Here is a 144,179-nt window from a genome sequence, read left to right on the forward strand (position 1 = left end):
ATCAACATAGAAGAATCCAGTTCTCTTCTCTGCATGAAATATGAAAGAATTTTCTTGATTTAAATAGCACATTTGCATAATTTTACATCAATTTATTATTGGTGCAAAACAATTAAAGAACTCCATCCTTGATTTACTCTCCACACCCACTTAATCCTGTTCAGGCTGAGTGGGCAACAGACCAGGTCAGTCAAGGAACTCATTAACTTTAGCAGTCAGGGTTCTATAATGCACACTATTCCACAGAGGTGGCTGCAGCTCCTGACGTTGAGCGATCGTCTTTTAGTCAGTAGATTTTTAGATTCCCACCCTCATTCTGCCACTTTTAGCAACGTTTCACTAGGTAGTGACGTTGAAATCGTGCAGGTTCTGGGAGTACAAACCATCATCCATTCATGTCACATCTGCACATAATCCTGCCAGAGGAAACTGCTGTTTGAAAAAATACAGACCTAGAACGAAACAACGCAAGAGTTTTGAATGCGGAAGCCTGAAACATAGGTGTTCGTGGGTTTACATGAATGGTGCCTACAAACCGGCCACGTGTGGCACGTTCAAGAACGCGCCATACACGGTTTCATGAGCGTGCATCCAGTCTGTAGTGTTCACACAGCGGAGGTGCAGGTAGCGGCAGGGAGGGAACTCTTCCTTTGTTTTTCTTCTGTTAAAATGTTGAAGCGATGCAAATCTTGCTCCAGTCTTTTTCTTTCACAGCTCTGTTTTGATATATGAACGACTTGATGTCATATAATTCCGGCAAGGCAATTAATTAATTTCTCCCTCGCAATCACGTTTACAACGGTTGGCGCTTCTGTGTATTGAGAAGGACGCGACCTACCCAACCAAAACGGAGTCCCTGATTGACAGAGTTCAGCGTTATTGCGTTTTATTAGCCAAGAAGTTCAACTGGTTGAGCAGCCGGACTCAAAAACATGCGTAGCGACACGTGAGTGCAGAAGCTCAAACATAGACTTTTCGTCGAAAGTGGCCGCTTAAACTCGACTCGACACAGCCGGTGTGAACCTAGCTAAACTTTTCATTAAAAGTGGTCGCTTAAACGTATATTGGCGAGGGCGGAGCGAGCACAGCTTTTCATCCAGCCAGCTGCTTGAGTTTGCATTATGTAGGCCTGCCTTCTTAAACAAAGTATATATTTTTTATCTGCTTTACAAGGAAAAACAGACTGTTTCCTGTGTGCCAAGGAGAGTCTGTAATTACTTTGACCAATTTGAGGCAAAATCATGTCTGAGTAGTGTCATTAAGCACAAGGTAAGGTGAAGAATGTAGTTTAATCGTATAATTATCTGGTTAATGGCTTTTATTAGTTTCATATAGTGAGGGAGGTGGATCTTGACATCTGTGGGAATACCAACCACCTCTCTGAGGGATTTCACTTCATTTTTCAAGATAATTACTTGGAAAAATCTAATTGTTGTTTTTAAAAAAGTTAAATCAGAGCTTCGCTGAAAAGTAGGAAATTACTTTCTTCTACATGGTGGTTTTTTCCTAGTAAGAAAATGGATTCCTCTTCGGTAAAGTGGTGCTTTTTGAGCTGCCTCTTCCCCCTCACAGATTTCCAAAGGAAAAAAAAACAGCTGGGTCCAGGGTTGCATCCTCTGTTCTTCATGCTTCATAGTTAATGACTTCATTTTCCTTAAGAGATGACACATTTTTTAGATAAGCTTCATTGTGTTTGACTCAGTTTTTTTTTTTCCCAGGCTTGTCTCCCATCACTCGATAACCTTGATATGTTAAATGGAGCAGCTTTGGTTTTTTCCCCCAGAACAAGCTGCACTATAATAGTGTCTTTTATTATCACTTGCCTTCAAAGACGTGTCAGTGGCATTGTCAAGAGCAGTTTAACCCTGGGATTAGCTTTCACTGTCATGTATTTCATCCTGTTGTTGACATGCTGCAACAGACTACATATGATCTCTGTTGCACATTGTGAAGGGATCGTTTGGACTTCACTTTGCATTTCCCCCTCGTAAAACGCCAACAATATCCAAAAGTTAAACATATTTTGTACTGGAAACATGATCACGGTTTAATCAGTGTTGAAAATTTGCATTACATTTATAAAGGTTACAGAACAAGTTGTCCCAACAACCATTATGAAGCATAATAAACTGATTTAATGGACTGTAATGTGACAAAGTGAGATAAGAAATATATTTTGCCACCAGAATATTAATGTGCTTGTATTTCATTAGGAAATGTCGTAAGATATAAAATGAAGACATAAGGAAAAGTCGTTGACTGACTTTAACACCATAAAACAATATGGGACTTTTTAAAATGCAGATTTGATTCTTTTTTGTTTGTTTTTTAATGTGAATGGTTTTTTTTTTTGCCTTATTCTTCTAATCATAGTCTAGAGTGAATTGCGTTCTAAAAAAAACCCAAAAATTATTAATTTTAAATATACCTATTTATTTGGACGTCTGTCATTTCAGCTTCTTTAACCAAGCATTTCAGCACTAAAATTTGTTTTTTTTTTTCCTCTTTTTTTTAAATTTAAGAACAGTTCACCCATAATCCTTCATTGGGTCAAAAATAATGCTCAATAGGAACCGCATATGTAACCCATATATCCATATTCTTAACCTGCTATATTCCTTTCGGGGTCACAGGGATGGGTGTCCCACTTACCCAATTATCTTTACTAGAAAATGCTGATTTTTAAAAGTTCCAGCTTTTTAAAAAGATAGAATAAAAGGATCACATTTTTATAACAACTTACTGTTTATTTTTTGTGGGCACATTTTGATTCCAACTATACTCTCAGTCTAAAGCTCCAAAACAGAAACATTTTTTGGGATTCATTTAATCATCAATCCAAAATAACAGAGTGGTCATTTGACTTTTAATTTCCCTCAAGCAGAATTAACCCCTAAATAACTAAGATTTTGTTTTCTCCTAATTCTTTGAAAGTCTTCAGAAAGCTTTGAACCGTGTTAAATTAGGAAAGTAAAAATAAAAAAACTTGCTTTTAAATAGTTTATGTTGGAATCAGAAATGTTGGTTTTTAATGTCCCTGGTCCTTTGTCTTAGACAAATATTTGTGTGTCTATATTGTGCTTCTATCTTTTTTCTACCTTTACTGTCAGTGTGTCAGTTTAGAACAGCTTAATCTATTTATTTTTACTGGAACACCTCCTTTAAATAATTAAAAATAAATGAATGGATTAGAAAAATAAATAAATCAATTGAAGTGTATCCTGAAATCTGAACCCGGGAGGGATTAGCATGTTTCTCTTCCTCCGTAGAAACTTCAGTGGATAAAGGGCGATAAAGGGATAAATGCCAAAGCTGGACACCGGGGATCCAAGATCCTTCAGACAGCATGACAACAGTCATTCATCAGTAGCTGAGATCCTCTCACAAGCGTATCTCTTATGAATAAATGCCATTTTTACACACTTCAGTGTGTTTTTAGATGCAGAAAGGCCATTTAAGTTTTTGATGTGCTAAAAAAAAACAAAAAAAAACTGTTTTCCAACCTTGTCCAGAGGTTAATCTGTGATGAACCTTCGCACAATCTAACGGGGTTCTGTGTGCACTGGATGGAAAAGGCCAGGCGGAGTCTTATCAGGTCCAAAAAGCAGTTGTTTGTGTGCGGCTCTTTCCAGGCTTCTGCTCTACATCCTCTAAAGCTGGGATGATAACATTAATGCAAGGAAGGAGACTGAAATTTCAGAGCACATTTAATGCCATCACGATAATGCAGCAGTGTCCACACGCTGAAAAACAAGACCCATTCTGTACACGTCACATGCCTCCACAGTAAAAGAAAACAAATCTTTTTTTCTTTTTTAAAGTTAGGAGGAAGGGTGGCATGAAACAGAACATCTTCTCCAGAGTAATCATTGAGAGGAGCACTGGTGCTGGCAGCGGGGTTGTCATTATTCAATGTTCCCTGTTCCTTGCTCTGTCATTTCTAGTCTCTCTGATCACAAACCTTGAATTTCTCTCAATAAAACTATGCAGGGTGTCTAAGAATAGACCTGTGGAGTTTTCCACACTCACCTGTCTGCATTCCTGATTGGAGAAAATGTTGAGATTTTTAAAGTCAACTGCGACAAGATCCCTATTTGGAGACACGCCTTAAAGACCCGCTCTGATAAATATAGCGTTTTTGGTGTTTTGTAACATGTTCTTGTGGCATTTTTCTCATGATGAAGGACAAATATAGAAAAAATTAAGATTAAAATTGCCTTTGTGAGTATTTGCTTATTCAAATTGTGGTCAATCAGGAGCACAAGAAAAAATGCAGTTGGAAGAACCTTGTAGCAGTGACATAGAAAATACGGGGGGGGGGGGGGGGGGGGGGGGGACAAGCTCCCAGCCCTGCTCCATTCTGGTGCAATCACTTGTAGACCGACAGATAGATCCATATACGTCTTTTTTTTCCTTGTGTGAGCTATCATCTGGCTCAAAACTAATCAGCTGGATAGCTCCAATACTGCTCGTCATTTTTGTAATGTTAGGCTGGGGTTTTGAACAACAAGAAAGTGTGTAGACAGATGGATGACGGGCAGTAGAGGTGGGCTTACTCCATGACACGGGTCTCACCCACCAATCAGAGGCAAATTTTATAATGAACTACTGCTGTTTTGCAAAAAACAACACAGTTTTTTTTTGTTTTTTTTTTGGCGAAAAATCGCATATTAATAGTTAAAAGACTGCTGGGAACATTTTGAAAAATGATCAAAACATAATCACAGAGTAAGATTTTGTCCCTTCCTGCCCCAAAAGATTATAAAAAAAATCATAATAGACACCAGGAATTCCCTGTTATAGGCAACACTGATGTGTCAAAAATAGAATATCATAAAGCTTTCTTGGCAGTGCATTAAAGTAGAGACATCCTTCTGATTGATTGGACGTTCAGCTGACAGATAAGCTGTGATTGTTTACTGAGGTGGGCCCTGGCAACGACTGGGTGCTTATTGCTGTCTGCTACAGCAGTATTTCAACACTGTCTGCCACTCCTCAGGCATATCCAAGCACAGAAACCCTGTACCTTTAAGTCAGAAACATGTGTTTGCAAAAGAAATACATCATATCAGTGCTTTTAGCAAGAAAGTGAAGCTATCACAGCTGATTATTTTTTTTCTGAAATCTTTTGCCTTTTTGTACATAACTAGATCAGCTGCTGTTTAATACACAAAACACAGATATTAGAGGAAAAAAGAACAAACCCCTTAAAGGCCCAAAGGAGGCAGATGCATGTCTGGGTGGTGCTTAAAACTTTTCAGTTGCTTCAGCAACTCATTATCTACTGAAATCACAGTGGTGCATAACTGACAACAGCTCAGGATGGAAAGCACAAACAGGCAACTATGCTGGTGACATCCACCCACCAGGAGTCCCTACATCAGACGAAATCAACGTCAGACCATCCGAAAGGAACCTTTACTCATCGCATTTCCTGTGACGTGGGAGAATTGTTTGCTTCCAGTGATCCGTACTTTGTAGTGCAGCAGAAATAAGGCACGGCTGAGTACACACAGAGAGAGCAACACTACTTCCCTTTTCCGCTGTTTCATTTCTTATAGAAGGCTCCGTCTCATCGGCGATTGCATGAGTGATTGCATGTCTTACATTAAGAAAAAAATCTTATTTTACAATTCAGTCTGTGGTATTCTCTCTAAGACATAAAAAATGCTACGAGGGCATCAGTTCTGCTTGCTTGAGCGGGAGACAAGAAAAAAATAAGTGCATTTGGACATGACATCGTCTGACTTTTTATCAGCTATGGGGAAAGCGCTTGGAAGTGCTGACTGAATTACTACACTTTCTGCTGATACATTCAGGAACCAGCGATTCTGACTTGGCACATGGCAGTTGGTTTGATAGATTTTAGTGGGAGCAAATATTGTATGAATGCAGCAGATGTAGAGATGGTAATCTCAGCCAGGCACACAAAGGTTCATTTCCTTTACAACATATAAGTTTACCAGCCCCTGATGATGATGATGATGATGATGATGATGACGATGTCACAATTCTCTGCATCATTAATATTAAAAGGTAATTTCTATAAGATGATGGATTCCCTTTGATTTGCCACTGTACTGCTTAGTTATTATTTATCAGAGTGGAGAACATCACTGTTAGTGGATTATTTCAGAACTGTAACGTAAACAAGGACAAATAATTAGAAACGCAAATGCTTTTAACATTTCTTGCTTATGTGGAAAAAAAAACATGGATTTAAAGCTATTTTTGTACATTAAATACATTTTTTTAAGCTGCTTTGTAGTTTTCTAATAAGGACTGCAGGCTACGAAGCTATTTTTATTACCGTGATTAATTTTGAAACCATCAAAGATGCCTTACTTTCTGTCAGCCCGAATCTATCCATGTAGTCGTTTCATTCATCTCCACTTTTACAACACATTCACCCAAAAAATAAAAGCAGTCAAAAGCCTTCTTTTTGAATCACATTCAGAAGCTCAAAAACTATTGTTTTAGGAAAACTCATAACCTCGTCAGAGCCAATAATGATTTCCTTGATGTTGAAATGATAAACGCGTTTTTCCAGTATTATAAAGTGTAAGTAGACACAAAACCACTGTGCCAACAATCCTGCATCCCGGCAGCTCACAGAACTGTTTTGGTTCAAACACTTTGGAGGATGTCTGAGGCTGTGGATGTTACAGGCTTTGTAATGCATTATGTCTCATTATGTGGCTGCCTCCACAGTCTTCACCTTCCTTTTAGTCTAAATCCCACTTGGAGAGCTAGAAATTAGGACAGTGGTTCCCAAGATAATTTTGGAATAAAGCAAGGTTTCTGGAATTGCTCAGTGTATTGTGAATTATAAATGTTTCTTTTCTCTCTTTTTAGAGCTCTGCGAGTAATTGCATTTTAGGCTATAATAACTTGTGTCAAATGATTGTTTTCTTGTAATCCAAAAAGTTTCATGGAATTGGAGAAAAATATCACAAAATGACTGACACGACCCATGAAAAGGGGTAGCTTTGGAGTCTTGCCACCAGTTTGATTTCAGCGAAGAATAGCATTTGGCTTTTTTTACCTGAGCATATTCTGACTGATATTTTATCAAATGATGCCATGAAGCACAACGATTTCTGGCAGCAACTCTTCTCCTGCTGGAGAAATAACCACTGTCCTTTTTGTGCATATCATACAATATTTTAAGCAAAACATTTTGTTAAAACAAAACTGGGGGAAAAAACTGTAGCACGTGGATCCATCGAAGTGTTTAATTTCACAATTTACTACAACATAAAGACTTGGATAAAATTTTACAAAGTTCTAAAAAAGCACAAACTACTTAAGCTGATAGAAAGTAATAAAAATGTCAGAAAACCAAGTGAGTACTCTGTCATTTTCCAGGGAGTGCTGTTATTGTGAATAAGGTAAAATCAGCAAATCCTACCTGTTTTATCCTGAACACAGCTTCTCCCAAATATGGCCGTGATCCAGCTATGATAATCACTGAAGTGCTTCTACATGACAACGTCCTCTGCAGGACGTGAGCCCAGTCAGGAAAAAGGAAGAACCTGAGCGCAAAGTCAGCAAAGCTTTTTAGGAGTTTTACCTGCAACTAGAAAATCTGATCGTTTTGACACACTTTCTGAGTTTTAAAGTCCCACTCCGATTATTTTTTGATGTATTTTGAAATGGTTCCCAGTGGTCTTTAAATTATGCCGTTTTCAGGCAAAACCTGTGTCGTTTTCTAGGACATCGTTTCTGCAGAGCGGCAGTGGTTTATTTCACCTCTGAATTGCGGGTGGAACTGTTACCACAAAGCAAGCCTGTCCTCATTTACAATGATTCCTCTGTTTACACACTCTCCCACTATCTCACAGCACCTCACAATCCCAACCTAACACAGTGGAGAATGGCGCTTGTGGCCTTGCTAATTGTAGCAGCTGTATCATAGGTACAGGGTTAATTTCTGCATTTTTTTTTTTCGTCTGCTCCTGATTCTCCACAATTTGAATAAAGAAATACTTAGAGTAAGCCATTTTAATCTTAATTATCTTTATACATGTTCTCCATCATTAAAAAAAATCAGCAAGAAGCTAATTCTTTAGCTCAGTCTAAAGCTTAAAAAATGTAATAGTTTAGAATGTACTGAGGTCTACAACTGTTACCTTGCCAATGGCTGAATCAGATAGTGGTGCTGTCCTCTGATATTATGGCATAACAGTCCCAACAGCCAGCTGTGAACAAGCCAGATAAGTCCCACCAAGGTACTCTTCATAACTGTCCTGAGATAATGTGTGTTTCACCTTTCTGGAAAAGTCAAAGTAAATGAGTGCTTTCAAGGATTGCCATTACTGTTACCGGACAGTTAACTTTGCTCTCCTCCCCCTTGAGTATCACTGTGGAGGAGTAATACCTGTGACTCAACACAGTCATTTCCAATCACGAGGGTACAAGGTCTTTCTGAGGTAGGGAGAGCCCATAGATGACATCCAGCAGCTCCACAGACAGCTGTCAGGATGACTCAGGTGAAGGTGGACGGATTGAAAGTAGCTGTGCTCCTTATGTCAGGGAACGAAATCATCCTGCAGTGAGGCGGTTTCTAGTTCAGTCATCATCAATGTATGAGCAACTGCTGTGGCAGGAAGCCAAAACGTACAGTAACCTCCTTGTGTGCAAAACAATGGATGATGGCATAATTGTTAGAGATGCTTCAGAGTGACTCATGGTTAGTGTTTGTCTTACTTAACGGAGTAGTGTCACAACTCCCATTTTGGAAGATATTCTCTGAGTACATTACTAATCTACAGCATTGACGAAAGCTGAGACTTTTTGGTCTTCATTGCAGTGCTTTAAACAAAGTATACAGTCATTCAGCAGTTTTTATTGTCAAAATTTTGAATAAAATGTTCATCCTAAAAAAGTGCTGCCTAAATAAAACAATGTTACATATTTTTTCCCCCTTGTAAACAGAAAATGTAAAAGTAGTTTTCAGAAAATTAATTTCATACTGGGGAAAAAAAAAACATGTAACCACTTGTAACACAGATATCAATAAATCAGTTTTGTGTACGATAACATTAAAAAGGTTCTTGACAGGTTCACACAGGTCAAGCACAGAGGGGTTTCTTCTTCTTCGTTTTCTTCTTCCTCTTCTTCTTCTTTTGCAGTTTACCAGTGCATGTCCACCACCTACAGTTTAAGAAGCTTGGCGAAAAATATCAGTGTTGCAAATTTCGCAAATCTTGCTTCAGCCTTTTTTTTTTTCACAGCTCGAGTTCGATATGTGAAAGACTTTGTGTCATGCATTTCCGTCCGGGCACAAACCACGGTTAACAATTTCTCCTCCATGACCAGTTTTCAAATGTTTCAGATTTACGTGAATGACAAGGGATGCCATCCATATGTCACTACCAAACAAGAGTCCTTGATAGGTCAAAGTTCCACCTGGTTTACCTTTCAATACAAGTTCAAGGGTCACACATTTTGTAGAGCCCAAATACAGTCCTAAAAATGTGCGTAGATGCACAAGAATGGGAGAGTTGGGAACATAAAAGTCGAGAAACGAGCATTTACATAAACTTTTCATTGAAAGTTGCTTGAACACACGCTGCCGAGGGTAATGTGAATGTGGCTTTATGCACTGCTTTCTCATCAGACCTCAGCATGACATTTAGATTTATTTGTGAACTAAACTTCCACTAAACCTTTGCAACAGCTATTCTGTTTTCCAGCTGTTGGTGCGCCTGGAGTCCTATGTCATTCAATTCAGAGCAAGCTTAAGCTGCTTGAAAGAGACAAAGAAATTGTTGGTGCTAATCTTTTGGTCAAATGTCAACATTAAAGACCCTCTCAAACCCAAATTTTTATTGTTGTTCTTGTTTTTAACTTGTTCTTGTAGCATTTTTTCTCATGATGGAGGACATGTATACAAAAAAAAATGGAAACTGTGTTTTTGAACATTTCTTTGTTTAATTAATAAATCAAAAACGTTAGTTTGAGATTGTGAGGGGCTGTAGTTAGTGGAAAAGCGCGTCAACAAAAGGTTGATGGGATATCGGCGCAGGCATACTTCATGCTAACGCTCCCACCCACAACTCAAAGGCAAATTTCGGATGAACTCCTGCCGCTCTGCAGAAACTTGGTCCTAGAAAATGACAGTTTTTGTATTTTGCCTAAAATCGGCAAATCATATTTAAAAGACTACTGGGAACGATTTTACAATAGATCAAAAAATGATTGGAGTGGGACCTCAAGCTTTTATTGTTCCATCAGTATGATCCTATAACATTTTTGTTAATTTGACTCCAACTTACTAAAATCTAAATCACATTTTTTTTAGATTTTTATTTAATGATAAATATGCAAATAAGACTTAACACCGGTTTTTTACCTTTAACAAACTAGTCAATATATATTCTTATTTTGAGGGGCAGATTATTTCATAGACAAAGGATATGCTTTGTTCACAATCCTGGTAGTGAGTAGAACCTTTCTGTGCTTCCTGGCCTTTAGTTGCCTGGCCGACTGACTGGCTGGATGGAAACTGAGATGTGTTGAATCTGAATTTTATGCATTTTTTATTTGTCCAACACTTTTGGTGAACGTTTTAGGTTGTTAGATCTTGTGAACTGAGAGAAATGTATTGAATATTTCATACTGGTAAATAATAATTATATACAGCAAAATAACTGACTGGTCTTCATAGATACATAAGGTTGAACAGCACGTCTCTGCTAAAGATTGTTGTTCACATTCATGCTACCATCTATGTTAGCACACCCACCTTAGTGCTCACAAAAAGGCTACATTCAGTGATCACCAGATACATCCTTTTGATCAGCATTGCAATTACATGTCCTTATTTAACCCAAAGGGGCAAACATTGTGAAAAAAAAAACCTCATAATAAATGAAATCAAACGAAAAAGATTTCTTTTTTTTAACCTTTCTTCTTCTTTTCCGTGTGTAAAGTATGTGCATGACTTAAATTATGCATTCATTGTGTGACAAACATATGCACTTCTTCATAATGAGAAGGAATTATTTATGGCATGCTGTGCTCTTATCATTTGTCAAGCCCAACAGGTACAAAAAGATGAAGTTCAAGGACTACCGAACTTGTCCTCCCAGCAAGCTGTTAGTTGAGCAAACATTCATCATTCAAGCACACAATTACACCAAGCCTAATCCGTCTTCTCCTGAGAATATTGTTTGAAAAATAAAAAAAAGCAAATAGCTGTTACACCAATTATGTCACAGTACCCTCTACTCTTTTTTGCACTCAATGCACTGATAGATTGCCTTTACCCAGCAACTGAAGCTTTGGAGGAAAAATGCTTTTTCCATGGTCAAAACTGTGGCATGAAGCACTGCTCTTTAAATATTCACTGCACTAAAACATTTAGAAACATCTTTGTAGAAAATAATTTATCAGAATGTATTGTAGGCTTTTTGAGGATATTTCTTAAGCTTGGTTTCTTTTCATTTATGATGCACTCAGGGAACTTCTTAATTAATGCCTAAAGCCGACAATTGCAATTATTACCTGCTTGCAAAACATCACTTTACATGTGATGTTCTCTCAATACAGTGCTTTAAATTGCTGATAATCTCTCTTGTTTAAAAAATGATTTCACCCTAATAATTTATGCCACATCAACTTACTCTAAAACTCCTTTGTTAACAAATGAAGGCTGCTGGATATACAGAACAAGCAAGAAAAAGCCTTTAGATCACTTGAGTTGTACTTCTTTAGCACAAAACCATTGACATGTATTACCAATATATGCATTTTTCATTGTATCGATGGGGAACTGAAGGATAAAAAGGATGCCTAAAGTGGGAAATCCAGTTACATTGGACTTCACTATGTCCAACTTTGTTGTTCTGAAAAGGGACATTTAGGCAGCATTTCGTAAACTGATGGATTTATTTGGTTCACTGACAAGGTGTTCAAGAAACAGTCCGAACAGTTGCTATTAATAACATTTACATCAAACAAGTTAAAAATAAAATAAAATTGAAGACCTGGCTTTGTATACATTAAGTTTCAGTTAAAATCTATATCATGCAAAATCAACTTTTTGAGCTTTTAAGTGTAATATAATGTGTATTCCTCACAACAAAAAAGAACAACTCCAAAGCGGTACATCTCTGAATTTCCCTTTACAAACCTGCGCTCTGAAAACCAGCCCCTCCCAATCCACAAAAATGAGTGGGTCCTCGAATTGTTCTGTAGATAAGAGAGGAACAGCCCCCTCCAGAAGGAGTCTGTGCTGCCAGCACTGCCCCCAGGCCAACACACACACACACACACACTTTCTCCAAGGAGTTAGCGGTGATCAGCAAAACACTTTCGTTTTACATGCACAATGTGCACATCCAACTTTGCAAAAGTTTGGACGTTGTTTGTTTTTGTGGGTGAAAAGCAGACACGCTGCCGCGGCTGGTGTTCTAACGATCTGTCCTATTTGTTTTTTTTTCTACCTACACTTGCTGCACATGCGCAGAGCTAAATTACGTAATTTTTTTCAGTCCTGGTGGACCACCCATAATTCTGTGCTGCCTCTTCATCTTGTGACTTTGTGTGGTCAGTGCTATCTCTACGATCTTGTGGTCAGTCCCATCTCTTCGGTTATCTCTTCGGATATTGCTCCTCCGTGAGGCTGCACTGCCTTCCAGTGAATATGTACTCCCCCCCTTAATATATATATATATATATATATATATATATATATATATATATATATATATATATATATATATATATATATATATATATATATTTTATTTATTTATTTATTTATTTTTATGCTACACGTAGGAAAGGCGGGAAATGTTGTTAGAACACCGGCTCTAGGTTGACGTCATGAAATGGACGGCACCCACAAGGAGCGATAGGTAGTGTCTCAGAGATCGAGTTGTCTTACTTCTGGATGGGAAATATTTCTACGAAAATGTCCAATATTTCATTTAAAAAATTGGTCTTTAGTGTGCCAAAGGTAACATATGTATGGATATCGTTAACTCTCAAATGCTTAAGAAAAGCATGATAAGTCATTTAAAGTTGTACTTTATTAACATCTTTGTTTTTTTTAACAAGAAAATAAATCTGGCCTTAATGCCTCCTGGATACCTTTTTGGTGTTCAGTGTTTGATGTTCCAAGCATGTCCCATTGGGCGGAGACCCCGGAGATCACCCGGGATATGCTGGAGAGAGAGTCTCTTTCAACTCACCAAGGAATGCTAATTTCTTCAGAAGAGCTGGAGGAAGTGGCCAGGGAGAGGAAAGTCTCAGACTGCTAACCTGTGACCCAGTACTGGATAAATGGATGGATGGATGGATGGATGGATGGATGGATGGATGGATGGGAAATTGCTTCTTTCTGAATCCACCTTTCAGTGTACATTGGAGGAAGTACAACATTTGGCCTTCAACTTTGGCACAGAAAGTGTTGACTGCAAACTTCTTTTATTTTTTTCAGTATGAAAAAGTGTGAGACTGAGCCTGTGGCCTTTTACAAAACATTAATAAAAGGACGACCACATTGAGCTGCACCTGCTCCCCTTCGGTAATTCTTTCTGATCAAAAAGAAGTGGCTCACTGACCACCCTCAAAGTATGCTTACACACAGCAAGCCAACACTGCAAAGTCAGCAGAGTGGTAGCTTAGTCACTGCAAATGGCTGTGTTTTCTGCCCTGCTGGCTTGAGCTTACACAAACACAGCACTGTGCCTCTGTGAATACCTATATTGCCAGGGCAGAGGTGTATCAGCAGCATATCAGCTTCCACCACCAGTCCAGCCGTTGTCTTCACAAACTTGAAGACTTAGCAATCTGTGGTGTGAAGCTAAATTGTCTTGATTTATTTGAGGTCAGTAGTGAGAGAGTTGATATCCATCATCTCATAGGAAGAGGGTGTTGCAGGTGTTAAAAACAAAATCCTAGTCGTTCCACTTGACAGATCCATGAGGTGAAAAAGTCGGTCACCCGTTGTGTCCAAATCAGTTGGCGTTGGAGCTTCTCCCAGCTCATGGTAACAGTTAATCGACTGATATTTGACCTATGCTCAGCATGGTGTGAGAGCAAGCTCTATTTCTGGGTAAAGACTATGGGCAAAGAATACTTACATGTTAGCAGTTTCAGGTACATGTGAAGCAATCTGAGTGTGTGATCATCTTGGTAGATGGGAGCTAGATCAATGTTTTTAATCATTCCCTTATGAATAGATCCTATATCACAGATTTTATTTTTAATTCATGTCAATTTGTCTTGTTTGAGTTGCTTTTTATCAGTATTACCAAATGCTTGTTATTGATATAGGTTCTTTTGAGCAGTACAATAGTTGATAAATAGCAAACGCTGCAAACAGCTTCGACCTACTTCAGGTGGCTTACCCGACTCAAGTCTTTTGAGTCGCAACTCAAGTCTCGTGAAAGACACTTTATGAGCCGGTTTGCTGATCAAACCTCACGAGACTTGAGTCGTGGCTCGAAGATGTGAGTCAGGTGAGCCCCCAGAAGTAGTTTGGAGCTATGTACAGCGCCAATCCCTGCTGGAATAGTTAGTGGGGGATTAGCGCAGCTTTTATACTTGTTTTTACATATTTTTACTGAATTCTGTTTTTACCTTTCTAAAGCTATGAGTACAATCATATTGTCTGTGTTTGCTCTTCATTACAGTTCATTTTCTCTAGTAATCTGCTTTATTGAGCAAATGGTTAAGCAACTTGAACACTGAAGTGGATCAAACTAGTGTTTGTCACTGGTGTTTCTGGTGTAAGCATTCGCAGTACAACCACATTTGTAAAAAGTACATTGTTAATAGTAAATGCAAATAAAACATATCATAATAATCTTAAACCTCAGTCACAAATGCCCTTACAGGTTGTTTGCAGGTGAAAAATGGGCAGATCTCTGCGGTGCACATAGGTGGCCTGCAGAATATTTCTATTTCTACAACCCACTGAGCCTGTATGGTGAAAAAGTTCATGCACAATTTTTTTCTACAGGCATGCTGTAGGCCAGTGATCCCTAACCCCTGGGCCGGTCCACGGTCTGCAGGATAAAAACGCAAATGCAAACTTCAATTATTTCGGATTCGTTAATTTTCTGCCTAATATGTGGCGACTGACTTTCAAATGTTTTACACACTCAAATAATGAAGTTGCAGACTCTGTGGATTCATGTTTATTATTTTATTTAGAAAATACCAGTTTTACAGTTGTGTCATTTTATGTTGCTTTATTTATCCGTTACACCTTAAAAGTTGGACACGGCTGAAGTTAGCGTCCAGTTGTTAGCATCCACTTTGATGTTAAAGGGAAAATCTTAATCACAAAGCTTAAGTTTAAATCAGAGCAAATATTTCACAGATAATGAAGGTTCAATAAAAATAAAGTTGCTGATTTGTGGAAACTTTTATAAAAGGGACAAGTTTCTGTTGAGAAACTTGAGCACAGAAAATGTTCCTCTGCGTTAAAAGTAAATACATTCAGGTTGCATGCAAAAATTAAATATGATAAATCTTTTTCCCCTGAAAGATGATCTGAGACTGGGTTGAGCTCTCAGTGTTATAATGGTAATTTATGTAGAAAACTTTAATGTTCCTTTTATTGAATTATTTACAAATCAAACTTTTTCAAATCAACAATTTTGTTTCACTGAATCTTCGTCATATGTAAAAAACAAAAATAAAATATAAGAATAATAAATAATCTACTAATGTTTTGACATTTGTTTTTTAAACAGAATTTCTTCAAGTAGCATTTTAATTAGAAAAATAACTGGAAGCTTAAAAATATTTAACGCAAACTTTGATCCCGTTTGGACCGGTCTGTGAAAATATTGTCTGACATTAAACCAGTCTGTGGCCAGAAAAAGGTTGGAGACCACTGCGTTAAGCAACCGGTTGCAGTTCACAACCGTGCATTTGTGTGCGGTCAGTAAGAAACCTTATTATTGTTTTTTTTTTTCATTCATCATTTTAGTAAGAAACCAGTGCGCCAACCTCACTAATGGCTGAGGTACAGAGTAAGGGCACCATATATCAGCATCACCCATCCAAAGTGCGTGTAACTTATATCGTCCTTGCGAATATTTCCCAATACATTTACCACAAGTCCGACAATGGTACGTTTCATTTTTACGATGTTCCTTTAGGTGGTTGCACGAGCCAAAAGGGAACTGCAAGACACACCTGCGCTCTTCCTTTTTACAACTCTCTATGGGCCCAGACAACTCTAAAAACCCACAGCACCTGTACAGGTCAACACCCTGTATGGATTCATGTAACTAAAACATAAGACGAAAATAGAAATCCAAACTATGGTGTAGACTAGGTCACTGTGTGTTCCTATGCATAGAAGTGGCTTAACTGACAGATTTTTTCTTTTTTTAATTTACTCTACAAAAATGGATTTGTCTGCAACCTTGTCCTTGAAAGGCACTTTAACAACTTGTTTAGACAAATATAGCTCACCTTCGCTTTTACATTGAAGATTTTGATTCACTGTTAAATTGTATCAGAGTTCTCTATTTGGTGGCTAAAGAAAACCTGAAATACAGCTTTGGAGGGTATATGGCTGTTTGAAGACAATAATAATGCAATAGTTTTGCAGGTGCTGAATTTGGATCACAAATATTCCAAACTCCAAGGTTCTCCACATTTATTTGGTTTTGATTTTTTGAGTGGTGCCTAAAACACTCTTTAAATGAAACAGCAGAAAAAGAGATTGGCTTTTGCTGCTGCGTAACAGAAAGTCAAGTATTAGCTATCCCAAACCAATGTTTTGCCCTCCAGGGTTGTTCACATGCAATGCGAATGAAAACAAAACCAAGAGAGAAACTGCTCAATTGTACATTATTTTTACAGTCAGTGCTTTGGTCAGCTTAAAGCGTGGATGTACAGTGATCCCTTGCTATAACGCGGTTTACTTTTCACGGTTTCGCTACTTCACGGATTTGCATCGTGCATTGTGTTCTGCATTCTGATTGGCTAAAAAGTCACTCCGCTTCTTCTCTACCTGTGCGTCAATAACGTTGCAGTTTAATATGTGCACGTACGTAAAACAGCTTGCCAAATTTACATTACGTCCGTGCAAATTCTCTTGATGGTGGCATGTCGGTGTATAAGGATCTTTTTGCAAAGCAGAAAAAAGAGCGACAACAACTGCCTCTCACTATGTTCTTCTCCTGAACAAACACAGCTGCACCGCGGGCATCAGAAAAAGAAAACACTGCAGAGCGGAGTCAGGAGGCAGCGGCTCAGTCTGTAGAGCAGTGAGATACACCTGAGTCACTATTTGTCCCACTGTACTTTGTATTTTTTTCATAATCATTTTAAATTTTCTCCCGTTTAATCCAATTACTCGGGACACAGTGGGCGGGGCTAAACTCCGCGATTTGAAGCCTTCTGTTCACATCGATGATTAAAATTATTATTTGACAGTACAGTACAGAAGATATTTGTTGAAAAAAACGTTTCTAAAGTACTTTTATTTGTGAAACAAATGCTTGAGCCTGTAAATTGGTTTGTTCTTTCTTTTCAATGTATAATAGAGTATTTAATTGTATTATAATGGTTTAAAAAAATAAAGGATTTTACTTCACAGATTTTGCCTATCACGGGGTCTTTTTGGAACGTAATCCCCGCGAAAAACAAGGGTTTACTGTATACTAAATCAAATGAAGGTGTGAAATCATTTTAACAATAACGGTCTATTTACACAGAGATTCCAAGATTATTCCAAAAGCTCTGACTTTCAACACCTTAGCAGCCATAACCTCTTATCTGTTGGCTTTTTTGGAGTACTGAACTCAAATTTAAATGATTAAAATTAATAATCTGCAAAGTTACAGAGCCATTCTAACTTTATTGCTGCCTAAAGTGTGATAAAATGCTCTGGAAAAAAATGTGTCCCAAAAAAATATAAGAATGTCTGTCGTGCATGCTGTCTGTGCATGCACTGTATGTGTGTATAAATGGAAAGTAAATGCGGGGTGAAGGGTCTGGCCCTTGGTCTCTTTAGATAATCTATTTATGTCTGTCACACTTCATTAGGCCACAACCAAAACACTTGTCTGAAATGTTTAAATGTTAACAGTCACAGCTGTAACAAAAGTTAAATGTGTGGGGACAGCATGCAGATCATAAGCAATGTAATTTTTATTGACCTTGAAGTTGAATGATTTCTCATATTTACAGGCTATTCCATCTCAATTAAAATCCCGAACTGAAATGTCTGCACTGATGCAGGGGGATTTTTCATCAATGCCTATATTAATACAACGCGGGAGACAGTGAATGCATGTCTCTGCCTAATGCTGCTTCGGCTGAGCACTCTCTTTCACTGGGGGCTTGTGATATTTTAACATAATAATATTTAAAGTGACAGTCTTAAAAACAGAAAAAAAGAAGTGAAAAGAAAATTATTTAATAGTTAAAGAAAATTAGTTTGGGTTACTTATATGTTTTTGTTCTCATGATGGAGGACATTTATAAAGAGAATTAAAATGAAAATTGTGTTTCTGAGTATTTCTTTATTCAAATCATTATGAATCAGGAAAAGACGGGGAAAAAAAGCCGTTGGAAAAAGCTCGTAGCTGTGACGTAGGTGTTACAATCAGCGAGCCACAAGCTCCCTGCTCCACTGTTCCGATGCATCCACTTGCAAACAAAAAGATCCATGCATGTTTTTGTTTTCCTCGTCCTGGATTGCATCTGGCATGAACTTGAATGGCTGGATAGCTTCAATATTGCATGCCATTTTTGTTGCACAGATAATGTTATATTGGCACTGTGAGGGGCTGTAAGCTAGCGGCAAAGCGTGCAAACAGATGGATAATAGGAAAAGGGGGCAGGTGTACTCTGCGCCAACAGTTCTGCCCACATCTCAGAGGCGAATTTCTGATGATCTACTACAGCTCTGAAGAAACGATGTACTAGAAAATGCCATTTGTTTTTCTATTTTGACAAAAAAAGCATAATCACAAATAAAAGACCCCACTAGAGGCTCAGATCTATCACACCAGACAAGACCCAAAGTGTAGGCTGTGCAAAGAGGCGCCTAAAACAATCCAGAACATTATCTGTCCGTCCGCTATCTATCTATCTATCTATCTATCTATCTATCTATCTATCTATCTATCTATCTATCTATCTATCTATCTATCTATCTATCTATCTATCTATCTATCTATCTATCTATCTATCTATCTATCTATCTATCTATCTATCTATCTATCTATCTATCTATCTATCTATCTATCTATCTATCTATCTATCTATCTATCTATCTATCTATCTATCTATCTCTATTTTTTTTATCTGTTTAACTAAAAAAAAACAAGGTTTATCAAATAAGTTGCTCTTCCTGAAAACTTTTGATGATAGTTAGCTGACAAAACAGGCATGATAAAGTTAGTCTTTGTCGGATTTTTCAAATGACCATATATGGACATTCACGCGCTAGGTGCCACGCCTAAACACCTCCCTACTTGACGGGCCTGCTGCGGCTTGAGTCCGCCCTGTCTCCCTGCCAGGAAGTTCAGGAACTCGGTCACCGCCCCAGCCCTCCGCTACTGCCGTTGTTGAGCAATAGTCTGCCTCTCATCGAAACTCTTTGGATATTCTGCTCTCAGGATCTTTTGGGTGGTATTAAATTAACTTTCGGTTACAAGTATCTAAAGAAGGCGACGCAGCCCTAGTTTTGAGTGGTCGACTCGAGGGCATTCATTTAAGGGAGCCTGCGAGGCGAGGAAAGAGAAGAAAACTTCTGAGGTAAGGTCGGAATTCCATACTTCTCCTTCCTCCATTTTGAACTTTTAAACTCTCCCGTATCTTGGATGGTTGTCGGAAGATATACATTTGTTCCCACTTTACCTACATTAGAACGAGTACTTATGACGTTTTTAGATGGATGATTAGCCAGTTAAAAAACTTTTTAACCGATAAAGTTCTCTCGGTCGTAAAGCGGACAAACAAAGCTAAGCTACCGTTTGTTGTTGACATGCTAGCAATATTAGCTGAGCTTCATTACGGTATTACGTTAAATGGTTGCAAGCTGCTGCGTACAGTTAGTTAGGTGTGTCGAAATCATGAAATACCTGTTGAGACTTGTTATACTTTTTGAAGTTTTGTGGTTCTTCGTTTGTTTTAAAATACTTGAACTGTTTACTTTGTTTAAGATTAAACCTTTAACTAAACTTTGTGGCTCGAGACAACAAGTGTCACTTTACTTAAAAGCACGAGTAGTTAGCGCTAGATGTTGTTAGCAAGTTTGTTTGGCCATTCTGACCCACTTTCTTTAGTAAAAGCAATAAATCGAACTGTGACCCAATTTTCCACACGTTACCATTTTTCATTTCCACTAACTATGTGTTTTTATTTTGTTTTATTCTGTGTTTCACGCACTCAACCGTGTTAGTTTTTCGCTCAGGATTTGGTTTCATTTTGACGGACCACATCACACAGCAGCTAATTTTATCAAGTAAGCTTGATAAAAGTTTGACCCATGTGGGCTTCAAGTAACACCAGACAAACAAATGACTACCGACACGCGTGAAATAGTATAAAATGCAGGGATTACAGACGTTGACCATTATTTTGCTTTATTTTTTTAATTTCTTTTTCAATTTTATATATATATATATATATGTTTTTCCAACAGACCACTTCTTTCAGATGGCTAATTTAGTTCTCATATCTTACTTTACTTTTAAATGGTCGAAATCTTTAATATAATTTAGAGAAATACTCTAAAAATGAAAGGCTGTGCTTGAGAAGCCACATTCAATTGAATTACCTAAAAATGGAGAAACAGGGTTAGAATTTACAGCAACATGCACTCTGTCTGTAAAGTCAAACTTTGTTACATTTTGACTTGTCAAAATTATTGTAATTAATTACATTTACACTCCCTTCACCCCTTTTCTCTTGTTATAATTGACAACTTTACTCATTTATAAATGTCGCAAAAAATCACTTCTAATCTACATGACAATGTGAGAAAAAATGCAAAATTCAAATGCCTTTTATGCGTCCTTTCACTTCTTTTTTTAAGCTGAAGAGTTTCTATATGTTGGTACTAAAAGCTAATTGTTGTGCTGGCACAATGAAGATGTTAGATTACACATTTCTTTTTCAATAACTTATCCAGCTTTAGCCTCATTGATCAATGTGACACGTTTGGGGGAGAACAAAGATTAGTAATTGAAGTGTTTTGTGTCAATAACCTTCAAAATGTTTTTTAACCGACAGGAAAGCCAGACACAATGTCAACTTTCGCCACGCCTAACATCAACTTTAAATGGGACCCAAAGAGCCTGGAGATACGCACTCTAGCAGTGGAGAGGCTGCTGGAGCCCCTTGTTACCCAGGTAATAAAGTGGTTGGTTTACCATGGTGCAATATGGAGCTTTTTTTGTTTTTGTTTTTTATTCGCCATAATTTAAAGTGATATTCAGTTTACAATTTCATTTGCAATCTGATCATGGAAATTGAAAATGCATTTTGCAATTTGAAGTTTAATGAAAAATTTCAAATAGGGATGGGCCGATATAATCTTTTCCGGCTGATACCGATACAATATATTTTTACTATTTATGATTCATTTTTGTTAATTCACATTTCAATTAATTGTTTGCTTTAAATTCATTTAAAAAAAACTTAAAATCTATTGGATTGTAATTTGCCATTGTGTTTCTTGTGTAAAAAATGTATATCATCAATTTTATATCTTTAAAAAAGTCATTATTTACATTTACATGGAAACTTGTGCCTCAGAGCACACCCACATGAAGAAAAGTGTTTCTCCTCCGTGGCACAGCGTGCCTCGGATTAACATCGCGGTAGAGGGATACAGAGCCCTCCAACTGAAGGTTTCCCAATATATATAAAAAAAAAAAAAAAATCTATTTCGGGATAGCCCTATACCTCTAAATGCCCTTACAATTGGACGGTTAGGGAGAAGCAAGAGGGGTAGGGGAAGAATTCGGATTTGGCCTTAAACTGAGATTTGAATCTATCAGACTCTCATCAGGGCAAAGCCCACCTACTTAATTATCCTATAACTTTTATATTGAATCAAATTTGAATTTCAATTCTGGAGGTTGTATCACTTCCAAAGACACAAGTGGTCTAAATAGTCCACACAACCTACCAGAACTGTGTTTGTGCTGCACATACACTTGAATAGGTAAATGACTTAGTTATATATAACATGGAGAAGGTATAACAGATTTCTTTGTTTGTATATTGTGACATTAGAACATGGTGCACGTCTGATTATATTGCATAAAAATAGTGGTTATATTTCTGATCCTTTAAGAAAATTCAATACAGAATAAAATCTAGCAATACTTTAGTGTTTTCATGAAAAAACTGTATTTACAAAGTTGTTGTTAAATATGGATTACGGGATGCTGATATATTTTCTGCCATCTATTCTTTCGATAGGTTACCACACTGGTAAATTCCAGTAATAAAGGTCCATCTAACAAGAAGAAGGGGCGCTCTAAAAAGGCTCATGTTTTGGCTGCTTCAGTGGAGACTGCAACTCAGAACTTCCTTGAGAAAGGAGAGAAGATTGCAAAGGAAAGCCAGTTCCTCAAGGATGAGCTGACGGCTGCAGTGGAGGATGTCCGTAAGCAAGGTATATTAAAAAAGACGCATTGCTGCAGTGTGCGGTTTCTGTTTTGTTTAGAGCGCTTCTGTAAATGGAATAGATAATTAATAAGTCATGGTCTGTGTACTTATCATTTTCCCCAGTGCAAAACTTTGAAATAAGGGTATTTATTGGACAAAATCAACTCCTAATTTATTAATATCCATTTCTGCTTTGAGGTTTTTATGAAGAGCATTTAATGACTTTTCATTAATACATGCAGACATTTAGTAACTTGCCCCTAAACTAACAGTTATGTAAAACGAGAGTGTTATACACACAAAATGTGACTGCATTTGCTAATTCTAGTGTGGGACTAAAGCTTGTATATATTTCAGAGGTTTCTCAGTTAGATTTAACTTTTACTACAATTGAAAGATTTGTCCCACCAATCCTCGCTAAGTTAGTAATGCATAAACAATTTTTGTGGCAGATGTGATGCTTAAAGACCCACTCCAATGAAAATCGTGTTTTTTAAAATGTTCTTGCAGACTTTTTCTCATAAAGGAGGATATATAAAAATAACATTAAGATTAAAACAGCATTTCTGAGGATTTCTTTACTCAAATTGTCAATCGTTGCAAGGTTGGGTTTGTGAGGGGCTGTAAACAAGTGGGAGAGAATGTAAGCAAAAGCAATGGGAGATTGGGAAATGAACGCAGGGTTACTCAGCGTCAACAGTCCTGGCCACAACTGACTGTTGTGGCCAGTTTCTAGGAAATGACACAGGATTTTTTTGGGGGGGCTAAAAACGTCACTATCATAATTAAAAGATCAATGGGAACTCTGTTACAAGATATCAAAAGATGATTGGAATGGTTCTTCAACCTATCCCTGTTACAATCCTCAGAGATTGAAGCAACACTTTGTGAACTGAGAAAAATTTTTAATAGCTTGCTTTTTTTAAGTGAGTCAACCCACTTAGTCTGTTTCTGTTCAGTTTTATTACACATTTATAAAGCTAATAGTCCAACATGGTCAGCAGCACAATTGCAGTCATTCCATCATCTCACAACCAGAAAATATTCTAATTTATTCCTTTTCCCACCCTGCAGTTGCTGTGTTTTGACATGTAAGCAGGGTTGAGGCCCAGAAGCCATGACTTGGGTGGTTTTGATGGCTGTGTCACTATCATTTCTATTTCCTGCTGATTTTTTTTTTTTTTACTGAGTTAGAAATCTTCTACTGTGAATAGTTTTTAGTCTGCTGATGTCTAGTAAGTTAGATATCCTCCACTCTAGATAGTTGGGAGGAAGCAGACGTGTTGCTACATAGCATGTGGCTTGTTCAGTGACCAGGTATGTTAATGTAGTTGTGATAAGCTGTCACTGTGTTGGAATTCAGTGACTGTTAGCTAGTGCCTAGGCCTGGCTGTCAACTATGCCATGCTGCTCAGTGGAGCATGATGAGACTTAAAATACAGCCATCGACTTTGGTAACGTTCCCACTCCCACCATTGCATGGAGCTATGGCTTACAGACTTTTTAAAATGGGAAGAAAAGATATTTCACATAAATCAGATGACTGTTTATTGTATATATATTTTTTAAAATCTCTCTATTAGCAGATTTTCTATTTCGTGGTTGTTTCAACAATTTACCATGTTTATAAATGCTGCTTAGTGAAGCTGAGAAATTTCCATGCCTTTAAGCAGCCATTTCTGCTTACCCATGTCCTTGCTGACCCTCGCCTTGCCCTTCCTCTCTGTCTCTACCTTGTCAAATCTTCTGTAAGGTTATTTGTGTCATATACATTTTAATCATTTTATCATGCACACTTTGGGCTGCATCGCTCAGGGAGCGATGGATAGATGAAAGTTTATTAAAGGCGTACTGATCGCTATCTGCCCTCATGAGAATGGCCTTATTGATTTTCTTCATGGGGGGAATAACAGCCTCGGGGTAGTGTGTCTGTGGTACATATTCTTCATCATTTGCACAAACTGTTGTAGCTTTGGCTTGTAAAATACCTCAATGTGCAATCATTGCCTGTTTTAATATTTTTTTTTAACTTCAACAATGCTTAGCAATGGCGTGAGCAAACAAACTGGTATTTGATATTTTAATAAGATTGTATTTGACACAAAAATAAAAAAAATCTTTGTTAATTGTTCTAACCACACACCACTTAAATACCTAAGGAAAGATGTTAGTTCCTGTACTTTCATAATTTTACCCATGTTCAGTGGACGGATTATTGTAACCTAATAGTGGAATTGCAGTTTCCCATAGCTTAGACTCTATAGATGCACTGCAAACAGACAATTGAAGGAGGAAAAGTGAATACTTGTGAAGCACCTTGACATATCTGGGACTGTGGCTGTCTGGGAGATGACGTCTTCTTACTTTTAACTCCAACTGCTTTTACAGAAACTAAGTGTAGGTTGTTTTTCGCTTGTCGTATTTAGGATGTTGCACAGGTTTATTAATCAATCTAATCCAAGCTTTGTTTTCTTCTTGACTTAAGAAAACTGTACGGTAGTTAAGAATATCTTATCAAATGGAAGATATATACATTATTCTCCATAGAGACATTCTAAGGATTGTAGCAACCACACAGAAAAAAAACCCTCAAAGCTTTTTATAAAACACTTAAAAAATTATCGGATACGGTCTACAAACCTCACTTCCACAAAACAGTTCTGACCCAGATGGTACAAAGTCTGGTGCTACAAGTAAAGCAGAGCATTGTCCACACCCACCTGCTCCTGATTAGCAAACTGCAGTGGGTTCAATACAAACAGAATCTGCAGTCTGAGTAGAAGAACTCATTTTCAATGGTTTTCATAAAACCTGCTACTGGTCAGTTTAAAATAGTATAGTTATTTTCTATACTGACAAACATTTTTGTCAACATCCTTTGAATAAGCTTGTTTAGACTGTTGCTGCTGTGCTGGTCTTACCTTTGTTTTGCCGGAGAATCATTGTTTTTTATTCAGTCTAAGATTGAGCATGCTTGGTGGCTCTGCTTCAGGTGGTATTTCCAGTTTTAGAAGGAACATGTCTTCTGCACAATTTGCAGTGCGCGTTACTACCAGCCAAACATATTTATTTACCGGCCAAATTATTGTAACTCTATTTTACACAGAAATGCCAGTAAAATTATTTAAGAAAATGCACAAAAGTAATTGTCATCTAACTGTGAACTCAAAATCAGAGAAATTCACGATAGATTTCCTAATTCTGCCTCCAGGTGATCACATTTTATATTAAGTCATATAAAAAAAACTAAAAATAATCAAATGTTTATAATTATTGCTATACATCATTGACATTAAAGCTGCAGCTCTCACAAAGAAGGGGAGCAAGAGGATTCAGCACATTTTGTTACACTGCTTTGTAATTCTACAAAGACGCTGCTAAAACACACGGGATTTAATTCTGTTATTGTTTAGAGAATTCCGTTTTTATTAATGTCCTTTTGAATTGATTATTTTTTTTATCTACCACGTCTTAAAGGCCAGTCAGTAAAAATACTTTCACTCTGTGTTTACATTTGGATGTCACATGGAACAGTTTAACAAAGCATCATTAGCATCGTAGCATCAGTGCCTAACAACAGCGCTGTCTCCAAATCAACACTTTATTAATCTGTCTGTTGCAGCTGTAAGTGAAGCAGCTTTATCCTCCAGTTCTCACTGGATACTGTTGAAAACCGCCTCATGTTCCGCTGTTTCAATAGCTTAAACTGAACACTACACAAAGGTGAGGTGACCGCGGGTGGGGAGCGTGTCGAGTGTAGACGTAGAGGAGGGCAGGACAAAAGAAATTCACCTAAATGACAGCCATTAAACATGACTAAGTTTATGCTAACATTTATTCGGCATGTGGCGGTTAACCCTCTAACTTTAAGTGCCAGAGTTAAAGAGGAGAAAATGTTAGCAGCCAGGGAGTGTTATTTTTTGACCCTTCAAAATAAGTCTATCGCGATAGACCTGCCTGGTTAAAAAACTACAGGAAAACAGGCTTTAGAGGAACGTCTAACTCTAAGCTTTGGTTAAGCACCATCGGGACCAGGTGACTTTCTGGGTTGCACACTTTTCAACTTTGCACTCATCAATAAAGATGTTTAGTTAATACCCAGATAGGTGTAGCAGTGGCTGGTTGGACCAGAGCAGAAGGCGACAGTCGCAGTCCTGAAAGAACAGCAAAGGTGTACCAGTTGCTGGGCTCAGTGAAACTAAAAGTTGTCAGTGTGCACTGTATGCTGGGTGCATTGGTGTGATCTGAGATCGTTATTAGTTGCACCAGTGAGAAATAAGGCTGCATGTGCCACTAAATTGGCCTCACCCCTGAGTTTTAAAACAGTCTTACGCATGGTGAGGAAACGGCACTGAACTACATTAAGGGAACTGCTAGAGTTGGGACCACAGCAAAAAGGTTACTGGTACTGTTGTACTGTTGGTATCACAGTTATGGATTAAAAATACTGCAATGCTCAAAAGTCCTCTTGCTAAAACCAGCACATGTCCAGGCTTTTCTAAAGTTTTCCGGAGAGAGGATGATTGGAAGAATGTAATGCAGAATTAGTGACTATCAAACACATTTGCCCCTCTCTAAATGGACGTTTATTTTTACATCATGTTTAATTAAAATGTATTCATGGCTAACTGGTTGAAAATGTGACATTAGTGTTAAGTGTTTTGTCCAGTGTCATTTTTACTGTGTAAAACTAATGGTGTTTCAATGCTTTTGTTGTTCTTTTGGCCTTTTTTCCCAGGAGAGTCAATGAGGCAAGCTTCAGGAGAATTTGCAGAAGACCCCTGCTCCTCTGTAAAGAGGGGTAATATGGTTCGTGCTGCCAGGGCCCTGCTCTCAGCTGTCACGCATCTGCTGGTGCTGGCAGACATGTCTGATGTGTACAAACTCCTCGTTCAGCTTAAACTGGTGAGATGGTTTTTCTTTGTCTGTTTTACCTAAAGACCAATATAATTACCATTCACAAAATTATCTACTCTAATAAACAAAGTCTAATGTTTCTATGCTGAAAATATACCTATTACAAGTTAAAAAATGGTTGAACACATTTTGTTTTCTGTAACCCTAAAGATAAAGTAGCAGAAGGTTGGTTCAAAACAGGAACATAAAGATTGGTACTGCTGTTTCACAGGTTTTTGATTTAAGTGTCAGTAAAATGTTAGTAAAATGTTTATTTATTTTGAATGGCAAAGGTTTATCCTATATAAGACATAAGGGCTCTTTGTTTTCTCCTCAACTTGAGCAAGTTTCATGTAGTGCCACCTATTTTAGCACTTCACCTGAAAATTTGTTCATGTTGGTGTTTCAAAAGAATAGAAGTGTTATTACTATCTAGAATCTACCCAGCACTGCTGCAGAGATTGACCAGAAAAGCACCAGAGTGTAGAGAAGGTAGTCAACCATAGCCTTACAGGCTTTTGTTAGATGAATTCCAAGTGCATTATCCTAAAACAATTGCAAAAATCATTTATGTTTGTTTGAAACATTATGAAACTGCTTTTATAAACAAAAATGTCTTCAAGTCTGGTTACAGATTTCAGGTTCTGCAGCTCTTTAAGGTTAAACTTCATAGGATCGCTAAAAGAACCAAATGTACTTGTATCAAATTACAGTTGAAGCTGAACAAAGGTTTATAACGTGCAGAATGTCAAATGCACAATAGTGTTAAACTCACATACAGAACATTAGTTTTTATGATGTCCCTCCACATAGTCACCTGCACAAATGCATCCTAAATCTGTAAGCAAGGTAGTCAACTTTTCATTGTGTCTCTTCTCTGTGTACTGTCGGCATACTAGATAAATGCTGTTGCTTTTGTAATAGTTTATTGCAGTGAGTAGACCAGAGCAACACAGATGACTGGACTCTTAAAAGATATTGTCTTGCAATGTATGAATGCCCTATTACAGCTATAAGTGGGCATATAAACTTTACTTCCAGTGTAGATTGTTGACAAATGTTCTACAAAAAGGACATAAAAGCCAGATAAATGAGGTTTATTTTTATTGACAAACGATAGCATTGCAAAAAAACAAAACAAAAAAAAAAACCTGATGCATAGTAAAGTTGAGAATACAAAAGGATTCTCCGTTTTGTCTGCAGTGCGGTTTCTTCCTTGAAGCTGCAGGGCATTGGAAGTTTCACTTCTTTTCGAGTAATTTAGATTGAGCTTTGTATTTTGAGACGGGTGTGGTGTAGAGGTGGAGAGATGAACCTCTGATCGAAAGATTGCCGGTTCGGTTTCTGCCTTGCCCGCCCGTGAGTCGAAGTGTCCTTGGGCACGACACCGAACCCCACGTTGCTCCTGGTGGTTATAGGTTGGCTCTGAGCTGCCATTAGTATGTGGCTGTGTGTGTATGGATGAATGTGAGTAAAGCATAGTAAAGGTGACTGTGAAGTGATTTGGCCTTCAAGAAATGTAGTGCTACATAAGTATATAGCCTTTACCCGTAACATACATGATGTAACTACTGATTTTAAGTGTAAAAAAGAATACTCTTCAGATTTATTCTTGTATTAACAAAATGTGAGTTTTCAAATTTCATTGTTTGAACCTGTTTGTTGGTCTCTTTGGTTCAGGTGGAGGATGGTCTGGTTAAAGTGCGTAATGCAGCTACAGAGCAGGACTTGGAAAACCAAAACAGCGCTCTGAAACCAGAGGTGAACAAGCTGAACTCGATGGCTGCCAAGAGACAACAGGTAATGTTCCTCATATGTGTTCCTCAATTTGTTCTTTTCACTTTATTCACTGGAGAATATACCTATTTATTAAGTTTTAAGGGTTTTTTGTTTTGCTAGTGTTCACTATCTGTTCCCTCATATCAGCATATTTTTGAGTGCTTGGTTCTAAATAGAAGCACATTATATTGCAAAGGCTCTTTAGAATGGCCTGATTATTACAGTGTTACCCCAGGCGACAAAAGCAAATTTGGGTCATCCATGACAAACTCTTAGTCTCTTCGTAAGGGCATGACAGGCTGAGTTTTGAATTGAGAGAACATCATCCCTTGAAGTATACCATTTTCCATTACATGAATTCATTTTCCATCCTTTCATTTCTTTCTGCTAGGAGCTAAAGGACGTCCATCACAAGGACCAAATGGCTGCTGCGCGTGGAGTGCTACAAAGGAACATCCCCTTGCTGTACACAGCAACCCGTGCCTGCCTGCAGCATCCTGACGTGGCAGCCTACAAGGCTAACCGTGACCTGATCTACAAGCAGCTGCAGCAAGCAGTGTCCGGAATCTCCAATGCTGCCCAGGCCACGACCGCTGAAGACTCGGCACTCGGTCATCCAGCAGGGGGCGGAGAGCTGGCTTACGCCCTCAACAATTTTGATGTAAGTCAAAAATATGGCTTACAGGTCATCATCTATTTGTTTAGTTTTATTTAGCTTTCCAGCTAAAGTACAAATTATAAAGACAACCTGGTATTACTGATAAATAATGCATCATATATAATACAATTACATGTAAAATTATATTAAACTGTATAATTATAAATATTGTTTGACAGATAAAATAGTAACTAAGGCACATTGAGTTTGTTTTTTAGTCACAACTTTTTCATACCTTGATTAGTTTCTTTTAATAATATAAACATTTGCTCTCCTTTTGCCCTTGTACACTGTTACCAAAAGTATTTGCTCATCTTCCTTGACTCGCATATGAACTGAAGTGCCATCCTATTCCATAGAGTTCAATATGATGTAGGTCCACCATTTGCAGCTATTACGTCTGCAACTCTTTCTGAGAAGGCTCAGGGGTTGACATAGCCCAGAAATTTGCACTGGCCCACAGGGCCAGTAGTTTTTGAAAGTTACTGGCCCGACACCGCGCACAGCGAGACCCGCCGCTCCGCAGGTGCTTGCAACTTTAGGGGGGTCCGGGGGCATGCCCCCCCGGAAAATTTTAATATGGTGCAATTTGGTGCATTCTGGTGACATCTAGCACTTATTTATACACTTTTCAATGACTAAAAATTGTGCATGTCAAACTTAAATCTGCTCTAGTCTGTTTCAGATGTTTTGAAGAGAGCGCTGCAGTGTAGTAGTTAACACTAGTTAAGAAGTTTTCATGCTGCTTCTAATCACTGCTATTTCACATTTGTTCCTAATCAATAGTTAAGAAGTTTTGACTTTTTTGCCCTGACTGCCTTAAGGTTCTGCTTTTTGTTACTGTTGCAAAGTTACATTTACTTTTTAGTTACTTTAGTTACCTAATTAAATTAAATAATTGAAAAATTAAATACAATTAAATTACTGAGATCATTCAGCTAACTAGAAATACTTACTGCTTACAGTGTTGTAAAGAAAAACAAAATTAAGTAGTTTGACCTTGTACTCCATTTGAGTCTGAGATTCAGGTATTTTGAGTTGCCTTTGATTCTTTGACATTCAGCTTAAAGCTTAGTGCATACAGTTTCATCTTCAATGCATTCATTAAATATCTTGCTGTCCATACTACTAATTCCACCCGTCACTCCATCTGACATATTCCTATCTATTCCTGCCATGTCTTCCACATCTCTGACATGCTTCAGTCTCTCTTCAGTGACGGTGTTGGATTTATGATCATCGCGGTGAAAAACCACCAGGGGACGCACTGATATGTGTGTCAGTTTAAATATATCTGCCTAAAATGTAATAATAACCCACTGGCTTGTTCCTTCGTTGTTGCTGTTTAACATTGTTTAGTATTGAATTGTTACATTCAATAAAGTTTGAAAAAAAAAATGAGTGAGTGCGTGCCGCGTGGTGCTTGGCAGTGACAGCCGAGCGCGCAGGTGGGAGAGGAGAAGAGTGATAAAAGGTTTCCCATAGAAACCCTTGAAGTCTGAACACAGGACTAGCAGAAAAAGTGAATTATAAAGACGAGGTAAATCTACACGTTTTCGCAAAATATACTTTATTGTAAAAGGTAAAAAAATGTATTAATTGTTAGATATTTTAGTGGCCCGAGCGGACAAGTAAAATATAAAGTCTTGTGGTCCGTACTGCTCGAAAAACAGGACCGGGCCAGCGGACAAATGGCTATGTCGAGCCCTGAGGCTGTCCACAAGGTTGAGGAGTGCGTTCATAGGAATCTTTGACCATTCTTCTAATAGTGCATTGGTGAGGTCACACACTGATGTTGGTTGAGAAGGCCTGGCTCTCAGTCTCCGCTCGAATTCATCCCAAAGGTGTTCTATTGGGTCTAGGTCAGAACTCTGTGCTGGTCAGTCCAGTTAATCCACACCAGACTCTCTCATCCATGTCTTTGTGGATCTCGCCTTGTGCACAGTCATGTTGGTAGAGGAAGGAGCCCGCTCCAAACAATGAAACTGTAGAGAACGTGTCCCCACTGCTCTAGAGTCCAGTGGCAGTGTGCTTTACACCACTGCATCCATGCTTTGCATTGCACTTTGTGATGTGTGGCTTGGATGCAGCCGCTTTGTCTTGGAAACCCAGTCCAAGAAGCTCTCTGCTAACTCTACTTGGACTAATCGGAAGGTCACAAAGTTAGCTCTGTAGCAATCCACTATGCGCTTGAGTATCCGCTGACCCCTCTCCGGTGGTTTACGTGTTCTACCACTTCATGGCTAAGTTGCTGTTGTTCTCAAATTCTTCCATTTTGTTATGATGGAGTTGAATATTTAGGAGCCAGGAATTTTCATAACTGGATTTGTTACCCAGGTGGCATCCTATGACAGTTCCACGTTCCACACGAGCTCCTGAGAGTGGCCCATTCTATCATGAATGTTTGTGAAAACGGTATAAAGAGATTTATTTGATTCGTTAAATACTTCAAGCTGCCATGAGATTGTTCAAACACATTTAAGGTAACCATTTATTGCAAGTTTCGCCGTCTTTTGCGATATGCGGATTTCATAGCTTGATATTGCGATAACGACAAATTTGCGATTTATTGTGCAGGCCTAGTTCAGACCCTCTCCCAGTACTGTGAGGCTCGCCATCTGCTGCAAGAGCTGCGTCTGAATGACCGCTGCTTTCAGCGGTACTCTTGTCTCTCTGTGACCTGGTGTGATGACTTGTCATGCATTAGTCCGCGAAAGGAAAAATAAGAATAAAGCTAGACGACCTTTTATATTGTCTCAATGGAAAAACAACCCATTTTATGGAGTTCAGGAGGAGAGCGATCAGATTTTCTTCCTATTTGGTATTTGGTTTGAACTCTGACCTCTGATCATGTCATCATGCTGCGCCTTCGTTGCCAAAGTTCAGATATTTGAACTCTGGATGCACCATGCCACAACGACCGAGACGCGCTCCTGCCACACCACCGCACTGCGCCCGACCTTCAGAACACGTTGCAGGACCTTTCATCATGTCTGTCAAATTTTGATGCATGAATCACATTCAGTGTGAACGCAGCTTTAGAATTCTGTGCTTAATTTTCCACATTTGCTCTGGAAGCCTTCCTTAGAACTATCCTTAGCAGTCACTGTCACCAAGGAAAGTTTAATGATGATTCTTTTAAAGGAGAATGTCAATGTTTTACTATAAAATTAGGTTTTGTCAATATTCTTTCATGTTTCTCAGTTGACCTACCTTCACTTGGAAAAATGAAAATTACTCTTGAAAAGCTTGTTCCTTATAGTAAAATGATACTGGAATCTTTAAAGAAAATTCCTTGAAAGCTCCTCTGTTTAAACGTTGAGAACAGTGCAAGGCTGGTTTATCAATGCCATTTTATTGCACCATTTTTTTAAAATTAGCTTCATTAAGAAAAAAGTCTTTAAAAAAACAGATCTTAGCAAAGCATTTGAGTTCTGACCAGAAATCAGCTGCCAGGAACATCTTGAGTGTTTGTGAATGCATCATTGAGTACACGTTTTCACAGGTTTTTTTTGTTTCACTCTGTATTGTGCCATCAGCTTTGTTGGACCATGCTGGTCCTTTGTATTAAACTGATTAAATGTGCCAGGTCTGTCAGTGAGAGAGAGGTTTTTTGTGACTGTTTGGCCCTGTAAGTGAGCTGTAAGCATTAATGACCTAATTTCCTTTAATCCTCTTAAAATGCTTTTTTTTTTTTTAATCGTAAAAGCAAGTAATAAGGGAAAAATTCTAAAAATCTATGCATCACTAAATTTAGACAGTTGGATATTTTAATTTCATCCATGGTAAAAAAAAAAAAATATTTAAACATGTCTAGCTAAGCTAGACTTAAGATATTGCTGAAAAAAGAACAACCTCACCTTATCTACACACTGCATAGTGATTTTTACTGCACTGTTGCTGTAGTTATGTCACTTTAGTCTGCTCTGTAAAGGTTTCTTTGAATGCAAATCATACATTTTTGCTGTAATGCTTGTAGTTGTGTTTAAGAGCAGATTTTTCATTTCTTCAAATAGGTTTGGTGTATAAGAGCCCATAGGCAAAATTAGGAAATGAGTCAACAGTGGTGCTGTTTCTCTGGGCTTCCACCTCCATGTCTCTCTCAAATGCCTGTTGTCATGGGGATATGACACACAGAGGAGGCCAGACAAGACAGAATAGAGGGAGCTGGAGGTGGTTGTCTAAAGAAACCGCAAAATCTAACAATCCAACAGCTGTTTTCCATTATTTGTATCAACAAGGAGTTATTTGGTCATTCAACAAAATGTGTGCAACTGTAGGTGTTACAACCATTTGACTAACCATCTACCACCACACTTGGTGGCTAAAGCTGCTTGATTTAATCTCAATTGATGTGAGAATAGTTAAAGCAAACTACAGAATAAATAAACTTTTGAACCAGTGGCTATTTAGCAATTTTGAAACTCTTACGACCTGAAATATTAAATTGAAATATTTTTCATTATATTTTAACTGAAGCAAATAAAAGTACCATTTTCCTCCAAATTGGTTTTGGTTCATTTCTATAAATACTGCAATTCTATGTTTGTCCCAAGTATGTGAGGCAATGAATTGTTGATATAAATATATTGTTAGTATAAATATTTAAGTGTATTTCCAAAAAAAAAAAGACTGTCACTCTAGATATAAAGATCTTTTTAAATCTGTATAGATTTAGTGTGATTGAAGTTCTTTTTCTGATTGTTTTCCATATTTTAATTGTTTTTTTGTAATAGATCCTTAGTTGCTAAGACTTGCCTCCTAAATGTTTTCCATTCATTTAAATGGTAACCCTTAACGGTTTTTAAAAGATACATTACTGCTAAAGACAATGTTGTCTTTAGTTGTAATGTTACTTTGATTTCTGAATGTCACTTTGCTGCTGTAGTCAAAAGAATTTTCACTTTGTGGGATAACTAAAGTCTTATCTTAATATTAGTTCTGTGCTTTTTTTTTTCCTACCCTGGCAACAAGACACCCATTTTCTTTTTCTGTTTTTAAATCTCTTCTTCTTGTGTCTTCCTGACAGAAACAAATCATTGTTGACCCTCTGGCGTTCAGCGAGGAGCGCTTTCGTCCTTCTCTGGAGGAGCGCCTTGAAAGCATTATTAGTGGAGCTGCCCTCATGGCTGATTCCTCTTGCACACGTGATGACCGCAGGGAGCGCATTGTGGCGGAATGCAACTCTGTGCGTCAAGCACTACAGGACCTTCTGAGCGAGTACATGGGAAATGTAAGTGTCTTTAACTTTTTCCCCCATTTTTGATGTGCTGTTATGTCTTCTAAGTTTGGTTTGCTCTTTTTAATCACTAGTGACAAAAGGTGCGTTTAGATGCTGCATTTCTGACTTGATTGAGATCTATGGGTTCATAATTTGATTTATGGTTCAATACCATTTTATTAAATATTGATTAATTTCTCCTGTTTCAAAGTTCCAACCCCATTTTGCTTGGTTATGATTTTTCTCTTTCCTCAAAAAAGTACATAATTAAGGTTTAAACTGCACAAAAGTAAAACTTTTAAAGCTTGAAAATTTCTAAAAAATAAGAAATCTAATAAAAACATAAAGAAAACCTGATAAATATCACATAAATTCTTTAAATTAAAATTCATCCACTGTCATAAAATTGATATTGCATTTTTAGGCTAAGCATTGACTTAAGTATAGTTTCAGAGGTTTCACTTGTCAAAAAAAAAATGCACCCAAATCAAGTTTCAATAAAGGGGGCGGAAGAACTATTTTGGGGCTTCTGAACTATAGTTACTTATGTCTGAAAGTTTGGGCAGATTTAAACATCCTACACCTCAGAAACACTTTGTAAAGGTGTACCAAACGGCTCAGTTTTTTGGCGTGTGCACACACTAATTTGGATAGAGATAAATGTGTTTACAGGGCTTTTGGCTGTCCTTCGTTCAAATCTGCGACCGGTTGGTTACAAAGCCTGTGCAGTGGACCCCCCGACAATTGTCTGGGGGCCATTGCAGGACCTGTACATTTTGTCATATCTTCAGCAGTTTTTGAGTGGTTTTGTCTTGATTGTAACGGTACAGTTGTCGGAAGGCATCTGTTAAAAGCATTTAGTGAATAAAAATCGAGGCAAAGTTGGTCCTAAATACAGAAATCCTCTGGCCCTTTGCACATTTTTAGTCACGTCTTGGCCAGTGTGAACGTACTCAATCTAGAATGTAATCACCAAGCCATGCTAAATTGAGATTTAGAAATCACCCTCCACAGTAAGCCTGTAAACCTTGTTTGGTTGTATGTTAAAGTAATCCTCGTTATAAGTCTTTCATGCAGTACACTATTCTATTTAAATTTCACTGTAAGATGAAATACTATGGTTTTGTTTTAGCTTTATTCTGTGTTAATAAACTGTGTAGTCCACTAGGGATGTCAACGATTTCTGGGCATTTTAAATGGTTATGAAAACCATCAGCCACAGTCATCGCAAAGCACAACAGGAACTTTTGGAGGCGGTATAACCCTCCCTCAACCATAGAAGACGAACAAAAACTTGCATTTAGTGCTTCATTCACACCGTCCGCGTGTGGTGCGTTCAATAGCGCGGTCCACATGGTTTATGAACGCGTATCCAGATGGTGTGGGACATACCGGACTTCTGTGTATTTACTGTTTATTAGTGCTCAACTGCCGTCTACAATAGGAAGAGGGTTGATAAGCAAAGTCACAGTGGTGCAAATCTTGCTCCAGACCTTTTGTTTTCATAGCTCTTTCCCTATAAACCACAATTATTAATGTCTCCTTCGCCATCAAGTTTAAAAGTGTTGGGACTTCCATGTTATGAAGTGGACACCACCCACACGTCAAGATGCGTTCCGGACGCAGAAGCCCGGAATTCTGGTGTGCGTCACCGACTGTAGACTGGGAAGGAGCCAGTGCACACCAGAGATGGATGCAATACTTACACAGAGAGTCCTTGAAATTTTTCTAAAAGAAATGAGACCTCTGTCAATGGTTGAAGAAGGTGGATTTTAAGACATGATTGGGGTGCTGCATCCTGGCTACCACACAAGTTAAGTCACTTTTGCTAGATAATGGGGGAAAAATTATTGTGGAATATTTTAGTGTTCACTAATTGAAAAAGTAAAACCCATGTTCATGTATATTTTTTGCTCACTATTTCTATGGGAAGTTTAGACAATTATTTAGTGCAGGGATCAGGAACCATATAGCTTGGGAGCCAATTTTGGCTTTTTTGTGCTAGCACATAGCTTACCTGGGACATTACACTTTTTAAAAAATCTTTTAATACGGTCAAATTGAAATTCATAGAGTATATACAAGTAAAAAAAAATGTTTTAAATGCACCATATGCTGAGCTTTAGCAGTACTAACAAGGAGCAAGATGTTGTGATGCTTTGTGGATTTAGTAGCTTCGAAAGCTGTAGCTTTGAGTTGGCAGTAAAAGAGCTGGTGTCTCAACCCTGTACTTTTAAAAGCTACAAATATACATTGTGACAGCAGCGCTGCATATGTGGTTAATCATGCCTCTACAAAGATGTTTGCTATGAGGATATGTGCTGTCTTGTTTAGTAGACCCAGAGAAGACGGGCACAGGTGTGACTCATGCAGTTCAGAGAACGGCATCTTTCTGTGTGTATAAAAAACAAAATGCTGTATAGCCACATCTATCCATATGCTTCCTGATATTTTACTGTCTGGTTGCTGCTTGGTGGCAGCAAAGTTCACTAAAAGTTAGTTCTGAGTTTTCTCTGATGTTGCAAATAACTATTGACAGTAGTTTGTAAGATGGACAAGCAAAACCTCCTGAGGTCTTTTCCTACGAGAAGCCTAGTTGTTGTTTTTAAAAATGACAAAAATGGCTTTTTGAATTGTTTTCTTGCTGCTCAAAATGAAATTACAAACTGCCATTTCCAAATAGTTTTGCTTGTAATAAGTCAAATAGTTTCTACCACTTTTTACATGTAGGCATAATGCATCTTATTTCCCACAATCTATCACATTTGTATCTCACATCACAGTGATGTTTGGTTGCTCTGACATATACCGTTGGTGACATTTAAATTGATGCATGGTTGTTTTTACATCCATGAAACTCATCACCCTGCTGGTTATTTTTGAATTCTTCAATGCAGCTTTAAAAGGTCAGGGTGTTTGTATGAACTTAAGACACCTGCTCTGATAGTTAACCATGTTAGAAAGTTATGGGCAAACCTTTGCCCACATAAAAGCTCACTACACAGGTTTCTTTGTATGGCAGAAATGTCAATGTTAGAAATTGAACTCAAGTTTTGTAATGCTTGTTATTTTAATTCCTTCTAAACAATTTAGGGCTTTATGATCGAAAACAAATGTGACCAAACTGCTGTGACTGAAATATGTGATCAATAGTAGGATACAACTGTAAACATATTTTCTTTTTGACAAAAAGTCTGGTATTTAAACATTGTTTTTATACTTGGCCAATGCTTTAAAACTCACTGTTTGTGGTCAATTGTAGTTAACCATAGTTTAATTTAAAGTAGACAATGATCACTTTAATATGTTTACTGCCTTGCTCAGTGAGAACAGACCAATTCACACTATCCTAAAACCATGTTAATTACCTGTCAATCAAATATGCATATTTTTGGATTGTAGAAAAAAAGATATCTCTAGGAAGATAAAAACCCAAACAGACCTGGAATGAACCTGCTGTGGGGTGTAATTATAAGCCTTGATAACTTTAAGATTTATAACTCTCTCATTTGAAGTATTTTACCATGCAGAAGTAAAATGGAAGATCAAATATTTGTTGCTCTAGCATTTGAATTAGGAAATATATTGCAGTTTCAATATCTAGTAGTTAAATTTACTCTAAAGCTTTAAATTTGTTTTGACTTAAATATTTAATAATGAACTAAGACGCACTGAGTCATTGGAAGAAATGACAGACAAACCATGTTTTTGAGCATTCATCACTTTGGAAACACTGTGAATTATAACCATTTTATTTAAAAAATATATGTTTTTGAGGGACAATATTTTTTTCAGTTTGGCACATCTTATCCACTATACAGATATGAAATTGTACATATTACAATACAAAAGGAAAATGGGAAGAGAAAAGCATTCTTTTTGCACAAAGAGTTTGAATAAGAGAATAGGAATTGTTTGACTTTTTTTTTTTTCTTTTTTCTTTTTTACATTTTTTTTTTTAGGCTTGGTGGGGGCAAAGTCTTGTAGATGACGAGGGGAAACAAAACAGTTTACAAAGGGCCAAAGTGCAAAAGGGATGCATAATTCTACAAATTGTGTGGACTTCCAGTCACATGGTGCCACCGTAGTCTTGAACAGTGAAAGTCAAATGATCGACTGAACCCTCTAGGAATTCCAAATACATACTCAACCATCATATCAATGAGATCTAACCCTAATGTTTGCTAAAGGACAATTGGTCAACTCAAAGTTTTTGAACATGCGAGACAGACTAGATGGGCACTAGTAGTTGCAGCACAAAGCTGGAGAAAACTTCAACTGAACATTTTATGCTAGGTGTCTTCATTGAATTCAAAAATGAGATGTAACTTTTTTTGGTTTGGTTTACATACAGATTCTTTGTAGGCATTTTTAGAGCATTTGCCAAGAAACACTGAAACACAACCATATTCTGACAAACTTAACCGAGAGACAAAGCAACAATTGGAGCAGCTGATGCCTTCAATTAGGGACTTCAAATCAAAACGATGCATCCTAATTTCTCTGAATAATTTCCATTTAACATGTGATGTGCTATTAAAATTGTATTATAATTCTTAATGTTTTGTGCCACTGTTAAGATTAGAAATCAAAGGGCACGATTGCTATGGTTGAAAATAATTTTAATTGGACTAATTCAAAATTTGAACTGGATACTTGTCTGTATAAACAGAATTAGTTTTAACCAGCTTGTCTTAACAGAGGATGTCTTAACAGAGGACTTAACAGAGGACATGAAGTTGGCTAATGTTAGGGTAGAAGATGTTCATGATAGAGTGAGGTGGAAAAGGATGATTCGCTGTGGCGACCCCTGATGGGAAAAGCCGAAAGAGAAAGAAGGAGAGTTTTAACCAGCTTAAGGATTTTGACATTTTTGCTGTTTTCAGAATTGCCATTTGGGTATTTTATTTCTTACTTTGCTCTGTTTTAAGAAAAGATATTATACCTTTTATTATATCCTCTTTTCTTCCTAGTTTCTCTGGCTTTCATCCTCCCCCCACTGCCAAACTAAGCACTAAGTTTGTGTGAAGCTGCAGCAGCACCTTCACTGTGATACTAATGTCCATGCCGTCCTGCATACAAATGTTTCTTAATCAGCAAAGGGTGTTGCCTTGTCACTTGTCACTCTTGACTGACATAGGCAGCATACGTTTTTAGTCCAAATCTTAAACAGGTGTTTGTAGTTTTATTAATAATATTTCTGACTTTAAATGACAACTTCATAAAGAAGTGTCTTTAAGGAAAAGGTTTAATGGTATTGTGGCTGTGAGGGATTATTGTAGTACAACTAAATCTGTGTGAAGTGCTCAAATGTTGGTTAATCACTGGTGTGGGTGAGAGTATTAGATCCATTTTGCCTGGCCTTAATTAGTTCAATCTTAAGCCTGTCTCTCCTCATTAGTGAATAAGTAGCTGAAAGGATAGGATCCAAGCAAAAGGCTTTGTTTTTTCTAAAATAACTTTTCTATGTGGCACTTTATGTTTTTGTTACCCTCTTATTGATGTTTCACATAATAAATTTGTTTGATGTAATGAAATTGATTTTAAAAATGTATTTTTTTACATATCATTTTGGAAATGGATATGCAATTATGAAAAACTGTTTTGTTTGTAATGCGAAACATGAAACTTATTAGTTCCAGAATTTTGGACAGCAGATGACAGGAACTAAATGGTGCTTGTGAAACCCAAAGTACCATTCAGCTTGACCTAAAAATGAGATACATGGCTCTTAGTTGATTTGGTCAAATTATGCCTTTATTGTTTTTATTTTCACTTGGATTAAAGTATTTTCTCACTTTAGAAGATTTGAAATTGGTTATTTAGGGTTAAGGTTTAGAGTCACTACCATTCAATCCATCTGTAGCTGCGGTTACATGGGCAAAAGTAATCGGAATAAACTCCTGATCAGAATAAGAATGCATGTAAACAGACCCTTCGGAATACTCTGCCCCTATGAGACTCATTCGGATAAAAATTTCCTTCCGATCGAGATAGGTGGATTATGCCGATTGCTGAGCCGATCGTGTTGCATATAAGCAGTTCATTCCGATTGTGGGTCACCAATGCTCTGGGTTTTACGTCATGTGTTGACGGTGTGGGGCTCCAGGGGAGGCTTTGGAGCTTGAACAAGACCAGTGTGCTGCGCGATCAAACTATTTTCTTGTGCAGAGCTGCCGGACTTGTCCGTCCCGCTGCTTTGCGTCACCCAGCTGGAGAACCATGTCTCTGGGGAGTGCGGTGTCCCTTAGCAGAGGAGAAGCTTTGGGACGGTGTGTGAGCTGGCGTAGGCGGGTATTAAATGTGAAAATGCCGCTCCGTGCAGTCCTGAGGAACCGTGTAAACAATCATATGAATTTGTGTTTCCAATAAAGGCAGATGTTATTCCCACATATTTACGTGCAGCTAAAATGCACATTACGGCATTGAACACACGGATTAAGTGCATTCAAGGCTAAATGTTGTTGTTGACACGTATTAACCTAACCTTAACCCTTCTTCCGGGTCTGTGCTGCCTAGAATAAAGCACTGGCTGGCCTCACACATTTAGAAATTATGAGCGAACAGGCCCTTAATAATATTCATAACAATAATTAAAGCAACTTTAGAAGATCATCACGCTTTATGCTGCAGCTTTGTTTGTTTACAATGAAACTTGCTATTCTTATACTGCCATTTCCAGTATTTTAGATAGTTCTGCGCATGTCAAAATGATTTATTCCGATTGAAAGTTTGGCGTATGTAAACGTTTGTTATAATCGGATACAGTTTTGGGCCCACGTGCACAGTTCAATTATAATCTGAGTTTTGATCCGATCAAAGACATTTTGCACATGTAACTGCAGCTAAATGATCAATCTATAAAACCAGAAAACGGGGTTACGGTAAGTAATTTTTCTTGTTTTTGAATATTGGCTTGCAGAAACATTAAATGCTTAACATCTGTTGGCAGAAACGTGACATAATTTACATCCTCACATATTGTATTCTGTTAACGGATGGCCATTTTGTAAGTGGTAACTGTGCTGAAATATAGACGATGTAGAGACAAATCTCACAGTTAAAATTTTTTTCTTTAAAATGATTGCCCCTGGTTGATATGAACAACCTTGCATTTATAGAAAAATAAATTTGTGACTATCTCTACATATCATAGCTGTCCAGCCTTGTGTATGTAGCTTTCAATATCTTTTTACTATTTCACATATTTTCAAATCTCTCTTGTAGAAATTATGCTTTTTACATATACTGAAAAAAAATCAAAAAGTAAACCCTGTATCATTTTACATGGTCAAATGACAAACCACATGGTAGAGAAATAAATACGAGTTCATACTTCACACTCTTTGTAAGGCAGCTGCTGACACTTGCACTGCCCATACCCGTTGATGATCACAAGTGCCCCTTCTTCATGGCTGGGTTCATACTCATTATAGGGTACCTGTGTGGCGAGGTCCGCCATTGGCTGTCGTTGCTGGGTCCTCATCTGTCTGCGATTTTGAATAGCTGAACAGTGACGTATCCTTCTCAGGGTGGGAGGGCAGCACTTTCGTGAGATATACACAACAAAAATTATGATAAAGAATGAAAAAAGAAGCGCCATAGTTCCAATGATGACCCTTTGAGTCATAAGAGTGTTGTCCATAGCTGAAAAGTCATCTGTCACAGATTCCTCTTCCAACAAAGCAGTAGTTGCTTGAGCAGTGCGTGGTGTTTGTGTTGTGGTGGTGGTAATGGTAACAACTGTGGTAAAGCTCCCAAAATCCTCTGCATAGTCTTGTGTAGGGGTTGGCTGCATAATTCCAAACAAGGAGCTTGTGATCTCTGCAGCTGCAGTAGCGTCTGTGGTTGTACTAATGGTCTGAATGACTGGTGCTGAAAAGTTCTGGCAAAGCTGGAATCCATAAACTGCATCAAGTATTTCCTCACCTTGGGCATACTCAGGACTGTGGCAGAGAATGGAATGTTCCCACCTTCCCTTAAAGGTGCTTAGCCAAGTGGCCAGAGAGCAAATCCTTTTGGTACATTCCCAAAGATTGCTGGACAGCCCAATTGTACCCAAAGACTGCCACATATCCAGAACCTGTGCATCCAGACTGCTTAGTTTGTTGTTATCCAATAGCAACATTTTTAAATTTGGCAGCGTTTGAAAAACATCAGGTGTAAGGACACGGATTTCATTTCCTGTTAGGTCCAGCTTTTCTAAAGTTGTCCATGTCCATTCCATGCCACATGTTACGTTGTTTATCTTATTCCATTGCAGATATAGAAACTGGAGAGCAACAAGACGAGGGAAATGGGCCAAGTTAATCTTGGTCAGCTGATTGTGCTCCAAGTGGAGCTCTTTAAGCTTGATGAGCCCAGCAAATCCATTCCGAGCCAGGCTACGCAGACGATTGTTGCTTAGTCCCAGATATTCCAGACTGCGACAGTCCCAAAATGCTCGAACAGGTGTAGTACGAAGTAAATTGGAGCGTAGGTGAAGTATCTGAAGCTTCCTTAGTCCATGGAATAGTTCTGGTTCCAGTGAAGTCATTTGATTAAAGGACAGGTCCAGTATTTGAAGGTTTATGAGGTGTATGAAGGTTGTATTGGGCAACTTGGTGATTCGATTGGAGCTTAGGTTGAGATCTTTCAATTTATATAGTCCTTGAAAGGCATCCTCTTGTACTGTGGTAATCTGGTTGTGGTCGAGATGTAACCATGTGAGCTGGCTAAAACCGTAAAACTGATCAGAGCTGAGCTCAGTAATGCTGTTGTGTCGTAAGGACAGGCCCAGAGCCCCTTTGTCCACTCCGTCTGGGGGTGCCTTTAGCCCCTGGGTGTCGCAGTAGAACTGCAGGTCCTCACAGCGGCATTTTTGAGGGCAGGTTGTGCATGATGCAGGAGACAGCAGGCACGCAAGGAGCATGCTGATTACACTCAGAGCCACTGGTGCAGGTCCCACCAATGGCCACCTTGAATGGAAACCTGCATGGGTTCAAAGACAAGAAAATAAACTCGGGGATGGGAACGAAAATCTCTGCTGAGCACATATAATTAATTCATGTTGGGGACGTTGCTGTTTGTGTGTGGACTATCTTTCTCAAACAAACGGCAGACATGACATTTCTTTTTTTCATATTTTGCAATTTAAATAATCATCACAGGTTAATGAAAGTTTAACTTGGCTATCCACTGTTTTTTGGTTGACCAAGGGTTTTAGTTGCATTTTTCTCTCTAATTATTGGGATGTTTCCTTTTATGTTTTAGGCTCAGAGTTAAACTTATATGCAAATTGTCTTTGTATAATTTCTTGTTTGTTTTTGAGACTATGCTATTATCAGTAGAATAAACATAAAGCCATTTTATTTTAGTTTTAAAATTTCAATGCAAAATAAAAAGTGATCTACATTGGACGTCTTCCAATGCGTCTCAGGACGTAAAACGGGGGGCTGTTGCAGTAAATAGACAGGACAGAGGAGCTTTAAGTGCTCGACCTCGCTCACTCTTACTTGTATTTCTATTCATGCTCTGACCTGTCAAATAAAAGACTAACTTACCCATTCTTTTGTGCACATCGAAGGCTGCATTCAACTGTTCTTTTCAGCGGACTCTTGGACCAACCAGATTGATGAAAAATCCAAAGGGAAAAAGCCCTTTTGAATAAGCAGAAAATGAATCAGCTTCTTTGGAAATAAAGCAATTCTGAACCCACCCAGTTGAAACAAAATGTAAAATTCCATGTCCTAAAATGCAGATCTCCCTGGTAATGTGCAGAGACCCTTAAAATCCCGGCTCAGGTCGAATTTTTTTCCTTCAACCTACAAAATCCTTGAAATAAGTATTTATATACATTTATATATATTTAAGTTGATCAGTTGCATCCGGAGCGGCTCCACTGAAGAGATCTCCCCCTCCCTCCTTTTTTCTTCTTTCTTTTAATCCTTTTGTTTTCTGTCCACGGCAATGACGCCAGCTCAGATGGTTAATTGAAGATCATTTCTTTCCCGGCTGCGGTCGTCCAACCTAACTTGTTGATGGCAGCCAGAGATCCTGCCTCCGAAGCCGACTCGGGCTCAGCATAGCCTCTGCAGAGCTGCGAGCGGAGTTCTCATCTGCGCTGAGACGCAGAGAGAAGAGGGAGAGAAAAAAAGCAGAGCAGAGAGTAAGGAATGTTATTCTGTGCTTTTTGTTGCAGCCACTCTCTGCTACAGAGTGGTGGCAGCCTGGCGTCGATCATCACCTCCGTTTCTCTCTCTCCTTCGTTTTCTCTCCCTTACACACGAACACCCTCACTCTCATCGTTGGCCACTTGCTCTCTGCCTCAAGTTCTTGTGCACCTTAGTCCTCCTCCATCTCCCGTTCCATCCCTCTTCCCTCCCACTGGCTCGTCACCATCAGAATATTGATATCTTGAATGTTTTGCAGTAGCTTCCTGTTGAAATTACCCACCATTGCAGATTTCAACTTTGCGTTGATTTTTGTATAGGTATCATCTAATAATTTAAATGAGAGAAAAAAACAACAAAAGAAGCAAAATCCCATACACACATCTAGATTAGAAGTTTTGTTGCCTGCAGCTTCAGATGTCAAAATACAGTATTTGTGTAAGAATAAAATTTTTTTTATCTCTTAAGGGAGAAATGTGTTAAAAATGTTAACATCTTAAATCCTGGGTGTAGACTTGCTGACACAACAAGTGCTAAATAGCTGTGCTTTTATGGGATGAAGAGCACTTCTTTGGGAAGATCATGCTGGAGCCATATGGTATTTGCTCTAACTTAAACCAGACTTTTACCTTTGGTTTTTATTTATGTATTTATTTGTTTATTTAATGGATAAATTGCTTATGTCATACCAGTGCCAAGGTCTTCCAGCTTAACACCCATCTGGGTTTAAGTTTCCGGGTCACTTATCGTGCATACTGCCGTGTTTTCCACATGTATCACAGTTGAGTCATAACGCAGAATGCACAAGGAAGTACTTGGAGGGAAAACTGAAGCTGGAAAGAGGAATATTCTCTAGTTTTTTGCTATTTTTTGTTTACACAATTCTGATCAATTGAAATATATTCTCCATATCTAGTCATTGATTCATTGATTTGAACTTGATGAAATACTAGGGAAAGAAAAGCTTATTTTTTAAAACTTGGTAGTCTTGTTTTAGGGCTCTCTATGCCGGTGCTTTGTTAAAAATTGTTCTTAAATCTGTCCAAGAGAAGATGGATGGAGCCTCAACTGACTGTTATAAAAGATGCTGTGAAAAAGTGCTTCTGTAATGGGCATCTAAGGAAATGCTTAACAACCTTTTTACCAAAGGAATGAGAAAGGGTTATGCATGTAGGGATGGAAATGAACAGTTTAAAGCAGAACAGCCAGAATTTAACCATACTAGTACATTTAGAAAAGACAAAAATCACAAAGGGCTTTGTGCTTCCTTGCCTCTAAATACATACACAACACCCTTAATGTGCTATGGACATTGGGGGATGGGACAGGTCAACGCCATCCATAGCACTATATTGAAGCATGCAGGATGGGGGTCAAAGACCCATGCTTTTTTTTCTTCATCTTTTACCCTGCTCCTCTCCCACATCCATCTGATTTGATTGGATTCCACCATCAGGTTCTTTCTTACTGTCGTCCTCCACCTCTCCTTCCTTCCTTCCTGAAAGTTTCACATTTTCAGGTTATGCTTGAGCAGCTAGCAGAATGTGACTGAGCATGTCTGAGCTCTCTGTGGGGGTGCTATGATAAGGACCATTCACTGCTGTGCCACAGTTAGCAGTGTGACTACTACATATAGCGTTGAAATGTAATGACCTGTAATTTATGTAGTTAACAAATCTTTTTTTTTATTTAAACCTCATTTTCTTAAAAGACTAAAGAAACGACCCTAAACAGAAGATGAGGCTTCAACAATTGATCTTCAACACTGATTTTCCATCCAACTAACAAAGCCTTAAACTCCAGTGTTGATGTGGAAAGGACATTAAATCTGTCTCGTCCTCTTAAGCAGAAGCAATGGGCATTAGCCTAACGAAGTCACCTTTGTCTTGGGCCCTCTCAAAAACAGTGCTTCATACAAAGAAGATATCATAAACACAGTGAGGCTTTTCTACTATTGTTTGTGTCAGCATTTATAGTTAAGGGAGTGTAACATTCACGGATTACCTTTACCAAGACACATCTCTGAACGGTATGCATTCTTGATGTACTTTGACGAATAGAACCTTTGTTATGATACTGAAAGACATTGAGGGCTGGCTTTAGGCGAAGTGACAGCTTTTCTTTGAGCTGATACCCATACCTCCATGCATGCACAGACTTAACTAAACTATGTTTTTTCCTGTATTTTTTTTCAGACTGGGAGAAAAGACAGAAGCGACACTCTGAACACAGCCATCGACAGAATGACAAAGAAGACTAGAGATCTTCGTAGACAGGTTTGTTTTTTATTTTTGTCTTGTTGGCTTTTTTTGTTTTTGTTCTCCAAGCTTAACTTACATTTGATTGTAGCTAACGTGATTTTCACTAAGCTCAGAATACCAATTTTCACTAAAATAATAACTTTACTTTAAGTGTATTTGACTCTGAATGTGACTTTTCATGTGGAAACACACTGCAATAAAAATAAAAATTGCAGGAGGAGTACATAAAAGATGCTTCTTTAAATCTTTTTTTTACAGCTTCGCAAAGCTGTGATGGACCACGTCTCTGATTCTTTCCTGGAGACCAACGTTCCTCTCTTGGTCCTGATTGAAGCTGCAAAGAATGGCAATGAAAAAGAAGTGAAGGAGTACGCACAGGTGTTTCGTGAACACGCCCACAAGCTGATTGAGGTACTTTGTTTTTTCAAATTAAAATAAACGACTGTTAAGGGGCACAGGTCATTTTAATATTATACAGAAATTTCAACCTTTTGAAATGTAGAAGGTGAGCAGGTGACTTTTTTTGTTTTTGTTTTATGAATTATGGTTCTATTATCTTCAGATACATTTTTTATAGTGTAGTATTTAATCATATTAATACAAAATAAAAGCCCTGTGTACAATTTTTTTGTTCACATTTTTTATTTATACATATTTAATTGTTACCAAATTTTAACAAATGTATTATATGCTTGATCTCATGTTTTAACTTCTGCTCCAAAGTTTCAGTTGCTGACATTTTTATTTTATTTTTAGTAAAAGTGCTCTAGATTCATGCAGTTTGTCCTTTTTTTATGAAAAACATTAATAGAACAGGAAAATGAGGCTGCATTTGACAGATTTACAGAAAGTAAACTTTCCAACCACGGAATGAACATGATTTAGCTCAACACAATTCTTTAAATTCCCTCTCAATAGTTGGACAAAAATTTCTATCAAACGCAGGGAGTTTAGCCAAAACTCCCTTCAGTGTTTGATCTTTTGTCACACAGGTAGTAAAGATGGAGCAAATGCAGTAGGCCATTCATTACTCAAAGATCTACTAATTTTAGGCACTTTTATGAAGCAAGGGTAAGCTGCCCAAAGGCAAGTGACCTATTAGTTTACACATGTTTGAGAGCAGCATTATGACTGACCCATATTCAGAGAATGAAGGAAGAAAACAAGGGAAAGAATTGAGTTTGACATTCACCAAGCATTAAAGCGCTCAATGTACTGGTAGGATAGCCATGACATTCACTAGTTTGAGCTTATGTTGTCCATGTGCTGCCTGGTAACTATACGTTCATTCTGTTAACCTTCAAATTGAACTTTGGAGAGACAGTCATCTTCTGAATAAAACGAGGAAGCAGAAAAGCTGCTCACATCACATAAATATGAAAGCTGGCTGTACTCGTAACTAATTCCCATACTAATGAAGACAAAGTATTGTATTTTGAAGAAAAATATTGTGAATTTATTTTTCAGGGGATGTAATTTCATCAATTTTATCATTGAAATGGAATAAAATATTTTGATTTTATTCAATAGAAAGTTGTTTTTGACCTACAAAGAAAGCAGGGATATAATGTTGTCTGTAAGTTTAAAAGATTTAGCATTATGACTTTACTTCCCAATAAAACTATTCTTGTAACTGGACCTTTCTATTACTTCATAGTGTTATGTTCCAACATGGCCAGTTATGTTAATTATTAGGACAGCAGATTTTCCTAATATGGCTTTTTCACCGTCCATTTATGCAAAAATGGCTGTTTTCCCATTGGCTCTCAATGAGACAGGCTTATGTGACAGTTCATGAAATTATAAATGCAAGTCTCTTTAGAGTGCCAGTTTATCTTTATGCAACCACTCTCTAGACCCTCCTTGTGGATTGGAGTGTTCACCCTGTGGTTGGTGCCTACATTTGAATAGTGATGAAAGACTTTATATTTCAATGTTTCACAGTGTTTTACATCTGAAAAGAAGTCTTTTATGGTGGGGTCAAGCGACTTTGTGATTATGATCATATTCTGACACTGAATCTTTTTTTTTTTAGTTCCTCTTATATTACAAATATTAGATTTTACAAGTTTTAGACCCCAAGTGAATCAGTGAGCTGGTTTCCACAGATTTTTTTTATAGATCATTCTGCGTTGCTACATCTTTGAATTTTTAATGAACTATTTTTTCTTCTGTATTATGCTGTCAACCAACCTCTTTAACTGTCACAAAGCCCCATTGTTTAGTTATCAGGTATATCTTAACATTAACACTTCTAAACATTTTCATGGACATTTATTTTTTATTTGTGTTTTGTTGGATTTCTGGTCGTTTGTCCTTTGCATCATTCTGCATAATTTTAGCAGCTTTATGAATTAATCCTCAGCAGTGAATATGCCTTCCACAGGATTAGTTGTGTTCCATTTCTGGTTTAAAAAAAGAATCCCTAAATTAAGCCACCATAGTCAACTTTAACTATTTATCTATGTATCATTAATGTCCTGTTATGACAGCATGTGCCAGATGAGGTATTATGATTTAAAAGACATGACATTTTTGTCTTTCAGGTGGCCAACCTGGCATGCTCCATTTCCAACAACGAAGAGGGGGTGAAGCTTGTCCGCATGGCAGCGTCTCAGCTCGAAACTCTATGCCCCCAGGTACAAGGGCATTTGTAGTTACTGTTTAACCAGCTTCCTGGTTGTTTAAACGTTTGCCATATTCCATTTATATATATTTTAAGAATGCCAAGTCTAAATTTTGGGCGGCCGTGGTGCAGCGGTAGGGCGGTCGACCCATGATCGTAAGATTGCAGGTTCGATTCCCGCCTTGCATGCCCATGAGTCGAAGTGTCCTTGGGCAAGACACTGAACCCCACCTTGCCTCTGGTGGTAGGCGGGCGCCTGTGTTTGGCAGTGGAGCGGCCACCAGTGTGTGAATGTGTGTGTGACTGGGTGAATGGGTCTGTGACTGTAAAGCGCCTTGTCCTTGTAGGAAGAAAGGCGCTATATAAGCATACGCCATTTACCATTTACTAATTGGTTTTGTCTTGATCAAAGACAGTTTCTTCAAAAGCACTAAAAAATATCGCTGAGCCTGTTTTTATGCACTAAATATTTTAATATTATTAACCAATGTAGCAAATTCTTTTTTCCAAGTAATGTAAAATCTGATGTTCCTTATCCAATGACTTTATTCATTGGTTGTTCCAGACCAGAAGCAATTGTCGTTTCTTTCTTTGTGGAGTACAAATGGAGAACAGCAGAAAGGTGTTGTGTTACAGATGTATCAGGTCCCACATTAGTGTGGCCAACACAACGGCTGCTGGTGCAGTTAGATGACTTTTTATTTCTTTTGTATTTAATGTTTCAGGGGAAAGAGTGTTTGAGTCAGGCCACTACGCATGTACACAGTTCTCCATACTAAATTCAATAATTACCATTTAGACCTTATTTTCTAATTTTTGTTGAATTTACCTTTATCAGATTACTGTGTTGTCCAAATATTTTGGGTATGCTGTTTACTCCCCTCTACCTCTCATGTATTTGTCCATTGTTGACAGACGAGACGTATGACTTTAAATGTATAGTCCTGTGTGTCCACAACTACTAAGCTTTTATTGATGCATCATTTTATCAGAGTACTATGATTGCAGCTCCGTTCAGTATGCTGACAACTACACTTGACGGACCTTTTGAGAAGTATCTTGACCCTAGATTAAAATCTTGTGTAAACTGAGATGACGCTTATTGCACTTAACCTGTGTTCAGAGCTTTACTGTAATTGATCTGTAGTGATGGTAATTTTCAATTCTAGGTGATCAATGCAGCACTGGCCCTCGCTGCCAAACCCAATAGTAAGGTGGGCCTGGACAACATGGATTTGTTCAAGGAACAGTGGGAGAAACAAGTCCGTGTCCTCACTGATGCTGTTGATGACATAACATCCATTGATGACTTCCTGTGTGTGTCTGGTAAGAGTTGTTTATATGGACAGTGGAAATCTGGTTTAACTTTTTCTTTTTGATTTAAATAAAACTAACTATTTTTTACTTTTAAACAGTTTTAAACATTTATTTATCTGTTAAACTACACTTAGCCTTTGTTGTGATTCCTTTACCAGAGTTGTTTACTGGCTGGAGTAAACGTTTACATCTGCATCTTTACCAAATATATTTTACTTAGTTTGCCTTAAACGATTTTCATTAAACATTTTAGTAGAGTGACTTTTTGATCATTTTGTCAAGGACAGATTGTGAGTACTGCAAAGTTCCATATTTTGTTGGATTTACGTTATAAAAAGCTGAGAATTTCCCTCTTGACCATGCTTCCTTGTGGTTCTTTAGGTTTTGAGTGTCTAGTCAGAACAAGAGAATGAGAACATATCCCTTCCATTATGTTTTTAAATGTGTTTCACCCATATGGCACAAGGCACAGTTGTTGTTTTTCATAATGCTAAAATGTTTTTTTTTACGCTTTCTTCTCAGAGAACCACATCTTGGAGGATGTGAATAAGTGTGTCATTGCTCTGCAAGAGAAGGACGTTGATGGCTTGGATCGCACTGCTGGGGCCATTCGAGGACGTGCTGCCAGGGTTGTTCATGTGGTCACTTCCGAAATGGACAATTACGAACCTGGAGTCTACACAGAGAAGGTTTTGGAGGCCACCAAGCTCCTTACTAACACAGGTATTTTAAAAATGATCTGATGGGGTTTGTAAAAGAAAAGCATAAAGTTTCATCAGCCCCATTTTCTAAGCATTTTTTCTTTACAACATATTTTTCCTTTTAAAACCAAGATAAAATATGTTGGAGGGAGTTGAAATTGAATAATGACAGATCTGGAGTTGGCTCAGTAAATAAAAATTGCTTTCTGAAGTACTCTTCATTGTAATGTCGACTGAGTCAGACATCTGCAGCATTTTCTATTAGGCTGCCAGATAGAACTGAATATCTTAACCCAACTTGCATCATAGAAGTCATTTTGTCCAAATAATGTGGTATTTCATTAGCCAGCCAGCATGTATGATATGTGTTAACTTCCATTACTAGCAGGCTAACATGACAGAACGATTTTTTCGGTTGTCAGATTTAGAAATGGCTCAGCCCTCTTGAGAGTGAGCCCATTAACAGTCAGCAAATGCAGGCTGATTGTTATCTGAGGATTTCAGCTGAGGCTTGGATTTTCACGAATTCAAGTTGCCTTTTAAAAAAAATTCCTAATTTTACGATTGTCCCTAAATTCTAGTTCTTTCCTGCTCCGCTGTGCCATTTCTACTGAATGCTGATTTGAGCACATTTGAAAGGAAATTCCTATCCTGATGCTGGATTCCAAGATCACTATCAAAAGCAAAAGTATTTATTGTTTCTATGGTGTGTCATTTTGACAAACTCGTGGTAATGCTGCTTTTCTGGAAGGAAGAGGTCCTACGACAGTCCAAACTGCTGATGTTTTTGCTTCATTTTATTTTCCCTTTTAACCAAACTATGTTAAATGCTTTTATTGGGTGCATTTTTGTACTAGAATGTAATTTCTTCCCGGTTTCTTTTTTTGTTAATGGGAAGTAATTTGGAAGATTATTTTTAAATAAGCTTAGAAAAATGATCACAGCCAAAATCTGGTTATGGCCAGATTACCATATTTCTTTTTCTTTCTTTCAATATTTTACTTGATTTACATTTCTATGCAGAAGCCTGCAGGTTGTAAATGCTTTGTAAGCTCTAAACCAAATCCTCTTTGTGCACTATGCTCTACGCTGCCGCTCCCTCCCTCTACATTTGCATCCTGACATCCAGGCCTCACCCAAGAGGATGCAGCTAAATCCTAAAAACTGAACTCTAAATATTGCTGAATGCGTGGCAGAGGCTTCCAGAACTGATATCAAACTGTCACCGGGCCAAAATACACACCCAAAGAGACTGCTTTATTGTTGTAGCTTGTTGTTGTAAAACTCCCTACTTAACTGCTGTGTATCTATGTACCTCAGAAGCAATGTCTTATCTTTGTAGAATGAAGGTTTTTTTTTTTAATTCCAATTATCTGTTCCACTTTTAATTTTTCCTTTCAGTCATGCCACGATTCACACTGCAGGTAGAAGCTGCAGTCGAGGCCTTATCCAGTGGCGACCCCTCAGTGGATGAGAATGAACTAATCGATGCATCCCGTCTGGTGTACGACGGCATCCGCGACATCCGCAAAGCAGTCCTCATGATCAGAGTAAGTATTACAGATTTTCATCATCCCCAGCGTGTACACATGTTCATGTTTAAGGTTTACTCATCAACATTCAAATAAATATTTCAAAAAGTATTTTTGCTCGGCTGCACAATCTTAAAGAATTGCTGGAACTTTTAAATACTATAGTATGATCTAGGATTAGAGGGTCTTCTCCACAAGGCTTTGTTTACTAGGAAGAATGGTTGGCTTTTAAAAGCCTGTGATTAAAATGTCTAAGGAAAAAGCTGTGCTGCCTGAATAAACATGCAGTTTAGTGTAACACCAGCCTGCGTCGTCTTTGGATCAATGGCTTATTGCCTGAGCAGAACCATAAGTTAGACATGCTAATAGAAGCCACTGAACCATTACTTTATTGACTGACCTAAACCTTCCCCAGCTATAAAGTCAGAAGTGGATAATGGTGAAGTCTCTGTTGGATAGCTTATGCATGCATTTAGACTTGTGTTTAATGGGTTAACGGACTATCTAGATGTTTCACATAAATACAACCTTTTGAACAGGATTTTGATCTTCTGAATGAGTTTAGTTTAGCTTCAGTTTGGTTCTTGAATTTTATTAGTGATGCTGCTCATACATTGAGAAGCCCAAATGAAAAGGGGACCATTATGTATTTTGCTTTTGCCTGATAATCAGCTGCTGATTTAACATGGAGATTTTAATTAGCATTCTTTCCTTGTACTGCAGGCTGAGAACTACATTCAATTGCTATCAGCCCCAGCCCCAATCACATCATCCTGATTAAGCTATTAACACTGGGCCTATGGGGTTGGCTGAACATGCAGGAAGAGTTGGTGTGTGTAAATGTGACTGCATGTTAAAACTAATAGAGGATTAGCGACAAACCGCACATGTTCGTGATTTATCAGATTCGTTGTGCTATTAACTGCCAACTAATCTTTATTAAAAAAAAAATCTAGTTTCCATAAGTCTGTGAGGATTTCTCAGTAAGGTCTGTGAATGTTTCCACACAGCATTGGTAGTGAGTATTCATCAGGAAATGATTACACTTCTTTAGCTTTTTAGTCACAGGATTTCCAGCAGCTCCACACAGCTGTGTCCTCCGCTTATTCTCAAATGCTATTAGTAACAAGGTTAAAGGTATATTCAAAACATGAATTTACATCATGAGTTTAGTATCCCACTGGCTGAGTTGTGTTTTCTGAGCACAGTTTATGATGTCCACAGAAATACCATAAATCAGCTCAGTTGAGCTGACCATAAGACAGCCTCTCTAAAGAGCATGTCCAAGCACAAATGCTCACATTGACTTTTAAAACATCTTGAATGCTCACAGGACCTTGACGTGGTCTTAAATCAAAATGGACAAGTGTGTCATTTTTTTTTGTGGACTTTTAACCTCTGGTGCACAGACAGTCTGGGAAATGTGGAAGGAGGACAGAACCCTCTTCCCCCTACAGCAACATCAGACATTACGCTTCAGATGTAAAACTGACTTCCAGGCAGAGAGCTGCAGACACTCAGATACAGGGGGCAGCTGTCATTACCTTCATGATTTGTGTAGTGCGTCATAGCCCAAGGTGATTTCACTGGCTCTGTCCTAAAATGAATGAAAAGTCTATTCAACACTGAGGCAGTGAGTAGAACACTGTAATAGGAACAGTGAGTGATGCTGTTAAGCAGGCCTGTCCATTTTCAGAACAGTATCACAGGGGGTCTGCTTTTACAGCTTTTTTATATTGCTGTAACTTCAAAAAAACATGCATACAAACTCTATTTTTATATTATTGTTCAACTTTTTCATTGAAGATACTTCCTATGAATATTGCATTCATTTTTACAGTTGTCTTGCTGTCTTGGGCGAGTCAGAATGCTTTATTTCCGTTATTTATATTTGCTTGTTTGCTTTCATACTGCTGATTATTTCTTCCTGCAGTCTGGTTTTTGCCACATCAACAGGGTTCAAATCTGTAATGATCAGCACAGTTATTCACTCTGTTCCTGAAATGGAAACCAGTATCAGTGGGGTCTCATTTAACAAGTGGCTGGCTCTGTTGAGCCTTTTTCTCATGAGGTTCATTTTAGACCACAAGTTTTTATTATGCAAAAAGTAACTAAATGTAGTTTGGAGCTGAAATTAATACTGCAGTTACCTTTTGCTTTATTCAGTGTTAATGAATGGATTTAAATAGTTTTCAAAGGAAGAAATAAAAGTAAACTTGTTTTCTCAGCAGGTTGTTACAGGTTGTTCACACGCAAAACGGTGCAGCTGTGATGCAAGTCCCAATTTAATGTCATGTTATGCCCTTTTACTAAACATGTTGAATTTAGGGAACCATTTTGAACTTTTTAAACATTGTTTCTGGTTTTGGTTTTGAATAGTTTCCCACTTGTCAGATTCTGTGGGTGGCCTTTCTGAGCCTTTCACAATTACGATGTATGTGTCGGACACGCCACAGCAGGCGGTGTCTGCTAGCACTGAACCGCATTATCTCGATTTCAGACATGCCTTGTGAGTCATAAAGTTTGTATTGAAACCATACCCACATTGCCTGTAGAACGGAAGCTTCTACAGTTTCCCTGGAGCAGTGGAAGGTTGTTTAGAGACTCTTGGCTATTTTTAGAGCAAGGGTTCCAAATCCATTACAGTAAGAAAGAATGAGACAGTTGGATAAGCACAAGAAGAGGCACAAGCGTGATAATGCACCTTTATCTGTCCGCATCATCTTCCCTTTGCTTATATCTCCTCCAAATACATTTCCGGACAGTGTTATAGTTTGCCTTGAGCCCGAGCTATTGACAGCGAATTTCTTTTGAACATCATTTCTGAGTGAAATGTTGCCTTTGGCTTGTTTTGTATTCAATGCAAAAAACGGGGTAAAAGAAAGTCATGGATGAAGGGCTAAAATTCCTGAAAGAACTAAACTTGTGCTTCAGCTGCCTTTTATCAGACAGCAGTGACAGATGGGCATCTCAAGGGTTTTGCTACTGATGCTTTTCAAACTAGACGATACCCCCCCCCCCCTCCAAAAAAAAGACATGTTTAGCAAATCCTTTTTTGTAAAGGGTATTTACTATGGAGGTTATAAAACCAAAATATAGTAAGTGTAACTATTGGTAACAAATATGGCTTGAAAGTGCTGTTTTGTTCGCACTGTGTTTTATGATACCTTTTAGTTACTATTTTATTTTAGTTTCTAGATGGTTATTGTATTTTTCTTTTGGACTTTATAAATTACATGCTTTTTTTTTTTCCTTCCTAGACTCCAGAAGAACTGGACGACTCCGATTTTGAGACGGACGACTTTGAAGTACAAAGCAGGACCAGCGTTCAGACAGCAGATGACCAGCTTATTGGTGGCCAAACTGCGCGTGTACGTTTTCGATTTGATACCATTTATTGATATTTCTGATATTCTGAAAAGTCGTGGGATTTTGCTTTGTAGTTATCTTGGCGTAAACACACATACATTAAGAATACTTCTATTGTTAAGAGGACATCGAATTAAGTTTTAAATTTGTAACCCTAAATACAAATGTCACTGTCATCGTTTACTGTTGCACATCTTGAGCTAATTTGATGACTTTGATTACTATGAATCTATATACACAAGTATTGTTGTACAAGTTTTAACTGTATTTAAAAAAACATAATTTTTTACCATTGGAAACTCTAACATAACCCACTGACTGTACTTAATGATGCCCTTTACAGTAAAAATGTCACAGCATTGGCTGAGCTCTAACCGTGCTCTGTCTTGCAGTGGGCGATAGTCAGTGTGTGGAAATACATTAGATGTCTTAAGGCAGGGCTGCCTCCCAATCCTGGTCTTCAAGATCTACCACCCAGACTGTTTTCCAGCCCTCCCTGCACTCATGCTGTTGATTACCTGATCAGGTGTGCTCAGTCAACCAGAATGAGGAGACACCTGAGTCGGCTAACCAGCAGAAAGCAGCGATAGGAAAGCTGGAAAACAGTAGTAGATAAAGACTGGGCAGCCCTGTCTTTAAGAATAAATGCTAAATCTCCCTACCCAGTTAGGGAAAAAAATCATTTTATAAACAAAACAGTGCATAAATAACAGAAGTGTTTTGGCAGACCAATCCAAATATATATTTCTATATATTTTTTTTTAACTCTTGACTGATTCGATTTTGTTTAGATGGGTTGCTCAAGCCTCGTATGGTTTGAATCAAAGACCCCAGAGAGACCTTTCCAGTTAGATGAATGGAGTGAACAGGGATTTTCTCTCAGTATCGGTCTGCAGCAGCTTGGCAAATATTTAAACTTTAAACACCTGCTTGGGTGTTACCTCTTTTGCTGTTGAGGTAAGGAGGAAGAGAGGTTAAGAAATGTGGCTTTGAATAATGTAAAATACTCATAACAGATTTAAATAATTTTGGTTTTAATGTCAACATGTTTGGGGTAAGATAAATTTGAGGTTTCTAAACATTTTATAGAGAAGCAATTCAGTGAAACATAACTGATGTATTTGCGCAAATAGCACTACTTTTAATATTGGAAATGAAAACCGCAAAAAAATTTGAAGCTGCTGTTAAAAAGCATAAAAGTACAATTCTAATGAATATATACCATTTAATCATCCACCAGGAAGAACAACTAAAGAAATAAATAATTTGAAAAAATAAACTAAACTGACATCAATGTAGTTCACTGTAATCAGAATAGTTGAAATGTATTTTCCTGACATGAAAGCTTGCGTGCATAAAACCCGTGTTTCAAACAGTAGTTTGCTAATCTTCTTCTATTTCTAAACTTCCATATGCAGGCTATCATGGCCCAGCTGCCTCAGGAGGATAAGGCAAAGATTGCAGAACAAGTGGCTAGCTTCCAAGAAGAAAAGAGCAAGCTGGATGCCGAGGTATCCAAGTGGGATGACAGTGGCAACGACATCATTGTGTTGGCCAAGCAGATGTGCATGATCATGATGGAGATGACAGACTTTACCAGGTGAGTGAAAATGGAGGATTAGCAGTTTCTATTGTTGTTTTTTACATTATATGCTTCATTGTGGTCTTTTTTGTTGTTGTTCTGCTTGCTAAAAACGAGAGTTGTAACGGTACACGTAGTTGGACCGCACCGTTTCGGTACGGCAATTTCGGTTCAGATCACTTTAATACTGTTTCGTTTTTTTCGGGGTTTTTTTCCCCCTAAATTTATTAACTTTGCCCCGGGGGGGAACTAATGGTAATCGCGAGTTTCCGCTGAGACGCTCAATGGGTTCTACGCTCGTGTGCGTTTAGAATGGGATGAGGGGGGGGTTCAGGCTGTGCTGCTCAGTTCGCCAGAACGGTAATAAAAAAGGTTTCCACCAAAAGAACAGGGACTGGTTCCCGACCGTAAAAAATCAGGTCTACAAGAAAAGAAATGTGCAAGTTAAAAAAAAAAAATTTGTCCGGCCCGTGTTAAGTATCCAAGGTTTTTGGTTCCTGACAGCTAATAGTTGTATTATTTTAGATAGCAGATCACCTACATAGAATAATTTTATTATTGTTATATAAAACCAATTTTGCAATAAATCTTTTGTACTGAAAAAATACCGAAAATTGTATCGAACCAAGTCCTATGAAATTCTGAATTGAACTGAATTGAGATTTTAGTGTACCGTTACACCCCTACTAAATACATATTGTTGCAAATTTAATATAGTTTTATTATTTTGTAAATGGTTTTGTCTCCGTCAATTCTGTTTGCTTGACTAGCACTGTAATTATGTTTGAATTTTCTTATATTACATTTGAGTAAGCCAAAATGTATCTCTCATAAATCATTGTTTGTACCTGTCAGCGTATGCCTGGATCACACACAGAAGTTAACACTTCCCTCCAAATGGGTTTTAATTTGAGTGAAACTGCAGGATAGCTACAATTTCTTCATCCTTTCCACTTTTCTGTAATGTAATTCTGTGATATTATGATCAACCATAAGCAGAGATTCAAATCTACCCCTCCCCTGGCACATAAAACAGTTTGCGTGGATTGTAAAAACGAAATTAGAACCACACAAAAGGCTCCAGGAGACCATTTCTCACACATTTATGGGTAAAGTTTTGTCTGTGAAGATGAGGTTAGATCCCACTAAGAAGGGACTTCCTGTTCAGGCAAACACATGGCGTTCATATTTGCAGTTGCTCTCTATAGTTGTTTATAGCAGACCTTGCAGCTTTATTGTTGTTCTCAAAAGGTAAAATCATGTGATGTTTTTTTTTCTCTATGTGTTTTGTGATTGTTCCTTGCAGGGAGTCTTTGGTTGTTTTCCACAGAGGTGTCTTATCAGCGTGCTTGCATGTGGCTGAATATGAGCAGGCTGTGGTATCCCTGTAGACTTGATAATTCATTCAGCTGCCTGTGTCACATCATCAGTTAACTCTCGTGACCCAGTGTCACTGGACTACACACCCACATGGTCACACTTCCTGTTCTTGTTTTTCTGTTACTTCAAGACATGAGCTGTCAGTCCCTCCCATTGACACTGTATGAGAACTGAACCCCCCCCCACGGCGTTCCAAACAGGAAGCACCTGCTGGTCCCAAAAAGCCAAAATCCCAGGCTTGTATTGAGAAATAAACAGCCCAATTATGTTTGTCAGAATAATCATTCTTGCTCTACTACCTTTTAACATTTTCTTCCTAATCCAAATTTTTTTCATGAAATATTTTCTGTAAAATTATTAACTGACCAATCAATCGGATGCCTCGGTAAAAGTGCGTTGCTTCACTTCAGCCCGCTTTCAGTGGAAGGGGTGTGGCCTTCTAAAATGCTCACTCTTGATTGAAGAGAGTGGTTCCCGTAGAAATGTAGATGGACCAATCACGGCTTCCTGAGGTCGACTGGTTCCAACATGGCAACAGGCATAAAGTGGAAAAATGGCGACTGAATTGACTACAATTGGTTGGAACCAGTAGCAAGGCTTTCTATGGCTGATGTCGCAAGCGTTTCGTCCAGTTATATATTATACAGTCAATGATCCCTCTTAATGTTCCTCCTTTACTGTAAAACTAGTCTTTTAGTGTTTTATGACTGTACCTTCTCAAACATAAAGGTGAATAATTCCAGACATTTTCTTTGACACATCCTCAATGAAAGAGTTTTTTTGTCCTGGCACTAAAATAGCTTAACTCTTGTTGTAGAGAATTTGGAATCTGTTGCTTAGTTTGACATAACATAGTGATGAAAGAAGTTTTATTAGCTCAAACTTAAAACAATTTTTTGAAAGTGTTTTGATAAACACATGGATGAGTATTACACATTTTGTAAAAATTTTGATTAAAACAAAAGCAAGCTGGGCTGTGATTAAGGGTTTCGATTAATGGATGAGCTTATTTATTGTGATGACATTTTTAAATGACAAAAGTTTATCAGTTTGCAAATAGAGCAAATGTAAAGAGGCCCATTTTAAATATTAAGACATATTGTTATAATTTTTTGTGTTTTAAAAGTCCAGCTAGGCTAAAAGATGGCATGGACTGCATTGTGAATGTTTAAGAACTCGTATGAAGTGTTAAATAAAGCACTAAATTTAGCAACTTAAAGGTGAATGTAATTTTCCCATGATGTACTTTCATATAGGTAATATTTTATTTAGAAACATCCAGAGCATTTCTTCATGTTTACCCTGTCATTGCAGTCAGTATGTGCACATACGTGAATGATTTATTAATATATTCTTTTTTTCTTCAAACAAAACATCATTAGTGTTAGTCAACAGTTTAAGATTAAAAGGAAATTTACCACTGAATTTCTTATTAACAGTCCTTATGAAGTGGTGGTAAATGGCTTTTTCTTTTTCTTTTTTTATTTAACATGTTGTAACATGTTTAGATTTATTTTTAAAGTTCTGTGCTCATGTTGAGTATTCTGCTCATTTTTTGTGTGCATTTGTATTATTCAAGGAAGTGCAGCAACTTTGTCATGCTTTATGGATGCCTGTGAATCAGGCTTTGATGCAAGTATGCAGTAATGATAAACAGAAGGTCAGTTGTTGCTTAATTCAGCCTCCACCCAAATTACTGCCCTTAAACCTTGAGTTGGCATGACGCTTGGCCAAGGTTAATGCTGCATTAGATAATTGATCTGTACCTCTGCTGACAGATCTACAGGGCGGGTGAGGTTCTTGTTGACACTTGCAGCATCACTTGCTGGTGCATGCCAATTATTATGAATAATGAATGCATGCAACCTATATGGGAGCCGGCGTTTTAAAATGCAAGCTTATGGAGCGACTTGATCCACCAAATCATATAAACAAGACTAATACCAATCACTGTCAAACATTATAAATCTATTGTTGCAATATTTATTGTTTTGTAATGTACTTTTCAAGCAGATAACAGTGTGGCTTCATCAGCTGCAACCCTTTTCTGAAGGAGCCAAGAAAATGCCCCCAGCCCCGTCTCTGGGGGATGACCTGTCCCATGAGAACCTCCAGTATGTGCTGTGACGCATGGCCTTTTCCACCAGGGCCTCAGTTTGTTTTACATAAGAGTAACATAGAGAGAGCCGGTGAAGGGAGGGGAGAGGAAGTGAGAGAACAGAACACAAAATTCCATCTGTTCTGGGTTGGAAAGCTCATTTTTTAGCCCGGAGAGAGGAGCTTTGAATCCAATTTGTGCCTCTTGCCAACTGTGTCCCACAGTCCCTTGAGGGGGGCTGAAAAATGGCAAATAGCTGACGAGCTTTGCTCTGGATCAGGGTCAGGATGGAAGTGACCTGTGCGGGGATGGGCTTTGTGTGGACGAAGAGGGGTCAAGGATTGACGTGCATTATTAGGTCAAAGAGGGATTCCACTCCATTTCACTTTCAAATGTTTTTTGTTATCTTTCAAGCTTCATACTAAAAGTTTTCATAGTAAACACAAAATACTGGTATTTACAGGTGTATTGCTTTCTGAAGAAAGGCCTATAATGTCTTACTGTAGTGCAGAGGCCTGATTGAAGATCATAAAATGTTCAGCTGTGATTGACCAAGAATTTGGCATAAAGCCTCGATGCGATGTGTGGAATCATCTCTGCGCTGTCACCCCTGTTTTTTTCCTGTTTCTATAGACATTACACAGTTAATCATGCACTGATTTTCACTTTTTCTCTTCAGGGGAAAAGGGCCACTGAAAAACACATCTGATGTCATCAGTGCTGCCAAGAAAATCGCAGAGGCAGGATCAACAATGGACAAGCTGGGTCGCACCATTGCTGACAACGTAAGTCCTATGGTGTCTCTATCTCTAACGAGTGACCGCATATACACCTGCAGACCAAACACTTCAAGAAATGATAGCTCATGTTTAGCATTAAAAACACATGTGAGGGTTTGATAAATGAGAAAAACCAACCCATTTCCAGTATTTCTACTTTGACACATTCATAGTAGTTTTGGTACCTTCTTTACATACATGGAAACCTCCGTTTCCAATGCAGAGTTCCCTCCCCCGTTGTCTGATGCAATAAACTGTTGTCCTCCTGGAGACCCGCACATGTTTTATTTAAGGGGCTCTGAGATCCTTAATGTTACAGACCCACTTATCGCTTCTTACCTTTTCTGACCTAATTGCATTTGAATCACCTGTGTAGGGAATAAAGCCCCCTGGAAAGTCACTTTTATATGCCTCGCTGCAGCTTTTGAAGATTCATATTCACTTTTAATGAAAACCGTGTTATCCCCCAAAGAAAACAGATGGGCAGCTGTGCAGGTGTGCGAGTCTGTTCTTGGATGCCTGCATACAAAACGCCTGACTGGCACTGGCTCTCTGCAGGCGCATGCATATGAATTTACACAACTATTTATGCTTTTGGAACTATATTAAGTTCTGGTTGTATTTTTATCTCTTTTTGAACACGTGTAGTTTGTGTATGTGTGTGAACACATACTAGTAGAGGATTTTGAAGGTTTGAGCCACTCAAAGTATAAATAAATGAAGAGCCTCAGCTGTGAAAACAGACATTCTTAGCCAGGAGTGAAGACCCCTTCAGCCTGTTCATTTAACCTGCTGTCCCGCTTAGCGTTTCTCAACGACTCAAAACACTCGCAAATCATGTGACATGAAGCTCTAACACACAGTAATAACTTGTATAGATGGGCATTAGATAAAAGCAAGGAAAATGATGGAGAGATAGAAAGAGGCAGTGCAATTATACGCAATAAAGATGCATCCCTCCTGAGAGATGAATTTATTAAGAGTGCTTCGTCTTTTAACTAGCCACATAATTGCCCAGTGGCTGTTCTTTCTGTTCCTAAATTGTATTTATTGTTGCAGTTTATATTTAGGACCGAACCTCTAAGTGAGCAGGAGATGCTACAGGCCCACTTGGAGCAAAATAGGGTGTGTTGGGAGGGTCTGCATAATCTTGCAGCTGGAGTTTAGTGAATCATGACAAGGATGCACACATAGTGACAATCACAGGAGCAAAGGCAGTGCTGGCTTTGCTCATTAACCTAGGCATATTAATCACTTGCACTGTGTGTCTGTGGCCTGCGGGGTCTGTGAGGCTTTGCCTCTCATATAAAACATATTGACTTATGGTTCCTGGCTGATGGTGAAGCATTTATTTTGTCATTTTTTCGTGGTGTGATTTGGTCCAAGACTGTTGAATGCACATTTCAGCCATTGGAAACCAGTTAAATATATGAAATGTAGAAATTAAAGGTTAAGAAAATTACTGTGGCGAAAAGATCAAAGCAGAATTTAGGTCGCTTCTGTACAAAGGTCTGCACTGCAGTTTATTAAGAATTTATGAGCCGCTCTGTGGGACACCGTAGAAGAACTCCATCTGATTGGGATGGTAAACAAATAATGCTGCATCAGTTTTTAAAGTCAACGAGTTGGCTACTTTGAATCTACATAAATAATTTCCATTTATTTCTGTAAAAAACCCAAGACGTTAGATGTTTTGTAAAGAGAATTGAACAATCCTCACGTGTTGACGTTTGTTCCTGAATGCTTTATTTTCAGCTCCCACTCAGATAAAATATACGACACTAAATATATTTGACTTCGATCAGTATGCACTCCCTGCGATCCCTGGGCTTTGTTGCTGGTGACCATCTAATCTGGTCTTGCCCTAGATGCTCCTGAGCAGACGGCTTGTAAAGTACCTACAGCAGCGGAGAAACGGAATCAAATTCGGAGTATAAAGGATTTTTTGGACTTTAGCCTTAGCAATTGAAGTCCTCATATTTTATTTGTATTATTTTGTTTCTTTGATGCTTTTGAAAGGCATGTCCTTGAGAGGCGCTGTATTGAAAGACTTTGTTTCAAGCCTCTTGGATGTGGACAGAGGTCTCATACCCCAGCAGAGGATTTTTTTTTTTTTATGATTTGAAAGCTGCAAGTAGGCCTGGGCGAAAAATTGATTGAATTAATTAATTAAATTTTTTGATTACGGGCGATTTAAAAAATAAAAATAAATAAATAGTATAGCAAGCGACAAACGACAACATCATAGCACATACAAAACAGCAAGCGACAGCATGGCTACCGGTGAGAGTGGGAAGTTTGTTCCCAAGAAAGGAATCAAATGACCTGTTTGGAACTGGTATGGGTTTGCTGCCACATACGAGGAGGAAGAGACCCCACGCTGCAACATTTGCCTAAAGACCATTGCAGTCAAGGGCAGCAGCACCACAAACCTATTCCAACACCTGAAACGGGGACATCCAGCCGAATATGAAAAATGCCAGTCTCTCCGAGGGGAACAAAACCACAGTGAAAAATGGCTAACTGTTGCCGAATCCTTTGCACAAGGCACCGCATATGACAGGAAAGGGGCACGGTGGAGAACAATCACCGGAGCGGTCGCTTTGCATATAGCCAAAGACATGTATACCCATATATAGCATAGAGAAGACGGGGTTTATTAATTTAATTAAAACCTTAGACCCCAGAAATGAGCTACCCAGTACTTCAGGAAAGTTGCCTTGCCCAAGCTTAGGGCTGGGCGATATGGCCTTAAAATAAACTCTCTAGTCTAGACTACAAAGTGTGACTTAAAACACAGCTGGGACTTTGATTCCAAGAGTGTGTTCATTTATTTATTATTTAGCCCAGAATCTGGGATCTGGAAAAAAAAATCGGAGATCGAACAAAAAAAAAGAAATTCTGAGATTTTATTTTCAGGCCACATCGCCCAGCCCTAGCTGTAAGCTACCGCAAGGGAGTGTACACAGATGGATGATGGGTAGTAGGGGTGGGCTTCCTCCGTGCCAACAGTCCCACCCACAACACAAAGGAGAATTTCTAATGAACTACCGCCACTCTGCAGAAACTGTCCTAGAAAACAATACAGATGTTTAAATTTTGGCTAGAAATGGCATAATGATAATTAAGACAACTGGAAACAATTTAAAAATACATCACAAGATGATCAGAGTGGGACTTAAAGGATTCAAGTGTCTTGTAGTTATTCCATGCTTTAATTTTTAACCCCTTTTTTGTAAAAAAAAATACAAGGTAATGTGGAGGAAAGTGGAAGAAGCCTTAAGGCTTAAAAAGACCACTCCCACATTATTTTATTTAACCTTTATTTACCAGGAAAGTCCCATTGAGGTTAAAAACCTCTTTTCCAAGGGAGTCCTGGCCAAGAAGTAGCACATTTTGGTACAAAAAATACATATAAACAAACATCATTAAAACTACATACGTCATAAAAAGCAGTTGCACATTATTATTTCAGCCTCTGATGCTTTGAGCTTGTTCTTAAAAACATTCAAAGATACCAGTTCAGTTAGTTTCCAGTCTTTTGCAGCATATTCCAAGCAAAAGGAGCAGAGGGGACACATTTCCTCAGCTCTGTGCAGGCTTTGCTTTCCTGATTTTTTTTTATTTTAATTTTTCTGTGGATCAAACGCACTTGAAATTCATAAAAATATTTGATGGCCAAGGAGGCTCTTCGTTATTAAATATTAACTGTAGCATCATTTTAGTAGAACTCATAAAACAAACTCATGGCTGCAAAAGTAAGACGACGCTTTTTAGGTGTACTGGTCAACAGGTTGCTGGCAACAGCACATTAGGATGCTGCGATGTCAGTAAATATTGGAAATGGGCATTTCCTCTGGGTGAGGCGTTTAGAAAGGTCAGCGTGGGCTGGCAGCAGCTCAGAGGCTTGCGTCTCTGCTCTTTGTAATGGAATTCAGTGGAACTGCATGGCATTTGCAATGATGAGGTCGTGCCATCCTGGTCATCATTCATCTGAGTTACTTCACGCACGAGATTCATTCTTTTTTAGTTTTGGCCGTGATGTTCGTTAATGAAACAGTATTTTTATTGTTTAAGTCCTGCTCCACAGGCATGTTTTCATTTTATCGATTTATCCTCAGCAGCTCTTCATATGTTTGAATGTTGTAGCTTTCTATAAAACTGGAACCCAAGCACTGCCAGGATGATCTGTGAAGCAGCCGTGGAATGGTTGAGCAGAAGAATGAAGAGATGTAAAAAGGAGCAGTAATGTGTTGGGTTAATGTGTAATGGACCACTCAGCAGAACAAATCTAAGCCATTGTGCTGCTTGTATTGAAAAGAATTGTCTGAAGTGCTCTCCTTTCAACATCTCTGCCTGTAACTTACCCACACGCTTTTGCACAGCAGCACTTGGACAATAATAAAAGGTAAAATCAATGGGTTGTAATGATTAATGTCAAAATGCTTTTACGCACTAAGCCCTTTCTTTAAATATAGATCTGAGCTGTGCACCATGTTTATAATGGTGTGAATTTCCCCGCTCATACCCGAGTCCGTCCTGTTAGAGGTTCTCTCATATTCAAATCCCCCCCCCCCCCCCCAAAGTGTTCTTGTCTTCTATGTACGACTTGTGCATTCACGTGTCCCAGTCAGTGCAGTCTTGGAGTTTCCTGAGTACGGAGGGGCGCCAGCAGCTGAGCTGAACATGAGCACAAGTGATGCTTTCACAGCGCCCCGCTCTCCGCCATCTCAATACTTGCTCAAGCCTTCATTAGCATGGGTGCTGCATTCGGCCTCATCCTAGGTCTGTGCAATTGCATGTATTCCTCTGTGCACACTCTTTTCACTCACTGCTGTGACTTAACCCCCCCTCCCAAGTTCAATTGAATCCCCCTGTCTGTTAATTTCCCCCCAGTTGTCTCTTTCTCAGACCCTCTACTCATCTTTTTTTTCCTTTTTTTATGTTTTTCTTATTTTGTTCAGATTTTTTTTATGCTTTCCCATTTTATTTTTCTGGTCCAGCATTGCAGTTTTAGCTCTTCCCGATAAGTTTATCTCCTTTTCTCCTCTCTCGCACCTTCTTTTAACCTATTAAGATCAGAGGCTTCACTTAAAGACCTCTAAAACCAGAGGGATTTGTGGGATGCCTGAACCAACATAAAAGCCTTTTGCAGTTACTCAGGAAACAGAATACATGAAATTAAACCAACGGAGAGGTGTAAATATTCCACACACATTCATAAATATTTTATGAATAAAGAGCCTTTTCTGTTTTATTTACTTCTAAAGGTTTTCCTTTTGTTTCGCTTGTTACTTTGCTTTTTTGGGATCCCTTTCAAAAGGAAAGGGCACAAACATATTGAAAAAATAATTTTCTTGACCATAAAGGTTTTAGATAAAACATTTGATTTTATTCTTAGAAGACCATGTTACAGGCTCTGGGTTTTTCTTTTTTTAAAAAGCATTTTTATTGTATTTTTGTGTGTGTGACCTTATTGTGCCATAGCATCCCTGCTATAGATGTTCTGTGAAAGTCCGAGCTCAGATGTGGGCGAATCGTTCTTTAAATGCATGCATGGCTGTATATCTGGGAGGGAGTGAGTGCACTCCATTCAGTGGAGCACTCTGTTATCCCACCAGGGAGACTGATGCGCTCAGCAGGATTAGATGCATCATAAGTTGTAGTCTATTTGAAGTGGCCAAAAATCATGATCCTTGTAATGTTTCCTCTTCTCCCGCTTAAATTTAGCTTTTGTCACTTCCTGTTAGCTCTGTGCTTTTCTAGCAATGCTGGTATTGAAAAGAGGGATTTTTGTAAAGGCTGCATGCTTTTTTATGTGTTCTGATTAAACAGTTTAGTGTGCTTCTATCTTGCAAAAGTCATCAGTCTGTTGTTGAATCCTGTTCTGATGGGCATTTACCAGATTCAGAGTGCGGTCCCCCTCCCCCCCCTTCTGAAAAAGCTGGTGTTCAAGCCAGCATTTGCTGCTGGCGTGCTCACTCATGTGCTCCCTCGTGGTTCTTTTTACACATACAGTGACTGTAATAATACCTTGTTGATGTTGGAATGAAGGCTATTTTGGTGCAGCGTAAAATATTAAAGAGGAGAAACGACTGCTTTGTCTTTTGGTAAGTTAGAAGTGCTGCTCTGGGGTTCCCTAGATGAAGCCTCCAGAGATGAAGGCATCGGACGCCTGTTTGTAACAATAAAACCAAACGGACTGCACACGGACAGATGGCACACGTGATATCTTCCAGCATCCTGCATGCATATGTATTCATTCAACTGTATTATTTATTACTGCTGCTTTTTAGTCCAGTTTTATCCTTTTTTTCTCTCTCGTGATCTTTAGCTGAAATCTTGTTGCCATGTCAACAACAGTTTCTTTTTTAGTAGCTGTATTTTTTTAAACAACTTAAAACCAAGACTTTCTAATATAGTGATGGGCGTAGTGCATGGATAGAGCGGTCGACCTCTGATGCAAACATGGTTTGGGATACAGGTTCGATTCCCACCTCGCCCGCCCATGTGTTGAAGTGTCCTCGGGTAAGACTGGACCCCACATTGCTCCTGGTGATTATAGGTTATAGATTATGGGTCAGCGCCAGTGTTGAGCTATGTTCACATCGTACATGATTTGTGCATCAGGAGCGTCCAGTTTTAATATTAACTCAGCGTACAGACGCGATCAGAGGTCCTGCATTACAATTGAGCATTGGACGCGGTGTGTCAGCTTTGCAGCTGCCTGTTTTGGCCGCCACTGTGTGATTTGGGCATTAAGAGTTAAAAAATCTGAACTCTGGCAAAGAGTAAAACCGCATCAACTCATCAGGGACTCGGCTTTGACACATGACATGTTAACGCGATCAGCGGCTGCAGTCCAAAACAAACACGGGGATGAATCTGATTACGCTCCTCCTGAACTTTGATATTTTTCCTATTTGCATCAAGACTACAATAAAAAAGCTCCTGATTTTATTTTTATTTTTTCCTCTGTGGTCTAATGCGGGTCAGCAAGAAATAAACGTTTGTTAGCCTAGTTTTTCTTCGAGACCATGTTTATTTTTTTGTTTAAAGAAAAGTTTTGATTTTTGTTTTGATGCACATTTTAAAAAAAACTGTTTTTTTCTTTTTAGAAGAAAATTGCCTTTATTGTCCATGTCCACATGTACAGTCAGATTAAAGCCGCCACATCAGCCCAGAAAACAATATATGCATAGCATAAACAGGTTACGTGCAGATAAGAGCTCGAATTAAACAGGTTTGTGTGTATTGCATAGGACTACAAATGTATTCTATATACGTTGCTATTGTTCAGATGATAAATATTCCTTAAAATGTAAAAACAGAGGATGCGTCAGGTGCGTCAGCTAAAGGCCAGTAGTGTGGAGTCACTCCATTGTCGTTAAAAAGCCTTCTGATCATTTGTCAGCTCACTGATCTGCGGCCAGAGATCCTCGCTGAGAAAGCGTTTGACTCTGGTCACTCTGACGGTCTGATGTAAAGCGCCGCAGCCTCCATCAGAGTGTTTACATTCTTCACTTGATGAGTAGCTGGGAAGAGTACTGTGACCTAATTACTAGGCTGGCAGGGGGCTTGTTTAGCAAACTAGAAATGGGATTGGAAATGGTGTTCTGAGGTGAAGCCCAAGTCTAATTATGATTAAATGATTCAAAGAGGTTGCCAATGCTGAGTGTGATGCGTTTGTGGGACTCTTGTGTTTGCCCAATGGAAAGTGGACTTCATAGTTATTTACTTATATTTTCCTACTTTACTGGACTTTCTTCAGCTTTGTTTTATTAGAAGTTTTTTGACACCCTTGACAGCATTTAGATATTTATATTTACACATGTCAATATAAATGCTGTTGTCTTGGACTACATCCATAGTTGTTGGTTTTTCTTTTTGTCACGTTTTTTTAAAATATGCTTGACTTTTTTTATAGTACACAACATTGTTTCTTTCAAGCAGCAAAACTGGCCTTTTTATTTTTTTCTTCCTCCTGCTTGGTTTATCCTATGTAATGTGGCGAAAGGAAGCTCTTACGGCTCCCACCTTTATTTAGTTTTGAGTCACATATCCTTCTGCGATCGAACAAGTTTATGCCGTTATGACGCTTCCAGGTAACAAGTATAGTTTAGTTCTGAAATTTCCATTGTTAAACTTTTATTCATGAATGCAGCTCTGTCTTAAAAAGAGTAATAAACACGATTCAACAACTTAGCACCACTTTTTTTTTTCTTTCATCACAAAAGTTGTCAGTATTTAGTTATTGTTGTTGCTAAATCTCATTGAATTTAAGGACAACACGGGGGCGTGTACTTGAAATTCTGTTTTTTTTGGGATCAAATTAGATTGTAGAAGGTGCTGCAATTAAAATCTATGCTATTTATTTATTTAAACTTGTCCTGTCTAACAGCTGAGCAGACAGATAAGAGCTGAAAGCCTCTTGTGTTGGACATATTTTACTGTTACAACAGGGGTTATGAAATGTTTGACACACTAGGTGTATATTTAAATAAACCCCTTTTGTAATTTAGGCTTAACTTTATTCATTTGACTCATATCTGTAACAGTCTTTTGTTGGACAGAACGGGAAGAAGAGAGAGCGGGATGCTTTTGATTTATAGGAGCAACAAAAATTGGATGCATTTCAATGTTCTGCCGTGCTTTTCTCGTGTTGCAAACAAACAAAGGTTTCTGTGTTCCATGTCTAAGCGTGTGCATTTCCCCCGCAGTGTCCTGACTCTTCCTGCAAGCAGGACCTGCTGGCCTACCTGCAGCGCATCGCTTTGTACTGCCACCAGCTCAACATCTGCAGCAAAGTCAAAGCCGAGGTCCAGAACCTGGGAGGGGAGCTGGTCGTTTCAGGGGTAGGTTCAGCAGCTTCTGTCCATCTGCACAGCCACAACGACGGAGGAGAAAACGTGAATGTAATCCCTGCAGAGGCACATTTTTAAAGGGTTAAAGCTGAATTCCTTTGCTTTTATTTCTCTGCAAGCTTTTTTCTTAACCTAAAAAGGCTTGGGGCAAGAAAAACTCCAATTTTAAAGACTAAAAGGCTTTGAGTAAACGCGATCCTGTTCTTTGTGGCAGTTGGAGCGCAAAGGTTTTCCTCCCCATGCCGCTGGTCAAGGGCAGTCCTCCCAGATTCCTTTAAGCATTAATTAACCACTTACTTACAGTTTAAGATAATTAAAATATGTGACTTCAATGTGCATGAAAATAATGAATTTGCCCCTCCTTCCTGAAGGGCTGAGACAAGAGTATGCTTCCAACTCTTCCGTTCAAGTGTCAGTGGTGTCTCTGGGGCTATTAAAGTGTGCAGATTAAATTAGTGTGACCTTTTTACATATTCTTAAATTCACCACACACATTTGTATGCCAGACAAGAAGGTGGCTGTTAACGCGTCGGAAAACCTGGGGTACAAAAACCGGAAAATGCACTTGATGTGAATTCAGAACATGAGTTCAAGGAAACTGTTGGTCAAGGCTAAAGGTTTTCTCTGTTCTTCTTTCTTTTCCGTCTCTTCTACCTCAGTTGGACAGCGCCATGTCCCTCATTCAGGCTGCAAAGAACCTGATGAATGCGGTGGTGTCCACCGTCAAGGCTTCTTACGTCGCTTCCACCAAGTACCAGAAGAGCAAAGGCATGGAGGCCCTCAACATGCCCGCCGTTTCCTGGAAGATGAAAGCTCCTGAGAAGAAACCTCTGGTGAAGAGGGAGAAGGATGACGGCCAGGCCAGAGTCAAGAGATCCTCTCAAAAGAAGCAGGTCAACGTGGTGCAGGCTCTGAGCGAGTTCAAAGCCATGGATAGCATCTAGACAAACGCACACACACCATTGATTCCCAAGAACACAAGTTAACGACCAATGAGTTTGGAATAGATGGAGCTTGTCATTGTTTCATTAAGAAGACTCCTTGCCTGTCAGTCCATCTGCAGCTTATCTGTTGTATTTCCACACTGCCCCATTCCTGTTGCTTGCATTCAGATTGGCCATGGCGCTCTCTTTGTAGAGGCTGTCATTAGAGGGAATCAGCTGGGCGAGCCTTTCTTCCTCCATGTGTGTGGGGGCTTCGCCAGAGTGGAACTAACTCTTTCCTAACTACTTTAAAAGTAACACTTTTGGGCCAAGAGCTTCATTCTGTTTTTCCTACTCTTTTCAGGAAATATTACCTATGCAAAATTTCAATTGCCTTTTTTTTTTTTTTTTTTTTTGTTATTGAGCAATAAGTGTAGGTTTTTGTTTGTGATGGGTAAAGGAGCGACATGACACGTTTGGGTTCTTCTGTGTTGAGCTGTCTCCATGTCTGCCTGTTCTTACAGTTCCAGCTGTAAAAACATCGACTTAAATGTTTTCTGCTTATTCGATTTTGGGAGGCTTTGAGTTTTTACGTCTATTTTAATTCTAAATTAACCACCTGAATCGGATTTTGTCTTTAAGCCAAAGGAGGCAGGTTTTGGTCCAGAACCGGTCCAGTTAGATAACCACATTTAAAAGCAAACCGGTTTGGGATCCACAGAAATGAATCCAATCAATGATTTCCAAATCCAACAAACTCTGCTCACATCCAGACCGAGGACTTTTGTTTTATGTCCAATCAACATTTTTGTCTTTTAGTTTAGTTCATCAGTGCAATCTGTCTCTTTCGTTTCTGTGTACCAACTTGTTTTGTCCTTGAGTTTTTGAACACTAATCATGATTTTAAGTTCCATGAGTGTTTTATAAAGAAACCTTGATAGATTTTGGAGCTTTAAAGAACCTTTATTTTGTTTTAACTTTGAGTCACAGCAGTCGTTCAGTGGAGTTGTTGTGCAGCAGAGTTGCATGCTGGGACATTGGTGTGGAGCTCCCGCTGCTCAGAAACTTTTTGTCAAACATCTCTAAACTCCAGCTGGATGGGCATGTCTGGTTTTCTTTGACAGGTGCTTCTTTTTGTTTCCTCCTTCATAGTTGAAGCCAGGCAGAATGTTTTCCTCCATTTGCACCCCTTTTGCTGTTTTTGGATTTCAATTTGGAGTGGAATAGTATTTTTATTTACTGCTCACTTCTTAGTACACACCTTGTATCATTGTGCCTGATTTATATATATTAAACAAATAAAATCAATCCAGTTTCTTTTTCTTTTCTTTTGAAAAACGACCAAATCTTTTATTCATCTGGACTTAATGCCGTCATTTGTGGCTTTGTTAAACTTTTTACCTGAAGTTTTTCCTCCTAAATTCACAGCAGTGATCCATGTTTTATCTTTTCAAAAGCAGAGGAAACAACATAGTCCTGCGGTGATGCTCCTCCAACAGCTTGTTAGGATGACTCTTCATCGAAATGCAGCAAAATATTTGTCACCAAGCGATGTATTCTCTACGTGCAGCAGTAATCTATCGTGAGTCACAAGTCTTTCTTGGAAAACACATCCAACATAAACACACTTGAATCCCCAACATTGCTGAGTAAGATGTAAACAGATCGGTTTGCCATCACCCCGCATCGAAGAGGTGAACCTTAAAAAGGAACCGACCCGTTTTATTTGTTTGTGCACTAAGTTTTGTTGCACCGAAAATCTGGGAGACTAGAAAGTTGTTTGGATGCATCAGCATCAGTCAAAACAAAATGAGTTAGTGAAAGTCAAGAAGACTGGAGTCCTAGACAAATGATCTAAAATTAAAATTAAAATACAATAATTAAGTCAAATAAAGTCATTTGGAAAGTTAAAAACTCTGAATTAGTTGAAAGGAATTAAATAGTTTCCATAGTAACGGGTGCTTCTGGTGCAGGCACATTGCAGCATTTTCTGATGCGTCCTTCAGAGAATCGGAACGAGCAGTTGTACATTTTTTATTTTTTTTGACGGGCATAAATATTTAATTGTGGAGTTCAGCTGTACATCATGGTGGACACGTTTCTTGAGCGATTGAAGTGTTGCTCAAGTTGTTCTCAACTCTGACAACTCACTGGCAGGACCGGAGAGTCCATGTGGTGGTTTCAAGTCAGAACATCAACTCTTGAGCCTCTTTTTCTTATTATTCTCCTGTACTTGTTCCAGTTATTGACCAATTAAGATTCTGTTTTGCACCAAAGCACTTCTAAATACTTGCATTTATAACAGGTTATCAGCTGTTGTGGCACATTTTTTTCAAATGAGGTACAGCTTCAAAATATGACTGGAATGACGACTCACTAAAACTGCACACAGTCACATCCCGACAAAGGAAATTCAAGTCTTTTTTTTTCTTTTTTTTTTCTCCAAACGTGAAATTTTACATTAAATTCATTACACAGACTAATATGTTTAAGTTTTTATTTGTTATAGCTTTAATGATTATTGCAATGTTGCTTAACAATCTTCAGCTGAATTTCTCAGATAAATGACATCACTCTAAACGGATAACATTTTACTTTTATTAATTTTTTTAATGTTTAAATGAAATGTAAAGAAAACACACTTAAAATATAAGCATTTGTTAGGGATGCAACAATTCGCATTTCCCACGATTTGGTCCAAACCTCAATTTTCAGGTCATAGGTGGATATATGATTTGTGAAATAAACAAAAAAACTAATCGATGAAATACGATCCAACCAGATTAATCTGCTTTAGGCGAGTCGTTAATCGAATTGACCTATACCCTCATCAAATCATTTTAAAATAAAATAAATCTGTCAATATTGGTAAACACCATTTGGAATGAGGTAGTTTTTAAAAAAAATACTATTATGCAACAAAAATCTCTTTTTTTGAACTGAAATAAGGCAGGTTTTTGATTACTTTCTCAACTTTTTACAATTTACCCTGTTTGTGTAAAACATGAATCTCCTGTCAGAGAGGAGAACTGCAAGATCGGGTAATTTCTTTCTACCTCACATATCAAAAGCTGCATTGTGACTGTTTTTATTTACAGTATACAGAGCCACGCCTTTGCTGCAAAGAGAGGAGGTTTAAAACTCCAGAAGAGCCCATTTAGTTCTCCAAATTTACGACTTTGGCCAAAATATAAAATTTCCACTTCATTTTTAAATGGGCCCTAAATAGTTCAGAGTACGCCTGCTTTCTGGGATGTTAATGTATTCAAGCTAGTTTGAATAAATCTGCCTGTTGGAGGACGTCGTAAAATTCCAAACTGTGGCAGCCTCACACATCGGTTAATCTCGGTGATGAATCTCTCTGAGGCTCATGCTGATGAACTTCACTGCTTGTAGAAAAAAAAAAAAAAAAGTTCAGGAAGTCCCAATGCGGTGTACCGGTAATGGGGTAAGAACCCTCGCCTGAAATTCACATGTTTTGGTCCTTAAAGCAGAGGGTGGGGTCACAACTGGAAAAGGACAGGTGTCACAGATTTCTTAAGCATTGGCTAAGTTGTGTGATGAGTTCTAGCAGTTCACTCGAGAACAAAAAGCAAGCTAGAAGCCAACTAAAAGGATAGCACTGATTTTTTACTGGTCTCTGTGGGCTGTGTGGCCCCAGATGGAGCTGTCCAGCCTCATGTGGTGCTGATTAATGAGGAAGGGAAATGGCTTGTTTTTCTCTTAAACTGTAAACGGAAATGGACCAACAACTTGTATAAATGTTGATCAGTCCTTACTTGAAAAGCGTTTTTTTTTTTTAGAAATACATTTTTTTTCCTTCCAATTTTTGAGAATCTTCAATGTGGATAATATCCAAATGATATTTATTCAGTGACTCTAAAAAAGCTGGTTTTTAATTGTAAATTGTAATTTTTAAAAAATATACAATTATCCCAACTTTTTTGTTTTGTTTTACAGCATTGTTGAGCATTTTAATCTAATGTCAAAGAACTGTCTAAATTACAAATGATTAATTTCACATAATTGTAGAGCTCACTGATTTCATTTTACAAGTTTTAAAAGGAAAAACAAAAAAGTCATTTGATTAAAAAATAAATAAATAAATAAAATGCACAAATTATTTAAATCGAAACCCTTAACCCTTGTGCTGTTCTAGGCACTTTAACATTGGGAGTTGGGTCATCTAGACCCACTAGACAGTGCGTGAAACCTTTTTTCTTCAAGGATTTGTGATCTTCACTGGTGTCCATGGATTACATGAAATCTTTCCACCTTTATCCACCTTTGTCATGGTAGGGAGAACACATCAATGTAAGGGTGGGGTCATCTAAGATAGCACAAGGGCTAATTACATCTATATGTGAAATTCTTTAATATTCAGTCACAGTGCCTCAAATGTAAGTTCAATTTTACTAAAACAAAACATATTTCAGTCAGACAAAACTCTTGCAGTAGAATACTTTTATTTTCACATACTTAATTTACATCTTAGTTGGCATTAACAAACTTTGATTGGCATAAGGCTCCGTACAATTCCATGAGATAATTTCCTTAAACTTTAGGGTAAGAAACCCCGAACGGAGCCCACAGGTGGAAGCCGGGGAGGAGGGTGGGGCGACGAATGCAGCGCTGCGGTAAGAAAGAGAATGAACGGCTGCACACCTGGACTTAAATAGAACGCTGAACAGGTGAGGTAACCCTTGTGCTATCTTAGGCACTTTAACATTGGGAGTTGGGTCATCTAGACCCACTAGACAGTGCGCTGAACCTTTTTTTTCAATGATTTGTGATCTCAGAAATTTGTGATTTCTGTGTGGAGTTTGCATGTTCTCCCCGTGCATGCGTGGGTTTTCTCCGGGATCTCCGGCTTCCTCCCACTGTTCAAAAACATGCTTCGTAGGTTAATTGGCAACTCTAAATTGTCCATAGGTGTGAGTGTGAGAGTGAATGGATGTGTGATTGAGGATATTCTACCCTGCGACAGACTGGCGACCAGTCCAGGGCATCCCTTGCCTACGCCCAAGAGGCCGGGATTGGCTCCGGCAACCCCCGTGACCCCGATAGGGAATAAACGGTAAAGAAGAGAAGAAGAAGAAGAAGATTTGTGATCTTCACTGGTGTCCATGGATTACATGAAATCTTTCCACCTTTATCCACCTTTGTCATGGTAGGGAGAACACGTCAATGTAAGGGTGGGGTCATCTAAGATAGCACAAGGGTTAATTAGCTACCGACCTAGGGGGGAAGAGGCTGCAGAGTTTTGGCTGCCTGAAAGGCGAACTCGTTCGCTATTTTGTGACAAGAGCTACTTTAGCTACTGTCAATTAAAGGTTATTGCCTACTTTTTCGATCAATATAGTTTTATTTTTTAAATTTATTTCATGTGTGTTTGTGTAGTTTGTCATGAAAGTACTGTCTGATTCCAGATTGCACTTTTATGAATAGACAAAGACAAGTAGAAACACCAAACAATGGCTTGTAATAACATTTTGTCCAAATATAAAAAAATGGAGAGTTCAACTAGAGTAAAATTGATAAATTTGAACGATGTAAAAATTTTCTGCTTTCCATAACTTAAAAAAAAAATATTAGTTTTTCCGGGGCGTCTTGATAGTTTTTAATTGTTAGCAGCACAGCAGACAGATCATTTTACCGCCCCAGCTGAGCACAGCTATGCCCCCTGTGGCCTACTTTCATTATCACAGCTACAATTGGTTTTCATCAGAAATTAGAAATTGCTTTTGGAATAAATCAAGAATATTATCAGAAGAAGTTAAGGGACTCTTAAAAGCCATAAAAAAACAAAAACTCACTGATGTTCAGAATTGTTGCACTAAGCTGCAAGTTTGGCTTTAATAATGTTCTGTCTGTATTATCTTTATGTGGAAAAACAAAAGTGGGCTGAAGCTTAGGAAACTAAAATGTAAATGGATTTGCCATTAATTCTTGTTTACTTGTTTTTTTGTACACACATTTAAGTTGCACTTGATTATCTTGCAAAAAAATACAAGGAATCTGGAAAACTTCACCTGCACTGTTCATCACCAGGTTTTTATCTCTGAGTCACACTGGTTGAATTTTTGGCTAAAGATGACCTGGATTGAATTGGATTGTTCAAAATGAACCAACATGGACTATGAATGTATCATTAACCACAAATTATGATTGAATCAAAGCTTTAAAATGAATCGGTACACTACTAGTGTTTTGTATTTTCAAGTTGTATTTGTTGTAAGTCTGTTAAGCCCTTTGCGTTACTGTTGTATGAAATTGTTGTCTTATGAGGTTTTATTTATGGGTCAAGTCCTGGTTTGAATCCTTGGTTCCTATATGGATGTTATCTCTGTCTGTTTCTGATTTTTTTCTGGGTTCACCGGCGTCCTTCCACTGTTCAAAAACATACTTCTTCATTGGTGTTTGTAAATTGTCTGTAAATTTTTCATTGGGAGAGAATGTCATTCTGTCTGTCTGTATGTGTGTGGCCCTTAAAATGAACCTGTTTGCCCAGAAGTACCTGGGATTGGTTCTAGCAACTCCTGGGATTCTTCATTGGACTTGGCAGAAACAGAAGATAAGAAGACAATTTTCTTTAGCTGATATTATCTTTATTTATGTTTACACACAAATATACGTAAATACTGTAAATATGGAGGGCTAATGTTTGTTGTGGTACCCAGTTACTTGATCTTATGCTAATACCAGCCCCCTTACAGATCTCTACAAACCTCTAAAATGTGTCTCTCTAAACAAATCTGTCCAGAACACACCAAGAACATTGACACTTTAGTAGTGGATGGATTCTGTTTCAATATGATGCTCAAGTCCTGCATTGATGAAGGCCTCAAGGAATCCAAAGTCTTTGTGTGTTTGTGACACTTTTGAATGCAGAAATGATGCAGCGGTGACAGCGCTGAGCAGCTCCTCATGTCACGGTCCCAGCAGCGTGTCTGCCACCCCCGACTCTATTTGTGCTGCTCTGTATCACTCAAACTGCTGTCATTTTATGACATGTTTGAATGAAGCTTTATCAATCACAGTGGTTAGATGTGACAGTTTAATCAATGGGGGTAAGTTTTTACCAAAAAATGCACATTATTTGGAAACTAGAAGGGGAAGTGAAGGAGGGCGGCGGTGGGGAGGTTTTCAGGAAACTTCTTACAGCTGGGATGGGCTGCACCCAGCTGGAGGAATCAGGGGGGATTCTGAAGTATTAGCCCTGAGCTAAGATGGGGAGAATCAACTCCAGGGTTGCGTCAGCCTGGCGGTGGGTTTTTAGATTTAACTTTGTTATCCGGAGTTAAATGCTAAATTGGTTAAAAGGATCTGCGAACTGCATCATAGAGACGTCAATTTTAAATTTGATAGTCTCAAATGTCATTTTTGTTACACGCTCACAGCTGCTCAACAGTGTGTCTAAACATCGACTAAGATCTTTTAAACTGACAAAAAAAAATTGAACTTTACGGCTTTTTGAAGTGAAAATGTTGCAAAAACAATGAGACATATTCCACTGTTTCAAGGTCTTCCATCACTTGTCCTGAGTTCAACTTTTAATGATATTCCTACATCAATAACAGTTTGTGTCTGGAGGGAAAATGACTCCAGATGTCCCTTGAAGCCACAGCCACAGGCTGAAGGGTGGAGAGCATTAATAACCTGAGGGCCAGCAGGAGAAATGGCAGTTACTGCAGTCTATTGGGCTGCCATGTCCGGTTTGCAGCAGCGTAGTAACCCACTAATCACATGTAATGTAAGAATTCCCCTTCAGGGGATTTGATTTTGCTTTTGTTTGGCAAAGTCTAATTAGTAGTGTAGCGAGGGGCTCTCAGTCTTCTCAGCATTCATCTAATAAATATTCTGGTCGTGACTGCTGAGTCTTATTCCAGGCATGAGTCTGCAGATGGGGAGTCGAGAAGAGCACTGTGATATTTGGGAATTGATGACGAAAATTAATCTTTGTTATAAACAATTGTTTTTTTCACTTTATGGCTTAAGTAAGAGAACATCTGAAGTTCGGTTGTGTATTTCTCCGCATGGTCTTGGGATCGAGACAGGCAGCAGCAGAGAGAGCTCTCTTTTCATTTAATGCAGCATCCAAGCACAAAATAATTGAATAATTGCAGGCACAGGCATCGATAATTATGCTAAAAAAAACCTTTCACAACTGAAAGCTTTGAACAGGAAACAGTTTAATACTGTAAGCCGTTGATTGAAGGGTGCTGTCAGTGCGGTAAATAAATTGCTGGGCTGAACTTGTGCCCGCTGTCTGTGCTGATTTGTGGGATGTAATTAGACATAAAATGCGTTTTTTTTCTCTCCTTCTTTTCTCTTTTTGGAGGCTCTTTAATTGACTTTGGACTGGTGTGATTTGTGGCTATCAACCCCCCCCCCCCCCCCCCCACACACACACACACACACTGCTCGTGGCTCTGCGTTGTCTTCAGTCAAGGCCAGTGGATTATTTGCAAACACCTAAATCCAGTGCTTTGCGTCGGCCTTCGATAAACCCTCCCGCTCTGTCTTGTGTAGAAGTCATTTCTATAACCCTACAGAGGATCTGCTTTGAATAAATATTCCTTAGTGTTACGGTTTCCTCAAAAAGACACCCAGACCGTTATTTAAACAGATCATGATATTAAACATTCAGTTGAACACCTTTGGATAAGGAAATCCAGCTGTGTCGTACAGCATCCCTGACTAGCAATCGCCTCATATGTATTCTGGGCACCTGCTTGGGGCAGCACTGTATTTTAATGGCTGACATCTCAGGGCTGCAATTCAAGTGTGATTTATATCTACTTAAGTCATCAGTTGAAGTCATATCCAAGGATCTGACTTTGTGCTCAGTGGATAAGAAAAGAGGGAAAGTAAAAGTGTCTCGGTCCTGATTTCCAGTCAAAAGTTGGAGTGGAAAGTGCTGCTGTGAGGGTGAACAGGGAGACAGCATCGGTACACCGGCAAAGCTCTCATCCTTAAACCAATTTCCTTCCTCAATACTCCAGGGAGTGGTCTGATTTGCACCGTTTCCTTTCTCTGAGTAAGTGTTTATCCTGCTTCTGCAATTAGGTCGCGCTCCCAGCTGTGCCATTAATCAAACGACCAGACATATTCTCTGCATCTGAAGATTGAGGGAACGTGTCCTACACATCCTCCTCTGTGCTAACCGGCTGAAAAGAAGCTTCGCTCTCACTGTACGCAGATTTGAGAGGTCAAGAGGATTCCCGTGAGCTCCGGAGGGGATCTGTGCAGAGAGCGTTATTGGGATTTATTGTGCAGGAAAACATACTTGTGACCCATTGATTATACTAATACCGTTTGGACTTCTTCGTGTGACGGTGCTGAGCGGCTCAGGGGTGTTGCCCCAAACACATTTCACAAAGATGATTCTGAAAAGCAAAACAGAGGGTCTTGTGTGCTGCTGTGTGTTTGTGCTAGTGTGTAGTCTTTCAAGTTGAAATGCTTTCTGGACCTTGAAAAGTTAAAAGGGTGGCAAAAAAAGACTTTGATTTGGAGTTATCTTTGTAGAAGTAGAGTCATACAGATGACAGAGTGATTCAACAGAGAAAACATGGATCTTATGGATGTGCGTTTGTGTGTGCATGCGTGGGTGGCTGTGTGTGCGCACTCCCCGTCTCAGGACAACCTCAAAAAGAAATCCTCCTAATCTACTCCACTGGTCCCCTGTCTGCATATGAGCTTTAAAAGGTTTTTTTTATTTTTTTTAGAGGATCATTTTTATCAGTAAAAGTAAGGTCAGTGATGATTTCTGAGCAGTTTGCACCCAATTAAGCCCTGAGTTGGTGAGACCACAAAAAATGTGTTTTGCTGGAAGGAGGCAGATTGCCTGACGGCGAGACAACGAGCCACGCAGCGGGGTTTCCTTCTCTCTCTGCCTTCCACTTTCATATATTGTAAAACAGAACATGGTGCGGATGAAAAGACCAGCATGCAGTATATTTATTACTGTACCACAGGGGATAGCAGCATTGTGATATCCCCTTTGAAAGAAATGATTTACCAGTGGAGTGGGCTGCCTCTGTCACCATGGTTACCTGTGAAAGTTGTGACATTCAACCAGAAATATGCGTGACATCTAATTTATTAGCCAAGAACCATTCTCATGGAGTAAGAATTAAAAGCGATGGAAGGGACAGTAAGATATAAATCACTAATCGGTCCGTTACCTTGTCTGGGATGCTGCGTGTTGCTGGTGTTGCATGTTAAGTATCATAAGTGAGCCCCGCTAAAACAACTGCAGCACAGCAGTGAGGCATGCAGCTCATTTTTTAGCTATTAAATCCCAGGCGCTTGTCTGATTTATCTGCAGTGAGACTCGTCCTTTTAAACGGCTGGAGCTGTTTGTTCTGTGTTTTCCCTCCTGCTAACAGTGTGAGCAGCTCTTTTGCTGTGATAAAACAAAGGGTTATTTATGCATGCAAATGTTAAAAAAAGGCTAAAAGTAAAATGTAGCCTAAAGGGGAGGAGTAATCACTTTATTATCAATGTGAAATTTTATTAGCAACTTTTCCCAAAAAGAAGCTGCACCCATTTTTGTGATCTCAATTGTCACATGACATAAAATATTCCAAAACTAAACGTTGTTTGCTTTCATTTTGTATTGCAGGATAGTTTTAAAAAAAGCTTTCCATCGGATATCATGTTAAAAGGGTTTAAAACAGGTATTTTAGTTTTGACGTCACTTCTGATTCTACATTCACACGGATTTTGAGGTGTGTTTAGGATCATTATCTATTTGAAGTAGCCATCTTCTCTCCAACTTTAGCTTTTTCCCAGATGATGTCATGGCACCTTTGTCAGCCCCGCCCCTCTGCTCTGCTCTGCTCCCGACTCCACCAGCTGTGACCAATTCATCCTCATCAATTCTGCTCTTCTTAAGGAGACCCAGCTCCACAACTCATCGCCAGATCGTTACCCCTTGTGGTGACCAACCTGGTCTCAGTCTCGCTCAAGTTTATGCATCCTATGCTGATCTCGCAACTAACGTTATTATCCCTGTCTCAGGATTCCTGCTCACCAGTGTCACCTGTGTGGAAGTTAGTTCGAGCCCCCCCTGCTGTTCTGGAAACACCACGCTCCGCTAGCCGCGCTACTACCTCCAGCCACGCCTCAAGCTTCGCTCCTCTCTGGATCCCATTCACGCTAGCACCATCTTCCTGGAAGGAAAGAATAAAAACCCTTTCTTACCTCTCATTTACCTGCGTCCTCATTCTGGGTTCCAGCATCTGGGTCTGCCGCTCCTCCGAATCATGACAGATGGTCCCAAGTCAGGATCCAAAATTTGCTGCAATTTTGTTGAATCCATTCTTCCTTCTACTTGTTAAAAGTTTCCTGTGCTGCAATACAAGCCCAAAGCATGATTAATCCACCCCCATGCATGTGCCAAACTGCAGTCATGATCGATTATCAAACAGTTGGCATTTCCATGAATTAATAAGGAGTCTACCTACACATCACTACCAGTTCCGAGTCCCTTTTACTTACAGCACGCATTTATTTGTAGCTAGTTTTGTACGTTGAGCCCACAAACAGACTTATAAAACTTGGGTAGGGACACATGAGAGTTTTGAAATCGGAAGCCCAAAGCATGCACATGCTCACGTTTACATAGACTTTTCATCAGCAGCAGACGCTCAAACGCGTGTTTTCAAGCCCAGTGTAGACTTAGCAAAAGACTTTTGCTTACTTTCAGCACTTATTTTAAATTCTGTGCAGATGTCAGTGAGTTTCAGTGCACAGCAGTTTTTTAATACCAACCTGCTAAGTTTTAAAGAATTTTTAGAAGAATTTCCATTGACCAGTCAATGTCATTACATTTGCTGTTTTACTAACTTTATAAACACAGAATTGCCCTTAACTCATCCCAATCCTCCTTCAGTTTATCCAGCATTTACTGCTGCTTTATGATAGGTCCTTAACAAAATAAGTCCTGTTTTAACATGATACATTTTCTGTATAGTTTCATATTTAGGCTAATAAATAATTTAGTTTCTTTAACCATTAATCAAACTGTACCATAACTACTGAGATTTTTGTATGTTTTAGCCACATATTTACTGCTGATTTTCTTCTATTCTTCTATATAAGTATACTAACTCTTCATTCACATTTAAACATTATTTCTAAAAAAGTAAAATGCTTGATTTCCTTTTACGTTATCTTTAGTCTCAGAAAATAACAATGTTTTATCTAGTGTTTTAAATTAAACAACATATTACTTATAAATAATGCTTTAATATACTGAAAATCGTCTGTGCTCAAGATAAAACAAATATTTTTTTTTCCTGTGTTCTATAGTTTACACATCACTCCTTTTTGTTCCTTTTCCTATAATGTTATCCTATATTTAAATCACGTCAAACTGCGTCTGTATGCAAACAACCTGCATAAAGGCCTTTTGTCTTCAGGCAGAATGTCTCATAAGAATGGAAGATTCCAGGTTTGGACTTTGGGAAATAGTAAAATAATTATTTTATTTATGTCTATGTCCACATTTTATGTGTGTGATTATAAATTAACAGTTGTTCAATCCTTTAGAACTGTTCTCCAAAAACTAATTATATTGTGATACATTTTAGAGAAGAAAAAAAGGAAATTTACGCCTATATTTGTATTCAAAGATTTTTTGTTACCTTGCATTGATTGTTGTTGTTAAGCTTTGAGTCTGAAATGAAATTGCTTGTATGTCCACATAAAGTTGACAATGAATCTGCTTTTTTTGTTTTTCAGACTCTGTCAGTAAAGAATAGGTTTATAGAAAAGGAAATCTTTCTGTTTTGACAGTTATGGAAATGGGTTAGGCTTTGATTATGTTGTTGTGACATTATGGGATGTGAAAGTGACGTTAAATTGTAAGAAACAAGATTTCATTCGAAAGAAAACCTTTTTACAAACAGGCCATATAAATGTCCTGTTACTGTTAATTTGAATTCAAACAAATTAACGTTTACTAAAAAAACTACTCATGAATAAGAAGTAGGTCCCAGTATATGACCTCTAGAAAAAAGGAAAAAATGTAGTAAACTATTTTTTACTTGGATATTTGAGATTGTCGAGCATCTTTCCGGCGTTTTTGATGCAGTGAAAAATGTCCCACTTGTTGCCCACTTACTGCGCCGTGTTGATTCAACACCATTGGCAAGGAGGCAGGCATTAAAACGAAATGATTTGAAGGAAAAAAATGCAAGTATGAGGTAGCGATTCCCTCTCAGGTCATTTAGTGTAATGCAGTGCAAAGACCAGTGCTATTCTTGTGTCGCTGTCAGTTTCCATATTACAGCTGTCATGTATGTTGTAGGGTCCGTAAGCCTGCAGTGACACCGCTGAGCGTAGCGGGGGAAGGGGGGGGGGGGCTGAGTGGCGACGAGCATAAACGCCACTGAACTGAACTGAGCTCAGAATGCACTGAGTAAATCAGCCCTCCATTGTGATGAGCTGCTCCGAAGGCTGACTTAATTAAAAGTGATGTTAAATAATTTTGCTGTGGCTGTGGTGCCGTGAACTGAGCTCAGCCCCACAGCACGACCTGGTACTTTTCACTACGCCTGATTTCAGTCATCATTCACACTTGAGAAGCTGTATTTATTAGGAAGATATTGCCTGAGAAATCCTGTCATAACAATATTTTTGGGTTTGAGGATTTTTTTATTTTTTTTATACCATTCACAGTTCAGGGTGAGTGAATCAGAAAGGTTGTATGTCTATCCGGCCATGCAGGGCACAGAGGAGCTTAAAATTGAAGCCCAGATTTGGAAAGTGCCTTAGGAGGGTCTGCCTTCTTGCTTTGATGGCTTCATGTTTCTGTGAGGCTCCATACAATGGATGGCAGATTTTTTTTTTCATATTGTTGCAGGAAATACCATTAAATCTGTCCACAAGTTGAGCAATCTTTCCATGGCATAGCAGAGAGTCAGACATCCTCCCCTGCTTTTCCCTGAAACAGACTCCACCCTTAAGCAATAAGCGGAGGATGAAATCAGACATTAGTACATGATTCAGCCTCATTAAAATGCCTTGTTCTTGGGGGAAACTGCAGATTTACTTTAAACTTGAAGGTATGATATAACAACGAAGACACTGTCGCCACATCAAGCAAAAAGATTAGAAAACTATTTTGGGGTTTCTTTTTATCAACCTGCTTACGCTGGAAAATGGTTTTGTAATCATCCGTGGAAAAATGTCTAGAAACAAATTTCTGAGGTGAAATGGGAATAGGAAATGCTCCTTCTAGAAAATGATAAATCAAATGTTGTGTCTGGTTCAAAATGTAACTATTGTTGGGGGGTGTAATTCAGGTATTGTTTATCTTGTCAAAGTCTCAGTCAGGGAGCTCTCGATCAGCCCTCATTCCTTCATCAGCCAGCAGAACGGCAGATTGCTGACGATGCAGCCGCCGTCACACTGCTTTTATAATGGCATACATCACGCCCTAAACGCTTCGTGGAAACACTCTAACATCTGTGTGTGGGTAATTTTTGTTGGCCTATAGATTTTGTCCAGACAGAGTGTAAAGTAATAGGTGTGCAGTAAAATGAAAAGCACACACAGAGAGCAGTGATTTTTGTACTCTTTTTTTTTGTTTTGTTTGTTTTTTATTCCTTCAGTGACTGTGCGACATCTGCAGAGAGCTCCTGATGCTGCTCTCGCCCCAGGCTGTGCAGCTAACTTGAAGAGCTCCAGCATGGAGCAAGTCTCACAAAGGCCCTTAAATGTAAATATGTGATAGCACACTGAGTGGTGAAGTGAAATTAGAAAGACACTTATAAAATATGAACTAAGCACTATTATTATTAACAGTTTGTATTTAATTTGGGAGTAAAGCTAAAAGTTTATGAATAAACACCTCTAACTGTGAGTGGTTCCTATTTGGTGGAGAGTTTGATGTTAAAGTTAATTTTAATAAAAGTGACTGCAATTGAACATTAAAACACAAGTGCCAAGAAACGACAGAGTGTGTTGAGCTAAGTAGACCATAAAAGCCAATGGGTTAGCTGTTATAGCAACTTGTGTCTGCTATACTGCCCACAATGAAATATGGACTCATTGGATTTATCATGCCAAAGAAAGATCGGGACAACACTACCGTTTATACTTTTAAAAAAATGCTTTTATACTATGCAGCAGTGGATGCAGTTTATTTTTCACAAACAGAAATGCAGCAGTAAAAATTAACTGCATTAAAATGGACACAAGTAACTGGAATAAACGCCTGATCAGAATAAGAATGCATCATGTAAACACGACCAATACTTCATGAGTTGTGTCTGTTTGTAGCAGTCTAATGCTAGGTTTACCCCAGGCATGTGATGCACATTTTTGAATGCACATTTAGCATATGGTGTTCACACTGGACAAACAGGGAGGGGATTCTTCTTCTTTTTCAGCTGTTTACTCGCGCATGTCCGCTATCTACAATTGGAAAAGACTTAGAGCAGAATGCTAAAACAGTGCAAATGGGGCTCAAGGCTTTTTCTTTCACAGCTCTATTCTAATAAATAACAGATTTGGTGTCATATAATTTCACTGCAATTGTTAATTTCTCCTTCAAATGGTTGCATTTCCATGAATTAAAAGGGATGGCATCCATATGTCACTAGCAAATCCCAGATTGATCAAAGTTTAACCTGGTTTAACAGGGTTTCAGTGGTTGCTGGTTTGTGTGCAGAACTTATAAACAGTCTTAAAAATGTGCATAGCTATGTGTGAACATGAGAGTTTTCAAAGTGAAAGCCAGAGATGCACATTAACGCACGTTTACATGGACTTGTCATTCTAAGTGGTAGCTTGAACTAAGGGCGGTGTAAAAGTAGCATTAGTACGCCTCCATGTATAATGCAAAGAAATAAGTGGGGTTTAACTGGACACTATAATCAAAATTACTTTAGACAAAGGTGTAGGTCGAGAAAATTCATTGCCACGGTCTCCAACAAATCCTTCCTATCTGTCTTTGTTTCTTTACTTGGAGTAGACAGAAGGTCCAGCCAAATTAAAAGCGCCAGCTCAAAGTGAGATCAAGTCAACTAATCAGAAGAGACCGGGTCTCTGCGTGGAGGAAGTTTCTCTGAAACTCCTTGACTTAGAGAAAGTCAGTGGAAAGCAAGAAAGATCAAAACACAATGATCTTTTTAAACCAAAACAAAAAGACATCACACAGAATTCCTTTTTTCATAGCAGAGTAAATTTATAAATTGACTTTTGTTTTTACTCCAATCAGCAGATGATCTTTGATTTTGTCAATTCACATCAAAAAAATCCCAAAACCCTGTTACTGCTCATATTTGTAAATAAAATCCCGTCCTTAATTTATTTTTTAAAAACACATGCCCTTTTTAATGATGAAAATGATTCTTCTCTCTTTCTCCTGAGTGGGGAATTACATAGCAGTGGTTCCCTAGAAGCTTATTAGTCTGTATGAAATTAAATTAATAAATTCCCTTGGATTCTAACGGTTGGCATGACGACCGCACTCTGGTCAAAGAATTAACCAGCAGTTTTCTCAAAAGACTCTTTGCACATAGTTTGAACTCTGTTTGCACAAGTCAGATTTTAAGAAATGTTCTGCCACACACATAGTGAGAAGATCAGAAAAAGGTCAATTGTTTGATAAGTCGCAATCCTTATTAACAAAGAAGCTGAACCATTCAGAAAATGTGAAATAAAAAAACACCAATGGCCAATTTGCCTCTTCATCCGGCTGTAATCTGCAGCTTTGCACCACTGCCTCTGGCATTTTTTTCCTGTAGACTCAGAGAGTTTGAATCCCCTTGCATCAACCCATGTGACCTGGAACTGGCTGAATCTTACTCTTTTTTTTTTTTTTTTTTTAGCCTTTTGGCAGCAAACTGACATTGATGCATTGGTAGCTGCTGGCAGAATTAGATAGATAAATACAAAGAAATCAGGAACACTCGGAGCTGGAGTCCATGTCTTACTTATCGATCAGGTCAAGCCTCAGTGGATCTCCGTTTGCCTGTGCTTTAAGTACAAGGTTTCTTGAGTTTGACCCCCCGGGGGTTTTTACAAACACATACAAAACTGCCTCAAACTCCAGAACTGGTGTCTTTTACATGCGAATATGAAAGTGGGAGCAACCTGAAAAATCTTAAAGAGAAGTAGAAGAAATCCCATTACTAATTGAAATTCACTTGTACTTCTGCTGAGCTTACACAAACTGAATTCTGTAGGCTGAGCATCAAGCGAAAGTGCACAATTCAATTTTGCTGCCAAAACCCACAAGTGTTTAAACTGGATCATTGCAGAGCAGAGAGTGATGGATGTTGGGAGCTGCAATTTCACAGTACGGCTATTATTTGTTCTGGCAGGAAAAGTCCTCAGGGACATCAGTTCTCTAGTGCTATTAATTGAAATGTAACATTACAGTGGATATTCATCCTAAAAAAAAAGTCATAAAGGAGGATATGGATTAGGAAATGGTTCGTCTTCTCGAGAGATGTTTCAGAGAAAACAAGTTGGGCACTAAATGAGTCATCTTTGAATTTTACATGCCGCTGTCAAGGACCAACCTGTCCTCCTTTTACTGAATTACACAAAGATCCCCAGAGTATCACAAAACAGAGAAAGCATTTGTGTTTCTGTTGCATCACATGATTTCTAATCTTTGCTAAATATACCAACTGTGAGGAGAGAGATGCATTCTTGCTGCTAAACCCCCCATGCATTTTAACTGGCAGGAAAAATCACTTCTTCCCATGTTTGAGCACTCCGTACTCCTCATCTGCATTCATAAAAGGGACCATAAAAGCCGGTTTCTGGTCTTTTTGCTTCCTTCTTCCTTGGACAGTCTTGAAGAACAGGAATAGAATTGAGTTGCTGGCAAAGGCCATTTACCCGACGGAGGCAGCAGCTGCATAAACAATGCTTTATTTCACATCCTCTTAATGTTTATTCACTGGCTCCGGCATTCGTACACTGATAGTGCTGAGTCACACCCTCATGCACACACTAAATATTCTGCACCATAGCAACCGTAGCTTAGCAATCATTAAACTTTTCCGTTTAAGAGCTTCAGAAAAATGCAGCTATTTTTATTATTTTTTGTGTGTGTTTGTCCTTCCATAGTGTAATATAAAACAAGCAGCTGTGAAATTCTTTTCTACCATCTTCACTTCGGCCCACATGCTCCCTTTAGTGATATGCTGATTTAAGGTCTTCAGAGAAAAAGGGAAGTCATTAAAATTGACTGGGATGACTTGTAACTTCATGTAATACATAGAGAGAACATCGCTGCGTAAAGGTGTATGTGATAAAAGATTAATAGGTGACTTATGCACCGCTTCTGCTGTCCTTTCGGCACAACTGTCTGGAGGAAAGTCAGTGTGAAATCAAAGCTGACAACTGGTGACACTCACTCTCAGATGGTGTGTCTTATGATACCTCGACACACAAAGCTGCCACTGGATTACATATTACACGCACATCTGTCAATTTATCCCGCAATTCTACAGTAAATACCAACACTTCTCCACTCTTATGAGATCATGCTCTGCTGTTTACATCTGTCACTCTCAGAGCTGTACCAAACAACCCAGAAAAAAAAAGACCTACCGGTAAATTAGCTTTGGAGGTCTTAAACTGGAGAACTTTATAGATGATTGAAGCAATCAGAGATTAAATCATTTCTCTTTACTCAGTGTCTTCTCTAAACGGTTATGATCCAGTTTTATAGCCTGTAACCATGCTGATCTTAAAATACATTAGGATGATATTAAAGACTGGAAAAGCTTACAACAGAATCTGCTGCAATATTTAGAGCGCTACTGGGAGTGAATTTGAATGTGTGGTCCTAATATTCTGTGCCTTTTTTAGTCAGTGTTTTAAATTGAACTGCTGCCTGTAATATAAATGAGTTTTAGTTTGATTTAAAAAGCCATATCGGGTTGTTTTAATATTATATATCTAATTCATTTTCCATCAGCATACATTTATTGTGAACCGATTATCTTTGCTCCTAATTTGCATTTTGTTTGAGCCACTCACATTTAACCAGTCTTTTCTGTGAGGCTCAGGGGCCAGGGTGGGTTAGTTTGTTTCGCTTTCTAGATTGGTTGTGGGGTTTCCGGGTTCTTTGGGCCTTTATTTTGGTTACTTCCGGTTTCTCCCGTTTGTGTTGCCTCCACCTTTACTTCTGTTTATGAATTGCACCTGTTCGCACACCTGTTGTTCATCATTGCAGTGTATTTAAGTTCCTCCACCCAGTGTCTGTCACGGGATCGTTTTGCATTCTTTGTACTTCGAGATTAAAGGAAAGATAGAGAAACCTTGATTCAACGTACCTCTGTGTTCCTGCTTTTGCATCCACGCGTCGAGCCTGACATAACGATCCCGTCAATCATGGCTGCAGCGGGAGCAGAGGGTCCGCTTTCTGATTCCAACGCCCAGGAGTGGGTCATCCGCCAGCAAGATGAACAGCTAAACTTCCTTCGGAGGGGTATGCTGGAGATGTCCGCCCGTCAAGAGCAACAATGGTCTGCGATCGGGGATCGGCTTGATCAGCTGGCAGGAGAGATCCGATCGTCTTCGCCATCCCATCCGCCTCAGCCGTCTTCCTCGGCGTCCATACCTTTGGCTCCGGCGCTCCTCACTCCTGCGGTTCCGCTGGCCCGACCTGAGAGGTTTTCCGGTGCTTCGGGGGACTGTCGGGCATTCATTACGCAATGCGAACTGCATTTTGAGCTCCAGGCAGCCACGTACCCTACGGATCGCGCCAAGGTGGCGTTCATCATCTCCCACCTTACGGACAGGGCCGGAGCGTGGGCTACGGCAGAATGGCAACGTGGGGCCGCCACCTGTGATTCCCTCCCGGTTTTCCTAGAAGCCTTTACACAGGTCTTCCAGCATACGAGACCAGGCCGGGAGGCTGCTCGAGCGCTGATGCGGCTGCGTCAGGGAGGACGCCGAGTGGCGGATTACGCAATCGACTTCCGGACTCTCGCCTCAGAGAGCGCATGGAACCCCGCAGCGCTTACAGATGCCTTCCTGGAGGGCCTGTCAGATGAGCTGAAGGACCAGCTGGCGCCGCTGGATTTGCCGTCATCCCTAGATGCCCTCATCGCGCTGGCAATCCGAATTGATAACCGGCTGCAGGATCGCCGGCGAGAGCGACGCGTGGGCTCATTCTCCCCAGCAGGAGGAGTAGCGCCACAATCTCCTCATGACTATCCTGTTTCCACAGACACCCCAGCTCCTTCTACTGAGGAACCGATGTTATTGGGACGAGGGTCTCTCACCACCTCCGAACGCAGACGACGGATGACGGCTGGTGAGTGCCTTTACTGCGGGAAACGGGGTCATTTCTGCCGGGACTGCCCAAAAGCCACCGCTCGTCACTAAGAGTGGGCACACTGACGAGCGGCGGAGAGACGCCCACTAGAGCTATTTCCAATGCTTGCTTTTTGGAGGGGCACCTAGTTTTTCAGAAAGGGGGGGTACCCATCAGGGCTTTGTTAGACTCAGGTTCTGAGCAGAATCTCATGGATGCCGAGCTGGCCACACAGGCCGGGTTTGTAACCAGGTTGCTTCCCCGTCCATTACTGGTTGTTTCGCTTAACGGCGAGGTCATTGCAACCATTTCCAAGGTGACTGACCCCGTCCACCTCATTTTATCTGGTAACCATCATGAGTACACCCGTTTTTTTTCTGTTTTCATCTCCGCAGAACCCGGTGGTGTTGGGGTTCCCCTGGTTATTGAAACATAATCCGGTCATTGATTGGTCCGCTAGTAGTATTACTAGTTGGAGTAACCATTGCCATGAGACCTGTTTGCGCTCAGCTCGACATCCAGAGCCTGGCCCCGCAGCCTCAGTTGGGCAGCCGCCCTTACCAGACCTCTCCGCGGTGCCACCGGAGTACCATGACTTGGGGGAGGTCTTTTCAAAGTCTCAGGCTCTTTCTCTGCCACCCCACAGACCTTATGACTGTTCCATTAACTTGCAGCCCGGAGCTCCATTACCTAAGAGCCACCTGTATAATCTGTCTAGGTCGGAGAAAGAGGCTATGGAACAGTACGTTGCTGATCCACTGAGGGCCGGCCTCATTAGACCCTCCTCGTCTCCTTTGGGGGGTGGCTTCTTTTTTGTTGGGAAGAAGGATGGTTCCTTACGGCTATGTATAGACTATCGGGGTTTGAACGCCATCACTGTAAAGAACCGGTATCCTCTTCCCCTAATGAACTCTGCGTTTGAGTCATTGCAGGAAGCTAGAATCTTCACCAAGTTGGACCTGCGGAACACTTATCATCTGGTGCGCATCAAGGCTGGGGACGAGTGGAAGACGGCGTTCAACACGCCGCTCGGACATTACGAGTACTTGGTCATGCCTTTTGGCTTGGCTAATGCTCCTGCGGTTTTTCAGGGGTTAATCAATGATGTACTCCGGGATTTCCTCCAGCATTTTGTTTTTGTGTACTTGGATGATATCCTTATTTTTTCCAGGGATCCCAGCGAACATAGGCGGCATGTTCGTCTGGTCCTCCAGCGGTTGTTGGAGAACAGATTATTTGTTAAAGCGGAGAAATGTGTTTCATTCTCCTTGTGTTTCCTTTTTGGGGTTTGTTATCGCAGGGGGGGAGTTGCGGCCTGATCCGGCCAAGGTGAGTGCAGTGGTTAATTGGCCTGCCCCTAACAACAGAAAACGGCTCCAGCGTTTTCTGGGGTTTGCCAATTTTCTGCGGCGTTTCATCCGTAACTACAGCTCCGTCGCTGCGCCCCTCACAGGTCTAACCTCCACCTCCACGCCCTTTTGTTGGACAGAGGCGGCTGACTCGGCGTTTAAGAAGCTCAAGCGGTTGTTCACCACTGCTCCTGTCTTGGCTCAACCTGATCCTTCCAATCAGTTTGTGGTAGAAGTTGATGCTTCTGATACGGGGGTGGGAGCGGTGCTGTCTCAACGGTCTGGTGAAGGTAATAAGCTTCATCCCTGCGCTTTTTTTTCCAGAAGGCTTACACCAGCTGAGGCCAGGTATGACGTGGGGGATAAGGAACTCCTGGCTATAAAACTAGCTCTGGAGGAATGGAGGCACTGGTTAGAGGGGGCGGTTCAGCCGTTTGTGGTTTGGACTGACCACAAGAACCTGTCATATATCCGGACCGCTAAACGGCTGAACCCAAGACAGGCAAGGTGGCCTTTATTCTTTAATCGTTTCGATTTTGTCGTCTCGTACCGCCCTGGCTCCAAGAACACCAAGCCAGATGCGCTCTCTCGGCAACACGATCCGGTCATGGGGGACCAGACACCCACGACGGTAATTCCTGTGTCTCGTGTCCTGGGTGCCCTCACCTGGAGGCTGGAGAAGGACATCAGGGAGGCCCAGGTCCAGGAGCCGGACCCGGGAGGGGGTCCGCCCAACAGACTTTTTGTTCCTAGGACCTGAAGGAGTCAGGTTCTTCAGTGGGCCCATGCGACACGTCTGACCTGCCACCCCGGTGTTCGCAGGACTATCACCTTCCTGCGGCGGCGGTTCTGGTGGCCCAGTCTGGCGCGGGACGCTCAGGAGTTTGTCGCTGCCTGTACTGTCTGTGCCCAGAACAAGGTCAGTAACCAACCGCCTGCTGGGCTCCTGCATCCTATGCCAGTTCCGAGTCGTCCTTGGTCCCACATCGCCTTAGATTTTGTGGCCGGCCTGCCTCTCTCCGCCGGCAAGACCGTGATCATGACCGTGGTGGACAGGTTTTCCAAGGCCGCTCACTTCGTGGCCCTCAAGAAACTGCCTTCTGCCGCTGAGACGGCTCAGCTAGTAATAGAACACATTTTTAGGCTGCACGGGATACCAGTGGACCTAGTTTCTGATCGGGGACCACAATTCGTCTCCCAGGTGTGGAGGGCTTTCTGTGCGGCTTTCGGTGCTTCAGCTAGTCTCTCCTCAGGGTTCCATCCCCAGTCCAACGGGCAGGCCGAGAGGACTAACCAGGACCTGGAAGCAGCTCTCCGGTGTGTCTGCTCCCATAATCAGAACACTTGGAGCTCCATGTTACCCTGGGTTGAGTACGCCCACAACACCATGACCTCCTCTGCTTCGGGTATGTCCCCATTCGAGTGTTCTCTGGGCTACCAACCTCCATTGTTTCCCGAGCAGGAGAGAGAGGCAGCGGTTCCGTCCGTCCAGCACCTGTTCCGCCGCTGTAGACGTATCTGGAGGGAGGCACGGGCCGCGCTTCAACGCTCGTCCGCTGGCAACAAGTGACTGGCTGACCGGCATCGCCGTCCGGCTCCCACCTATGCGCCAGGTCAGTCGGTTCTGCTCTCTACAACCAACATCAAGCTGCGGACAGAGTCTAGGAAGCTCTCCCCCAGGTTCATTGGCCCCTTCGTGGTGGAGAGGGTGATCAACCCCGTTGCTGTCAGGCTACGCCTACCTCGGACGATGCGTGTCCACCCGGTCTTCCACGTTTCCCAACTGAAGCCTCATGTCACGAGTCCCCTTCACCCATCTCCCTCACCACCTCCGCCGCCTCGCATCATTGACGGAAAACCTGCGTGGACCGTGCGGCGCATCATGGACAGCAGACGGCGGGGACGAGGTTTTCAGTATCTGGTTGATTGGCGGGGTCATGGCCCTGAGGAGCGGTCCTGGGAACCTTCTTCCCGGATCCTGGATAAGGACATGATCAGGGAGTACCATCGGCGGCACCCTCACCTGCCCGGCGGTGCGCCCAGAGGCGCCCCTTGAGGGGAGGGTACTGTGAGGTTCAGGGGCCAGGGTGGGTTAGTTTGTTTCGCTTTCTAGATTGGTTGTGGGGTTTCCGGGTTCTTTGGGCCTTTATTTTGGTTACTTCCGGTTTCTCCCGTTTGTGTTGCCTCCACCTTTACTTCTGTTTATGAATTGCACCTGTTCGCACACCTGTTGTTCATCATTGCAGTGTATTTAAGTTCCTCCACCCAGTGTCTGTCACGGGATCGTTTTGCATTCTTTGTACTTCGAGATTAAAGGAAAGATAGAGAAACCTTGATTCAACGTACCTCTGTGTTCCTGCTTTTGCATCCACGCGTCGAGCCTGACATTTTCTGGTTAGTAACACAACCACAGTGAATTTGGAGCATTTACCAATATATTTACTGACATGTTTTTTTCATTGGCTTTCTCTTCCAAGGTAGAACCTTCCATATGAGCTAATACGACAAATCACAAAAAAGTTTTTTATTGAACTTTTGGTTTAAATGAAACTTTAAATGAAGTTAAATAGTTGACCAAAAATGTTGGTATGCGGTATATGTACATGCTATACAGATGTTGTTTCTGACAACCACAGACACAACAAACACAGAACATCAGCTCCTTTTCCAATTAACCCTTGTGCTATCTTAGATGACCCCACCCTTACATTGACGTGTTCTCCCTACCATGACAAAGGTGGATAAAGGTGGAAAGATTTCATGTAATCCATGGACACCAGTGAAGATCACAAATCATTGAAAATAGGTTCAGAGCACTGTCTAGTGGGTCTAGATGACCCAATTCCCAATGGTAAAGTGCCTAGGACAGCATAAGGGTTACAACACTCCCTGTTGTAAAAAAAAAAAAAAAAAAGTAGCTTTGTAGCAAATCCAGCTTGATTTTCAGTTTTGCTTCTTAATTTTTCCTGACATGAAGAAAAGAAATACCTTGAAAAACTCCACTTTCTTTCTTTCCAGAAAAAAATAAACTGCATCCACTGCTAGCTGGTGATCTTATTGGATCGGGATATGACCCTGCTTTCTACACACTTTTAGGCAGTATTGATGAATCTAAAACTTTCTGTTTACTAAGAGAACTAATCTATTGAGATAATTGTCTTTTTCAAGGACAACCTGATCTAATAGAGAAATTCAGCACATTTGTGGCCTCTGAGCAGCTGCACCAAAGGAACTAGTGTAACAAGGGTGGAGCAAATGCTGCTGGACTGATCTGATCTGTCCCAGGAGTTGAACCACTGACCTTCCAGCACATAATCAAGCACCAAAAATAAAAGGTAATTTTTTTTTCCATATCAAGCTGAACAAATTGAGAATGCACACAAAGGAAATCTTGAAGTGCTTTTGTTAGTGATATTTTCATTATGCTGCACGTAAAAGGCTTTAACTACAAACTTATAGTTTTTTCTCATATAGCTCTAAACCACAAAGTCAATAAGGTAAAACAAAGTAGCTCAGTTATTTGTAATCAGCTTAGATGTTATTGGCAGATGTGAACACAGCATGCTGTTCTAGGTTTTAGAGTCCATCCTCGGGGAGCAGAACCTACCCTCTTCTACGTCGAGCTGAGGCAGCTGCAGCCTCAGGTGGATTGGTTGAACAGTCAGCCCTCTGATCAGCTTTTGCAAGCGCTGCATTTGCTGCTGTGCGGGGGAGGTGCGTTTTTCTTTTATCAGAAGGATACTCACACCGCACTTTGGGATTTCTGAGAATCTTAATTGTGGATGATTTTGCAGCATGAGCTAAATGATCCCACTACAGGTTTTGCAGCTTGTCGGTTTATGGCCTGAGCTAATGTTTTTGTTAATAGGATTACAACTCTGCCAACACGGGTCATGATACAATAGTTTCAGCCTGGATACTGGCACCTCTGTTGGAGCCATTACTGTGCATCTAGTTGCATTTTTGGAGCATTTTATTGGATGCAAAGCGTGTTTCAATTTGAAGCAATAATGATCCATTTTTGTTTTTGATTGCAGAGAGTTTTAACAAGCCGTTCTTACTGCCAAACTCATTTGGAGAAATCGCACAACCTTGACTGTGGTTGCAAAATGTTTCTATGCTGAATAAGATTTGATGTCTTTGTTACAAAGAGGACAGTAGACAATGAACATGAAATGAAAGGATTATTGAGTTTTTTTTCAGACTTGGGTCAACTACATGTTTTGTTCTATTTGGATCTAAACTTTGGGAACCGTTGGATTTACAGAAACAATTCCTCCTCCTCGTGTTAGTCACCGGTTTGTCATACACTATTGTGGAATACCGTTAGACTTGAGGCAATTGCTTCCTCTCCACTCCTAAATGCTGGAGGTTGTCTTTGATAAATCCTGTTTAGTGGGGCCGTGCGTTGTCATCTTGGTGGCTAGACCTTGATTCCAGTCTGTAAGATGCCACTGGTTGCAATTTTATTTTCCACAGGAAGATCCTAGTGTACCTACACCACAATCTTAGGCTTCTCTGCATCTTCTCCACGTCCATGTGGACCCTACTGTCAAAAAAATTAGAATGTAATATAGAGTTGTGGGACTCAGGCTCACAGGTACTGAGGCAACAAAGATTTGGCAAATTAGCAAAGATTAGATGTAATACATTCTTATCTCCAGTGCTTGTCTTTACAAATGCATGCTCCTTACAAAAGGCCAACAATTTAAAAAGGGAAAATAACAGTATTTTCAATATTTAAACATGTGCTGACATGGTGCAATGAATGCTGCAACAAATATGTCATTTAGCAAACACTAATGTTCTTGCCGTCAAGACTCACAATTTAACCACTTGTTAAGCTGTTAGTCAATTACTACCTTCTAGGCAATGATGACCTGTAAACATTTAAAGAGAAAAACATTTCCTTTTTAACGCCTTTTTTGTCATTAAAAAAAAAGAGAATTTTCTTGTGGACTTTTTAATTTTCACTGCATGGGATACTCTGGCTTCCTTCCACAGTCTAAAAAAATGCTTCATAACTGGCTATTCTGAAAATGTGCTCCTTAAGCCTTAGTTACTCTTCAGGAGGTTGACCCATTTGGGTACTGGGGTTTTTGTGTTGTCCAGGGCTTAGAGGGTTGTAGACAGGACCAACCATGCCTTAAGAGGAACGCCAGTGTGTCTTGCAGTTCCTTTGAGACTCTTGCAGCCACCATAACCCTTGTGCTATCCTATGACCCAACCCTTACATTGACGTGTTCTCCCTTCCATGACAAAGGTGGATAAAGGTGGAAAGATTTCATGTAATCCATGGACACCAGTGAAGATCACAAATCATTGAAGAAAAAAGGTGCAGCGCACTGTCTAGTGGGTCTAGATGACCCCACTCCCAATGTTAAAGTGCCTAGGACAGCATAAGGGTTAAAGGATGTCAGGAAACTGGAAAGCTGGAGTGTGTGTGTGTGCAGGTGACCTCTAAATGTCAGTAGGATGCCCGTAGATGCCCACACAAACTACACTGATTGTCTAATGTCTTATTTCTGAATTTCAAACAGCCATGGAGAGTGTCAGGCACTTGTCACATGACCAGCGCTAACGGGCTCCCTACACAGTGTGCAGGATTTGAGGGGGGTTGAAAAAAAGAAAAATCTATGTGACGTGCCGGTGTCTACCCTACTTCACCTTTTTGTGTTGTTCAAGTGTTCACTACGACCTGTCACCCGCAGCATAAAATGTGCACAAAAATGCGAGCAGTCCACGGTACTGCTAGTTCGTGTGGGCCATTTTTTGCTCTCAGACAGTCCTTATCCACCTATACGGGCAATTGTGACTAAGGCGAGGTGCGAGTGTGAGTCTGTGCGGTTCTTTGTCTTTGTGTGACCCCGTGATGGCGAACAATCCATCGTGTACCTGCCTTTGCTCAACAGTGTCTAGGATAGGCTTAAGTGAACCCCAAATGGGATTTAAGGTTCAGAAAATTGATGGATGGATGGATTTCAGTTAATGTAAGTATGAGTTCACAGCTATTATGTTGACCTCTGTCATGCGGAATCCCAGAGTAAACATATGAGTAAAAATATATAAACTTTTTCATACATAAACTTTGTCCAACTTTAGTTTAAATGGAATCTTTGCAAACCTTTTCCAATTGAGACCACGGTATTAGTTTGAGTTGCTGCTTCGTTAAGTTTTAAATGTTACTTGACCCTTTATACATCCGCTCAGCTTGTAAATTGGTTTCGTGGTGGTGTCTGCCTCTTCTCCTCAGTTGGCCTTAAATGCTAATTATTTCCACACAGCACATATTCTTTACCTAAACAGGCTGCAAAAGACTTTTAAAGGCAGTGCATATGTATCTTTGTGGGGGAGATGTGAAATTACAGGTAATTTTGCAAAGTAATACCTATAAATAGAGGACTTGTTTCCTAAAGGTTTTATTTCAGTGGGCTTACTGTTAACATAGAGTTGTGTGGCTGAGTCTGGCTTGCTGAGGGATGGGGGGCTAAAGGGTATGTGGGGAATGGAGAGTCGATGTCAGAGCATCATTCTCATGTGGGTAGTCTTTTGTAAGCCAGTTGGATCCCCCACAATGGGGACGGTTCCCCAACTGGTTTCAGCAGGTAATCAGTCAATGTCTGATGGATTGCATTCTTTGCTCTCTCCCAGCATATGGCAGCAGACACATGTACTCACCTGCTGGGTCCATGTAATGCCAGATCCTTCTGTCAGGAGTGGGCAGAAACATAGTGCTTTAAGAGTTTACAAAGGAAAACTCAAGCTGCTGCTGTGGGAGGCAAACCGGAAAACTGTGAACTAAAAAAGTGTTGTGGAGAATAAAATTAGCCCACATACCTGAAGAGCAAAAATGCAAATCTGGCTCTGAACAAAGGACACCTACAAGCACAAATAGTGAGGGAAGCAATAAAAGACAGGATGCAAATATGTTAATCACAAATTAAAGAAAAGAAAAACAGAACATGCAGACAGCAACTGAGGTTTCAAGATGCTACGGTTCAAAAAGGAAACATAAAAAATGAAAAAGAAATTTGTCAGAATTTAAAACAGTCAATCTAGTACAATGGAGTATTAGAGCCACAACAAAATCCCAAAAGTTATGAGAAAAAGTTGTAATTTTACGAGAACAGACGTAAATTTATGTGAAAAAAGTTAATTTTACAATGAAAAAAACATGCTTTCTAGAAAATATAGTTATTTGGGTAAGCCTCCATCCACATAATCCAGCCTCCATTCACAATCATTTTTAAAAGAGGCCTGGAAATATATTTCTAAGTCCTTATACTTATAGCAAAACAATGGTGACTTGCTAAAAGACTTAGTATTTCCTTATTCGTGAAACCAATGCTGAATTAACCGCTTACAATGAGCTCCACCTATTTGGTATTGATTTTTTTCTTGTTGTTATTGTTGGTGTTATAGAAATTATAACTTCTTTCTCAATAACTTACAACTTTTTAAAAAAAAATAAATTAAAACCTTTTTCTCATAATATTGTTTACTTAGATTTCTATGGTGGCCCAATACTTTGTCGTAATTTAGTGGCAAACTTTTCTGACAATAAAAGAGTTGCAACTATTTCCCTTAATGGCTTGAAGTAGTTTTTTGTTGTTTTTGTGTGCCAGCTTGGTTTAGCTCTGCTTTGTAATGAAAGTGGCGAGCAATTTTCCGGCAAACCCTGGGCAGTTATTTGATGCACCTCAAATAATGGCATCGTTGACAGCTTCTCAAACAACCAATAACAAGGAACAAAATAAGTAAACAGGTAGAAAATCCTCAGTGTGTGCGCGTCCGCATGCCTTCTGGCTTAGAGAGTATCAGCTTCTCAGCCTCATGAGCTACCTCATGTTCAAGATCGCTGAAATTTTCCCCTCCTTTCCTTCACTGACTGTCTTATCTTGTTTGTTGCTGCCCAGTCTCAGAGCCTGACTGTGCCAGATATAGTCTGCACACACAAACACACACGCACAAACACACACGCACACACAATTTTCCTTTTCTGCCCTTGCCTAAGGGTTTGGTTTGATTCATGCCCTTTGTCAAAGTTTGAGTTGGTCTCAAAGAAATAATAGTATGACTTCCCTGGGAGAGTGGTGCCTTCTTTAATTGGTGTCTTTTCTCTCATGTACATCACATTCGCCCTTGTTCACCAGAAATCACACATCAAAGGATCTAAAAACTTCTCTCCTCTCCGGTGTCAACTTGAAGTTCACACTGCTGAGGTTCTAATAGGAGCCACACACCAACAATCTTGAGCAAAGAGAAAGGAAACAAAAATGGTTTCAACTGTGTTTACATTTATCTTTGCACTTACTAGTGTGCATCAAGTTAAACGGAAAATAAGCAAAACCCAAATTGACAATCAGCTTTCGACGTTTTCATCAGCCTTTTTGGATCAAATCCGCGGCATTTCTCTTACTTTCAGTGCCACTTGACCTTTGCCCTTAAAATTAGCAGATATAATTTCCCCTCATCTATTAAAGCAAATGTGGATTCCACACCCTTCTTTTTCATCTTGAAAAGTACTGTATGCCATACAGAAAAAAAGAACTTTTTTGCTAAATCTAGAACCCCAAATGCAAAAAAAATAAGTTGGGATGCTGTGAAAATTTAAACAAACTAAATCCAAATAATATAGAATCTGAAGTAACTTTATCTCCAGTATGCAATAATGTAAACACACTAATGTGTTTTAATTTAAAATAAAATTGTTAAAGACTGAATCCAATGAAAAATGTGTTTTTTAACATGTTCTTGCAATATTTTTTTCATGATGGAAGACATGTATAAGGAAAATTAAGATTAAAACTGAATTTCTGAGTATTCCTTTCATTTTGAATTCATTCATTTTGAATCAGGAGCAGAAGAAAAAAAGCAGTTGGAAAAAAACTTGTGGGTCCACAAGCTCCCTGCTCTGCTCCATTCTGATGCATCCATTTGCAGACGGATCCACAGCTCCAATACTGCTGTTCCAGCACAAAGGTTAGATTTAGGGGCTGTAAGCTAACAGGGTGTAAACAAAGGGATGATGGGAAATGAGGGAGACCTTATAAGCCAATAGTCCTGGCCACTACTCTGAGACGGATTTTTGAAAAAATTTGTCCTAGGAAGCGACAGATTTTTTTTATTTTATGGGAACAATTTTACAATAGATCAAAAGATGATCAGAGCGGGACTTAAAGAAAAAGCCAGGAAATCTTGATTAACCTTTTATTCTTAAATTTAAAAAAGAAAGCTACATACAAATAGTTATTATATATGTGCATATATACATGAGGTTCATTACTCTGTCAGGAATTGCATCTATAAACTGTGAAACCATTTCAACAAACAAAAAGTAATTTTCCTCAATGTCAAATGGAAAAAAAAAGTGAATTTCTCATCATCTGTAGTACACAATGTCATCAAAATGTTCCTGAAATCTGGATATATCTCACTGGGATGGAAACCAATATAATCACAGCATGGGATCAGGGACTCTTATGAAAATCACAGTCTGCAAACATTTTTTGCAGAGCCATCTACAAAAGCAGATAACATTCTGTAATGCAAAGAAAAATCTATATTTGAACGTGATCCAGACATGTCTGTATTTTCTCTTTCCCAAAGCTTTTTCAAATCGCGGACTAAGGCAACATAGAAATTTGATCTTTGGTCAGACAAATACGAGCTTTAAATTCAGTTTTTAAACCCCTTCGCTGAAATCTCCATACCAAAGAGAGGAAACTTCTAGCTTTTCTTTGGCAATCACCCATGAGACTTGCATCCCTAATGCTATGGAAGTGTAATATGGCCTTGGTAATAAGCAGCCTGAACATCTGGAAATGCCAAAAGGTAGATTTAGGATTTATAGCAACATATGCTCCCATTCAGATGCCATCTATTTTAGGAAGCCTGCAATTTTTGGCGAGATTATTACTGTAAATCAATGGCACTGTGTTGTTATGACACTTTCTTTTGTTACAGCTATCTTGTAGCATTTATTCATGCATACTATGCTTTTTAATGCACAGAAGAAAACAAATCACCCAAGAGTATATGTTAAAAAAATTATATATAACCCCAAACCAAAGTAGACAAGGATTTGCAGAAAAAAACAAGGTTGTTTGGTGAAAACATCAGGAGAAGAGCCATTATCCTCATTTCTCCACTGATAGACTGATTACATGCTCATGCACGGAAAGCTGCAGCTCAGTCAACCCAACATGCATGAGTGGAAATACTGAAACATGCTAAGAACCACATGTGATCACTCTAAGCTACCAATCCCTGCTTTCCAGACGACCTGTGATTTGAGAAAAAAACAATAAGACGACTTACTATATAATTACATGAAAATGAATGAAACATCTCCAGCTGCTTTCTTGATGGATTCATAAAGAGCGTTTTGCATCGGATGGTTGAATTCACGCTGGGATGTTTTTTGCTGTCACTAGTTCAAATAAATGGTCACGTTTTTCTGCCACTCAGGTGTGAAATTGCTGTTGTATTTGGCACATTGGCGCAGGTTAATGTACTCTCCAAGCCTCCATTTCCTGTCCCCCTGCACCTCAAAAGGCAGCAAGAGCGGTCCGCTTCACACATGGTGTGCTGGTTTCAAACCGATTGGACCCTCTCGTGTAGGCATGTGTTCAGATGGAGAAACGTGGCTGCAAACTACCCAGATGGATGCTCCCAAATGGTCATAATTCTTAAGCGGCCGTGCTGCCTCATTTAGTGGTTCTTACAAATGAGGACATGGCTGGAGCTCTGCCCTCCCACCGCCAGTGAAAAGAACGGCCGTTAAGTAGTCAGTTTGTGGTTCTTTTTGTTTTGCTTTTTTTTTTGGGGGGGGGGGCATGAAACTAGCCTTGCACCTGCCCATTCTGCATGGCTCATATCTCACTGAGTTGAGCACTATAATGCCCAGGTCGCAGTCATTTAGTCTCCAGCCTCATCTGTGCATTGATCGCTGTGCTTTAGACCCTCTTTCATCTATAAATAATACAGTAATTTGTGGCGTGTTTGCCTTTTACCAGAACGGTGGAGGCAGTCAGCCCTACAAAGCATGTCATGTCGGTCTGCGCTAATTGATGATCCTCTGTGGACTCCATGGTGGTGTGGGGCTTAGTGCAAGATTTTTTCTTTTTTGTCTGGTTTGAACCTTTTCCTGTGGGGCGTTTGCAGGTTGTCCCCATGCCTGCAGAGGGTTCCTGCTTCCTCCCTAACCTTACATGCCTGTTAGGTTAATTGGTGGTTCCAACATATTTGTCTCCACGTGTCCCTTCCCTTTTTTTTGTGACCTGCCCAGAGTAAACTCCTCACTCCCTGCCAGATTCTCTTTGATGCTGAAAGAGTGAAGGGAGCATAGAAAATTGATGGATAGATTTCATTCTGCCAGCCGTCTCTTTGTGAGATGATTTCACATTTTGAGCTGAACGTATTTTTTTCTGTCATCTTTGCAGTCTCCTTAGCGCATGCCGGTCATTCTATAAATGAGTGCTGCTGCTTAAAACGGATAGAGGCCACAGCTGACTCCTCTAGAGGGGTAATTAAGTGTTAATTTCCCTTTCTTTGTGTATGCCTGCAAAATATTGCCCAAGTAACACTTTTGTCTGTCTCTTTCCCTCATTATCAATGCTTGAATGCATGTCTTACCCAGTGTACTGTAGATGCCTGCAATAACAATCTGGGAGGGCGGTGTGTAAGATTTCCATTCTATTGCACATTTCTCTCTGCTGGTCTCTTTGGGAGTCGGGGGGATTGCATGGGGCTCCCCCGAGGTCGGGTAGCAAACCCAGGGCAGGAGAGAAGATAAAATCTGAAATAAAAATTCTAATTCCTCCACTCAGATTACATTTGTTTATCCGTCCATCCTTTTTTCTGCTGCTATTTCATCTTGCTTAGGGTCAAAGGAGGTTTGAGCAAATTGCAGATTTAATTTGATGACAGATCACCAGTACATATATAAATTACCCCCCCACCAAGAAAAAACAAAAAAAGCTAAAATGGTTTTTGCTTTTGAGTATGTTGTAATCTTGCTGCTTCAGCCATTTTCGGCCTGTTTTCCTGCTCTGATTTCATAATTCATAATATCCTGGTTCGGTTTTAGCATTTATTTCATATGAGGGATGGATTCCATTTAAGTGCTGTTGTTTAAATGAGAAAGTTTCTGTATCTCAGTTGTTCAGTTCATTTCTTTGACGTGTGCAATTTTTTTAAATTCTGTTTTTGTTCCTTTATTTTAGAAAAATTATATATTAGGATTAAAAATGGCAAATTGCGTATGGTTATTTGGCACTTTATTAACTTCTTAGAAAGTCAAGAGCGCTTTAGAGTCACAGTTCCATTCACCATTGCACACATCCATAACCACCATGAGCAATGTAGGGTTAAAACCCTTGTGCTATCTTAGATGACCCCACCCTTACATTGACGTGTTCTCCCTACCATGACAAAGGTGGATAAAGGTGGAAAGATTTCATGTAATCCATGGACACCAGTGAAGATCACAAATCATTGACAAAAAAGGTTCAGCGCACTGTCTAGTGGGTCTAGATGACCCAACTCCCAATGTTAAAGTGCCTAGGATAGCACAAGGGTTACGAGTCATGCCGTAGGACATAGGATCTTCCGATCAGGGGTTGACCGCTCTACCGCTGCACCATGGTGGAGCTGCCGTGGGAGGAGGAGTCCACCTGTGCTGCTTATAGGCTTATAGCATTCACGTTGTAAGAGCTTTGGGATGTGGGAGGGCTGGTGGCAGTATCTGCCTCTGGTTATGACGTTCTAAAGTGATGCATGCTTCATAGCACATTAGCATCTCTGAAGCCTCTCCAAAATAATAAAAATGTTGCCAAGCCCCTCTTTTAAAAACAAACAAACAAACATTCCTATATTGGGATAAAAGCCTGTGAAACATTGCAAAGTGGGCAACATTACACAGACTGGCAACACAGTGAAAAGATGGTAGAAATGTTTCAGCACAAAAATAAGAAAACATTGTTTAATTGTTTAATCTCAGAGAGCTGACAAGCGCAAATCCACTTTAACTGACTTTTTTCCAACATAACGATATTATGTTAAATTGGATCATGTACTAAATTAAACGCTGGCACGCTTGTTTGATCATCTTAACCTTGGAATGAGGTCAAAATCCCAAAAGATTATGTGGGATATTCTAGCAAACTTTTTTTTCTTTCAGAAATGACGAGCATTAAAATATGCTGACAGTTCATAACTATCCGTGAGCTGACAAGTATGTATGATTTTATCCAAACAGTTTTTCTTTCAGCTGGATGTAAATAATAGGTGAACATGCCAGCCTTACAGAATATCTAATATATATATATATATATATATATATATATATATATATGGACGTTTTAACTTCAAATATCAGGACCAATATTATCTAGTGAAAGGCAAACAACTGCAAATAGACAACTGAGATGAAAGTGTTATCTACAATCTTGTTGCAACTTGGATAAACAAACTTTATCCAAGTTTAACCTTATGCATCAAGTGCTTTTTATTTGGTATAAAGTGTGTATGTAGGAGTTTGCATACATGTCATTTTCATGCTAGCTGTCTGTCTATGTCTAGCTTTTTACCTTATTTCCCGCAATATAAGGCACACTAAGCCTTACATTTTTTTACAAAAAAGACAGTGAACTTTATAATCCAGAATGCCTTATTATTCTGGATGCGCTTACTGATGTCAAAGCTGAAGAATGCGGTACTCTTTAAAAAAGTTGTTTTTTTGTACGAGTTCCAAACAAGGTTAGGTGTTATTGTGCATACTCTAAAGTGGCTAATGTGTACCTGTGTCAGACTGTGTTGTTTTATTTGTTACAAATAAGGTTGGTGGTTTTTCCCAATTCCTTCACAATTCACCACATAGTGCGTTTGCCATTTTTTGTGTTTTATAATTCTACAATTCCAAAATTTGGGTGCCCTAGAAATTTCCTCGAAGTCTCTGCAAAAAAAAACAGTGTTCATCGATGCTCTCTATTTCGACAAATGTAGACCACAATGCATTGCGTTTGAACAATTTTTGCAAAATAAATGCATTTAAATGTATTTTAACATTTCCATAATCTGAACACTGTTTGTTCATATATTATCGTCATAAAACGCTTGTATCAATTAGATTTTCACTTTGTGAAATCAGTGACATCATATTCACTGTTTAACCCTTGTGCTATCTTAGATGACCCCACCCTTACATTGCCGTGTTCTCCCTACCATGACAAAGGTGGATAAAGGTGAAGAGGATTTCATGTAATCCATGGACACCAGTGAAGATCACAAATCATTGAAGAAAAAAGGTTCAGAGCACTGTCTAGTGGGTCTAGATCAGTGTTTTTCAACCAGTGTGCCGCGGCACACTAGTGTGCCGTGGGAGATGGTCAAGTGTGCCGTGAGAAATTGCCCTCATTAACTGATCTAAAAGCAATTACCATCTCCAGGAAATCAGCTCTTTGTTCATCCAAACAGGCCCTGATAAAACACTGAGAAGTTAAGAATATGAAATATCATAAAATTATTTTTTCTTTGTGTTTATATGATTCTATTAAAGACATTTTAATAAGAATAACGGGATACCGCGATTTAGCTGCAGCTATAACTGTGTGAGGAAAAGTCCCACCCCTTTAACTGTCTCCACCAATCATTCTTGAAGGCTTAATCACATGTCATCAGTCTGACCAATCAGAAGTGGTTAAAGTATTTACTTCCTTGTTTCGATTTAGCGCAAAAAAGTCTCTCTGTTCTAACAAAAATACCAGCTAAAGCTCGTCTTTAGCGGTGTAGCTTTCCACATAATCTGGTATCAGACTGGAACAAGTGAACAAAACAATGAAGCTCAAAGACGCTGGTCTTTCTGCGGTCGGCGGATTACGGGTACTACATCTCCCATGATGCAGTAAAGTGACTGTCTTAGCGCACAATGAGTCTCTCCTATCAACGTCTTAAAACAACGAACACACATCAGTTTTTGAATCTTTTGACTTAATTTTTAATACATCTTTCAGAAAAAACAGCTGCAGCTTCCAGCGTTTTCTGCAACAATTATCATAAAAATGCATGTGAGATTGCAGACCGGCTGTAGATCAATACAGACTGAGCTTTTTCTTTTTTTTAATTCATCTATTTTTTTGGATGCTGGTGTGCCGCGGGATTTTTCTCAAGGTTAAAGTGTGCCGTGGCTCAAAAAAGGTTGAAAAACACTGGTCTAGATGACCCAACTCCCAATGTCAAAGTGCCTAGGATAGCACAAGGGTTACAAGAAGAAAAAAAAGTAGTGAGTATGGTGTCTGTCTTGCTTTTAAAATCCAGGGCACTACATAGTCCAGCACTATTTAGTTTTGTTAAGGATTAGGGTGGGATTCTGGACACAGCCTGAGTTACATGTGTTGTAAATGTGCTAAGGCTTCTAGAGGAACATGGCTGCAGACAAGATGCCGCCTGACATCAATATCCAGAAGCAGAAATTATACAATTTACCCTAACCCAAAAATGTTCAGAATTGTAGAAATCTTTTTTTTTTTATTATTAAAGCTTCAACTGGGAAAAACTTTAACTGTTTGGGTCGACAATTAAAATTCAGTTAACTCTGACTGACAGATTTATCTCTAAACTTTATGTCTCGATTAATGGACCTTAAGTTTGGTGCGCCTTATTTAAGACATAATTTTGAAAATAGACCTTATAATCCGGTTCACCCTATATAGTGGTTGAATTGGAGGCTAAAGCTGCTGACATAGACATGAAACATTTGAGATTTTATTTAGTTATTTCAGAATTCAGACAGCCTGTTTTTTCTTTTGCTCCTCTGAACAACCTTCCAGAGTGGTGTGGCACTTCAAGTCCTCTGAGTATTGCTGCTGGTTAATCTGGTTCTCAGACTACTCACAAGCATGTGTGACAGAGGTTTGGTTTATCCTTTAATCTTTTCCCTTCACTGAAGTGTTACCTGAAATAGGTCATTTCCCATCATTTGGCTTTTTTGTTAGGATCAGGGTCCTCCATAATGAGATAAATAAAAGAGTGGCGTTATGAAAAATACAAGCTTTTAGTTGTAACAGACACAAACTGTTTACTCAAAAATCCCCCCCAGTGCTTACAGCTTAACATGTCAGAAAACTCACGACAGTTGGCCTGCTAGTCTGACAAATTCGTCCTGCTGTGGGGTGTGTCTGTGAGAATATGCTAGCATGACCGGTAAATTATTCAGTTAGGCTTTTAAAGGCATGCCTGGCTAAATCAGTCCCAATAAACGAGGCTCTGTGGAACCGAATCACCCTTGCGATCACATTTCTGCTGTCACAGTCCTTGAAGACAGGTACAACAAGAAGCAGTGTAGCATTCGCTTCCCTGCAGACTCAACACTGGAAACGATTCAGAGTGCTGTCCTCTGACAACTTGAGCTGAAGCTGAAATGTGTCACTTACCGTTGGAGCGTTTCAGGTTCTGATTTCATTAGTTGACAGAAAACACCAGGCGTGATTAAATTATAGATGCCCTTCAACAGCATGTCTTTAAGTCTTTGCAACAGATTTTTTTTCCTGTGTTACTTGTAGTCATGTGTCTTGGTTCGTGCCTCTTTGTGTGATGTCTCAGACAAATCATTTATGAAATGCTGCATCACACTCTTTATTGAACTGAATTAGAAACATTTTTGTCTGAAAATCTTTTTTGAAAGAAGGCTATTTTCAAGGTCCATGCAAGTGGTCATTTTTATTCTGAAGTGGTTATTTAATATTAACAATTTTACAAAGAAAACCACATGGAATGAAAAGCTAAAAATTTCACTTTATATATATTTATACCTTACTAGTACTAGCTTGGACCCATATTACCTTCAGGATTGCCTTAATACTTTGTGACATTGATTCAACAAAGTACTAGAAACATTCCTCAGAGACTTTGGTCCATATTAACATGATAGCATCACGCAGATTTGTCGGCTCCATATCCATGATGCCAGTCTCCCATTCCACCACATTCCAAAGGTGTTCTATTGGGTTGAGATCAGGTGACTGTGGAGGCCGTTTGAGTCCAGTGAGCTCATTGTCATGTTCAAGTAACCAGTGTGAGATGATTCCAGTTTTATGACAGGGTGCCTTAATCCTGCTGGAAGTAGCCATCAGAAGATGGTACACTGTGGTCATAAAGGGATGGACATGGTCAGTAGCGATACTAAGGTAGGCTGTGCTGTTGGAAAGGTCTCTGAACCTTTGATACAAGGCAAGATGGAACCTTGATTTCATGTTGTCGACACCTAATTCTGACAATGTTTCCAATCTTCTTTTGTCCAATGTCTGTGAGCCTGTGTGAATTGTAGCCTCAGTCACCTGTTATTAGCTGACAGGAGTGGCACCCAGTGTGGTCTTCTGGCGCTGTAGCCCATCTGCCTCAAGGTTAGATGTGTTTTGTGTTCAGAGATGCTCTTCTGCAGACCTCAGTTGTAACCAGTGGGTATTTAAGTTACTGTTGCCTTTCTATCAGCTTGAAACAGTGTGGCCAATCTCCTCTGACCTCTGGCATCAACAAGGCATTTCTGCCCACAGAATTGCTGCTTACTGGATGGTTTGTCTATTTTGGACTATTTTCTGTAAGACCTGGAGATGGTTGTGAGTGAAAATCCCAGTAGGTCAGCATTTTCTGAAATACTCAGACCAGTCAATCGGTCAGTGTTGACCATGCAACGTGCAAAATCACTTTAATCCTCTTTTTCCTCATTCTGATGCTTTGAACCACAGCAGATTGTCTTGACCATATCTACATGCCTAAATGCATGGGGGTTGCTGCCATGTGATTGGCTGAATAGAAAGTTGCGTTAACAAGCAGCCGGACAGTTGTGTCTAATAAAGTAGCCGGTGGGTGTACATCTGTTTTAGTGAATATGATGCATTGAGTATCTTCTTGCAGCTATAGGCAGTAAATATCAGTGTTTTTGCTGATATTAAAGCATGGTAGGAAAGTGCTATATAAGTACACATTATTTACTATTTACCTATAGGAAACCAAGATTAAAAGCTTTCTGTTTCAAGTGCAGTGTCTGCAAACTAAATCCCAGAGGCAAAATAATGAGAGTGTTTTTAGCTGATTGCTAATCTTACCTTTAATCACTGTTTTTTTTGTTTGTTTTTTAAATAAAAAAACTGCAAGAGACATTCAGTGTTTGATTTAAACTTTTCCAATATGATGACTGTGGTTATTTTTAAACAAGGTGGAACTTTAGAGAGGACTGTTTATGGAGAATTGGCTATGCTAATTACATTTAAGTGGATTTTGCCATTTTTGAAACCGTATATTAAGTGTTTCTGCACTCAAGTAAAATATGGTCTTATATAATGATAAAAAATATTAAGAAAAGGGTCCATAAAACTCCTTTCAAATCAGGCCAAAGCTAAATGCATTTTTGCTTTGATAAATGTATCCAAAAAGTGGGTCAGATTTGGCAGTAAATGAGATTTTAGCCCAATACCGGCTTGTAAATTAGCAGATCTTACACTCAGAGGCGTAATTCAATTTCTCACTGTAAAGTCAATTTTCTCAATTCAATTCTTTTTTTTTCTCTTTTAATCTTCAACATCTTTGACATTTTGACCCACAATGAAGCCAAACTGATGTTAACCCGGTAAGAATGATAGCTGCTGATAGTGTTTTTTCACAAGATGACACTACTGTCTCACCATGTTGCCTGACCTTCTGTCACCATCTCCACAGTGTCATTAATAATATGGGAAATGTAGTATTTGAAGAACACTCCAGGATGTTCTTCACATACTTCATCCTGAACTATCAAAGTAAAAGTCAGATGCTGGTTTTATTCTAAAAAAAAAAAACAAACAAAAAAAGCCCCTTTTGTTACCTCAAGGAGAAACAAACATTCAAAGCAGTTTTTTCAAGGCAACTGATTTTTTTCTTAAGAATATAAAGTATAATATCACATTTTCACCAACAAAATATCATTCAGCGGGACTACCTAAAGAAAAAGAAATTGGGTCAGGATATGCATGCAATATTTTAACAAGCACATCTGTCACAACCTCTGTTTTAAGGTTAAATAATTCAATCCTAATCATCAGGCTCCTGATAATACTATAAAAGTTGGTTGATTTTGGTAATTCAGGGGACAATTATCATTTAAACTGCAACACAAATAGAAACTACAGTACAATCATTGAATTGTGTTGAGAAATTGGAGGAATTTACCAAATGTTTTACCACTGCCCAGGGGCGGATCTATAGGGAAAACCTTTGCCCCAGGGTAGTGGTGAATGGTAAATGGCGTATACTTATATAGCGCTTTTCCTCCTTCTTTGGAAGCCCCAAAGCTCTTTACAGTCACAGTTCCATTCACCCGTGCACACACACATTCACACACTGATGGCGGCTCCATGTTAACTTGCTTGTATTTTTAAGTTTATTACTTTGTTACATAAACAAAAAATATCATTACAATATGACAAAGATACATTACCTGCAAACACCAAAAAATGTTTACCTCAAAAGAATGATAGTTTTATGCAGTTTTCTGTTTGTCTCAATTAAATACAAAATTAACAACTTTTTTCCTTTTTCTTTTTAGCAAAGTTGAAAAAAAGCATTGTGTTTTTAATTATCATTATTATTATTTTTTTTCCAACTTTTACAGATAAAACATAAGACTTTGGTCATATCCGACCATTTTCCTATTCAGTATTTAAAAAATATTGCTCCACCATTGCATCACATCAAAAATTAGCTTTGTCTTCTGAAAACTCACACATATATGTATATATATATAAACGCCCCTCTCACCCTCCGCGGGTGGTTTTTCCTCCAAGCTGGGGTCCTCTACCAGAGGTCTGGGAGCTTGAGGGTCCTGCGCAGTATCTTAGCTGTTCCTAGCACTGCGCTTTTCTGGACTGAGAGGTCTGAGGTCTATATATATGTATGTCGTTTTTATTGGGGTCAGCTTTGATCAATATTATATGTTGATCCCAAAATGTTTTTTTTTTACAGATTCAAAGCCTTTTTGAAAGCAAAACAAACTGGAGCCAGGGACAGTTCCACAAGCGGCCACCGGGGGCTAAAAACTAACAGGTTGACAGAAAACAGCCTGACCTGTCTGCAAGCAGCACTCAACAGGCACCACTGGCTTGCAAATGACCTCAGATGAGCAATTCCAAGAAAAACGAATTTGCTTTGACTGTGTTGAGCAAGACTTTAGTCATGATGGCAGTGCATGCGTTTAGGTGCAATTTCAGATCAATTTAGAAGGAAAAATGTCTGAAGCTATGTTTATTTGTTTTGATTTCTCTTTTTAGACTGTGACTAGTGCTGCTCTCACCTTCTTGACGCCTGTCATCTTCTCTCCTCAGCCGCCCTCTACTCTGTTTCTTTAGTCTTCCTTAGTTTCTGACGAGATCATTTTAATTTGAGCAAAACAGAAACTGAAATTATAAACTCAACTGGGACACAATTGTGTGATATTTATTTACTATTTTATTTCTGATTTATTTAATAGATCTATAGATCTATATCCTGTGTTGTCTCTTCAGTAATCTAATTTTATTTCTATTGTGAAATAGTTTGGCATTTATTCACACTTAAAATTAAAATCATATGTTATTAGCTTGTGACCCCTTTATACGATGTGGGGGAATTGATTAGAAGAAAGGTAAAAACAAATGAAATATTAGCATGAAGTGTTAAGTTGGTCTGCTTCAACATATGCTTAAAAATGTTTATCAAAGTCATTTTGTTTTTACTGTTGAAATGGCACATAATACTTACTTTTATTAATTTTTTACATAAAAATAGAAGAATGAATAACAAACCACCGATTGTACTTGTAAATATATGCACACAAAGTGTCTAACTTTGCAAAAAAGAAAAAAGGACAATAATAAATACAATCAAGAAGTGCAAGTTCTTGCTGAGCTTTTGAATATTTATTTGACATGTTAAGCAGCTGCAAAACACAAAATCAAAATCAAGGACTTTTTTTCAACCTGCTTGTTACATTAGTAATTCAGTCTTAATGATGAAATGACGAGTTAACTTTTGTATCCTTCAAGGTCTTGTGGTTTTATTTAGCTAATTATTTCTGCCATCGTGTTTCCAGAAAATGTGGAGTCATAAATCAATCAGCTCAAAAATAAACTTCATTGATAAAGTTCTTCTCATAAGTACTTTGCAGAGTTAAAAAAGGAGTCTTTGGAAGGGTGCCACATGAGAATAGCAGAGTGAAAGACCTTTACAAATGAAAGGGTCAAAAATGAGAATTCAGTTTTTAATATTAAAACAGCAGTTCTTTCATCTGAGGTGCTGTTACTAATGCTTAAAGAAGCTTGTATTGATGATTCCCTAATCTTTGTCAATAATTTGATTTAATTTGATTTTTTTTTTTTTTTTAACTTGTCCTGTCTAACAGCTGGGCAGACAGATGAGAGCTGAAGGCCTCTTGTGTTGGACATATTTTACTTTAACAACAGGGGTTATGAATCTTCTGACAAACCAGAGGTATGTCTGAATAAACCCCTTTTGTAATTGAGGCCAAACTTTATTCATTTTAATCATATTTGAAAATCTTTGGTGTTGGACCGGACGGAAAAAGAAAGGAGGGAAGAAGACAGAGGGATGTTAGAGAGAGGGGGGTAGGAGGGTGATTACAGAAGGGGGGGGGGTAAGACCATAAAGCAGCACAAAGCAACAAGTGGCTGGATGGTTGTCATTACGGTCAGGTTCAGATGTAATACAAATCTAGAAGGGGCGGGGCCTGTCCACACACACACTTAAATGTTATAAACACACTTGTTGTCTGCAAAAATGTCCACATGTCAACATGTACACAATACAAATATCATACCTATGCATTCAAACCAACTAGTGTGAAACATTTCATTCAATCACGCAAACTATTTGTGCAAAGGTGAGCTAACACCTGTGCTCAGGTGTTTCTGTTCTTCTAAAATGGATGATGGAATGTAAAAAGAAGGAGGGAGAGTGCCCAGTCATCCCCACACCAAGACCCCCGCCGCAGCAGCCAGAACCCCCCCAACGCCACAAATTTGATTTGATTTATTGATTCATTTCAAGCGTTATTGCTTGAAGGGAGTGGGAAGAAGCAAACTTGTATAATCCCGCCCCTACTAATAATGATACTAATATTGACTCTAAAATTGGGAGGGGGGGTGAATAGGCAGCATTTTTTGCTGTCCCCACTCCTCTTGCTCTGCCCCTGCTAAGAGGTCTGTACTAGAGGGGTACACAAGATATAGACAACCACTGGCTGTCTAGTCTGAAGGGTACCCCTACTGATTAATCATATCAGATAGACATGGAGGCCTACGAGTATGAACGCTTTGATAAACAATTAAAAAACCTTATGTAACACTTTATATTAAGATTCCTTAACAAGCTCTGTTAACACATTAACAAGCATTATAAATGAATTTATAGGGTCTTAGTAAGACATTTATTAGTACAATAAGTCTAATAAGGTTTATTAAATTACTTAGTTAACACATTTACAAGCATTATTATTAGGATGTTTTTAAGATGCTAATGATGCATTTACTGATATTATAGGTGCCTAACAAATGTGTCAGTGTTAATAAGCTTAATAAGATTTATTAACAACCTTTGTTAACAAATTAAGAAGTATTATTATTGTTTGGGGTTCTAGTAAGATATTTATTAGCATTATAGACGCCTGACACAAGCCGAAGTGTTCATAAGCTTAATAAGTTTTATTAACTAACTTAACAAATTATTAGGCTTTATTAATGTGTCAGATGCTAGTAAGATATTTATTAGCATTATAGATGTCTTGCAAATACCTGAAAGTGTTAATAAGATTTATTAACATCTAAAGTCAGACCATTGTCTTCTAAATCCATATTACTAAACTGCTTAACTGCTAAGCTTTACAAATGTATTAATTAACTTTGTTAATAGTCTATTAATTGTTTTGCAGCACCTCATCTAAAGTGTGGACGTTTTTTACCACAAACAACCACAAAGCATAAAGATTGTAAAAAGAACTTTATGACATTAAAACAGACTAAAAATACACAAATCGTTCTGTAAAAGATATATAACAACTTAATTCAGACAAATAATTAAAAAAAAAAAAACATATATACTAGTGTTGGATGACTAGCATCATAGCTAATAAGGATAAAGTATTAGCATCTATCCTGAGTGAAACCAGGACACAATTCTCAGGAGACAATTCTCTCCATTCAATGCCAACTGCATTCAACCACTGTTGCCTTGCTTCAAAGTCCACAAGAAAGTTGCACAAACCAGTCATTTTTGAAGACCGAAAGCAAAAAACCTACAGGAGCCATGCTAAAGCTAACACGCTAACCTGCCCAGGTTAACTAATGTCACCATTGGCTAATGAATCTGTCAATCAAACTCATCAGCAAAACAGGCGTGCTCACTTTCAGCCAATTGAATGGCCTCTTAGACTTTGCTTTCACACAGGTGACGAAAAAAGCCCCGCCCATCTTTGATTCTGTACCGGTCGGTCGTTAGCGTGTTAGCTTTAGCATGGCTCCTGTGGGTTTATTGTCTTCGTTCTTCAAAAATGACTGGCTTGTGCAACTTTCTTGTGGACTTTGAAGCAAGGCAACAGTGGTTGAATGCAGTTGGCATTGAATGCAGAGAATTGTCTCCTGGTGATGGGATTTGCAATGAATGTTTTACTCAGGATAGATGCTAATACTTTATCCTTATAGCTATGATGCTAGTCATCCAACAGCAGTATATATGTTTTTTAAAAAAAAATTATTTGTCTGAATTAAGTTATTATATATCTTTTACAGAACGATTTGTGTATGTTTAGTCTGTTTTAATGTCATAAAGTTCTTTTTACAATCTTTATGCTTTGTGGTTGTTTGTGCTAAAAAACATCCACACTTTAGATGGGGTGCTGCAAAACAATTAATAAACTATTAACAAAGTTAATTAATACATTTGTAAAGCTTATAAGCAGTTTAGTAATATGGATTTAGAAGACAATGGTCTGACTTTAGATGTTAATAAATCTTATTAACACTTTCAGGTATTTGCAAGACATCTATAATGCTAATAAATATCTTACAAGCATCTGACACATTAATAAAGCCTATTAATTTGTTAAGTTAGTCAATAAAACTTATTAAGCTTATGAACAGTTAGGCTTGTGTGAGACATCTATAATGCTAATAAATATCTTACTAGCATCTGACACATTAATAAAGCCTATTAATTTGTTAAGTTAGTCAATAAAACTTATTAAGCTTATGAACAGTTAGGCTTGTGTGAGACATCTATAATGCTAATAAATATCTTACTAGAATCCCAAACAATAATAATACTTCTTAATTTGTTAACAAAGGTTGTTAATAAATCTTCTTAAGCTTATTAACACTGACACATTTGTTAAGTATGGAGTTAATTCAGTCTCAATAATCAGAAATGCACACAACCGGTTTTACAAATGCACACGCTCCGATTCACAAATGTCATTTTATGCAAACGTGAAAATTAAATTCGGAAATACACACGCTGTGTTTCACAAACACACAGATTGTGTTTCACACATGCACACTAAATGTTTTACAAATGCACAATAAGTGTTTCTCACAAATGTGCACACTGTGTTTCACAAAAAACATTTTAGAAATTCACAATAAATATATCAGAAATGCACAGTAAGTGCTTCACAAACATGATTTTTAGTTACACATGTGATGTGAACTCACAGATCATTCGAATTGCAGACTGTGCATTCAAAATCCCGTTCTCGTTTGTGAATCTCCCCGTGTGTGTGAGAGATTTTTCTACGGTGAATATTGAGACTCATCTGACGGAGCGGGTCAACTAATGTCACCATTGGCTAGTGAATCTGTCAATCAAACTCATCGGGAAAGCAGGCGGGTTCGCTTTTAGCCAATCGAATGGCCCCTTACAATTTCTCTACACTTTCTGCGGGTGACAAAAGCCCCGCCCATGTTTGATTCTGGACCAGTCGGTCGTTAGCGTGTTAGCTTTAGCATGGCTTGTCGGTTTATTTGCCTTCGGTTGTCAAAAATTACTGGCTTGTGCAACTTTTCAGTGGACCTGGAAGCAAGGCAACAGTGGTTGAATGCAGTTGTCTTAGAATCCATCGAACTCTGTACTGGTCATGAGATTTAAAATGAATGTTTCACTCTGGATTGTTTGTACGTTATTCTCTTAGCTTTCATGCTAGCGTCATTTCAACACTCAGACACGGTTTGGATCATATGAAGGTGGAGGAGAAAAATCTGCAACTTCCACAGGTTTTGTGGAGAAACTGTCATCACTTTGCTCCGTACCACGCAGTGGGACTACATTACCTCAAGTTCATCTCACTGTCAATCACAGATACCCAATATACACCTCCCCTGCTCAGCCCGAAGTCACTTTGCTTGACCTTAATTTTATTTTTTTAATAACTCAAATGTCATTGATTTTATATTGTAACCATATACATATACACCTCTTGGCCAGGTCACCCTTGCAAAAAAGATCCTCATCTCTCTGGGTTTTATAACTGGTTAAATACTACACAACAAAAGATGGTCATAGAACAACAAAGTGCAAACATTCACCCTTTATTGCAGAGTAAAATTCAGTGAAAACATGGACAGATTAAAACATCAAAATTTAAGCAAATGTGGGATCTCTACTGATTTGAATTTTATTTAAACTGGAACTAATTTTCATAACTTCCTTACATACAATGAAGTCCCTTGAACAATACAGCAGTATTTATTTGAACTCTGTCTTGCTCCCCTCAGTCTCTCTTCTTCTGTATGTAATTATGTCGCCTAAATTAAGTTCTAAACACACTGGACAGTAAAGATGTAGGTCCACTCCCAAACGGTCTGAATTAAACAATGGATTGATGTCGTCTTGCAGTTCCAACATTTGTGGACCCAAAAGAGGACTGTCCCATACCAGGACATTGATCCCAGGATGAGGTTCAGTCATGGATCCACTCTCCTCCCATTCAATCTCTGGAACCAGCATACCCTGACAAAAAAAAAAAAAAAAGATACTGTTTATGAACAGCACTGTTTTTTGTGTGTTTTAGATTATGTAGGAACAGAGACCCACTAATAATGACTTATATTGTTGCTTGCAGGCAGACCTCATATCTCCATAACTGTTTATAATTTGCAAATAAGTGAACCTTAACAAAGTAGTGACATTAGTACATCTGATGGCTCATAAGGCCATGCATTGTGATGCATTTTGAACTTGCAGATGTGCTATTCTTCCTACAAACAAACAATTTAGGGAAATTGTTTGCACCACACAACAATAATCTTTTTCATTCATTTTCGATGAAAATTCACTGTAGTCATTATGATTTCATGATACTCTTCTTGATACTTTCCACTTTAGTCAAACTGCACACATCAGTTGTCCAGTACAGTGAGATTAAATAAAGCATTTACCCGGGGATCAGAAACAGGGTTCTGGGTCAAGCCCAACTGCCACAGCTGATTTGGTGTCATGCTTTGCTCCGTCCTGATTGGATGGCTGTCCCACGCGTCACTAAAGACATCCAAACTGGCTTGAATGCGTGGTAGAAAAATGTAATGGCTGCAGAATAGGTGATGTTACTGATATTGAGCAAGTCTTGGTCCTCAGGAGAGTGCAGGATGTTGTAATATAAACCAGTAACAGTCATGAAGACATCACACCAGAGGAGCTCAATCCTGTATTTGGAAAAAAGCAAAAAGAAATATTATATTGTCAGATTTATTTTTAATACATCATTCACTTTTATGTATCAGGGCTCCAGACTAACTTTTTTCACTAGGAGCGTAGTGGACCCTAACTGAAAATTTTAGGGGCACAACCAGAAAATTTAGGGGCGCATACCGTAAATCAACATTCTAACCAAATCTACTAATTTCCACTGTATTACAAATAAATACTTTAATAATAGATGCAGAAATTACAATGTGCTGTTTCTAATTCAGTGTCATATTTTATTCTGCACTTTTGACGATGCAACATGAAGGTAAACTGACAGCACCATCGCTGTCATGACAGTACAAATAGTAAACAAAATACCATACATTTAGAATAAAAACATTTTTTTAGTAACAAAGTGATTACCGTAGTAACCTTTCGTAATTTCACAGTTTCAAACAATACTTAAATGTATGTAAACATTAGGGGATGGAAATTCATGTTGGTGACACCAAATAGGTTCAGCCAAGATGCACAATAAGCGTGTTTGAGATCACCCAGATGGACGCAACACTGCACAGATCACCTGGTGTGTGACGTATATTTTTGTTTTTGCTCTAACATCACCTGTCAATCAAAACAAAAATATCACGAGAAAGGGGTGAGAGCAAGACACCAATCAGAGCGAACGCAGCTGGAAATTTAGTATTGAACTGACTAAAAGCTGCCCTACAGACTACAAAACAATGCATTATGGGATATGTGTCCCGATGGTTTTATGTAGTTCACTGATCAATTAAAATAATTTAAAATACCAACTGATTAAAAAAAGCTACATCCATTACAAAACATTAAAATAATTATAAAAGATGTAATATCACAGCTCATACTTAGGGGGAGAGGCATATTAAAACGAAATTGAATGTTAAGGACAACTCCTAATTCCTGTTCTCTTTCAGTCTCGCTGCAGCTTCGATTTCATGCGAGTTTGAGACCCCTGCTGTACACTCTGTCACTGGTACACTAGCTGCAGGTCGGAAGAACGAATCAATAGTTCGCTTGCTCATAGCTCAGATGCACATATCAGGTTGTGATGATATTTGTCTCCGTTTCCTTCCCACGGATGTTTACGCGCGCTCGATTATCTCTAGGCCCCGCCCCTCCACATATTTTAGCCACTTGCAGTGACTTTCCCTATTCTTCTCACACGCATTGGCCGCCTCGGGCATCACTCAATGAAACGCGAGTGTGTGCTCGCGTGTGCTCCAGTCTCATGAGTATTCGCGCGAGTGTGTGTGTCTGCCTGCGTGCGTGTGCGCTCGCGTCTCATTGATGATTTCATCTCTCATTTCATCGATCATTGACGTGCTCCTTTCATGTTTAATGTATAAAAAATACGGAGGGTGGGGGAGGCAAATTTACTGGTAGCACATGTGCGACTGGGTGTAAAATTCAGTCGCACACTCTCAAATTTTGGTCGCAAAATGCGACCAAATGGACGCAGTCTGGAGCCCTGTGTATATATTAAAGCTTCTAAAACTAGGTTCAACTCACCGTTGATTGTGTGTACACTTTTGCTGCAACAAAGCTGTTTGTGTCAGTTGTACGTACTGTGAGCATTAACTCAGCTATGCCCACATTTTCTCCTCCGTGATCTCCTCTCACCCTGACAATAACATGAAAATCATGTCTCAAACACATAATTACAAATGCATCGCCAATACGGTACACATCAGTTTAAAATGTAATGTTCTTATGTATGATGCCAATAAGTAGAATTTCTAGGTTAAAAAAATTGCAGGAGTGGGTTACATGTATCACTGGGGGAAAAAATGAGGTGAGAGAGACTGTTAAGGGGGTGTAAAATGTTATTCATGAGGGGAAAGTTTTAGAGTTGCCTTTGTTTTCAGAGGAGTCTAAAAAAAGTTATTTTATTTTTGTACAAATAACCAAGTACTTATACTGCCTGATATGTGAATAAAATATTTCTTTATGAATAACATGAATACCTCAGAGGAAAGCCATAAACGTTCACAGCGTCACTGAAGAAGGCCAAGTCTGCACAGTTGTTCTCTGCCATCTTCTCAGGTACAAGATCTATGGAATACAAGTACAAATACTTTCAACTGACAGATGTTTACAGCGGCAAAAATGCTAAATTCCCAATTGACAGGTAAAACAGTAATACAATAGGATGATAAAATATGAAATAGAATAGAATAGAAAGGTATTTAATAATTCCTGAGGAATTTTTTTTTAAATGGCCATCTTAAAAAAACACATAAACACACATGCATTACAAATAGAAATATCACAAAATAAAAAGATTGATAAAAAAAGGTAAATAATTGGGAAATCAGTGGGTAAAATTAAAAGAAATTACTTGTAAGATGCCCTGCCAGAGAGTTGTATTGCCTGATGTCACGAGGAACAAAAGATTGTCACGCTGTCACATTCAGTAAATCCTAGAGAATAAATAAAAACACAACAAACATGGATTAGATAATTTAGCTGTCTGATCTTAAATTACATAATTTTCAAATATATGAAAGGGGATTTTTTTTAAAACACTCTTGCTATGATAACTTGAGCTTGTAGTAAAGAACACCTTTAAAAAAATCAGAGACAAGACACTGATCACAGGAAGCCTGTGTGTAATACTTACAGTAACTTCTACTCAAATCACTGTTGACAGCTGATTTCTCCCATCCACCCTTTCTGTGACTACTTATCGACTACAAAACAGCCTAAAAACATAATGTTTGGGATTCTTGTCATTACGTCATTGGAAGTAAAGATACGGGGAATTTAGTGGCTGTCACTCTGACACAATCTCACAGGGCTTTTCAGCACAATACGGGTTCTAACGTTAGAAACTTAATGAGGCGTCTTTCATTCAGTGGATTCATGTCTGTTATATTTAAAAAATGCCGTTTTCATGAATGTCATATGAATTAACTTTGTTGCACATGTCATCCCGTCTTAAAGTCTGGGTTGTGAAAAGACTGTGTCTAACTTTAACCCGGATCGCGTTTACATAAAGGCAGCACACGGAACAACTAGCTAGTTAGCATAGCATAGCATCAGTGTTTAAACAAATCGCCGTCTCCAAATCAATACTTTTTATTAAACTTTCTTTGCTGCTGTAAATCCGGCATGCTTTTCCCCTTAGTTCTATCTGAATCATGTTAAGAACCTACAGATCATTGGCTATAGACGCTAGCTTGAACCGACACCGGCTTGAACTTCACTCACACTCACAGGCAGGCACAATTTGCACAGGCTAAAACAAAGCTAAGCTAATTTGCGGTGGGGGTACTCTGCAAACGACTCGGCTGCAGTGTTCATAAAGCATTCACACATGTCACTTGGCTAAGGAGAACGCTTCAACTTAGTATTCAATAACATTACAGGACGTACAACGAGGGAATGATCAAATAAATGCATTACTTACGGGCTGAGACTGATCCCGTTCAGAAGACCTCTCCGCCATTTTTGCCGCGCGCGTCCTTTCAACTGCTGTGTTGAACAGCTCCCTCCCTCGTCACTTTGAAAGTGAGGAGTGTAAGGGCCCATTCGATTGGCTAAAAGCGAACCCGCCTGCTTTGCCGATGAGTTTGATTGACAGATTTACTAGCCAATGGTGAGATTAGTTGACCCGCTCCGTCAGATGAGTCTCAATATTCACCGTAGAAAAATCTCTCACACACACGGGGAGATTCACAAACGAGAACGGGATTTTGAATGCACAGTCTGCAATTCGAATGATCTGTGAGTTCACATCACATGTGTACCTAAACATCATGTTTGTGAAGCACTTACTGTGCATTTCTGATACATTTATTGTGAATTTCTAAAATGTTTTTGTGAAAAACAGTGTGCACATTTGTGAGAAACACTTATTGTGCATTTGTAAAACATTTAGTGTGCATGTGTGAAACACAATCTGTGTGTTTGTGAAACACAGGGTGTGTATTTCCGAATTTATTTTTCACGTTTGCATAAAATGACATTTGTGAATCGGAGCGTGTGCATTTGTAAAACCGGTTGTGTGCATTTCTGATTATTGAGACTGAATTAACTCCATAGTTAAGCACCTATAATATCAATAAATGCATCATTAGCATCTTGAAAACATCCTAATAATAATGCTTGTAAATGTGTTAACTAAGTAATTTAATAAACCTTATTAGACTTATTGTACTAATAAATGTCTTACTAAGACCCTATAAATTCATTTATAATGCTTGTTAATGTGTTAACAAAGCTTGTTAAGGAATCTTAATATAAAGTGTTACCAAACCTTAAAGTGAATCCTGAATGTCATAAGGATCAAATGCATTATTTTAAGATGGGTGTAATATGTTCCCGCTCTCTGGTCCCAGAATCCCTTATTGTTTCTGTGAGGACCAGAGAACAGGGCAGCACAAAAAATCTATGCTGCTCAAAATTAAAACAGGCACCTCCAGGCGGAAAAATGGGTGGAGTCTGGCAATGTTTTTAAGATGATAAGGTTCTGTTTTCATTATATTTTAAATGAGTGGAGTAAAAGAGAACACCCAAGTCTCTGTAACAGTCAGACACTTTATCATTTTTTCATTTTGATCAAATGATCTCTCTCTTGTCTTCAGCACCGATGACTAAAACAAAAAAAAGGAAGAAACCTCAGCTGGAAGTCATACTTCACAGCTATATTACATTGTTAAGTCTGAAATATTTGCTTTGTGTAAAAAAAAAGATTCTGTGGGCTGCTGGAATGAGTGGGATGAAGGTTTCTCCTCCGTCAGTCTGAGCTTTTTGTTGAATGTGCATGACTTTGCTGCTGCAGTAACAGGATACAACCTCTCCTCCATACGCTTTGCCTAATATCCTCTCATTTTCTTCAATGCTACTGACCTACAGCTTGATGACAACAATTTCCAGGCACTGTGTGTCAGTCCTCTTTATCCTTTGTTGTGCTGATAACACACACAGGTGGAGAATGAGTTCTGATCAGTGAAGGAGAAACCAGAGCTGAGAGGAAGCATTAAAGGTTTGCCCGCCGACCTAATTATGAGAATTATTACTCATTTACATTTAAAAGCGTTTCAGAAAAAAAGTAATTGGTGACCTTTTGTCATGGCATTGGTTTTTTGAAGAGTGGGGGGAAAGCACTTGGAATTTTGAAAAATAATGTTCATGATGAGAAATAGTAGTGGATGATAGTGATGAATGCCAATGTCTTATCTATGTATATATATTAAAATATAGAATCAGAGAAATACATTTTTTAAGAAATTTGCAAAATTTTACCTGCTCCTGTTCTTGGATTTGACCAAATTTTTGTTACCTTCACACAAAATCTGTGGAAAAAAAAAATCGATTTTTATGTGAAATGGTAAACGCAGCACCAAATAATGATGCGATCAAAAAAGATAAAATGCTAAAAAGAGAAAAGAATGTTAGAATGGTTTGAATAAAGACACAAAATGAATGGATATGATTCGGAACATATTTTAAAACTAATTAGTAATAAAAGCATGTTATCAACAAATATTAAAATAATGAAAATGCTTCAAAAAAAATTACAGAAATCGAGGAAATGAGAGCTTATGTTACCTTATAAACTACAAAAAAAAAATCATTTGAATTAGGTAGTAAACTAAATGATGTTGGATTGACAATAAACAATTTTCTCAGTTTCAATGTTAATGAATATATTTACATTTTCAAAATACAGTCGGAGAGAATTTTGTGTGGTTTAATGTAAACAAAGGTGAACTTTCATAAACGAAATGATGAATTCTCATCTCTAACATCGATCAAACTAGTATAAAAAAGGGAGGTGACTGAACTTTTCATCTCTTTTCCAAGTGGATTTCTTTCTTTTTAACTTATGTCATGAAAATATATAAAATAGGTTGTTGCCTGAAAAATTGAAACAAGGACAAAAAACAAAAGATACATTTGTGGATGAAATCAATATTAAGCTTTAATCAAGTAATGTTGTGTAAAATAAAAATTAAAAAAATAAACCCAGACCTTTTTTGTAACCTGGACTATATTTGTGTCATTAGGGACAAAGTTAATCCAAATTTAACTCCATTTATCCATTTTCAAATCCCACTTAAATAATTCTGGGGCCACATGGATGCTGGAGCCTATCCCAGCCATTGTCAGTCGAAGTGTGAGGTATACACTGAATGGTTCGCCAATCCATTGTATGGCACAAACTTAACACTTAATTTCCCATCACCTTGAAAGGAAAATAAAAAAGAAAAAATATTTTTTTATCTAACTGGACATAAATTCAGGCATGAAGGGGTTTAATAAAGAAAATCATTATAAACTGTTAAAGTATCAAACCTCCTCGAACATTTAAAACATTAAGTTAAATCACCTTTATGAGATACATCCTTTTCTTCTTTTTTTCCAAATAAAGAGCCTAGCTATTAACTAGATGTGTGTTTGCATAAAGAAAAGATCATTTACACGTTCCGATGGTTTCACACTTCTCGCCCTTTCACGTCAATACACGGTTAAGAAATGCGAAAGCATGCTCCAAGAAACCCCCTTAAGTGGTCGTGCAGATTGGAGTTAAAAACTAATTGCTATAAGACAAAGAGTTGAGAAAACAACTTGCCAGGAGTCTTCAGGGCATCTTGGGGCAGCGTTTTCACACATATTTCATCTCACTTTGCTGGACAGTAGGTCTGCACCAATCTCAACCTCAGGCCACTGTGGCTGTCGAGTCGGAGCTTGTTAACGGACGTAATATTCAGCAGGGGCTTCATGCTTCAAAGAGCCTCTCGTTCTCGCCAAAAGACTCGACTGTAGTCACCAAGAAATTAACGGCACAAGAGAGTTACAGAATTGATCAATTTCATTTTTTGCTCTGAGGATTTTCTCTGTCGTGCATAGCTTGCATAGAAAAAGAAAGTTATGGATACTAGCAAAGCTGCTGGGGTTTTATTGGCCATTCCCTCAAAACGTACTTAATTTCACTAAAATGAATGCCAAATGGTGCCATGCCACACCGCCTGACTGTTTTATAGATTATTCACTCATCTGATGCCCATGGCAAACATCTTAATCTGCCTAAAAATGGGAGTGCATGTTGCTGTCAGTGTAGTTCTGCAGTAGTCATCACCTCAGAGCGCTGCAAAAAAGAAAAAAGAAACGAAAAATCTTGCACCTAAAGGGCAGAAACAAGCTAAGCAAAAACCAATAGAGCTTTGATGACAGACATTACTTTCACAGAGTCATAAAGACGAGATGATCTTGTCAAAAACATGATAGAAAATGCAGAGCTGCACAGTGACCACAAGAAAACCTACACATGCTGTCTCCAGAGGCTCAAAGGTTTATTCTATTTTATCTTATCTCAAGGAGGGGATGACGTGGATCCAGTCTAAAATCAATCATTTCGCTCAGAATTGACCGATGATCTAATATTTGATGTGCTGAGGGACAAAAGGGGAGGGGGAAACATGGATTCTGCAAAATGCAATTCTATGATTCCCCCTGTCACGTCTAGTTGCTTTGTCAATTTGGTGCTAACGCTGCTGCCTTGGGGCGTCAGCTCAGAGACGTGAAGAGAGTGTAGATGCACCAGCCACGGTTGCCTTAACCACTGGAGCATGCAGGAGTCACATCTCTTTTGCAGCGTTATGTCTAAAAGGTTAAACATGTGTATGAAAACAATTCAAACAACTAAATTAGAAATTTTAGAAATGAACAAAAGAGATTAAACTGCCTGAAGTGTTGGCAGAACTGTAAGTCACAAAATAAGGCTTTAGCCTGGCATCTTTCTGTGCAGGTGAATGTCTCGTAAGTGAACTGCTTGCTGTCTTGGGGATATGAGGGCACCCTGTTTGAATTTTAATGATCAGGTTTCACTTATTGAACGAATCTGGTGACAAGTGGAAAAAACAGAAAATGGATCAAACTGAGATTAAATGTAAATTCATTGCATTCATGAAAAAAAGCAATTAATCAGCTATCACAACATTTTAGCAACAGGATATTTTCTTTCTTGTAAAGTCTACAGTGCTCTCTCACTTTAACTCTGTTCACCTTCCGCCATCTCTGTGTTTTACCTATGTGTGTATATATATATATATATATATATATATATATATATATATATATATATATATATATATGTGTGTGTGTGTGTGTGTGTGTGTGTGTGTGTATATATATATATATATATACTTTCCTGTTCCCGTTCCATATATAAAAAAAAAACAACAAAAAAAAACTCCCCTCTCACCCTCCGCGGGTGGTTTCTCCTCCAAGCTCGGGTCCTCTACCAGAGGCCTGGGAGCTTGAGGGTCCTGCGCAGTATCTTAGCTGTTCCTAGCACTGCGCTTTTCTGGACTGAGAGGTCTGAGGTCTTTCCAGGTATCTGTTGTAGCCACTCCTCCAGCTTGGGGGTTACTGCCCCGAGTGCTCCAATTACCACAGGCACCACTGTCACCTTCACTTTCCAGGCTTTCTCCAGTTCTTTTCTGAGTGCCTGGTGTTTCTCCAGGTTCTCATGTTCCTTCTTCCTGATGTTCCCATTGCTTGGCACTGCCACATCCACCACAACGGCTTTCCTCTGTTCTTTATCCACCACTACAATGTCTGGTTGGTTCGCCATTACCATCCTATCAGTCTGGATTTGGAAGTCCCACAGGATCTTTGCCCTCTCAGTTTCTACCACCTTCGGAGTTGTTTCCCATTTTGACCTTGGGGTTTCCAGTCTATATTCTGCACATATGTTCCTGTATTTTATATAAAAAAAAACATCTATAATTTTTGTAAAAAATAAAGATGGCTATTTTGCAGATTTCACCTATTGTGAGGTATTTTTAGAAGGTATTTAATTACAGCGATACATGAAAGACCACTGTTCTGTGTTGTACTGTAAATACAGTACTTCTTGCCAGCAACCGCCCTGCAGCATGCCTCCATCGTAACAAAGGAACGGGTCAAAAGTGTTTGAGCCTGATGTTCATACAGCCATTCAAAACTTATAAGCAAAAGAAAACATTTGAATTAACTAAAAGGGCAGGACTTCCATAACTTTTACCTCTAGTTGCTTTGCTCCGCCCTTGAATTCCTGACCAATGAGTGAAGAGATCTTTAGTCACATGGTTTTGTTCATGAGCTTTAGTCTGGAACAGGAAAGTCCCCTTGACTGCAGTCTGAATACAGACCAAATGCAAGGTTCAGGACTCGATCCGGACCAAACGGTTTCCCAGCCTGAATACACCCCTAGGCAACATGTGCAGGAATTTTTTTTCTGCAAACTGTAAGGATTTAGGAAACCCATACTACACTTTTTTTTGCTTTGTGCATTTCCTTCTACTGGTGTGAGAGCTTACAAAAACTCTTTTGTGAACCACAAAGTTGGATTTTTGTTTCCCTGCAAGTGAACCCTGGTGTGGTTTGCCACAGTGACTGTACAAAGAAATAACCAAACCAAAGTAAGAAAGTTACTGCATTTTGAGGACGACAAACAAGTCACTCCGTGCATCAGGAATGGTGCAAATCATAAAATACCAAAATATTGTGTTAGAGTAGTTTGCTGTTGTAAAGAAATAACAACACTTGTCAGTACATGATATTCAGGGGATGAACGGGCTTGGCCATTTTTCTGTGATTTTTTTTTTTTACTTTTCCCCTGCTGGTCAAATCTTGTTTCAGGCAATGCTGCCTGTTAAATGAGCAGCTGTTGTAACTGCATGACATTTCCAGGCAGTTTGGTCCACTCAATGTGAAAGGCCAGCCAAATGAAGGTGTGAAGTTTTTTAGCATCCCCTGCCCATTTGAATCAGGTCCACTGGATCACCAGTGCAAAAGCACCAGTTTTTCAAAGCAGTCAAATATTAATATTTGTTAAGATATTAGGGGTACGAGCACCGTTTTTTTTGTCACAAATTATTTTTTTGGCAGTTAATAACCAGCTCCTTGTTCCTCCAGCTCCAAACCTTGAAATAATCATGCTTGAAAAAGACACGTTTAGACACTAGAAGAAACATCACACATAAACAGTATAAGGAATTATATTTTGGTAGAAAAAAACAAGAACAGCTCTGACATTTGTGCCGTGGCTCAAAAAAATGTCACATACACGGTATTTGTCACGTGTTGCAGCATTAACATCATGAATAATAAAATAACAGGTTAAAGCTGCTTAATCAATAGCTCACCAGCCCAAATGTATTGAGTGCACTTCATGCTTCATGTGTAGTTTTCACCATCTTTTACACCACGGCGAAACATTTAACTTTGGCTGATTTAAAATAATATCTAGAGGCAGAAAACCCCAGGATAATGACACAGAACCGCTGTTGATACTTCATCATGGGGAGGAAAAACAATTGCCTGTGTTTTATACATGTATGCTGTGCCTTTTCTTCTGTTTTTCATTACTACCTTTTTCACATTTTTAGGTTTATTTTTTTCTCCTTTGATTATGCTTGAAATATTAAGATTTTGAAGGATTTATTTCAGGAATTCTGTTGGAAATTTATTTTTGGAGTGATTACATTTTGAAATTGGGGATTTTGATTTTTGGGTGTGTGATTTGTGGCCCTGTGACAGACTGGCGACCAGTCCAGGATGTCCCCTGCCTTCGCACACAAGTGGCCGGGATAGGCTCCGACAGCCCCGTGACCCCGAAAGGGAGCAAACGGATTAAAGGATGAATGAATGAGATTACATTTTATCAAAAAAAGTCAATGTCTCAAAAAATGTCTTAATCCTTTCATTTTCTTCTTTACCCACGAATAGTTTTTTGTGTTAAATTGCTAAAATCAAATAAATAAATAAATCAAATAAGTAATAATTGTTACTTTATTTATTCCACAATGGGGAAATTGTTCTCCCCTGGGGGAACTCACCGCTTACTGGTTTTTCAAAGAAGTCAAATATTAATATTTGGTAAGATATTAGGGGTACGAGCACTGTTTTTCTTTAGCTCACTGCTCCCCCAATAGTGGCAGTAGCATTCAGGGTCTTGCCTCACTGGGTGATGTTAATTGCTCACCTTGATATGGTAGTTGCCTCATTACCATTTTTCATTCCCCTCTGGGAATCATACCCTGGTTTCCTGCGTGGTAATCTTTCACCTTACCAACCGAGCTACCGAGCCCTAACCAGGCTGCAATGTGCCAAAATGCATGTACATATTTGTTCTCTTTTTATCTTTCCCAGAATGTGAAACTTTTTAAACATTACAGGATTTTAGAAATGGGGATTTTGATTTTTTATTAAAAGTTAACATCAATCATCTTTTTAACCTTAAGAGGATGAATTCAGCCCTTGCTGATTGAAGTTAATTTGAACTTTTAAGAACATAAGTTGCTATATATTTTTTATTACCATTAAAATGAAAGGATTTTCCTTGTGTTATCTTTGGAAGGCTGCTTCATTCCAGGGGCTTCATGACCCACATAAAAAAGAATCCATCCCCTTTAGTGCTGCATACTTTCTGACCAACATGCAGAAAGTTTTTGATTGACAGACATTAATCTAATGTGGTAAATCCATCCCATTCCTGGACAGAAAGTAATAGCCCATGCCTGCATATCTTGTGTTGCTCCTTACTTAATTTGTGAGTGGAATGGAAGGAGCTGCTCTTCATAGGCACAGCCTATTAACATGATAAAGATGGTTAGTGCGATAGTCTAAACCGACAGCACTGCAGTGTCCAACTTCCAGGTTTTAATGTGGCAAAGTGCCTTCATTGGATTCAGCGGCGGTCACAGAACAGGCTTCCATTTAAAGCTGTTGGTGACACTTTAACCTTGTTTTGAACTTTCCAGATTGACGTTTCCTCCCCTCTGAGCGCTCCCGTTGGCGGCAGCTCAACAAAACACGACGGAAGAGTCTGCTTGAAAATGGCAAAAGAGGAAAGTCAACCTTCACCCTCCCTGTGCTGGGTGGAGGTGTCGGTGGCCTTGACAACAGCATTACATGCTCAGGCAAGATGTATGACCCTCACTTCTCCACCTCCTCAAACACACAGCAACAGTACCTCAATGCAAAGGCTCATCGTTACAGAAGATTCTTAAGCCCTAGGAGAATTAAATCATAGTTGGACAGGACGCAAACGAAGTGCTGTTTACTTATATTGATTGATAGGATCCTTCACACAGAATTATCACGCTCCAACAGATGATCTAAGTCAAATAGAGGTGCGGTGGACAAATAAGATGATATTGTCTATGTTTTGTATAATAGCATAACTGCCAGTGAGCCTCTGACTGTAAATGTGTTGCTGGTTGATTGCAGAGCGCAGCCGCTCCTCTCATGGATGAGTATTTGTGCGGCAGCAGGAGGGGCATCACATTCCCAGAGGGGAAAGGAAAGCTTAGCTATGCCCACAGACTGCAGCCCTCTGGGAGGCACAGAAGCTGGGGAAGCTCCCGGGGGAGGGTGTGCGCAGGGGTCGCATCCCCCCGCAGACATTGTTTTGTTTCACTTCTGTTTAGGCGACACTTGTACATCACGTTGATCTTTTGCTGCCGCGCTCCCAAAATGAGTGATGCAGGGATGCTGGGTCTACATGCCGGTCGCTCGCTCCTCAGTGATGGTGACATTTCAGTTGCTAATTATTATGTTCTCTCATGGACTGTTCCAACACCGGCTCAGGATTTCTCCTTCAAATTGAGGAGTAGATCTAAAAACAGCTTTTTTGAGTCGCTGTTCAGTTTAGCAAATGAATGTGTTTTCATCATTTTTTTGTATTTTCAGATCTATTTATTGCAGTTTTCAATTTTCATCCCCCCCCTTTATATTTAAATCCCCAAGTTCTTCTTGGTTTATCAGATTGTAGAAAATGTGCAGCGGAAATTAGTTTTTCTTTATCGTTAACAAGACAGTGATCAAGCTCACAGCTCAATAAAGACCTGTGGAGAAAATTCAGAAGCTGCCAGTGGTAAAATTTCTTCCCAAACTTCTAATTCTCTGCCTGCTACTGACCTTGACATCCTTGCAAGCAATGGAAATGTAAGAGAGGTGCACAAAGAAAACCCTTCTCTTCTTTAGGAACCAAATGGACTCATAGCTAGAAAGGAGTCAGATGTTTTCTGGGTGTTCAAATTTCACTCGTTTGGCTTTAATGTTGGTTTCTCTCTGGGCCCATCTCTGTTGGATGAGATCACTGTTGGGCCAGAAGGTCTTCACACTGCATGTAGTACTCCTGAGCCAACATCTCCTGCATTCATCAGTTCAATGAGCCCAAATTTCACAGCCTGAATTCTGTACTTATTATCCGCTTTCTGAATGTACCTGTTTCACCCACTGTAGCAGTCTGACCACAGGAAATCACTCTATTGCACCACATGGCCCCCACTGGGACACATCCACTCCTTTCAAGCGCAAGAGTTTTTTTTTTTTTCTTCCCTCAACTTCAAAGGATAATTTGAAATTCAAATTCTGCACACATATTTCACAGCACACATTAAAGTGCTCACTTCGACATATTCTATTCAAAATGACTAACTACAGAAAGGATGTTTATTTAATATCTTCAGATACCTTATTTAGGTGTGGTGAGAGGTGTGCAGAACAAATTCTGTACATGCAGTCTCGCTAACACTTTCATCCATTATCTCCCACACAGCAGCTTTCGGTTGTTGCTGATATATGGAGCATTAGGAAGAATTCTCTCAGATCTTTAGGATTAGGATTAGTGACACAATGAAGACAAGGAGAGACAATTTACTCCTTCTAAAGAAGAGGGTTAATGCTCCATCCCTTTAGAGGCTGCTGATGTAATTCCATTCTCAGTTGGCTGTCACATGAGTTTATTTCTAACTGTGTCAGTGGCATATCAGCACTTGATTAATTTGCATTTTATAAAGGTGAAATCAGGAATGACAGACGAGGATTCTGGTCTTGAGATGGATTTTTCCTGTCTGCAGGATCTAACTCAGAGGAGCTTCATCACCTCCCTGATTTGAATCAGGCCAAAGTGTCTTAACCAGACACTTAAAGTGTACATGTCCACGTGCCAGCTACTTTATTAGGTACACCTTGCTAGTACTGGCTTGGACCCCTTTTACCTTCAGAATTGCCTTAATACTTCGTGGCATAGATTTAACAAAGTACTGGAAACATTCCTCAGAGACTTTGGTAGTCTCTGACATGACAGCATCATGCAATTGCTGCAGATTTGTCAGCTCCACATCCATGATGCCAATCTCCTGTTCCACCACATCCTAAAGGTGATCTATTGGGTGGAGATCTAGTGACTGTGGAGGCCATTTGAGTCTAGCGATCTCATTGTTATGTTCAAGAAAGCCGTTTGAGATGAGCTGATTATGCAGTTTATGAAAGACTCAGACTAGCTCATCTAGCACCAATGAGCCACTTCAATCATCTTTCTTCCAATGCTCAGTTTGAACTGCAGCAGATCATCTTGACCATGTCTCCACGTCTAAATGAACTGAGTTGCTGCCATGTGATTGACTGATTGGAAATTTGTGATGACGAGCAGTCGGACGGGTTTGCCTAATAAAGTGGCTGGTGAATGTAGTTTTCCTTTAAAAAGTCCCATTTTCACCTGTAAGGTTTCCACTAGTGATAGTCCTTTAGACTCAGAATGAGAATGGGATGTTGTAAAATTGGACATTTTCATTGGTTTGTTTTGCTTTCACACTGGGAGGACCAAACTGCTGGAGAATATCATGCAGTTACTACAACTGCTTGTTGAGCTCTGAACAGAAGAAAAAAAAACTTGTAGAGGAAACCTTTCATTCTCTGACTGTCAGATATTGATGAGCACCATCACTTCCTTGGCATGTCATGTTCACAGAGGAGACATTTGCCAACATTTTTGTGATTTATGCTTCTTCTGTGTTGCCCAGTGAATTGCTCTGTTTCTATTTTTCACTGAAAGGTGTTTCGTGTGAATCTACAGAACTACCAAACTGTTTTGTATTAAAGCAAACCCCTCCAGTGCACTGTAACATCCTGTACCACCTCTGTGCCACCTTGAGATGTAGTAACAAAGGTGTTATGGGGTAGAAATAGGATTAATCTGAATGGGTGCAGTGCCATCTCGGGGAGAAATACATGAGTTTCTATTACAGTTCAGTTTTTTACGAGCCAATACGTTTTTTAAAACAAGCCAAACTTTTTGTCAGAAAACATTTAAGCTTAAAGCTCCCTTTCCTCATTGCTGGCAGTGATAAAGAGTTCCAATTCAGCCATAGAAAGAGCAAAAATCTGCTGGGAAACAGACTATTTGGTACTGAATCCGACAAAAAAAGAACAATTTCTTTTTGTGTCTGTGCACTGATATTTTTGCTGTTTAGAACCAACTTTTTAAAGGTTACATTCTACCCTCTTTTTTTGTGTTATATTCTTTTACATATTCCATCTGAAAAATCCTGGAAGAACACCAGACACTCACCAACAAATATAAAACAATGACCATGACTGACATCTCAGAGTCCCTCAGTGACTGTGCAGCATTTAAATGTCATAACATTAATTTAAACAATAATTAAAAATGAACAAATTTAAGATTAATTTGTCTTAACTCCTTAACACCAGAGCTTTAGCTTCTATATTGATGTTCTTTGAATTACTGTAACTCTTCATAAAATTAACGTCTAATTCCAGTGGATTCTGAAGTGGAGAACAGCGGCTTTGCGCTGATTTGCAACCATGTATTAATTTACGCCTCATGATAAAAACGAAATACAATGTTGTTCATCAACAATCTACTTGAGGCAATGAATGTTGCTCTGCTTACATTTACTGTCATCAGGGAGAAAAGATTCATGAAAGCACATCATTTTAATTATAGGTCAAAATAAAGATCAAATGTAAAAATATAATAAAGACGTATACATCGTTTTCAAGTTCAAATTTCCAATCAATTTCAGTAAATTATTTCACTTGGTCAGTCTTGTTTAACTTTTAGACAATTTCTTTCTGAGATCCAAACAGGACATAAACAGACTATCCATGTCACTGTTTACACTTTCAACATCATTTTAATAATTAAAAAAAAAAAATGAAAGAGACAAATTTTAATAAAAAAATGAAAGAGACAAATTGTCCTCAATCTAAAACTTGAATTTCTTCCTGAAGCCATAACAACATTGGCAGTGATTGTTGCTGGTGGGATTAACGGGTTCACAAGAATATTATTTGAAAGCTCTGAGGACCAACAGAGGAGAATCCCTTCCAAGTGTTTGCAGATAAAACTGGGGGATGTGGCGAAAAGAAAAAAATAACCCAAGGATAACCCCTGCGACCTAAATCAGTGACCATCTGTTTGGCATGGACCACGGACCAAACGGCTACAACCAGTCGTAGGGCAGGATGCAGTTTAATTCTAATCAAAGCTTGGAATGTGACACAAATCTAGCAGTACTTGTATAGTAAAAGGGTGTAAGCCAACATAAAATGCTGGACCATGAGTCAGGCGCATGCAGGGAGACAGCACAGAGGAGATCCCAGAGGTGCTGCTGGTGATTCATCAGAGCTGCCCTGCTGCAGTCGTCATAACAGAAATTAATGGTGCTTCATAATTGTGTTTTTCTGTGTGCTTTTACTCACTACTGACACTGCAGACCACTTTAAATGTTTCATGGAACTAATCGGAAGGCTGATAAAACATGAAGAGTCCAGTTGGAAAGTGCATTTATCCCATGTCGGGTTTAAAGACCCACTTCGATGAAAACAGTGTTTTTTACACGTTCTAGAGGCATTTTCTCAGGATGGAGGACGACTATGAAGAAAATTAAGATTAATATTGTATTTCAGAGCATTTTTTAAATTTAAATCATTGTGAATCAGGAGCAGAAAAAATACTGTTTGAGAAAGAGCTTATTTGTTACGTGGACCACAAGCTCCCTGCTCCGCTCCAGTACACAACGGGGAGGGGAAGGGGGGTGGGCTTACTCCACGTTAACAGTTCTACCCACAACTCAGAGGTGAATTTCTAATAACCTACTGCCGCTCTGCAGTAACTATAGGAAAAGACACAAATTTATGATTTATGCTAAAAACAACATAATTGTTATAAAAAATATTAATAAAATGGGAGCGCTTTTACAATAAAAAAAGATGGTTGGAGTGGGACTTAAAGAAATCTTCGTCTTATTTGGACAACAATCAAATTAAAAGGAAAGCCTGCTGTGAAAGTGGCAAAAATGAACATTTTAATTTTTATGAGTAAATCAGCTGCAGCATCTAAAGAATTTAATGTACATTTATTAATGCAAATGTTTTTACAACTCTAATATTGGTGGGCTTCAAAATTACAATTACATATATAAACAAATAACACTGTGATAGAGATGTAGTGGATAAAAAAATGGATGAATGACTAGATAAAAACAAATTTTTAGGTTTATGCTGCTATTCTTAAAATAAAATAAAAATCCAGGTGAGTAACGTTGCTAAGTGAATGGTAATATTCCTCTGTAAGATAAACAAACAGCCTTCCTACAAATGACTTCCATGATAAGAAAAGGTATTAGCAGCAGTAATGAGGCAATTAGACTTTTTTGTTTGCTTCTTCCATGAAAAGCTGGAGGATGATAGCTGTGTGTCAGACTGTTTAATGCACAGCCAAGACAGATCATATATCGCCTGTTGCAGCCTCTCTGCACTGGCTTGGAAAATTTAGATTTAAAATCCTCCACATTCCCATATAAAGCCCTTAATGGGATAGCTTCATCCTTCCTCAAGGAACATTTGGGTTCTTTAAACTCCACAGGAACTCTTCACAGAACTTTACTTGTGGCTCCCAGAACCTCTGGGGCTGTGGAGGCACATCTTGTAGCCTTGAGGGGTCTTTTCTCTGGAGATGACTCCCAATTTGGGCATGAAATGTCGACACTGTGATTGAAGACAGAGTTTAAAACATTTAGCATATTTTTATAGTCATGTTTTTTTTTTAAACCTATTTTTTGTTCTTTGAAGCACTTTGGGCTACATTTCTTATTGAAAAGGTTGAACATGGAAAAGTTGAGCTGAGTGGATTTGACTCAAAGGAGTGAATAATGACTGTAATGTGTGTTTAATGGGCTTATAGCATTCAAGGTGTGTTCCCCTTTGGGGTTAAAGATTGTTCAGACAGCCAGTGCGTGAGCGTCTGTGATTCTTGTCAAATAACCTTTTCACCCTGACACAAAAAAATCAAAGCACGCTAATGATGCAAATACTGGCAGCTTCATTTAAGGCACATTGATCAAATGGAGCAAGAAGTGACTCAGAAAGGTAGCTGTTGCTTTTCAACCTCAGACTGCACAAAAAGGCTTCTGTTACTGTTTCTTGTTCCTCGATTTCAACTTTCATAACCCACTAAAGTGAATGTTTTTACCTTTGCAACCTGCGTTTGGTTGACCGAGTGATGCCTATAAAATCAAACAGTTTAGCGAAGCACATTTGCTCAATTACTTCACAAGCGTTAGATTCATAAAATGACGTGCTTGACTGCCCATTTTCCTTACAAACGCTCCACTGGAGTTAAGACTCAGGTTGTAATTTTGCAAAACATGCTGTCAAATAATAACTGAGATGGGACGGCTATTAAATTATTTATCTTCCAAAGGTTGTTTCCAAACCACTTTCAAAGCTCACTTAAGGCTCTAAGTGTGGTTTACTTTAAAGTGGTTTTCTAATGACACTCACTTCACACTAAAAAGTTATTTATATGGGTCATAAGTTTAAGGGATAATGGGGTACACGGGTAAATAATTCAGATGTTTTTTAAACACCCACACAGTGGTCTTTATTCTTTTATTTAGTGTACTCATTACCATTTCAGTCGTTTTCTTTCGCCTCAAGCCATTCATACCGGATCCAGCAAATGTTTGCTTTAACTTTAAAACCTGGACAACCTCATATTTTATTTCACTATGTAAAAAGGTAGATAGTTACTAAAATATTTCAGTATTCATTTTCTTTAATGTATTTCTTTTTCCTTCTCTTATGTTTTCTAGGAGAACTATGAAGGATTATATATGTTGGTTTCCAAAAAACCTTTAAATTGTGATGACTCTTTTGGTGATGCTGCAAATCCAGACAAGCCAAATGAATACATAAAAAACGTGATGTTCAAATATTGGCTATTAAAGTTATTTTATTTCACCTTTTGATTGGAAAATAAAAACATATAAAAGGTGCAGAGAAAATTTGAGACAGGTCTCTGGTACAACATAAAGGAACACTCATGAGGCAACAGTGGGGTGCTTCTAACTCATTGATTTAGCTAAAAAAAAAATCATTTTTGTTCAATACAACCTCCTTTTCTTTTGTGAGATTGAGAGACATAAAGAAAAGAAGGAGTTTCACATACAAAGGATGATAGGGAAGTGATTAAAAAAAAGGCCCACTAGGATCAAAAATTTTCCTTAAGGGTGTGCAGGTTTATTATATTAACACAAATTACAATTATTTAATTCTTAAATCTATCATACTGTTAATTCATTAAAAAAAATACAGCCAGGATTGCCGTGTTTAAAACCAGTGGGGAGTTCAACCAACAGCTATTTCTGTAGAAATGTGCTGCTTTCCAAACAGGTTGTTGTCACTGCAGAAATCCCCAGCTTCCTTTTTTTAGTGTCTCAGCTGATTGACACCACAAGGTCAGCTGGGTCCAATCAGCTGACACCCATCAGCTGGTAATAAATTAAAAGGTAACCTGCAGACAAGAACACACTCACATACATCCAACAACATGCAACTTGAGGGTCATGACAAGGACTTTCTCCAAAAAGCTACACAGAGGATAGACCACATGTTGAAGTCAAGGTAGGACCAATAAAAACTGTTTTATTTCTTGCTGAAAAACTTTGAAAAAGCACCAGAGTTACAGTTTTAACCCCTTGATGCCTGTTGATGAACATAGACATCAAGCTGCTTTGGCTCCAAAATATACCTTTAATTGAGTTTTTACTGTAAAGTAAAAGTCCCATTTAGTTGGCAAACAGCCAGGTGAGTGAAATTTGTTCATTTTGACCCATCCCCTGGGGGAGCAGTAAGCCACGGACACAGAAACTCAGTTGGTGGTTTAACCCCTCCCCCAATCCACTCCCTTAGTGCTGAGTGTCAAACTTGGAGGCATATAAATATAAAATTAGTAGCTGGAAAAAAATTCATGTATCAAGAGGTTAAAACCAACTAAAAACTCAATCCAAATTGCGCACTGCTAGTATTTTGTTTACAATGAGTAATTCTTAAGCAAACTTAGACAATTCTTCATTTTTTGCCCCATGTTTGTGTGTCTGTGTGAGAGGAGTGCTCTTTAAAAATGAAACATGGACAGCAGAGTATGCCGCCAATTAGACAATGAACAATATTTTCCTTTTTGCTCTTTAAGTTGTAAATCTGACCCCAGAGGAGTCGGTGCTAAACCAGCCTTAAACCTCACTGTACATCAGCAGCCAAAGGAAAAAATGAAATCAGAAGTGAAAAAGTCTTGTAGGGGATGTGAAAGTGTTATCCGCTATACTTTTATTGTACTTACAAGGCCATAAAACAACTCACTTTGAAGCGAGCAGCAACAGTGGAGGGCAGCTGAAGTGCTGGCTGCCCACCAAACCTTTCCCACAAAGCAGGATGATATGAAAGGGGCGGGGGTGCTCTTCTTCACAGCCATTGACTGACATGCTTCTTCTATCAGTGCTTTGATTGCGACCAGTAACACTGCTATGGTTGGATGGATTAACGATGCCATCTAAGCCCATCGTCTAATCCTGTTTATATTAAATAAACCTGCTCCTCGGAGGGTTTGACATTATGGATATGTAGCTGTGAAAACCAATCCATCACCCGTTTCAAAGAAATATATCAATCCACTTACAGGGAACAGGCTCCAGGTCAGCTGAGTGCAGGCGCCGCACACCAACCACAGCTCGCAGATAGAGCACAGAGCAATCATTTTGAAAGTGAATAAAAAAATCATTTGCAGTCTGATCTTCATGTAATCGTGTATAGATTTAATAAAAATAACTAGATATGTTAGATGCTCTGAGAGTAGTGCTGCCTCAGCTTTTAATAAATTACTTTCTGATTTGAGGTACCGGTAACTAAATTGGAGCAAATCTGTTTAAACAGGAATGATTTTTTTTTTTTTTTTTTTCTTCACACGATACCACCTTCCAAAAGTTAATTAGTTTACCCTTTATTTTCTTATAAACTCTAACTGTAGTTTTTCATTTTTTTAACAGAAGTACATTTTGAATTTTTATTCTAAATTGAATTCTATTTACTCCAGTACAGGAAAGCTCAGGATCCCAAAATCCAGATGTCACTCGAGTTTTGATCAAAAAAACCTCAACATCCAGAACCAATTCAGGGAGCTTAATTTGACCCTATGATGGACCACAGCCTGTCCACTGTGCACCCCCGCATGACTCCAGCAGACCACCCTCAGCACTGAATGGGATGCATTTGATTTAGAAAGTCAGTGAGGGAGAACCTAATATGTGAGCGGAAGAAATTTGAACCTCTAGATTGGATTTAACTGGCCGCCAATAAAAAGAAGCTAAAATTGGAAAAGAAAATGAATTTCTCATCAGAACTCTGGCTAAAGCATTTAGACATCAGCTGGGGGGGGGTCGCAGAGAAAATTTTGAAACTGATTTTTAAGGAATTGCTGTTGCCTAATGTTACCACTTTTTTTCTGTCGCGCTGAGATAAAATGTTCTACTAGTTTTAAAGATTACCTGATCAAAAAAGGGAATTGAACCTAATTCATGATGGATTTTAAGGGACATAAATTTAAATGGGACTACAAGGGTCCCTACTGGACCACTACCATGCAGTGGAGCTAAGTGTTTTTATAGGCTAACCACAATAGAATAAGTTTAATTTAATTCTAGAACAATAATTGTGTTGACCTTGATGGAAGAAATCAGGGAAGGTGTGGATTCTACAGTTGCTTTTTTTTTTTTTTTTTAGAACTCAACAACAACTTGAGCATTGACAGATGTGTACATTGTTGTTTTAGGCTGATGTGAAACTTTCTGCCGAAAGTTTGTGTTGACGTAATCGAGCTTTGACCTGAAAGCCGGTAAACTGCAATAACAAAAATACACAGTTTTCCTTGACTGATGGGATTGGTATGCATCCAGCGGGAACACGCACAGGCCTTTAACAACACCCACTGAGCCCCAAAACTGGTAATAAATTCAGCTGTTTGATGGACCGGAATAAGAAAGCTTACTTAAAAAGAGTCTTCTTTTGCCAAATTCCCTTAAAGGCTTTTGTAATTTTCTTTTTTGTGAATTAAGGTAAATGGAATCAAACCAGGAGCCTCAAGTTTTTTTTCCATGTTTTTCTTAAAGAGGACTTGGTTTCTGGTGAATTCTGCTGTAGAATTCTTATGCTTTTTTTTTTTTTTTTTCTTATGGTTTTGACTTGATGTTCTTTGATAATTAAAAATGAATGTTCAAATGTTGAACTTTGGTATAAGCCATGTTTGAAAAATATTGACCCATTAGAAAAAAAATTAATTCCCAAAAATCATAGAAAACCTTTTTAATTGAGAATTATATTTTTATTGAAATATATTATAGATGTAGCTCTAAAATAATACAGTAAATTACACCACCTTCAAAGTGATGCTTGAATAAGTCAGTTTAGAAACTGCGTAACTTAATTTTTGGAACTTTTCACTGCAGAGTTGTTGGCCCTTGAGTCAGGAGAGGTCCACCCATGAATTCTTGATAGCCGTTCCTTCATGGCTCAAGGCAGTGACCTTAAATCAAGCAAAAGAAGGCTGCAGCGCTGCCCTCCTTCCAAGATTACTCAAGGCTGACCTCATTTAACCAACATCCCCTCCAAACAAGTCAACGATGAAACCTCCTGCTGTGAGTGAGGACTCAATCTTCTTCAAAGGATCCCTTGTGTTGGGCTCTTGTTTTTTTTTTTCCATCTTCTTGTGAGTAATCTGAATTTATGAAGAATATTCAACTGGAAGAGCAAAAGGAGAAGAATAGGTATGGCAGAGCAGTTCAAGGGGAAAAGGCAAAGATTTTCTGTGTAAAGTTTGCATATACTCAATGTCCATTGTTTATCTTTTTGTTATTATTTTCTTGTCTTTCTGGAACTCTGGTGCCCCCCCCCCCCCCCCCACTAC

The 144,179-nt window shown here is 39.0% G+C and overlaps 2 protein-coding genes across 2 annotated transcripts; one reads left to right on the forward strand and one right to left on the reverse strand.

The window, feature by feature from the left end:
• Positions 1-19,495: 19,495 nt before the first annotated feature.
• On the forward strand, positions 19,496-74,056 carry ctnna1 (catenin alpha 1). The gene is made up of 18 exons (XM_004073394.4): positions 19,496-19,746; positions 21,226-21,344; positions 22,423-22,618; positions 27,350-27,516; positions 29,188-29,307; positions 29,678-29,947; positions 34,974-35,177; positions 47,512-47,592; positions 47,836-47,988; positions 50,124-50,216; positions 51,373-51,529; positions 52,043-52,243; positions 53,623-53,771; positions 57,014-57,124; positions 58,541-58,722; positions 62,862-62,967; positions 71,682-71,816; positions 72,485-74,056. Exons 2-18 carry the CDS (start codon positions 21,240-21,242, stop codon positions 72,767-72,769), a joined length of 2,715 nt encoding a protein of 904 aa, XP_004073442.1. The 5' UTR covers positions 19,496-19,746; positions 21,226-21,239; the 3' UTR covers positions 72,770-74,056.
• Positions 40,127-47,485, reverse strand: lrrtm2 (leucine rich repeat transmembrane neuronal 2). Its single transcript, XM_020706699.2, has 2 exons — positions 44,708-47,485; positions 40,127-44,135 (listed from the first exon to the last, which is right to left on the reverse strand). Exons 1-2 carry the CDS (start codon positions 44,709-44,711, stop codon positions 42,496-42,498), a joined length of 1,644 nt encoding a protein of 547 aa, XP_020562358.1. The 5' UTR covers positions 44,712-47,485; the 3' UTR covers positions 40,127-42,495.
• Positions 74,057-144,179: the final 70,123 nt, after the last annotated feature.

The sequence above is a fragment of the Oryzias latipes genome, chromosome 10, assembly GCF_002234675.1.
Source record: "Oryzias latipes chromosome 10, ASM223467v1".
Taxonomy (NCBI): Eukaryota; Metazoa; Chordata; class Actinopteri; order Beloniformes; family Adrianichthyidae; genus Oryzias; species Oryzias latipes.

What these genes read in the sequence shown, in the direction of transcription:
- ctnna1 (XM_004073394.4), top strand. Translation starts at nt 21,240, where the DNA reads ATGTCAACTTTCGCCACGCCTAACATCAACTTTAAATGGGACCCAAAG. An exon ending in GGAGGATGTCCGTAAGCAAG is followed by an intron (nt 22,619 to 27,349) that starts GTATATTAAAAA and finishes CTTTTTTCCCAG; the next exon opens with GAGAGTCAATGAGGCAAGCT. An exon ending in CTAGAGATCTTCGTAGACAG is followed by an intron (nt 47,593 to 47,835) that starts GTTTGTTTTTTA and finishes TTTTTTTTACAG; the next exon opens with CTTCGCAAAGCTGTGATGGA.